The sequence below is a fragment of the Megalobrama amblycephala genome, linkage group LG8, assembly GCF_018812025.1.
Source record: "Megalobrama amblycephala isolate DHTTF-2021 linkage group LG8, ASM1881202v1, whole genome shotgun sequence".
NCBI lineage: Eukaryota > Metazoa > Chordata > Actinopteri > Cypriniformes > Xenocyprididae > Megalobrama > Megalobrama amblycephala.
The window spans coordinates 18,089,473-18,233,651 of record NC_063051.1 but is presented as its reverse complement, the minus strand read 5'-3'; the positions used below and the strand labels follow the sequence as shown (position 1 = coordinate 18,233,651).

General features: G+C 37.0%; 5 protein-coding genes and 3 long non-coding RNA genes across 26 annotated transcripts in view; 4 read left to right on the top strand and 4 right to left on the bottom strand.

Moving 5' to 3' along the window:
- LOC125273949 overlaps positions 1-805 on the top strand; it is a 6,373-nt gene extending 5,568 nt beyond the window's left edge. For both annotated transcript variants that reach the window (XR_007186159.1, XR_007186160.1), the window contains exon 3: positions 635-805. This is a non-coding gene — a long non-coding RNA (uncharacterized LOC125273949). The remainder of the gene's footprint in view (positions 1-634) is intronic.
- The window catches only part of dlg1a (discs large MAGUK scaffold protein 1a), a 144,193-nt gene extending 111,804 nt beyond the window's left edge, over positions 1-32,389 (bottom strand). For 5 of the 17 annotated variants that reach the window (XM_048199790.1, XM_048199794.1, XM_048199795.1 and 2 more), the window contains exons 1-3: positions 31,720-32,386; positions 31,439-31,570; positions 27,941-28,116 (exon numbers count right to left, since the gene is read on the bottom strand). In XM_048199790.1, coding sequence (XP_048055747.1) covers positions 27,941-28,116; positions 31,439-31,570; positions 31,720-31,738 — 327 coding nt within the window. In that variant the 5' untranslated portion in view covers positions 31,739-32,386. Of the gene's footprint in view, positions 1-23,874; positions 23,957-24,068; positions 24,228-27,940; positions 28,117-31,438; positions 31,571-31,719 lie in introns of those variants that run through there. The other 12 variants (XM_048199793.1, XM_048199788.1, XM_048199792.1 and 9 more) reach the window with 5 other exon arrangements.
- A 9,772-nt stretch (positions 32,390-42,161) lies between these two features.
- Positions 42,162-43,353, top strand: LOC125273276. The gene is made up of 2 exons (XR_007186035.1): positions 42,162-42,882; positions 43,268-43,353. It is a non-coding gene; the product is annotated as an uncharacterized LOC125273276 (long non-coding RNA).
- A 4,094-nt stretch (positions 43,354-47,447) lies between these two features.
- ptmaa (prothymosin alpha a) lies at positions 47,448-51,462 on the bottom strand. The gene is made up of 5 exons (XM_048199785.1): positions 51,299-51,462; positions 48,844-48,912; positions 48,649-48,739; positions 48,438-48,511; positions 47,448-48,344 (listed from the first exon to the last, which is right to left on the bottom strand). Exons 1-5 carry the CDS (start codon positions 51,341-51,343, stop codon positions 48,306-48,308), a joined length of 318 nt encoding a protein of 105 aa, XP_048055742.1. The 5' UTR covers positions 51,344-51,462; the 3' UTR covers positions 47,448-48,305.
- A 5,722-nt stretch (positions 51,463-57,184) lies between these two features.
- LOC125273944 lies at positions 57,185-72,671 on the top strand. 2 transcript variants are annotated; one of them, XR_007186155.1, is made up of 3 exons: positions 57,243-57,435; positions 62,715-63,045; positions 71,946-72,671. It is a non-coding gene; the product is annotated as an uncharacterized LOC125273944 (long non-coding RNA). The 2 variants fall into 2 exon arrangements; XR_007186154.1 differs by lacking the exon at positions 62,715-63,045 and having other exon boundaries at positions 57,185-57,435.
- A 24,816-nt stretch (positions 72,672-97,487) lies between these two features.
- Positions 97,488-103,115, bottom strand: phb2b (prohibitin 2b). Its single transcript, XM_048199783.1, has 10 exons — positions 103,001-103,115; positions 101,487-101,616; positions 100,889-100,973; positions 100,682-100,761; positions 100,339-100,523; positions 100,090-100,219; positions 99,906-100,009; positions 98,476-98,553; positions 98,115-98,191; positions 97,488-97,948 (listed from the first exon to the last, which is right to left on the bottom strand). Exons 1-10 carry the CDS (start codon positions 103,019-103,021, stop codon positions 97,927-97,929), a joined length of 912 nt encoding a protein of 303 aa, XP_048055740.1. The 5' UTR covers positions 103,022-103,115; the 3' UTR covers positions 97,488-97,926.
- A 374-nt stretch (positions 103,116-103,489) lies between these two features.
- pde6d (phosphodiesterase 6D, cGMP-specific, rod, delta) lies at positions 103,490-111,929 on the bottom strand. The gene is made up of 5 exons (XM_048199784.1): positions 111,676-111,929; positions 106,698-106,786; positions 106,378-106,503; positions 104,148-104,253; positions 103,490-104,033 (listed from the first exon to the last, which is right to left on the bottom strand). The coding sequence occupies exons 1-5, from the start codon at positions 111,723-111,725 to the stop codon at positions 103,952-103,954; spliced, it is 453 nt and encodes a 150-aa protein (XP_048055741.1). The 5' UTR covers positions 111,726-111,929; the 3' UTR covers positions 103,490-103,951.
- Positions 111,930-124,012: 12,083 nt separating this feature from the next.
- LOC125274500 (uncharacterized mitochondrial protein AtMg00860-like) lies at positions 124,013-124,459 on the top strand. Its single transcript, XM_048200942.1, has one exon. It carries the CDS (start codon positions 124,013-124,015, stop codon positions 124,457-124,459), a length of 447 nt encoding a protein of 148 aa, XP_048056899.1.
- The last annotated feature ends 19,720 nt before the right edge of the window (positions 124,460-144,179 follow it).

Genomic DNA, 144,179 nt, shown 5'->3' with positions numbered 1-144,179 from the left:
AATGTAACAGCAGAAATTATTAAAAAAAAAAAAAAATGGACCATGAAGAACATTTGTACCAATTCAACAGTCTCATTATTAACCTCAAGGGTAGACCATCTGTTAACTACATTCAAAAAAAGACTGCAGCTCAGCAAGCAGCTAGATGTGAAGAAACCAACTCTTCAAAACAGCACATTTAAATGAACTTACAAGGACAGAAAGACATCCTGTTCCCAAACCTTGTTGAAAAAAAAAAGTTTACAAGGCACATCTGTATTCAATACCCCCCGAATGAATCTATACAGCTGTTAAAAATAGTTACTCTGATGACACTAGCACTGTGGCATTTGACACTGGCTGCAGGGACGAGTTCTCAGCAGGAAATCATTAAGATTGACAGTTTGTCAGGCTTCTTAGAATTATTGAGCCGCACTTAAGCCTGTTAACACTACAATACCTTGCAGGAGAAATACCTCACAGGTTCATTTACGGTCATCTAACTGGAAACATCACCGGGGTACAGCACTTAAAATTGAGCATTTTTCAGAACATGGATGTAGTGGAAGTAGTGGTCTGTCTTTCATGACAAAAACTAGATTATTCAGTTCAGCAAGTATTTGGCTTCTCATTCTCTCTCTTCTTTGATTTCCAGCCCACAGCAAGGTATAGAGTATGTTGAGGCCCTGTCTGCATGACTGACTCTTCCACACGGACGGTCCCGCCCTCCCCAATCTGCCGTGGTTCTCTTTGCAATCTGTCACACTGCCTCACATAGACGAACTGTTGCTCCTTCACAGCCACGTGGGAGCTCTCTGGGATACCCCTGGTAACCTATGGCGACAGCTCTGGAGGTATCACTGATATAAAGGCATCTTTCTTTTCTACAATACACAGAGAGCTTCAGTTTCACTTCTGGAAGAAGATGAGGAACTCCCCTCTGTGGTCAAAATGCGAAGCACCGAATCATTTGATTATAGACAACTTGTTTCTTACCTAGAAATGCAATGAATCTGGTTAAATGCTAGTTAACCTGTGCCATACTTTATGAAAGCTTCGTAGATTCTACAAATGCCTCTTCACAAAAATATTAGAGAAAATAATGAATGAATGAATGAATATTGTGAAATTCAAGATTCAATAGTGTGTGAAGCCAACACGGGCAAAAAGCAACAACAACAGCCTTAAAGGGATAGTTCACCCAAAAATTAAAATTACCCCAAGATTTACTCACCCTCTAGCCATCCAAGGTGTACATGACTTTCTTCTTTCAGAAATACAATCGGACCTATATTTAAAAATATAAAGGCCTTCTGAAGCAAAGCACTGGGTTTTTGTAAGAAAAATATCCATATTTAAAACTTACTAATCTAAAATAACTAGCCTCCGGAAGACAAACATACGCATACTGCGACTTGGGCCACAAGAGTGACCCGTGACGCAATGTATGACGCAGGATGTAGGAGTATCGTAAGCTTAGACGACTCCCACGATTTAAACAAATAGGGCTGGGCAATAAACTCAAGCTCCTCTTCTCTTTTTTTGAATTCCTCTGATGTTTCTCTTTAAAATTTCTCGTTTTAGACTTCTAATTCGTGACCGGTGTTTTGTTTTGCTCTATCCTCTGCGCTTCCACATTTTAAAATTTTTTTTTTATTTTTTTATTTTTTTTTTTTTTTTACAAAAACCCATCGCTTCGCTTCAGAAGGCCTTTATTAACCCCCTGGAGTCGTGTGGAGTACTTTTACGATGTATGAATGCACTTTTTTTTTGCTTCAAAATCTGGCCCCCCATTCACTAGCCAGGATTTAATCTGAAAAAAGATAGTCAAATACACCTAGGATGGCTTAAGGGTGAGTAAATCATGGGATAACAAGCTGAAGCATGTTTGCTTTACGTGTGAGAACCAGGGAGGTTCATTCTCATATGTTACACAGCACATTTGAGCTTCCTCAAGAGGTTTGTTCTAGCACATCAAGCAGTTTCGGTTGAGCTTCTGTTCATGTTCACTAATCAATGTTTACATGTGAATAAAAGCCTAAATTAAATCGGTTCATCATAAAAAGCGATCAAGTCCCTTCAGAAAATTTGGACTAAACCACTCAATTCATATGGATTAATTTTATGATCTCTTTATGAACTTTTTGAAGCAGTAAAGTGTCAGTTGTGTAGCTGTCTATGGATGGACAGAAAGCTCTCAGATTTCATCAAAAAGATCTTCATTTGTGTTGCAAAGATGAACAATAGTCTTACAGGCTTGGAACGACATGAGGGTGAGTAATTAATGACAGAATTTTCATTTTGGGGTGAACTATCCCTTTAACCCTGTCAATATTCCCATCTAATCCACACAGGTGTAGATTTGTTTAGACACAATGTTTGGAATGGTGTGAATTACCCGGAAACTGAAAAGTAGTGTGGTGCTACTTCCATTCACAAAGAAAGTTCATGCAGCAACACATACTGTGTACTGACATTCTTGAATTCAGAGCAACAGTGTTCAGAACAATCAGAAAAATTCAGATTTTGTTCACCTTTACTATAAACTTGACCAGAACACATTCTGTGTTTTTTTTCTCCCACCAAAAACTATTTCCTGGTTCTACTATATACAGTAGAGGGCAGTGTTAAATTACTTTGAGACTCAAGGATGAGAGTATAACTCACCACAGAAAAAAAACAAAACAAAAAACATGGGATTTGTGTGTTCTCACATCATGAAAGACTTGAATAAGGTACCTTCAAGCTGAATAAGAAAAAAAAAAGAATATTTTATTTTTCCCAAAAATACTTAAGACTGCTGATAAGAATCTTCTTGTACATAACTTAGGATAACCTGCAACTTGTCATAAATCCCCAATAATTAATTGGGTTGTTTCAAATTAATTGTGGTCATTAAACATTACAACAAACACTGGCTACAAATAATATATATTTATTCCTACTACTAGGAACGTGCACAAATATATTGACAGCAATGATCGACAATGTAAACAATGATCTGTCATGATTATGCGTGATGTGACTTCTTGCAAAATTCAGTACCAACTCTTCAAAAACTAGTCAAATAGACAATCACAAATGAATGCAACAGACAACTCCGATATTGAGACAAACTCTTTAAAAATAACTTTAATCTAAAATATATGTTGCATTAAAAAAAAAAAAAAAAAAAAAAAAAAAAAAACACAAGTGCTGAACTCCTGTCAAGTCATTCAAAAACAGAGTGCACACGTATGATTATTACAGTAATCTGCAGGGCGCGCGCAAAAGACAGCCTTTGAATTGGAGGAGTTGATTTGAATTGTCGGTAAGAACCGCCATACAATCAGATAAAACCATAGCCTGTCATTTTCTTCCAAATAAAAAATACGATTTTCTTAAGAAAAGTATTTATAAGAATTAGGAACATTCTTATGAACTTCTCAAAAGTTTCCAATTATTAAATCCAAATTTAATACATTTCCAATATCAATACCTTCATCCATCCTTTACCTCTTAAACTACACTGTTTCTCTGTCTATAAACATGAAGGGATTGCATGGTTTGCAGGTGGTGACCTATGAGAGCTCAAGCTGACGCATGACTCCTTCATATCACCTCCAGTCCTTCCTGCCGCCCACACAGAGCAAAAATCACACTGACACCACTCCATCAGTTCAGCCCACAGCTATGAGCTCTCAGCAGGCAGAGACACCTCACCGTTCTGCAAGCACACTCACTTCAAACACAGAGTTTGACATTGAAAGAAATCAGAATGAAACGCGTGCTGCAAGGACGACCTCATCTGCTCCAAACGTACAGCCACTAAATTATCTAATTGACCCATGCAGCTGATTTCTTAGCTTTGCAAGTTTTATATTGTTTCACCACACAGGTTCTGTATTACAATAAGGGCTGGGCGATAAAACAACAATTATTGGAATATAATTTTCTTCAATAAAACGATAACAAGAGTTCAATAAATGTTCGATATAATGTGAACGCTCCAAAAGCAGAACTAAACAGCACTACTCATTTGAACTTCTTTGAATTTCTCCTAATAAAAATTAGGAGAAATTTCATAAGAGAGAGATAACGCCTGTTTAATATTATTCTGCATAATTAATTAAACTGAAAAGTAACATGCATTAATATTTCAGTTACTTTTTTTTAAGAAAAGTAATGTGTCAATTTATAAAGTAATGTGTTACTGTACTCGTTACATCAAAAAGTAATCTGATTACGTAACGCACGTTACTTGTAATGCATTACCCCAACACTTGTCATGTTTAAATGTATTTATTTATTTGTTTATTTATGTAGTACCAGTGTATTAAGCAGAATTATTTAGTCAGCTGGTCATTATTGCAAAATAAACCACTTTAAAGGTGCCATCGAATTGAAAATTGAATTTACCTCGGCATAGTTGAATAACAAGAGTTCAGTACATGGAAATGATATACAGTGAGTCTCAAACTCCATTGTTTCCTCCTTCTTATATAAATCTCATTTGTTTAAAAGACCTCAGAAGAACAGGCGAATCTCAACATAACACTGATTGTTACGTAACAGTCGGGATCATTAATATGTACGGCATTACACAAGGGCAGCCAGTATTAACGTCTGGATCTGTGCACAGCTGAATCATCAGACTAGGTAAGCAAGCAAGGACAACAGTAAAAAAAATGGCAGATGGAGCGATAATAACTGACATGATCCATGATAACATGATATTTTTAGTGATATTTGTAAATTGTCTTTCTAAATGTTTCGTTAGCATGTTGCTAATACACTGTTAAATGTGGTTAAAGTTACCATCGTTTCTTACTGTATTCACAGAGACAAGACTGTCGTTATTTTCATTATTAAACACTTGGAGTCTGTATAATTCATAAACACAACTTCATTCTTTATAAATCTCTCCAACAGTGTGTAATGTCAGCTTTAGCCACGGAGCACCATCAAACTCATTCAGAATCAAATGTAAACATCTAAATAAATACTAACGCGATTAGACATGCTGCATGATGAACACTTTGTAAAGATCCATTTTGAGGGTTATATTAGCTGTGTAAACTTTGTTTATGCAGTGATAGAGTCGAGAGCTCGGGAGGGGGCGGAGAGCGCGAGCAATTAAAGGGGCCGCAGCCTGAATCGGTGCATTTCTAATTATGCCTCAAAATAGGCAGTTAAAACAATTAATTAAAAAAAATCTATGAGGTATTTTGAGCTGCAACTTCACAGACACATTCAGGGGACACCTTAGACTTATATTACATCTTGTAAAAAAAACATTCGATGGCACCTTTAAGGTGACACAAGAGCTGAATGACTACATTATCCTTGACATACTGATGAGACTATATAAAACATTAAAATTCTAAAAAGCTGTTAAATGCAGCTGAACATCATTTCTGGTTTCACTGAGGCCACAATGTAATGGGCCTATAATCATAGTTTACAAATCCAGGGGAAACTGACACAGGAAACTCCTTAAAATAGAGCTGCTTCAGTTGACTAAAATAAGTACTGTATTCCCTTATAATGTGGTGTGGAGATGACCTCAAACTGTATGGAAAAAAAGAATTAGAAAGCTGGTGTCCCAAATGCATCTCCTTATGGGAAGAATAAATAAAAGTGAATAAAACTGTCAAAATGCAGCACTACATATTTCTATTCTCTCACACTTACACCGTGTCCTAACCAGACGTGACGCGACAATAAAAGGTATCTTTTCCATGTTAATCAGAGTTCTTGTCCTAACCAGCCGCGACGGCGACACACAAATATTCTGTTTTAGAAACGGTTTCTATTTCTCCGCGACGTCGTGGCAGGAACAGCAACACAACGTATGGCAATGGAGTACTGTTTATGCGCTTTATTTAATGTTAAAAGCATCTAATCTGAGTTTAACTATCATTCTGTGTTCCCAGCTTTTTAGCTGTAATGAAAACAACACTGGCTAATTCACCTCAGATCTTGAAAATAAATAAAATGGGCACAAGAACGTTCAAACTGTCAACTCAGTGCGAACAAACAAGTGTATTCTATGACAAAGATTGGTTCAGTCACTCCGTATGTACTTTAAATAATGTTTAAATGGTGTAATATTTATGAATATTACTATGTACTTGCCCATTTCATTGTGTCTGCTGTGCTCTTGCCAAGAGAGCCCGCCCACACTCTCTTCTGATTGGCTGTGGTTTTTGATTGATTTTAATCGCTTCTCATTGTCGCGTCTAGTGGACAGTCAAATTGCTCATCGCTGGAATCTTATCGCATTGCATCTGGTTTGGACACGGTGTTAGGTTTTTAGGCAGACCACAAGAATTTCTTAAAACATTATGTGTCCCTCAACACAGGACGGCCTAATGGCCGAGGGCCAGTGTGAGAGTTTCAGGGCAGTGCTGAATTATCAAAATACATCTTACACTCTGCCTTCCAAATGTAAACTTTTTTTACTTTTGTAAAATTTTATGTGATGTACTGATCATTACTGTTGTGAATTATTTATTTATTCATTTATTTATTTAATTTTGAAGTATGTATGCGTCAGGCAAAATATGTACCAAAGAAATTATTAGCAAGTACAAAATGGGTGGGGGGGGGGCACTGTAACACTGGGCAAATAGAAAAAAAAAATCCTCACCATTGAGCCCAGTTATAAAACACGGATGCTCTGAAATGTTGTTTTTACTAATAAAGATCATTCCTCTACATATTAAATCACTCATATTTTTACACTTCCCATAGCAGCAAGCTGTTTAACATGTCCTGATGAAGAGGAAATGACATTTCATCACACCTCCTGAAAAACAGTTTGTCCTGGAAACTAGATTTCTGACTGTCATTAAAGTACATGCTTGATTTGAACAGTCGTTTTATTAAATGTTCTCTGAATCTCACAGTAATATACAAAATCTGCTTACTTTGGGCCAGTAAATATATGAACCTTCCTTGTTATTAACAAATCCCTCATCTTCAATAAAACATCAAACACTTAAAGGCATATCAAAACGATGATGAATGGTTCCTTTCCACCCGCAACAACAAGTTGCAGAGCTGAAAAAACACCACGTTGGGCCAGACCCAGGGAAACACACCCAGCTATGACGTGACACTGGGAGGCCATGGAGCTGCTCACAGTACAGCCGCAATAACTCAGAATAAATCACAAGACAGACACTGACAAGACAGGCAGTTGAGGGATTTGGATTTGTCTAAGCATGGAACATTCTAAAAATGGATGTGCATATCTACACATTTTTATAATTGACTAGTAGGTTTGTTGTCTGAACCACTTGTTTTAAAGACCTTTATAATGAGCCTGATTTAACATCCACTGCACCAATGTTATTTTATTATGACTGAGATACTATTACAGCTTTGTTAATATTTTAAATGAGATTTTATATTTTCAGTTTTCATTTTAATTTTAGTTAAAGCTACAGTCCGTAAATTTTGCCTTTGTCGCCATCTCTGTTTGAAACCTGCAATTGCAGTTCATTGAGGAATTATCATTTTACGTGGGTTGTGTATCGGCACGGCTCCTCAGCGAGGATGGATCTAAATGTTTGGAGGAGTCTTGAAAGTACAACAATAATAATACGTTTCAACAGAAAATGTCATCTGAACAAGTAACATGTTTACATTAGGGTGACCACCCGTCCTGAAACAGTCCTGAAATTGGGAGCTTTGTCCCGCGTCTCGCAAGACCCAAGTAGTGTCCCGCATTTCTGTATTATCTTTTTTCACAGCTACACCAGCAAAGATTTCATCTCACATACTGGATAAGAACCTCAAGAGCTGCTCAAAGCTGCCCAAATTGATGATTTAAAGCATGCAATTATCCACCCTGATGGCAAATATTTCTCGAGCGGCACTCATGGAAATGGTCAAGAACTTACAGAAAAATACGAGATATTCTCCATTCATTTTAACCAATAAAAAAATGATATCAACTTTTAGACAACTTTCTTCTCACGTTAATAGTTAGTTTAAAAGTGGTTTCTATGGTGTTTTTGTAATGACAAATATCAAGAGTGCATTATTGTAAAGCGAGAGCGCATCAAATGCGCGGGCAGGAAGCTCTCCACTCACAAGCAGATTCCCTTCTCGCACAAAACTGGACACGCGCCCTCTCTCGCTTACAAATTACACGTGCGTGCTCGAACTTTGTCCTCCTGCATGTGCATTCATCAATCTAGAAAAGTCTTCTCTCCATTATTTAATGTTGCCAGCAGTGCAACATTATAGTGGGGGCACCCACTGGCATAAATATTACTCGGCGCATACATGTCAAATTTGCCATCGAATGTAAATCAATATTTGCATTGCATAATAGTAGTAAATTTATCTGTCTCACACGTGTCCCGCATTGTCCCACAAAATCACATCTACTGTCCTGCAACAGATCAATAGCCAGGTGGTCACCCATAGTTTGCATTGTTCTGACCAACTGAAAATTGAAAAAAACAATTTCAACAATAAATCTGGTGATTAAATCTAAGGATCGCAAAGTTAGCTCATGACGTCAAACCATGCAAATTATTATTATTATACTTTGTTCTCAAATTGTTAATGTTAGCAACATCAACAATGCATGACTGTGTATTAAAGGTGGTAAAGAGGATGTTTTGTTTTATACATTTTTGCAATATTACTTGAAACTGTCTTTACTAACTGATAAAAGACTATTTATTAGGTGCACTGAAAGGAATAATATTAATATACATCATCTGTGCACGAGGTAGGGCCTTAAAAACATCAGCCAATCGTTTACGCGATCATCGCGTAAACGACTGGCCCTCTGGCTTGTCAATCACTGCCATTACGTTCCTTGTGAAAGACGTGCGCGGATTGGCCCTCTGGCTTGTCAATCACTGCCATGACGTTCCTTGTGAGAGACATTCGCTGCTGCGCGCTCCAGTAACTTTCCACACTCTACAGGCGCCGCATGCAATGTTTTTGTCAGGAGACAGGAGTAACAACTGCAGATTATGAGTTACCTGCGGTGAGTCCGACATAATGAATCCACTAACACGACACAGCGAATGCCGGTGGTAAACACTCGTGTTCCAATACTCGTGCATCAGTTTTGGGAGGCGTTCCCTCTAAATGAGCTGTGAAGGAGGTGGGTTGTTCTTACGCATGTGCTCATTTCAAAAACTCACTAACAGTCTTTGGTTTCTCAGTCGACGAAAAGATCCTCTTTAGCACCTTTAAGTGTATATTATCTACCCAATAAACCATTAAAATATCTTACCTGTCTACCTGTGCATCCATTTTAAACTAGTCTTTTTACTACCGATGACTCACCAGTTGTCAATGATGATGGTCGCCTTTACAGTTCTTGATTACAATCCACCAACAAAATGACAAACTTAATTATTACAGCTGTTGTAAAAGAGTCGTCAAATGATCCACCACCTACAGTGTCTCGTGCAGGACTCCTTTATTTTATATAGATGTGATGTAATGACGCAAAGGCAAACTCAGGGAATTTCTCTGGGAAACCTACCAGTACCACCCAAATTGAAAAACATTACTACAAGCCTACACTGTGCCTACATCAGATGCGACCATTGTCGCATCACGCCACACCGCAACAGCTAAAAGCTATCAACACTGAATGCGACAAAATGACCATTGCAAAGCACTTGGACTACGTCAGAAATAGAACGGGAATCAGTTTACTGTCAGGAATATGATGTGTCACATTGCATCGCGCTGCATCCAGTGTAGACAGCATCACTAATTACAATGGGTTCTATTGTCTTTTGACGCTTTACACCGCTTGCATCCAGTGTAGACACTGTGTTACAGTTGTGAATCAGGCTAAGGTAAGCAGATAGTTTTGAACACTGGCTGGTTATGTACTTGCTCAACAATTGTTTTTGGATCATTTTTAACCAAAAAAAAAAAAAAAAAAAAAGTTATGGACTGCAGCTTTAAAGTTTTAGTTATTTTGTTGTGTCATTTGTATTCATTTGTTTTTTTTTTTTTTTTTTGGTCTATAGCAGAGGTCGGCAATTAAAGTTTGGCATCGGGCCAAAACAATTTTCACCACTAGATGGCGGGCAAGAACATAGTCAAAGGATAATTTGAATTAATTAATAAAAAATGCAACTAGAATTGCCTGTAACAGATAGTTACAGTGTCTTCTGTAACTGGTATTGAGCTGCTACTCTGTGTTAAATCCTGTAATAGGACAGTCATTAACAGTAAGCCACATTTGTGTCCAGAATTTACACTGGATAAATTAATAAAGTGGAGTAGTGACCTGGCAAGTATCTTCATTCACCAACTTGAATAAGCCCATTAATGGCATGTTTGAGTCATGCTCTTAACGAACTATGTTTTATTTCCTCTTTCCGTATTGTGAATAATAAATGTGTATCATTTTAATTTGCTTGTTACACAATGGAGCCTAACTTATTGAAATAATTATTTGACGTAGCCTACTTTTAAACTTAGAAATATTCATTGGCATCCCCACGCACTAAACAGATTTTTTTTTAATTGTTTGCCTGTTTGTCAGTGTAGACAGCTTTTAGCTGTTGCGGAACACGAAAAAAGTTGAGTCTGGCGTAGACACGGTGATCATATTAGACGGCACCACAAGACGAAGATCTATTTCAGAACCAGCCGCTATCAAAATAACATGGCTACGGGCGCGGGCCAGATATTATTGCTGGCGGGACAGTTTTGGCCCGTGGGCCGCCTATTGCCGACCACTGGTCTATAGTTATGTTTTAGTATAATGGCTGTAATAAAATAGCTTTCAGCTAATGTTTATTTTAAAAAAAAAAAGCAATACTCATGGTATGACAAAAAAAAAAAAAACAGCTCAAAGCGTAAAATAAAATAAAAGTTTGTTTATTCATTATTTGTTTGTGAAGTGACCTTCAACGGTAGGAAATTTGCTTAATATATATATAAAACCTGCTATTTTAAATAAAACACTATATTCAAAGAGGAGCTAATAAAGAATTTCAGTGTGTCAATCTGACTGGTCATTTCAGCTACAGTTGTAAGAGCTGAAAAATAAATTCTGAATGGCTGCACATAATGCTCCTCCTGGCAGAATCAATGCCCTGGCTGGGTACATTACTCACTGACTCAAAGGAAACCAGAGCATCTGGACTGGAGATCACCGCAGGGATCTGTTTAACCTGACCTGGTTGAGCAAAAAGGACACAGAAATGAATATAACTCTAAGTAGATCCTGGCATCTCAGTGACCAAGCTATATTACGTTATAAATGTTACATAACAGGATGGTCCATTTTTTGAGGTACACTGCCATTCAGAAGTTTGGAGTTATGTCTAGGTAATTGTTTTTGCTTGCTTTGTTTGTTTGTTTTTTCAGTTGTTTGTCTCTTACATAGGGATGGGTATCGTTAAGGTTTTAACGGTATTACTACTCTTACCGATACTGCTTATCGATCCGGTACTTTAACGGTATTCTTATCGGTACTTTTTGTTATATATATATATTATATATATATATATATATATATATATATATATATATATATATATATATATATATATATATATATATATATATATATATATATAAAGAGCTGAATTAACTTTGCTTTATATTATATAGTGTCTGGCATTTTTGGTGTTTTATATAAGATACAGTAAGAACATGAACAAAGAGACAAACTGACAAATACAATAAAACAAAGACACAAATGAAATAAAGTACTTTCATTTGTTCTTGTGTTCATGTAAGTAATAGGCCTAGCCTATAAAAGAAATCCAAGTAAAGTAACCAAATGTAAAATAACACTGAATGGTTTTCACAGTATAAATTAATATATTAAATCTTATTAAAGCTAACTATATTCAGAAGAAGTGCTGTGAGTGGTTTTCTCTTTGCATTTTGTTGTTTGATTAACACTGATGGCACAATCGTCATGACTGCTGTCACTTTAAGAAAATAGATCTATTAACACACATCAGATTTTCTCCCAGCTGTTCATGTACACTTACGATATAAACGGCATTTAAGTAGCTAAACACGCTCCAATCCGGTCATTTTAACACATTTTTGTGTGTATTTGATCGTTTGGACGTGCACCTGAAGCTCAACGTGTAATTTGTTTGTCTATTTGCGATCCGTTTTGAAGTGCGCGCCGCAATTCAGCCTGAGGAACAGCGTCTCTTGCGCGGATTATTGTTCTTCGACGTTTTAAACGTTGATAATAATGATCAAACCTTTACTGCAGTTTAGCAACAGTAAAGACTGCATTTTACAACAAGCACCGATTGTGCCGATTCTGATGTTAAGTTTGAGTTTAGGGAGGAACGAACGCGCGCAGCTGTGAATAGAATAAAGGGGTGGTAGACGAAACGCGGCTAGTTTTTAATAGTTTTACCTCTGATATGTTCTTTATGATCCTTAGAAGCCAAAATCGAAATCAAAAATAAAACTAGCTTAATATCAAAGCACAGGCCTAAAGTGTAAGCAGACGTTTAGTTGTTTAGTTCTCTCCTCCATCGTCACCATTAAACAGGCTTTCATGTGAGCGGCTGCGCGCGCTGTAGCTCCTCTGCGTGAGCGCGATCTCTCGTCTTGCGAAAGCAAAAATGCATCATAGACAAATGTCCTAATATTATTGCATATAGAAACAGCTGGCGACTCTGGATAGATTTAATCTGCAAGATAATGTCTATATAGCAATAATAAATGCACGTGTATTTTCTTCATAATTTATCCAGTACCGATAGCAGAACCGTTAACGTCAGAGCTTATCGATACACCGGTCTTTCAAAATTTAGCCCCGGGGTCAATTTAATACCGGGTTTCGGTACCCATCCCTACTCTTACACTTACCAATACTGCATTTATTTGATCAAAAATACAGTAAAAACAGCAACATTGTGAAATATTAATTTAAAATTATTGTTTTAAATTTTAATATACAGTACAGTCCAAAAGTTTGGAACCACTAAGATTTTTAATGTTTTTAAAAGAAGTTTCGTCTGCTCACCAAGGCTACATTTATTTAATTAAAAATACAGTAAAAAAAACAGTAATATTGTGAAATATTACTACAATTTAAAATAACTGTTTTCTATTTGAATATATTTCACAAAGTAATTTATTCCTGTGATGCAAAGCTGAATTTTCAGCATCATTACTCCAGTCTTCAGTGTCACATGATCCTTCAGAAATCATTCTAATATGCTGATTTGCTGCTATTTTAAATTGTAATAATATTTCACAATATTACTGTTTTTACTGTATTACTGTAATTAAATAAATGTAGCCTTGGTGAGCAGACGAAACTTTTTAAAAACATTACAAATCTTAGTGGTTCCAAACTTTTGGACTGTACTGTATATTAAAATGTAATTTATTGTGAAGGCAAAGCTGAATTTTCAGAAGCCATTACTCCAGAAGTCTTCACTGTCACATGATTCCTCAAAAATCATTCCAATATTCTGATTTGGTCCTCAAGAAACATTTCTTTATTATTATCAATATTGAAACCACTTGTGCTGCTTAATATTTTAGTGGAAACCATTATTTTTTTTTACTAAGCCCAAACTTTTGAACACCACAACAGGTTTCCCTCAACACTCAATCCACCCTTTCTACTAATCTCTCGTCTTCCATCACAAACATGTAGTGCTGCCCCAAACATACAGCATTGTGATATAAAATTCTCCATGCCGTGTAACATATACTCACATATTCAGTTATGTAAATCAGTCTTGGCACAGTACATCACCAGTGTTGCCAAGTTTCACTAAAGAAATAAGCGACCTGGTCTGGAAAAGCAAGCACAAAATAAGGGACCCCTTGATTTTGGAGGTCGCCAACTGGTGTGCCATCAATTGACGGATGCATAAACCAACAGATAAATGCTTTCACTCACGCAATCAAGTGGGCAAATAAAGCAATCAGTGAACAGAAGTGGTGCATTTCTGAAAACAAGCCCAGAGTCGCATATAAGTAGACTTGGCAACACTGTATATCACCTATGTGCAGCTGTATTTCAGGAGATTTTGTGTGAAGTCCCCTGAGAGTGACTTCAAGGACTGTGGTGATGCTTAAAATATGCAATGCACAATGGCCAGCAGCATAAAACAAGCTGACAGTCTTACTCTACATACTTACACACTGACAGGTAATTTATTCCTCTCAGGGTCACACTCAGGGGTGGGCAGCTGCCTCCAGCTCCACCGCAGGTGTCTCATTAGATTGCCTGTGCTGCCCTGTCAACTCCACTGGAGTACAGCAACAGCCAGACTACACAGTTCTGTGTCTTTTTCCTGTCACTAGTCCAGCCAAGTACGAATTTCATCTGGATATGACTTGTTCTTGCTTTAGGTGTAATATAATCTGATTGATTGCACCAAGCCCCAGCTTAACATTTAAATGGATATGGCATAAGGAATCACATTTTCATTTTTACATGTACTATAAAAAACACAGTAGGTTTTATATCTAAAACAAAACATTTCACTGCAAAAAGAGCATTTTTTTGAAACTCATTTCAAAAACTTCAACTTTATCCATTGTGGTGGACATTTCCATCAACCATACTCATATAAAAGGTGAGCAGTGAGTGATGCCGAGAGATGAAATGAAATTAGCCAATCATAATCAAGAGGATGATGACTGATTAGTCTTAAAGACAGAGCACCAAAAAAAACAACAACAAAAAAACACTTGTATTCAGCATTCACAGTGATGACAATAAATTATTGAATACATTTTATAGAAAATTGAAAAGAATAGCACTGTATAGAAAATTGAAAAGAATAGCACTGTCCACATAAAGATAACGAGAGAGAAACAACATCATTGGGATCACTTTCAGAACGATATTTCCAGCAGTTGAATGACAAAACACTGACAGCCAATCAGAATCCATTCTAATTTAAAGGATTAGATCACTTTCAAATTAAAATTTCCTGATAATTTACTCACCCCCATGTCATCCAAGATGTCCATGTCCTTCTCTCTTCAGTCGAAAAGAAATTAAGGTTTTTGATGAAAACATTTCAAGATTTTTCTCCATATAGTGGACTTCAATGGCCTCCAAATGGTTGAAGGTCAAAATTACAGTTTCAGTGCAGCTTCAAAGCTTTCTACGTGATGCCAGACGAGGAATAAGGGTCTTATCTAGAGAAACCATCACTCATTTTCTAAAAAAAAATTATATACGTTTTAACCACAAATGCTCATCTTGAACTCTTCTTTTTCTTCTCTATTATAATTCCAGCAGTGTAGACACTGCCAAGTGTATTACTGCCCTCCACAGGTCAAAGTTTGAACTAAATTGTTATATACTTGCACTAGCATATTGTATATGACAATTTAGTTCAAACTTTAACCTTAGGAGGGCAGTAATACACTTAGCAGTGTCCACACTGTCGGAACTCTAATAAAGAAGAAGCGAGCTAGTTCAAGATGAGCATTTGTGGTTAAAACGTATAAAATAATTTTTTTTTTTAGAAAATGAGCTATGGTTTCTCTAGATAAGACCCTTATTCCTCGTCTGGCATCACATAGAACGCTTTGAAGCTGCAATGAAACTGTAATTTTGACCTTCAACCGTTTGGGTTCCATTGAAGTCCACTATATGGAGAAAAATCCTGGAATGTTCATCAAAAACCTTAATTTCTTTTCGACTGAAGAGAGAAGGACATGGTCATCTTGGATGACATGGGGGTGAGTAAATTTTCAGGAAATTTTAATTTGAAAGTGAACTAATCCTTTAAGGGCTCGCACATTTAAAAATGGCAGACGACATTGCAGAGAAGTTTATCGCCGAGGTCCAGAAAAAGCCACCACTGTTTGATAAGTCAAACCCCCTTTTAAAGGATACTTTAAAGAAAATAGATACATGGAAAACAATCGGCCATGCCCTCGGAATAATTGGTGAGAAGTATTAACGATGAGATCATTTTTCCAGGCTAGCAAACAGTGTAAAAAAAAAAAAAAAAAAAAAAAAAAAAAAAAAAAATTTACCTCAGGTATCCTACGCTAGTTTCGGCAACATTTCCTTGCTTCCTTTGAAGTTACAGTGAAAAAGACTGCTAAATTCGTCAGCTAAATTCAATGTTAGATTAGATTGACTGCACTAGCTATTCACTCGAAACTTAGCACGCTGAGGACATCTGCTGGCTAAAGCCATGTAAACGCAACCAGAACAGCAAAAACATGTAATACGCACTTTGAAACCGCAGCGCGTGAGCTTAGAATAAACAGACCATTTCATTCGTTGGTGTGGACACAAATATAGTTATCGTTCTAGTTATCTTTCTTGGTGTGAACTGGCCTTTACTCTCTGTGCTTTGTATCTTATTGCAGCCAAATTCCCAAAAAAGCGGTTCTGCTATAAAATCTTGATTTATAATTGAGACATTGTCTGACAAAATCACTCTAGACATATAAGTTGGCAGTGCTTCAAACAAAAATATGTACAAAAACGGTGTAAAAAAGAAGATTTGTGTAGTGTTTAGGCTAAGCTAACAAGCTAATCAGTATGCTGAGCTAGTAAGCTTATGTAACATCTTGTAAAATAGTTAAAATGGTTAAAATAACAGTTTGAATGACAAAATGATTACTAGTCAGACACTGAAGAGTACTCATTTAAAGTGATTTCTGACATTATAATCATTTTGGGATCAACGGTTGGACTATTCATTTGGACTGTTCATAACAACAGGTATGCATTTATACTATATACCTCAATACTTAAAGAATCCACTTCACCTATGGTCATCTTCACAGAATTCAGTACATACACTAACGTTCTAAAGTTTGGAGTCTATAAGATTTCATAAATGTTCCTGAAAAACAATAAAAGCATTTATTAAAAAAAAAAAAAAAAAAATTCTAATATGCTGATTTGGTGATTAAGAATTGTACTTCTAATATTTTTGGTGGAAAATGTGATAATTTTTTCAGGATTCTTTGAATAGAAAGTTCAAAAGAACAGCATTTATTTGAAATAATAACAGTAACAATGAAAAAGTCTTTACTATCAATTCTCATACTATCAAATGATCAATTTAATGCATTCTTATTGAATAAAAGTATTCCTTTAAAAAAAAAAAAATTATATATATATATATATATATATATATATATATATATATATATATATATATATCCGACCCCAAACCTTTGAACGATAGTGTACAATACCGTAATTCAGATGCAGCTTCTGTTTGGCGGAGGTTTAATGGCGAAGTGTTTGACCATCTCTGTACGTCTACTATGTTTGTGGAAATAGTGTTCCACAAGAGCAACAAATAGTGTTTCCTCGGTCCAAATTTAAACAGACAGCCAACAGCATGATAGTCAAGACATAACAGCTGGGGGTCTCACTGCACCAGACCGGATCCCCACACGTCACCCACTCGGCAAGCTCGCCAGTGTACATGAAAGACAGAGAGAGAAAGAGAGAGAGCCAGAATGGGGACACAGAGTACCGCATGTAGAGAGATGTAGTCGGAGCGCAAAGGCCAGGTGATTACCCTTCAAACCACTGCGCAGCCAAAACACAAATATCAAGAGAAATCATAAATAAATAAATTCAAAAAGCTGAAAAATTAGATATAATTTTTTAGCTACAGCATTCAGCACTAATGTGTGTATGTGGGGGCAGCGAGTAATCCTGTGGAAGTGAATGGGAAGTGACTCATTAAGCGTGGAAGTGTGAGTGCAGAACTCGGCCAGAGCGGCCGCCGGCTCCCACCTGCAGCTCTAGACACCGACACACGCACATCACCTCGTTGACCTCTGCGACCCCTGCTGACATCACCACAGCAGTACAACCACACTGTATAAAATCTCAGCACAGCGACAGTCGTTCAACCACAACAAACCATTGCCAAATTTTCATATTCAGGACAGGACACACAAGATGCTTCATACATTTTTCAGGTGATATAGCATTAGTTATGATAATAGGATAATCTTTAACATTTAAATAATTTCAGAATGGGCTTGTTTGTTTGAGAATGCAAATGCCCAACATATAAGAATGTCAGTTTGTGCTATATATTTTCAGCTGACAGCCTTTCCTGCAGAAAGAAACAGGCTGTGAGAGGCAGGACTCGTGTAAAACCTCTGATCATACTTCTAACGAGACCTACATTCAGAAGAACGAGACACACAGCTTGAAAACTGGAACAAACAGCAACATCACCTCCTCCTCATGGTGCCACTTACCAAAATTTCCTGAGATACAATTAGATACAATTCTCGACAATAAGATTTGTGCAATAGTTGCTAATATTAGTCCATTACTATATTTGAAATGGACCCCAAAAAATATGAATGTCCAAAGAGTCTTTAAATCTCTTCATTTCACATTAACAATATACAGTACACAACATCCACATTTACATGGACAAAACAAATATACAAAACAGGATAACCAAGCAATATTTCTCTCTATAAATGCACTGAAAGACAAACAACAGCAGCATGACACATGAGCAATTATTTTAAAAGCAAGATACTTTACATTCTGTCCCTCATCTGAATCCTCCATTTAGTCAGGGATGTCCTCTCCAGTCTTCACAGAATGACACCACGCAATGACCTCAAGTAAAGCAACTGCTCATTAACACTTCCACAGCTTATTCTTGTAGCTACTCTAGTGTATTTCAGCTGACCAAGATAAAGATCAAATTCTCTTACAGTCAAAAATAGGTCTTTCCAAAGACAATTAAGGGATAAATGCTAAGCTACTTAGAGCTTAAAAGGTAAGCCAAGGCTGAAACTTTTACTCTAAAAACTTCTAGGAACTCTAATAAAATATATAACTCAAAAACTGTAACTCCGCACATGCATTTAATTTTGATCAAAAAGTCCTGTTTAATTATTCTAAACAGGTGTAATATACAAGTTAAGAAAGGTTGTGTCAACAGCACACTAAAGACCACCTAAGTAGCTCTGGAAGACCACTAAGAACATACTAAATGAACAAATCTCTGAACACACATCCTAAATTATTAAAGTTAATTCATCACAGCTTGACTGAAATCTTAAAAAAGGTTCCAGAGAAATTCCAAGCTTATGCTCTTGAGGTGGTAGGATATTGACTGAAAATTCAGAACACATCTGCTAAACACAATCCTGAAAAGAACACAAATGAACCCAGCCAGAGTCCTGAGAAAGAAATCCCAAGACAATGTGAGTTTTGATGGTTATCCATAATGATTACATTTATGCAGGTCCACAACTATTGCAGGAATTTGTTCAGTAAATACACATTAGCTAAAAAAAAAAAAAAAATAGAATAGAATAAGTAGTATGTCTACTTGTTTTTTGGATTACTATGTAAACATATTCTAACTGAAAACTCCCTCTCCAGACCACCCAAACTCATGCTTTGAACAAGTAGTTGATCAATATGGATTATTAGCTGATGCCAATGATATCTTAGAAACCAATATAAAGCCAATATATATGATATATTTAGTCTAAAAGATAGTAAATAACATGCTGCAATTACATTTATTCGTTTTACATAATGTTTACTAAATCAGAAATTAATCATTTAAAAATTAATCTATGAAATATTTTAAACAAAAAAAAAACTAAAATAAACAGAACTTCTGTAATCTTATAGTATTTTCACAAAGAAAGTTAAAACATGAATAAAAAAAAAGGAATATTCACATTTTATCAAAAAGACCAACTAAAGCTAATTTTACTTTACAGTACATTGAATATGACACTCTTAGAAAACAGGTTCAGTGGGGTATTATAAAGATCCTAAGGTTCTTAACTCAATTTTAAAGAATACTTTATGCCAAAAAGGTTCTATATAAGGATAAATGTCTTATATGACTGGATAATACTTTCGTGTTTAACTGGTTGCTTCAAGTTTTCTAGTGATAAAGTATGTTTACCAGCTGCCTAATTCATAAAATTTGGTTAAAATTAAAAATGAATTAATACTAAATTAATTAAAACTAAATCCATTAAAAGGGGACCTATTATGCAAAATTCACTTTTGCATGGTGTTTGGACACAAATGTGTGTTGGCAGTGTGTACACAACCACCCTATAATGATAAAAATCAAAACACTCCGTTTTTTAATCCCCATAAATCATAAGCAGTGTCTCAGAACAAGCCGTTTACAGATCCCTGGCAGTGTGACGTCACATTAGCCACAGGCCCCACCCACAAATGTTGACAGACACTGAAGTTTTAACATAGAACCGCCCTGAGTGAGTTCACAGTGAGTTGTACACAGTCCGCCATTGCTGCACTGACGAGAACGTCTCCCAAAAGTTTTTTTTCTTTTTTTTTCTTTTTTTTCTTTTTTTAAAAAGGTGTTCTGTAGCTGGATGGATTAATCCACATAGCTCTCTCAATTTTTTACTCCCAAAATCTGAGCCGCTGAAGACGAGGTGGATTAATTGTGTTTTCGAAGAAAATGCACCCTCAACTCTACCAAAATTCATTTATGTCTGCGTGAATCATTTCACACCGGACTGCATTGTGACTGTCAATACAAAGGGATAATACAAAACAGAGGTTGTGCTAAAAAGTTATTACTCAAGGATAGAGCAGTACAAACTGTTCATGATCCAGCTTACAGTCTCCAGAGTGATACTGGATATGGCAGTAATGAAGGTGAGAGCACTTTATTACAGTTCATCGGAGTTGATTTACAGACATAAAGTTTACCAGTTTATTAAGCCACACCCAAAAAGGCATAAGGTCTTTATATATTTGTTTACTGTTAGTTGTAACCAGTGTTTCTGTGTACTTCGCTACGTATGTTGATGATAGTGCAAGGGAGAGAGAGAGAGAGTTTATGGATAATATTTTAATGCACACTTGAACTGTGTTTTATTAAGCTCTTACAGTGATTTTCTAGAGTGAAAACGGACGCTTCATATTTGTGAAGTACAATAAACGTTATAAAACTCATCGGTAAACAGGCTTGTACTAATATAGTGGATAAAAACAAGACGACAATATAAGTTATAACCATAATTAAACTAAACTAAACTATACCTGTTCTATCTCCATGCAGCATATATTTGCAGTTTCTGTCATTATAGTGCGTCCTGACTGACTCCTGACAGGGCAGAACGAGCCCTCTTAGCCCCCTTAGGGCTGCACTCGATTGCAATGTCTGAGGTAAACCACGCCCTCCTCATTACCCTACGGACAAAGAAATGTAAAAACATAAATGCAGAAACAAAGAAATGTAGAAATAAAGAAATGTAGAAATGAACAAATAAAAATCAAAATGAATATATAAATAAATAAATAAAAAAATGGAAAAAATAAATATATACATAAATAAGGAAATAAATGTATAAATAATTATTTCTTTTTGTTTTTTTTGCTTTTCTATGTATATTTATTTATATATGCCTATTTATTTAATTATTTAGGCTTTTTTATATTTCTTTGTATATTTATTTATTTATTTTTAATTTTGGCAGACTTGGGATTCCATATTTATACACCACTGAAAATATAGATATGTGTATTACTTAAAGTCTTGAAAATAAAAGGTTCTTTATTGGCGTCAATGATTCAATGAACAACCTTTAACATCCATGGAACATCCTTGAACATCCATGGTTCTTTATAGTGGAAAAAGGTTCCTTAGATTATTCAAATGTTCTTCAAAGTAAGAAAAAATGTTCTTATAAGAAACAAGGAACCCAAAATGGTTCTTATATGGCATCACTGTGAAAACCACCTTTTGGAACCTTTTTTCAAAAGACGACATCAGGTTTTTTCTCCCACCTCCAATGGAAAAAAATCTTGGGGCAAAATACCTAATATTTTAGTTAAAGTCCAGAGTCAAGTGAAGGGAGAACAATGGTCACACAGAACACTATGTTTTGGTGCAAGACACCTTGACTGACATTATAAATAGTGGAAGGAATGATGAAAAGTATAAATTATTGCCCCTTTAAATAAGCAGCAGCACCTGAAAAGAAAAGCTAATTGACTGTATCTATTTGAGATTGAAATCAGGACCACCTGACATATTTTAAGTGTAGTCACAACCACACACATCCAGTCACATAAAACTGACAGTGTGCCACTCTCTGCAAACCATGCTTATTGTCTTCAAAAGAGAAGTTCTTGAAAAGGGCAAACCACTCAGTAAAAAGCAAACCAATAAAAGGAGACTAAAATACATACTAAAAACACTTACACTGCACACAGTATGACATTCTTGTTAAAAAAAACATGCATGTGCAAGACCATGCACTAGATTTTAAATGTCATTTATCTAGAAAAAAAACTCTCGCCTCAATTAAGAAATAAGCAAAATGATCAAATCTCAAATTCAACTCATAACTTCCATGGTAAATAAATACCGGAAATCCATCACTGGACATTTGCCTTTGGAAGTTCAAGCATGCTAGACTTTAAAGGAGAGCCCTGGGTGATCTGCCCTCAGGTAGAGAGTTGGTCATGGCTGTGCATTTGCAGCAGCACAGATGTTACGCTTTTGTCACTCCAGACAAATATAAAACACTCCAGATAGGAAAAAGCATCTCTAAAGCAGCACATTATATAACCCTAGCATATTTAAAGTGCATGTCTGTAAGTGTTCAGACATTGCAAGTGTTCGGTGCTCAGCAAACGTCCTCTTTACTTGCAAACCTGCGATAACTTTTGAATTCTAGAGGTGCAGGTGTGCGCTTAACACGCTTAGCCAGTTAAATTCTGGTAATGGACAAAACCAGTAGATTATGATCTCATTATGCTAATTTCTTTCAGTAATTCCCGATGCTTGGGTTTTTAAAACACTTCAGCATTCTGTTATGATGATGAGTGATAATGATGAAAACAGATTGACCTTTCAAACACCCTCAAGAGTACTCTGATCACATTTAAGAACACCCTGAAAAGAACCTAATCACAGTTCTAGAGCGACACATTTGTACCACTGAAATGGGAGCCCCAAGTCTCTAAATGTTGTTTATATAAATAAATAGCCATCTTTGCCTGGAAGGCCAGAAAGAAATATGGTTCTGTATATACAGCAGCACAAAGAAACACACTGAATAATGTCTGTATCAACAAGTAACTGAAGATAATCCCCATCTCGAACACATTAGCCTCAAGTAAAGCCTGCAGTGAGAAAATAATAGTAAAAATCAAGACTTCGTAATGCATCTTTAATGATTCAATTTTTACATTCTAATTTCTAATCCAAATCGTCAGGCAGCTCCAGCTGATTTCATGCTCTCAGATGTGCAGCCAAAAAATATGGTCTAGTTTTTTTTCCCAGTTCTTTCTCCTCCATGCAATCACTCAAAAAGGAGTTTTGATTTTCTCTGAAACCACACCAACATTTTTTTCTCAATCTGAGAGAGGCTGACAGCCGTAACACTAGTGATTGACAGCAAAGCATGCATCTCATGCTTGTCAAAGATATGAATGACAACAGTTAACTGCTTTGTTCATACAGCACTTATCAACCTAAACAGCTCTCAAAATTCCTTTGTGAGTCCTGAAGACTTAAGGGAGTCACTTTAGTTATAAAATGAGGTTGTGTAACTCTTATAACTGCCTATATGGAGACATCCTGAATATTATTATTAAATCTTTGAGAAATTAAGCTAAAATAAATAAATAAATAAATAAATAAATAATTCACTCCCCATCTCACTTTCTAACTAAATAACAGCCTAGTCAGTGCACACTTCACAGTTTGATCACCTTTTGCAGCATTTTTTATTAAACTGAAGATAAATAACACACAGATAGACAGACAGAACTTTGTGAATACTCATTTGAAGCAATTTCATGTCAAATAAACAGAATCTGTAGGCTAAAGCTCTAGCCATAGTACTGTAACTAATGACCTGTATATTAAAATACTCCAAACAGTACGAAGAACAATGTAAACACGCATATGGATGCCTTCTTACCTTTGTGCTAACGATACATAAACAGTCCATTCTTCAGAGCGCGACCTCTCAGCATCTCATTGCAGCTGCTCTAATCCTGTCGCTAAAATATACGAATGCATATGCATGAAAGCATTGTGCGCGCGACATGAACTTACTCTCAGTTGAGCAAACAACGAACGAATCCATATACTCAGAAGTCAAGTTTGCATCACCTCGTGTTTCCTTTCAGCGGCAGCGCGTCGGGGATGCTGAGGAGGAGGACGCCTGCACTCATATTGACGCGCGTTCAGAGTTGATAAGAGCACCGCGGGGAGACCGACCAGCATAATGTGCTCCCCTCACCTCTGGACTCGCGCGCTCCAACAGTACGTCACTGTGTGGGTAACCGCGTAAGGAAAAACGCCTCTGCCCTCACTCTACCGTTTCAACATCAACAGTGAACTTCGGGTTTTTACAATGAAATAGTGAGGGGGGTCGCTAAATGTTTGAGGATCACCGTCATCTCAAACAACAACGAAAGGATGTAAAAGTTCAATTATTCTGCACCAAGTTTGTGATTAATTGTGTTATGCTGAGATATAGGCCTACTTCATCTTTAAAAATGTATTCATGTAAATGTTAAATGGTTTTATCTTTATGTCAAGCCCAAGGGAGATACAAACTTTAAAAATTTACAATAAAAGTAATATAATTAAGAAAAAACATGCCATTGTATTATTTGCATTCTAGTGTGTTGGTAGCCTAAATACCAATACATACGTTTTAATGCGCTTTTAAAGGGTAACAACAGCAGGAAAAGGTTCATTGATTATCATGTAGACAAAAAGCGCAAACTGGTCGATAATACTGATCCCCAGCAGTCCTTCAAGCTGATTTTTCTTAACATTTCTAAAGCTACTGCTGCCCTTACAAAAGGTTTAAGCTTCCTATTTAAGGAATTGTTCCATAAATTTATCCAGAAAGCTATAGTAAAATACTAAAATATTTGAAAAGCTTAGGTTGTTTTTAACCCAGCATTTCTTTTTTACACTCTAAAAAAAATGCTGGGTTAAAAATAACCTAAGCTTTTTAAATATTTTGGGTTAAATGTTTGACCAACCTGCTGAGCAGTTTTATTTAACCCAATTATTGTTTTAAAAGGTCCCGTTCTTCGTGATCCCATGTTTCAAACTTTAGTTAGTGTGTAATGTTGTTGTTAGAGTATAAATAAAATCTGTAAAATTTTAAAGCTCAAAGTTCAATGCCAAGCGAGATATTTTATTTAACAGAAGTCGCCTACATCGAACGGCCAGTTTGGACTACATCCCTCTACTTCCTTCTTTAATGACGTCACTAAAACAGTTTTTTGACTAACCTCCGCCCACAGGAATACACAAGAGTTGCGTTTGTAGAGTGTGTTTGTCGCCATGTCGTCGAAACGCTGTTATTTTCATCCCGCAGTCCAATCACCGGGTCTGATTCCGGCTCAAATTGATAGGGTAAAATTAAAGACATGTTTACAATAACACTGAGCGCATGCATCTCCACGTTATGGTAAGAGGCGTGACCTTTCCGGGCAAGGTTCGCTCAGAGCCATAGAGAGACGCTAAGCTGCTGTCGAATCACAACACAGGAACCGCTGGCACAATCAGAACTCGTTACGTATTTCTGAAGGAGGGACTTCATAGAACAAGGAAGTCATCAGCCCGTTTTTATGACAGTGGAAACAGCGGTATACAGATAAGTAAATTATGTGAAAAATACTGTGTTTTTTTTTTTACACGCGAAACATGAACACATGTTATATTGCACACAATCAAAGCTTCAAAAAAACACGAAAAACGGGACCTTTAAAATTACTATATGGCTGGCTTAAAACGAACCCAAAATAGTTGGAATTTAAAAATCAGATACACAAGTACTAGAGGCAACAATAATAATCAAAAATGTGAAGATTTATTAATAAGGAATTTAATAAGTGTTTATTGTTTAATTATTATTCATTAATTTTATTAATAAATGTTAATTTCCAACATATTTTGGGTTCATTTCATGCAAGCAATACAGTAATTTTTAAACAGTTGAGTTAGCCGAGTTACCCAGCAGGTTGGGCAAACATTTAACCCAACCACTGAGTTAAAACAACCCAATTGCTGCGTTTGTCCATTTTCAACCCAACTTAGGTTGTTTTTAAAGGATTGGTTCACTTTGAAATTAAAATTAGCCCAAGCTTTACTCACCCTCAAGTCATCCTAGGTGTATATGACTTTCTTCTTTCTGATGAACATAATTGCAGAAATATTAATAAATATCCTGACGCATCCGAGCTTTATAATGGCAGTGATAGGGATCAATGAGTATGAGCTGAAGAAAGTGCTTCCATCCACATCCATCCATCATAAATATGTTCTCCGCACGGCTCCGGGGGGTTATAAAGGCCTTCTGAAGCGAAGCGTTTGTGTTGTTAAAAAATATTATATATATATATATATATATATATATATATATATATAGACACAAATTATGACCAGGCCAGACCGCCTTCCGTATTGAAGTTACGAAGAATGTGTAAACTGGCATCACGTCAGTTACACTTTTTCCGTAAGATGAATAGGGAAGGTGTAGGACGTAAGCTTTGTGAACTGCAAGAGCTTTACACTTTCTGCATACGTTGAGTACAGAAGGCGGTTCTTACACAAACTAATCACTTCGATTCAGAAGGCCTTTATTAACCCCCTAGAGCCGTATGGAGTATGTCTATGATGGATGGATGTGGATGGAAGCACTTTCTTCAGCTCATACTCATTGATCCCTATCACTGCCATTATAAAGCTCGGATGCGTCAGGATATTTATTAATATTTCTGCGATTATGTTCATGAGAAAGAAGAAAGTCATATACACCTAGGATGGCTTGAGGATGAGTAAAGCTTGGGCTAATTTTTTTACATTTCAAAGTGAACTACCTTTAACCTAACATTTTTTAGAGTGTATAAATAATACATTTTATTGTTTAAGTTGAAGAGCTATTACATTAAACTTAAAAATATTTTACTGATCATTAAATATTTTTCTAGGATGTAGGACTCAATTAGACTTTCTTATATGCTTTCAAATCACTGTGGAGAGACAGAGGTTTGAAGAAAAAAAAATAAAACACCACAAAGCTATAAGCACATTCTCTGTGCTAGACTGCGGGTGGAGATGTGAAATTCATCTACATTCAAACACTCATCTGATTCATTTGAGACTTCATAGAAATGAGAGTGCTTGTTAAAACTCTTTCTATCCACAGTGTGGCAGATTACTTGCAATCCCAACAGAAGGAAAGTCTACCCACTCTCGAAAATGTGAGCAACAATTTAAATGAAAAAAGCATGACCAGCCCTTATCCAATTTAAATGAGAACATTATTAAATAACAAGATAACTCTAAATATTCTGCACTTAGTGTCACAGAGCTCCTATGGACTATTTTAGAGTAACGCATTTAAACTGCAATCAGTTTAGTCAAAGATTTAAATCTTCACACGTTCTGCATCAAGCACTTTAATTAAGAGGCATTATATCCTCAGTTTTTTCAACAAATACTGGAGGTTTTATAGTAGATTCACCAGAGCTGAATCATTACCACGACGTTTAAAAATGACATTATGACATTACGACGTGTCTCTGAATGATCTTACAAATACAGATACCAATCATAATCCAATATCTATAGTGAAGCAATATAATACTCACAATCATTCCGTTTTTGCCAAATATCAACACAGTTCAAAAAATGAAGATCATTTAATTTAAATTTTTGACACAACATTACCAGTTACCTTGTCTATTTTTAATCCGCCAATGAAAATAGTCTACAAACCCAAAGGAGGATCAACATTGAGCAACACGGTAGTGCTGTTTTGTTCGGAATGAATCAATGGTTTTCAATAAATCATTGAATGAACAACAACTGCTTCCACAAGAATAAAGAATAATTGATTCTTGTTTGTTTCAGCATCAGCAATGGTGTCATAAATGGCAGCACTTACCTTGCATGCAGAAAATCAATAACAACATTCAAGATGAAGCACATACAGTATAACATAATATTCCGCTTACCTCTTCGCTTTGAACATGGATGTTGGGTACAGTTTCTGTTGGTCCAGTGGGGCTGGGAGGGCCGGAGAGATTCCATTCATTAACAGGAGGAAAATGTTCTCTGGTTTTAAGGCTTGATGGCTCTATGGGCTTATCCTCATTATCCTGGAGGCTCACTTCATAAAATTCCTGGATATCTGAAAGAATTAACAGGTTGTAGTGAAGTACATGAGATTATGAAGCCACCAAAACAGCTATAATCCCTACAAATGTTCACAGAATCAAACTTTTATGAAAATACAAAATGCACACTATTCACCTTATGAATATTAGAATGAATTTGTACCCATTTTGCAGAGACACACATGGCCATTAAGTGTAAATGGAATTAGCATAACTCCATTACAATATGTATGAATAAAATTGCTTTTAAAAACAAAATGTGCCCTATTAGTTGTAGCCTGACACTTCTCTGAAGTAAAATATGATTGAAGAAAAATTGATGATAAAATAAGTCCTAGGAGCACCCAGGAGCACATTTGCTCATAAGCTAAAAAGTTATGAGCACATTAAAACACTTTAAGGGCACAATGCAAATGTATCAAATAATGATTTTACATTCATAAATGGATACAAGGAGACATTTACAAGCAAAATTATTAATTTATTAGAATACAAAAGTACACAAGGTTTTCAAATATTTCTGCATTAAATAATTATGTGAGTACAGAGTCAGGCAAGAGCCAGCCAGGTTTAGTTATTCAAAAATAAAACCAAGTAGGATGTTTTAGATTATTTTTTTCTAAAAACCTTAAGATTAAATTTGTATTTACTTGGTTAAAAACCTTTTCAAAAGTATCAACAGAATAAAAAGGGGTAGAAGAATTACAGTCCAGCAAAATGTGTTTAATGAACAGTGGATTCTGACCAGATTAACACTTTGGCGAATTTTCTCCTGATAATAAAAAAATTATGTGCGAGTCTTGAGTGTCCTATCCGGCATCGTGTGAAAATGACTTGATCCCAGTGATTATTAAAATGGAATATATGTTTTTCCCAACATCAAGATGTATTTCATGTAATTTATTGGTAAAGCACTTATCCTATTCCAATTGCTATTTATTTTTGGTGGATGTATTTAATGTTGGTCTCAGATCTGTGAAAGGTATAGAGCATTTTACTGGTTCTGCAGATAGGCCTGATGTTTTTTTTTTTTGGCAGCCCTCTTTGACATCATGCATAAAGTGTTGGACATTTTAACCGGTTGATGGAAAAGTATTCTTAAAATGCATTCTAAAAATCGTAATAAGAAATTATTTTCAAGTGCTCACCCTCATGCTCCTAAATGCATTTTACAGTTTGCACACATCTATTTTTAGTCGCAAATGCAAGGGAAACGCTCGCACTGTTGAGCCCCGTTTATGTGTAGATTTTAGATAAGCCAAGCTTTTTGTGTCTGGATCTAATATAATCTTTATAAATTACAGTTCAGTTGCATATTTTTTCATGGGATATTATGTCGAAAATGTCTAGCCGTAGAAGTTCAGTGCTGGTAACCAGTCAATTGCTGGATTGCAGGTGCAATTGTACACTTGAGAAAGGCATGTGGCTCTGGGCTGACTGTCCTTGTCAAAGGTATTGTATAGCATTGTAAGTCGCTTTGTATAAATTCACAATGGATAAATGGCTACAGACTACTGCTATTTACGCCAAAGATATATTTTAGTGTCAAGTGCTATTACTGCTAATAAATGGTTTTTAAAAAAAATGACTGCACCAAAAAAGGATCCATCTATTGACCATTACGCCACCTTCAACACAGCAGTGCAGAATTTATTTGAAAATGTAAACGGAATTCATCTTTACATTTTTGTAAAAGTAGGCTGCACTGCACATCATGTCTTCCCACACACAGAGCAGCAGACATGCATGTAACACACTAAGGATTTCTGTGTGCACTGAAGTGAGATTCTGATTAAATGTTTAAAAAAATAACATTCTTTTGGCTTTTCAGATATACTGTGGAGTACTTATGCATGTTTTCAGACTAAAAGACTCAGATGGACAAATAATAACACCATGAAACATTTATACTCTTTATGGTTGTTAACAGCACTTCCCTGGATTCATGCAGAGATCAGGCCAAGCAAAATGATGAGAGTTCAAATCATGGAAAAATAATGGTAAGAATGAGTTGTAACCCTCTGAGCACAGCATAACTGGAAACTAAATAGAGCAATGATGCATTTCAAATACCTCTTAATTAAGTATTGAGGGATTTAAGTATGCACCGCTGTGCTTTGATTTGTCAAGTGCTTATAGTAATTGAGGACATATAAAGATGAGATGTTCAAAATTACAATAAGGCAGGCCATGCTACCGTTAACAGTTTACAACTGCCAAAATCCATCTATCAAATATCTCACCACAACCGTTTGAAGATGCACACTAACACTGTACACAGGGCATGCAGTATAAAACAAATACACAAAAACATTTCAAGTTATTTCTGGATATGTTCCATTGGACTTTGTAACAGTAAAATGCTTATCACCACTTCCATTTTATCTTAATTACCTAAACTCCCAAAAGAGCCAGCTTAAAAAGGGAAATTCAAAGGATTTTCCCAAATTGACGAAAATGAGACCAATTACTTGAAATGACTGAACACAAAAAATTGTTTAGACTACGTTCTCAGCAAATACAATCCAAGGCACTTTTTGACAAACACATGACCTGTTATATTTCCATTACTTGTCCATGCTTTGTGATTACTGGATAAGGTCTTTTTTTTTTAAATAATTTAACATAGTGACTATGCCTGCAAAAAAACACTAAGCAAAAGTGCAGGAATGCCCATAACTTTAAAATGCTTTCCATGAGCATGGAAACCCCTCTTTCTTAAAAATATCTCTTAATTGTCATTCGTGACCCTGGACCACAAAACCAGTCATAAGTCGCACGGGTATATTTGTAGCAATAGCCAACAAAACATTGTATGGGTCAAAATTATCGATTTTTTCCTTTATGCCAAAAATCATTAGGGTATTAAGTAAAGATCATGTTCCATGAAGATTTTTTGTACATTTCCTACCATAAATATATCAAAATTTTATTCTTGTAAGTAATATGCATTGCTAAGGACTTCATTTGGACAACTTTAAAGGCGATTTTCTCAATATTTAGATTATTCTGCACCCTCAGATTCCAGATTTTCAAATAGTTGTATCTCGGCCAAATATTGTCCTATCCTAACAAACCATACATCAATGCAAAGCTTATTTATTGATGTATAAATTGACCCTTTGTGGTCCAGGGTCACATTTGTCTGAAAAACATTCCCACAAGTTTAAAATGCTGTGTGCAAACACCTTAATTTGCAATGCTGATTTAATACATCACTGAACTTGTCAAACACAAATAGCGTTGAAGTCAAACCTGTTCCACCATATCAGCACACAAGACAATGTTAAGAAACTTCCCCAAGGAAAACATAAGGTTGTTCTAGCAGCAACTCACCTATAAGAGCCTGGAAGAGTGTACTCTGAAATATGTTGATGACTCTCTCAATTGAAAGTCTGAGATGAGGGTCTCCAGTCTGACTGAGTTTAGTTCTGTATTCCTCCAGAAGCTGCAGTGCCCTCTGAGCATCTGAAAATTTCATTATAAAACACTACTGAAAAACACTGGCCAAACACATGACGCGTCTTAAGAAAAAAAATAAAGATTTTTTTCCATAACTTATAACTCATTCATATATTGGCTATAAGTTATTTCTATACATTTTAAAGAAACCTCACCTTTCTTTCTCACTGGCATGATCAAGACTCAAAAGATTCAAAGCCTCACACTGTTTAAAAGGCGCCTGCTGCTGTAAAGCATTGGAATGAATGACCGATCGCTTTCACTTTCAGTCGCGTCACTTTGATTTAGCAGTGATCAACAATCACCGGTGATCGCTGACCGGGTCAGAGTGACATGTGAGAGTGAAAGCTCAATATCAACAGTCCACCAATACAATAAAAAAACTACAAACGACCACTTCACTCATAATCTGCTGTCAAAGGCGGCAGGACCCCGTAGACACTTTCATACAACTCTGGACTTATACCAACTTTCTGCAGACGAATGAATGGACTAAATCAGAAAATCGCGGTGTGAATTGCAAAGATTTAGAAAAACTGCCTCCGATATGTTGCAAGTGAAGTGGTAGAATAGGCAGAAATACTAATAATCCTTGTTGAAGTGCAAGTAAAGTTCACTCGCAGACGGGTTGCCGTCCATACATCTCTCCCTTTCCTTACTGACTGGAGTCCTGGATCCCCACACGTCCGTAATCGAAACTTCTTCAACGCAACACTTCCTCTTTCTTCTAGTGTGCCCGAATTCCCAAACTTTCCTGCAAAATGGCGACCTTGATATGCAAACAGATCACATGATCGACTGATCTACTGCCTTCCCTCTGCGCTCAAAGGAATCAGCGCTCAGGTTTCTTCACTCAGCTGCTGCGAGAAAGCAGCCGGTAAAAGAGGTCTTTATTAAGTTTATCCTTACTTTAAGTAATGAAATCTGGAGAAACTATATAGCTGAGAACCATAGACCATCAGTCTGGTTCAAATATAAGCTTGCTGTGGTGTAGCCAACTATATTTTATTTTAAAACCTAACCAACAATGACATTTTTTGGTTATGTATAACATAGGGCCTACTTTTTATATTTTATTTAGGCTATGTTGTTATATGCAATCCTTCGTTTGTTTAACATTTAGGTGAAGAGTAGCTAAAAATTGTGTGACATCAGATCAATCCTTATAATCCATTGGCCTTTTTCTGATGATGAAATGGCTGTGGTTTATAGTCTCTTGAATGGCCAGCTGGAATTATCAAAATCCTGCTTTACTTACTGATTGCAAGTACTGTCACCCAGGACTATAAAAAATGAAAGGCTTCTTTGTGATTTCATGTACTTACACACATCAGTTATGTTTCTATTATTTGAGTGGCGTTCTAAGAGCCCTTTTATATTTAATAGCCTATATTTCACAGTTTGTTTACATTTTTTGGTGACAAGTAAAGCTTAATGCTTTGTCTTTTTTGGAATTATTTTCATTGACGAAAAAATATAAAAAATAACTGGTCAATGACATGCAAACAGATCACATAAATGGTCAAGTTTTCAATGTATTAATAACTTTATGTATGTTAACTAAATATTACATATTACAGTAACACATTTTTTACAATGAGCAATAGATTTGTTGCAGTATTTATTATTTTTTGTTAATATTATTGAATAAAAAATACAACTGTTCATGTTAGCTCGGTTTCATTAACAGACACAACTTTAGATTTTAATAATGTATTACTAAATGTTGATATGAACATTAACTAAGAATAATTTTTAATTGTTAGTTTAGTTTGTTCATGCTAACTAATATACTACTAATGTTAAAGGGATAGTTAAAGGTGCTAAAGAGGATGTTTTGTTTTATACATTTTTGCAATATTACTTGAAACTGTCTTTACTAACTGATAAAACACTATTTATTAGGTGCACTGAAAGGAATAATATTAATATACATCATCTGTGCACGAGGTAGGGCCTTAAAAACATCAGCCAATCGTTTACGCAATCATCGCGTAAACGATTGGCCCTCTGGCTTGTCAATCACTGCCGTGACGTTCCTTGTGAGAGACGTGCGCGGCTGCGCGCTCCAGTAACTTTCCACACTCCACAGGCGCCGCATGCAATGTTTTTGTCAGGAGACAGGAGTAACAACTGCAGATTACGAGTTACTGCGGTGAGTCCGACATAATGAATCCACTAACACGACACAGCGAATGCCGGTGGTAAACACTCGTGTTCCAATACTCGTGCACGAGTTTTGGGAGGCGTTCCCTTGAAAACTCAGTAACTTTGGTTTCTCAGTCGACGAAAAGATCCTCTTTAGCACCTTTAACCCAAAAATGACAATTCTGTCATCATTTACTCACAATCAAGTTGTTCCAAACCTGCATGAATTTCTTTCTTCCGCTGAACACAAAAGAAGATATTTTGAAGAATGTCGGAAACCAAACAGTTGTTGGACCCCATTGACTTCCATAGTATTTTTTTTTTTTTTCCATACCATAGTATGGAGGCAATGGGGTCCATGTCCATCAACTGTTTTGTTAACCATATTATTCAAAATATCTTCCTTTGTGTTCAGCAGAAAAAAAGAAATTCATACAGGTTTGGAACAACTTGAGGATGAGTAAATGATGACAGAATTTTCATTGTTGTGTGAACTATCCCTTTAACAAGGAACATTATTGTAAAGTGTTACCCATTACTCAGTGACTCCAGAATAATATTTGAATAATACATTCACAGAGATGCCTATACTTCTATAAAAAAAAAAAAAATCTGCCCTGGTCACACATTATATATGCTCATTTATTCACTATCTGGATCATTTTAATTAGCATGCGTTTTAATCGTTCAGTATAACAGTTTGTTTCAGATGAGGCATTTTGTCGTAGTATTTTGCATTGTGGCATCAATCAAAGGCACACTGTTACCACCAAAGACAAAGTCTGGCTAAGTTTGGCTTTTGTTAGTTGTTTTGTCCTTTGAAATGGCTTTTGTCATCTGAATCTTGTGAAGGGTGGATGTCGAGTCACAGGGTGCTGTCACATTGCCACAGTTTGGGTGGGGTGAAGTTTGCCACACAAAAAACAGTGGTGTCTTTCTTAAACGCCCATAGAGTCAGAGGTTATTTTCCAGAGCATTTCATACACAAAGAAACTATGGTATGAATGGCTGTACGAGCAGACAATTTTCACAGATTTACAATGATTCATTGATGAAAAATGTGCACAAGCCAACTGAATACTATGAGTAGTATTTCCACAATTTTGACAAATACTTCTGCTGCCCACACAGTTTGACAAGCCTAGTCTTGACTTGTTGTAGTGTCTGGTTATCCCTAGTAATGTATTCTTACTATACAAATTCTATTGCACTATTCTGTGGAATCTGATTCCCACAGCATTGCTTATATAGTAAATAACCCATGCACATGAAATTGAAGTAAATAATGATATAGTTAATAATACTTGAAACCCCAGTTCACCTCTAATATGCATGTATCCTTTTGATATTTTAATGATTTATGGAAAGTTACTTCTAGATTTTGTGTTGCTTTAAATAAATAGAGCTTTCATCCTTCGGCGGTTATGTATAATTACAGTTGCACACACCCTCTGCTTTCTTTGGAGGCATGTAAGTGAAGAGCCTTGACATGGAATGCATGGCTGTAACCGGACCTGAGCACTTCTAACCCTTCATATTGAAACCAGGGGGCATTACGCAATATACACATCAAGTGGATTGTCTAATAATGTACAGCATTTTAAAGTATGGATATGTGTATTAGATTCACATAGATCCAGAGCATACATTTCAGACAACAGACCACCCACAGTCCATTCACTGACTTTCAGATGCATATTGCACTCAAAAAAACAGGTGTGGCCAAGTTATTTTTTTCTAAGTAGGCTAAGTAGTCTTTGCATTCAAGTTCTAAGTCAAGTCCCAAGTCATGACAGGCAAGCCCAGTTAAGTTTCAATAGCAGTCAAGTTTCAAGTGTTAAAGGGATAGTTCACCCAAAAATTTAAATTCTGTCATTAATTACTCACCCCCATGTCGTTCTACACCCGTAAGACCTTCGTTCATCTTTGGAACACAAATTAAGATATTTTTGATGAAATCAGAGTTACAATATGACTCGTCCATAGACAGCAATATAATCACCACTTTCAAGGTCCAGAAAGGTACTAAAGACATTGTTAAAACAGTCGACGTGACTGCAGTGGTTCAACCTTAAAGGGTTAGTTCTCCCAAAAATGAAAATTCTGTTATTTATTACTCACCCTCATGCAGTTCCACACCTTCGTTAATCTTCAGAACACAAATTAAGATATTTTAGTTGAAATCCGATGGCTCCGTGAGGCCTCCATAGGAAGCAATGGACACTTCCTCTCTCAAGATCCATAAAGGTACTAAAAACATATTTAAATCGGTTCGTGTGAATACAGTGGTTCAATATTAATATTATAAAGCGACGAGAATATTTTTGGCGCGCCAAAAAAACAAAATAACGACTTATTTAGTGATGGCCGATTTCAAAACACTGCTTCATGAAGCATCGGAGCACAAATGAATCAGTGTGTCGAATCATGATTCAGATCGCGTGTCAAACTGCCAACGGCTGAAATCACGTGACTTTGGCGCTCCGAACAGCAGATTCGACACACTGATTCATTTATGCTCCGATGCTTCCTGAAGCAATGTTTTGAAATCGGCCATCACTAAATAAGTCGTTATTTAGGTTTTTTTTGGCGCTCCAAAAATATTCTTGTCGCTTTATAATATTAATATTGAACCACTGTACTCACATGAACCGATTTAAATATGTTTTTAGTACCTTTATGGATCTTGAGAGAGGAAGTGTCCATTGCTCCCTATGGAGGCCTCACGGAGCTATTGGATTTACGAAGATTAACGAAGGTCTTACGGGTGTGGAACGGCATGAGGGTAAGTAATAAATGACAGAATTTTCATTTTTGGGTGAACTAACCCTTTAATTTTACGAAGCAACAAGAATACATTTTGTGCGCAAAAACAAAACAAAAATAACGACTTTATTCAACAATATCTTCTCTTCTGTGTCATTCTCATACTTTGTTTACATCCAGCGCTTCCAGGCTCTACGTCAGAACTCCGACTCATTACAAAGTCCCTTTAAGACAAGTCGGTGTCCATCTTTGAAACGCCTCTCGGGCATGCAAGTGAAGCACCTATCTTTTTGAATAGGGAAACATCAAATTCTCCAATAATGTGCATGCGCAGTCCTAAGTTAGTGTCTCTATAGGAAGTGCGCGTCTGACTGTTTCTATAGTAACTTGAGCTTCTAACGGCCGCTGCAGTGACACAATGACTTTACCAATCAGTGATTGGCTCTTATTTAGAAGGTGGGACTTAGTCTGCCATATTGCGCATTGCACTTTCTCCCATTCAAAACAATACGAGTGGCGCATCTTGTGTTTTTCTATAGTGTTTGTTCATTATTGGCCGGCTCCTGCGTCAGCATCACACGCATGCGTCGAGCTGCTCACGTGATCAGCTTTGGCCAATACTGAGCCAGCATTCGGACGTAAACATGGAAGCCTTCACTGTGCTTACTGCGGCAACTGCATAAGGATAATGACAGGGAAGAGACTGTTGAATAAAGTCATTATTTTTGTTTTGTTTTTGCGCACACAATGTATTCTCGTCGCTTTATAAAATTAAGGTTGAACCACTGCAGTCACGTCGACTGTTTTAACAATGTCTTTAGTACCTTTCTGGACCTTGAAAGTGTTGATTATATTGCTGTCTATGGATGAATCATACCTCTCTGGTTTCATCAAAAATATCTTAATTTGTGTTTCAAAGATGAACGAAGGTCTAATGGATGTGAAACAACATGAGGGTGAGTAATTAATGACAGAAATGTCATTTTTGGGTGAACTAAGCCTTTAAACAAATCATTAGTGCTTTTTGCCCAAATTAGTGTCACATTATTAATTAGGCTTTTAGAATTGTGGAAATGAATTATGATTTGCAATATATTTTTTCACATATAACTTTAAAATATTCTAAGTTAAGAATTTTTGTTCTTTAAAGAGTCAGAGAAAACTTAACATTTATATATGGAGACACAAATTTGGACATGAAAGTCGAGTCCAAGTCAACAACCCTACAAAAATATGGCAAGAGTTGGCTTTTGTTGTCTGATGATACGCAACTTCAGGGATCAGTCCGCCTGGAAACAGGGTTACGAGGAAGAACTAATCCTGGATTTGGTAATCTGAGTTTCATTTTAAACAATTTATATAGCAGATTTTATATTCTGTTTTGCAGTTGACTATGTCTGCAAAATAATCTGGATTATTACTTTTAGACAGACAGAAATGCTGAATCCAAATGACAAATTTTCTTTTATTTTTAAAATGGGGTGCAGGTTTTTCAGCAGGACCAACACTGCTGTGAATGAGTTTTCTCTATTAGTCTGTTATTTTTTGTATCATGACATCAGATAAATCCATTCCTATGACTGGTCATTTTTCATGTTAGTCAGACAGACCTTTCCTGTAGGTGGTTCATGGCCAGATTAAGATGCAAACTGAACCAGACTTTATGCTGATAGTCAAAAGCTATGTGTAGTCTCAGCCTCAGACGTCACACCCACTGGCTGAATGTTCTTTAACAGTCCGCCTGGAAACAAATGCCGTGGCCCATGAAGCAAAACACCCTTGTGGAAGATGAATGCCGTCATGTTTACAAATGTGACAATGAATGCCTAATTATATTTTTAAAGCATTTTATTAACAGAAACAGGGAGTTTCAATGTATTCACATTAATTAACCTCAATTATTGTTATTATTATTATTTAATTTCAGATTTTCAATAACTGTGTGTTCTTTAATAAAACATTTGAAAAAAAATTTAAATCATCCTGTGGCCCTGAGGCCCCCTAGTGGACTCCGCCCCCCTTGATTGAGAACCACTGTAGACATTGCAATTATCATGTGACTGTCTCGTTGAATTGTATGCAGGTTCAAATGATTCTTGGCATCTCTGAAGTAATTAATCACACAACACTAATGATCCCAGTCAAAGAATGCCAAGAGATTATTGTCATCTCATTTCTCATCTCAGCTTGCATTGACTAATTGTTAACAGCTACAATAGTGTCAAATCCGCACCCAGACAAAGCCATAATGTCCTGTAATTAATTTCCATTAGAAGCACTTTCAGATTTCTGCTCTCTGGATATATCTGATGTGATTTCTATAAAACATCACCTTGTTATTCTCAGATAGGCCTATCATGTGTAAATGGGGTTAATATAATGAAATATTTAAATGATTTGATTAAATTATTAGACAGTTCAATGGACTTTCACCATCATGGCGTCTGTTTAATGGCAATTCATATGAAAACACATTAATCTTTCAGTATCATTCACGATGATATACAATATGACATTTTCCTATTATTTGGTTTCTGTCTTCTGTTGCTGACTTTTTAAGGACAGAATGTCCATTCACAATGCCCATTTGAGTTGTTCAAGATATTGAGGTTTTTGTTACTCATTGTGGTGTGTATGATGCTTGGCCAGGTTTCAATGCTTCATTGCTGACTCAGGAATAATAATAATCCAGTAATATGTATAAAATTGTGTTTCATTTTCTTAAGCAGCAGTACTGCATCACTCGGAGCAGATCTCATTAGTGAGAAAGCTGAGATCCAGCAGTTAAGCTGCAGATCAGCAGCACTAAACTGTCTCATGAAATCATGTATCATGCCTGCACCTGTTAGGAGGTTTTATTATTAGAAAATGAACAAATAATACTGAGGTCTTTTGGCTTCAGTAACGTAGGTTCGTGTGAGGTTGAACAATAAGTCCAAACTGTGCACAAAGTGTAGCATAACATGAAAACAGAAGATCAGGAGGAAATTTTCAAAAGCTGCTAAGATGTAAATTAAGTCATAATATACGAATTTACGCGTTCTGTTTGTGGATATGTTCTATTCTATTTCTATAAATATTCCATATTGTAACGTTTATCTCATTCGAGATACAAGGTCCCTTATGTTTGTTCATTTATTTGAAATTATTAAATAGGCCTATTAAACTTTGAATACCACGTTAAGAATTCCCAGTGGATGGAACATCATGATAACAAAATATATGGAGACAATATTCATTCATCCATTCGTTTTCCAAACCGCTTGTCCTGTGTAGTATATGGTCACGGGGATGCGGGAGCCTAGAGGACAATGTTGAGTTGTTAATTATTGTGTGTATACTGACACCTAGTGGATATTTTGGCGCAGTGTCAAAACCAGACTGCCGGTTGCATAAACTGCTTAAACTAGAGTACTAGATTTACAAGTTAGTCATCATCTATTTTATTTTCTTTAAGACTGGTCATAACTTTAAATTAGTTAGTTACATAAAAAGTATAAATTGTAAAGTTCCGAAAAGTAACACTTATTTACCCTTTGACTTGTCCTGTCTTACATAGTGGCTATATGGCTATACAACTGGACAGTTCTTTGCCTGTTCTTTAAAATGTAAGTGTGTTGACTAAAATGAAGGTGTGTGTGTGTGTATATATATATGTATGTATACAGTGAAACCAACAATTATTCAGATTGATAAAAATTTGGAACCAAAAATTATTCAGACACTTTGACCTGACCATGTTTTGCTTAAGTGTTATCTGACATAATTAAGATTTTATTTTTTCTGACACAGTTTAACTTTGAGATCTTGTCATATTTTATTACCTTTTTTTTTAAACTATAGTGTATATATATATATATATACACACACAGGTGCTGGTCATATAATTAGAATATCGTGAAAAAGTTCATTTTTTTTATTGTAAATTATTTTAAAAATGAAACTTTCATATATTCTAGATTCCCTACATGTAAAGTAAAACATTTCAAAAGTTTTTTTTTTTTTTTTTAATTTTGATGATTAGAGCGTACAGCTCATGAAAGTCCAAAATCCAGTATATCAAAATATTAGAATATTTCCTAAGATCAATCAAAAAATGGATTTTCAAAACAGAAAAGTTCAAGTTCTTTAAAGTATGTTCATTTGTACACTCAATACTTGGTCGGCAGCACATATTACAGCAAATGACTTGCTCTAGCACAAATTACAGCATCAGTGAAGTATGGCATGGAAGTGATCAGCCTGTGGCACTGCTGAGGCACTATTGAGCCTTCAGATCATCTGTATATTGTTGGATCGACTGTTTCTCATCTTTCTCTTGAAAATATCCCATAGATTCAGGGGTCAGGCATGTTGGCTGGCCAATAAAGCACAGTAATATCATGGTCAGCAAACCACTTGGAAGTGGTTTTTGCACTGTGGGCAGGTGCTAAAGTCCTGCTGGAAAAGGAAATCAGCATCTCCATAAAGCTTGTCAGCAGATGGAAGCATAAAGTGCTCAAATCTCCTGGAAGATGGCTGCATTGACTTTGCACTTGATAAAACACAATGGACCAACACCAGCAGACGTCACGGCCCCCCAAATCATTACTAACTTCAGAAACTTCCCACTAGACTTCAAGCAGCTTGGATTCTGTGCCTCTCCAGTCTTCCTTCAGACTCTGGGACCATGATTTCAACATGAAATGCAAAATTTACTTTTATCTGAAAAGAGGACTTTTGACCACTGTTCACTGTCCAGTTTTTTTTTCTCCTTAGCCCAGGTAAGATGCTTCTGATGTTGTTTCTGTTTCAGAAGTGGCTTGGTAGTCCTTTTCCTGAAGATGTCTGAGCGTGGTGACTCTTGATGCGCTGACTCCGGCTTCATTTGACTCATTGTGAAGCTCTCCCAAGTGTTTGAATCGGCTTTACTTGACAGTATTCTCAAGCTTGTGGTCATCCCTGTTGCTTGTGCACCTTTGCCTACCCAATTTCTTACTTCTAGTCAACTTTGCATTTAATATGCTTTGATACATCACTCTGTAAACAGCCACCACATTCAGTAATGACCATCTGTGACTTACTCTCTTTGTGGAGGGTGTCAATGATTGTCTCCTGGACCATTGTCAAGTCAGCAGTCTTCCCCATTAGTGTGGTTTCAAAGAACAAGAGATACCCGAAATTTATACTGTAGGGATGGTCATTTAATAAAACTCAAATGTAAATATTCTAATATTTTGAGATACTGGATTTTGGACTTTCATGAGCTGTACGCTCTAATCATCAAAATTTAAAAAAAAAAAAAACTTTTGAAATGTTTTACTTTACATGTAGGGAATCTAGAATATATGAAAGTTTCATTTTTAAAAATAATTTACAATAAAAAAATGAACTTTTTCATGATATTCTAATTATATGACCAGCACCTGTGTGTGTGTATATATACACAAAATGTTTCTGAGGTCACAAAATTAATGTCCTATGGAAAAACTGACACTATTTATTTATTTAAAAAAAAAAAAAACTTTTGAGTTTACACTGATTTTCTAGATGATGTTCAGCACAGTGTACTAGCCACACTGATTTTAGTTGTGTAGTAACAAAAAACGTCCACTAGATGGAGATAATAGGCTTCATTTGCTAGAAGCACAACAAATAAGCATCAAAGTGTTTCTCTGAATGATATTTTGTAATTGTTTATCGTATAAATTATGCTGAATAATTCAAAGTATGATTTACTAACTATACCACCTCTACACTACAAGTGAAACAAAATAACATCCTCCCTTGTACATTTGTATATACATGCTAAATGACAATAATTTGTTAAAGCGCAGTCTGAATCTTTGAATGTGTATATTTAATTAATGCTAGACTGTGATTTCTGAATTAAGTTCTCACACATAATAAATTGATATATGAAATCATTTATATTGGTTCTCATATATGCAGTTGTAAATTTAGTGGCTAAAATACTATATAAAACAGGTTATTTAAACACCACAAGGTGGCATGAGAGGGTTCAGAGGAGTTCCCACCCACACCCCCAGATATACTGTGATTCATGCTGTTTATCCAGGAGCAGCCAGATCACTAACTGGACTGAAAAATTCACACAGAGAGAAAGAAACAGAGCTGACAGACTCACTCTCACTGTTTTTCTTTTATGGATTCCAGAAACAGAGAGGTGTAAATGACTGACCAATACAAATTTGCACCATGCCAATATTATGAATTCCCAGGATGCCTATACGCTTGGCCTTGGGATGATGCACTGCATGAATGGAACATAAGGATGCAACACTGATTTAGAGCAAGCACTCAAATAGAGGCAGTTCTAACATGGATTCTACTGGACTAGAGACTTCTGGATTGTTACATCACCAAGCAACAGAAGGACTTTCAATGTCTTATCGAGAAGATATGTGAGTGATGTCAGAATATTACATGATCAAATATCCTGATGCAAAAAAAGTTGTAATATTTAATGAACATGCTATATTAAGAGTGTAGTATATAATATATTTTACAGTAAAATTATATATTTTATTTTAATACTGAATTTTTTTGTTATTACTAATGCCCTGTGTATTAACTCCAAATATGTATTTGTAAATCTATCAAAATATGTGTAAAATATTATTGCATTACTTTTTTAATATTTTGAGGTAAAATGTGAAATAGGAAAAAGAAAAAAGAAATATCAGGGGAGTTAAAACACACCAAGACTTACAGACACAATGACCTTTGGACTAGCTAACTTGTTTTCTCTCAAACACATAATTTTCTCTCTCTTATTCTGGTTCACAGAACAAGTGTGAAGTGCATTTGTGAGGATGTGTACACCTGGAAAATTTAATCATATGTTGAATGAATGAATAAATTAAATAATGAAACATTAGTGCTTTTCTTATGTATTACACCCAAAGTGCTTTACAATCATATCAGGGTGATCTCCCCTCAACCACCACCAGTGTGCAGCATCCACTTGAACCACAGTCACAGAACAACGGTGCCAGTGCCCTCACCACACACCAGCGATAGATGAAGAGGAGAGAGAGTGATAGAGCCAGCTCAAAGGATGGGGATTATTAGGAGTGAATGATAAGGGCTAACGGAGGGAATTTGGCCAGGACACCGGAAATACACCCCTATTCTTTACGAGAATTGCCATAGGATTTTTAATAACCACAGAGAGTCAGGACCTCGGATTAATGTCTCATTTGAAGGACGGTGCTTGTGTCCCCATTACTATACGGCATTAGGACCCACACAGATCAAAGGGTGAGCGCCCCCTGCTGGCCTCACTAACACCTCTTCCAGCAGCAACCTGGTTTTCCCAGGAGGTCTCCCATCCAGGTACTGACCCTGTTTAGCTTTAGTATAGGCAACCAGTCTTGGGCTACTGGGTGATATGGCTGCAGCTTGTTTGGCTTGGACAGTGAGCACAAGCTCCGTTCCGGCGAGCGCCCGGATCACAAGGTATGTGGGTTTGTGGTAATATGTTAGTATACTGAAGTAGTTTTACTGAGGTTAGAAGTGTCACTATAGACCACTGACAGCCATGCTAATGGGACGTGAGGAATAGTGATAAAATCGTTCTAACAAGGCCAGAGACAATTCCCATGGTAAGTCAGTTTAAAGGATTAGTTCACCCAAAAATGAAATTTGTGTCATTAATTACTCACTCTCATGTCGCTCCAAACCCTTAAGACCTTCGTTCATCTTCAGAACACAAATTAAGATATTTTTTAATGAAATCTGAGAGCTTTCTGACCTCCCTATAGACAGCAACGTCATAACCAATTTCAAGGTCCAGAAAGGTACTAAAGACATAGTCCATGTGACTGCAGTGGTTCAACCTTAATTTTATGAAGTGACAAGAATATTTTGTGTGCAAAAACAAAACAATAACAACTTTATTCAACAATTTCTTCTCTTCTCTGTCATTCTTCTATGCTGTTCACGTTGTAAACACAGTGCAGTGCTTCCGGGTTCTACATCAGAACGCCAGCTCAGTATTGGCCGACGTTGATCACGTGAGCAGGAGCTGGCCAATAATGAGCCGGCATTCTGATGTAGAACCCAGAAATGCTGCTCTGTGTTTACAATGTGAACAGTTGTTGTCTATTTTAACAATGCCTTTCTGGGCCTTGAAATTGGTTATGACATTGCTGCCTATAGGGAGATCAGAAAGCTCTCAGATTTCATCAAAAATATCTTAATTTGTGTTCTGAAGATGAACAAAGATCTTAAGGGTGTGGAACGACATGAGGGTGAGTAATTAATGACAGAAAGTAACATTTTTGATAGAACTAACCATTTAAAGCCTGCTTGTTAGCACAAAGATTTACTCTTTTTTTTTTAGCTGCAGTGCTGTTAATCCTACCAGTGCTCTGACTAATTATACTTTTATTATGTAATCATACTAAACCATCTGTAATTGTTAATGATTAATAATAATGATTATTTTATCTAATTACCATTCAAATGCATCCATGTTCTTTGTCATAAGCCCTTGAAATCTGCTTGTGGACACATATTGCATAGAGTGTGCAGAATTAATTTAGACTTTTTGAACACTATTGATCTCTATACCCCACTGAACACACTCAACAATGTCCTGCATGCAAATCAATGTGCTCCAAATGTGTGCTCGCATACAAACCTTGATTAACACATCCACTATTCATGGTTTAGATGTTGTAGTTACACCTTTACCCAGTAAGAAATAAAATAACATTGACATCTAATGCACAGGACTGACACTTTATTAAGACATTACATAAGGCAAATGTGCATTCGGAATCATTAGCCAGCAGAATCAGACATGATGAACCTTTGATGGCTCTCATGAGAACCTATGTATGTAAGTCCTGCCTTTTTTTTTTTTTTTAATTATTATTCAAATCCAATTAGTTTTATCATACTTAGAGTGACACCCTTGCCCTAACCTCATTAAAGTTCATGAAAAAGCCAATGACTAAGCCTCTTGAACCAACATAAACTTGTATTTTGCAAATTATCACTTGCAACGCCCCTGAAACACTCTATACTGAAGAAGACTTGCACTGTAGACCAGAAATACCCAAACCAGGGCCTGTGAGCCAAAGTTTGCCCGTGATAACTTTTTTTTTTTACTTTTTTTTTTTTGCATTGAAATGTAGAGATTACAAGTTAATTTGATTAAAAATTGTACATTTTAATATAAATAGTTGGATATAGTGCAGCATGTACTTTTAGCCTATACATCCCTCAATCAAGTTTAATTTTTGGCCCTTTATAGTAAACAGTATGGACACCTCTAGAAGTAGACAATTTAAGCATAAATGATAAAAAAAAAATCTGCTAATCAGCTGAGCTTAGCGAAAGTGCTTTCATTTGTTCTCTTTTCTTTTCAAAGATGCAGCTTTTAACAAGTACTGTCAACAAGTATTTTTACTAGTTCATTAGACAAGAGTCATCTTGTATCCTGCTAAAATGTGGTCACAGTGTCTTTCTCACCACATTATATATATATATATATATAAAGAGTCCACGTTTATGCAGGTTAATGCTTGTTTGAAATGAATCATGCATAGACCACAGCAGAAAAAAACTCTGGAATTGATTCAGATCCAACTTCCTTATATCTTTATAATCTCCTAGATGGATTCATTTTCAGTCAGTTCTAATTGCACTCTAAAAGTTTCCAAACTACTCACCTCAGCATTGATCATCTGCTTTCTTCATATGTGCTTGTCTCCATAGTTGTTGAAAGCATGATGATCTTTGTCTCTTGTTTCCCCTGGCACCTCATCAAGTTAGCCTGTCCTCCTACTTGTTACTTTCTCTCCCTACTTCCTGCTTATTAAAACTGGCTTGTTTTGAACTAGTTAACTTTGGGAAGCACCCATGTCTCAGTTAGACAGGCAGAATGGTGTGTTTTATCTTTAAAAAAAAAAAAAAAAAAAAAAACATGCATAAAATAGAACTGACCAAATGAACACACAATATGCAGTATGAGACCAGATCAGGGCTTGAATGGCCAGAGTGAGTGTCTATAAAGCAGGTCACATTTCAACTCTCATTTAGAATTTGTCACTGGGGCTCATGATTGACAGTTCTACCGCTAGTTGTGAAATATCAACTCTTCTTTCTGAGAGTTCATAGAGAAAACCAAAACTCAAACACTTTCACTGTTCTAGCACTGTTAGCTTTTGGTTTTGCATATTAAGTGTGATTTTTTTTTCATGCTTCAAACAGCGACCTAAATGCAATTCATGAAATACTAATTACTTTTGTAGTTTTTAAAATGCCTATTTTGACAGAAAATTTCTGAACTCAAATGTTTTAAAGTTTGTTATATTTAATGATGCAGTCAGATCATCCCATGAAACGGTGCTGTTAAAAATCACTATATCGAGTCAGTAGCTAAAAATAGCTTCCAATATTTAAATTTCAAAGTTCAGAATCACTCCTGAGCTTGTCATTTCTTTTCTAAGAGGACCTTGTGATTTTGATGATCTGTACTACAAACTTGCCTTCTTTATGGAATAACTAAAAAAAAAGTTTAGTGGCATTTGACCACTAGTACTTTCATTTATGTTGAATAATTTCCAAATAAACCTTTTATACACACATTGGGTTTCCATATTTTGTGATTTTTATACTGTAACTGTATATTCTGTCCCCTAACCCTAAACCTATCCATTACAAAAAAAAAAAAAAAAAAAAAAAACATTCTGCATTTTTACTCTTTCAAAAAAAATATTACTTTGTATGATTAATAAACTGTTTTCCTCAGGGGGACCAAAAAAATTTCCTCACAAAGACAAGGATTTTGGAAATGGCCATCTTATGGGGATAAGATAAAATGTCCTTATGGAGACATTTTTTGGCATCATTTGAAGAGAACATTTTGTCCCCATAACATTGGGTTTACCAGGGCATTATATATATATAAACGTGAGCAAAGTGGCCTAAAGAAATGTGAATATAAAAGAAAGAATTCACACAGTCAATTTTATTTAACATAATATAATTTATACCAGATCTTGGAGTCTTAAAGGCCTGAATAATTTACATTGATGTACATTTACTTTTGACAGGCTGATGAAAAACATGAACTGCATCTGAAGATAATGCTGGTTCAATTATTCTTGCCCATACAGCTCCAACATTAAAAACTCATGAAAAGTCATGAAAGAAAAAAAAAAAAAAAAAAAGAAAAAAAAAGGAAAAAAAAAAAAACCTCACAAAATAAATTTCGGTTTATTGTCGCACAACAAATTTCACACATACATCAAACAGGCCACAAATAGATAGCAATTTAATAGACAAGAAAGAAAAGAAGAAAATTCTTTTCTTTTGGCCTTGCCCTCTCATACAGTCCAACTACGTATGATACAACTGATGTACATACACAAAGTTACTGGAATGCTTTGAATTAAAGTTTTTTTTTTTGTTGTATTTTTCTGTAATTTTTCGTTTCTTTTTTTGCTTTGTTTTTTTACAAGTTTCATTTGAGATAACATGACATGGTCAAACCACAAGTAAAATCTATTTCATAGAGAAGCATCAACTTCAAAGCACCGTTTGGTAATCAGAGATCACTGTCAAAAATGGCTGACCTCCTAACAATATGTACAAAAATATAAAATGTAAATAAAAATACAAACAAATTTTTCCTTTTAAAGTATTTTGTAAGAAGGTAGAGCTTTGAAGTCTTGGTTGTTTCTACAAAATCTGCAGTTAGGTGTGTGTACACGGATGCTGGACTCTACTTGATGATGACCATGTTTTTTGCCTCCCCCAATGGACGAGTTAAGGAAAGGAGGGATGAGGAGATTTCCAGCAGAGTAGCTTCTTACACATCAGTCTTTTGCTTCTTAGTTTCAACATCATCCTGAAAAACGTGGCCAGACAGAGTTAAGACACCATAGTTATGAGGTAAACTTTTCTTATTAGAAGATTTCAATGACATGAAGTGCAAACTGACCTCATCGTCATCATCCTCAGCTGCTCTTTTTCCTGTGCCTCCCTCAGCCTCATCATCTTCATCATCATCTTCACCTATAAATGTAGTTAATTCTTAGTAAAGCAACTTTGTTTACATCCTTTGGTTGTCAACAGATGGGGTGGAGCTAAAGCAGCATGTCTCCATTATTCTCACCACACTTATCCAATTAGTTGCATACTAAAGCCCTTACCTTCTCCATCATCTTCCTCATCCTCTTCTTCAGCCACATCATCATCTTCCTCATCTACTTCATTTTCTGGGTCACCGTTCTCCTCATTTTCCTAAAAAGACATTACGAGTTATCATGGGTAATACCTAAGGTGATACATATTACAAGCACTACAGATGTTGTGGGCTCTAAATAAATAAAGTTGAGGAAACTTACAGCATTTCCATTAGCGGGGACATCCTTTCCATTTTCTGCCTCCTCAACCTGTTTCTTTTCTTTAAGGTCCTAAATGAAAAAAAAAAAAAAAAAAAAAAAAAATATTCTCTGTAACTGCTTCAGTTACTTATCTAGGAAATTCAAATAGGCCAGTGCTGAATTCACATCCTCTCTTATTTGTCTAACGTGCTTTCATTTCACATTTGAAACGCGACACTTCCACACTCTTTATTCATTGGATGCCTGCCTGTTCCATCCCCGCCTGGTTTAAAGACCATATTGAGGTGTTGTAATTTGATACGTCGATGGCGTTACCGCCAATGCGCGTTGTAGTTCAGTTTATAATCCATCTCATTGCGCTTGATAAAGACACGCCCGCTAAAAAACTACAACCCCCAGATTACAATTAGTGAATATTTTAACTCAGCCAATAAGAGCGCGAACTTGACCAAAGAGAGGCAGGACCGATAAGCCTCTGAGAAAGAGAGTGAGTGAGAGAAAGAGATAGAGAAAGACGGGGGGGAACAATAGCGTTGTGCATTTGAGCCTTTAACAATTCGGTTTTTCGAGCACTACATTGTTGTTCTCTCGAGAATTACTATTATTCTTAAGAGAAGCCGTTTTATCCATCAAATTATTGAACACACTGCATCTTTTCGTTTAAAAACGCAGACTTTTCATCTCTCTGAATACCACAGGATGTGCTTCCACGCAGCAGCTCGCTCGTAATAATAAATTTAGGTCATAATCCTCAGCTTTTAAGCCGGTTAGCGTCTACATCACGCCTGCAACGCCTTCTCACACCGTCACCATTACATGCCGCTTTGTACCACCACTGAGCGCCAGTGAACCATACATGAATAATGAACATATGCCACTATCTACAGGATAATACTGACCCATATATCAATCAAACAAACAGCGTGGGCAGTAACCTTACAGCCTGAAGCGGAAATCATATTCATTCTTCATATGCAAACTTAAGAAACGCAGGCTTATCAAGACCAGGACGCAAGAAAAAAACCTAACAAAGGACAAACGGGTCAGAAATGTTGTGCCCACCGCGCTGGTAGGCGAGTCCAGCGATCCTTATATGACATCAGCAGAGATTGAGCACAACACGCTTGATAAGTCCGGCGGAAAACGATCGTTTAGGTTGATACACTGTACGGGGCCGTTCAAACAGCACGCGTTCTCGCGCTCACAAGCAGCTAGACGGTGCGCAACGGAATGGAACAGAGCGAGATACGTTTTTAAAAGTTGAACGGAGCCACTGCGCCTTGAAAACGCGGCGCTCATGCATGCAACGGTAGAATAACTGCGAGAAACAACCTTCAGAGACGTCGGTCTAGTATATGTTTACATTTATAAGCAATGAAAAACAGAGCAGCTGCCTGTACGGATGTGTCTTAACTTCGGTTTTCGCGCTCACCTCCTGAGATGACCGCGGCGCGCGCTACAATAGGAACTCATTCAGTCAGCCAGACTGCAGCATCCGCAGCGGGGTATCGCGGGATAAGTTTACACACAACTGACATCGACCATAGAAGTAATTCCATATTTCGATAGTCGCTGATACAATCTAAACCTTTCCTCCGTGCACTGAAAGGGAGACCTCTTTTCTTTCATGTGAGAAATGATCACCCATGCCGACACTTCCTCTGTAGCCTATAAAGTGCCGGGCAGCTCTTAAGTAGTTTGATCAATAATGTATGATAAACTCTCAATTTCACTACATAAAAAGTGAATTACAACCCGAACTTGACAGAACTTAAACAACGCGCCCTAACGCTCGGGAAAGTCCAATTACATAAACCGTAAATCTGAGGCAGGTTGGCTCTAATGTTAACAAGGTTTTCTACGATTAATTTCTGTTTTCATTACAGTGCTCAAACATAAAGTAGACACATTAAAAGCTCACGGAAAACGTGCTTTATTCACAGTGGCATCATGAATCGTGAGGGCTGCATTAACTTGTGTGACAGATCGGGCTGCGGGCTGACGAATCACCGCGTCTCGCGGACTGTACGAGGCACCTTCAATTATTGAGTCTATACGAGGTAATAAAGAAACTTGTTCAACAAACAATATAAGCAGAGTATAGATAGTGCTTACGAGTATCCGCGTCAATCCTTCTCACTATATTTTTCAAAGAGGAACCGAAAAACCGCCTGCATAAACAAAGAACCCGCGCAGAATCCGAACAAAAAGCCTTTTTTAGTTGCAAATATCTCCGTAAAGAAGCCCAACTTCAGAGCACCTAACGTTTTACAATCCACGAAGTGTTCAAAGTGTCAGTGAGAGGTCAGAACACTGGCAAAATTTGCAAACAGCGTTCCAATAGTGCTGTATACCGATTCCCATGCCAAAATTCATATTTCATAAAAGCCCATTTATTCAAATGAAGAAAAACGCAGCATCTCTGCAAATCAGGGTATAACTTAAGTTGCATTACCTTGGCGGAGACTTCCGAGCTGGTATCGACTTTTGTGTCAGCCATTTTTCCTAAATGTTAAGAATGGGGTCTCGGAACAAAATAATATAAAGAGTGAACAAATACAAGATGTGTATAATAAAAAAAGACTATTAAGCGTCTGTAGCGAGCTCACACGGCGGCACAGCTGTTAATATAGAAGACTAGGCGGAGCTTGGGGGCGGGCGGTTTTCACTGATTGGCCAGTGTGGCAAAAATTCCGCTCTTCTGATTGGTCAAGATGGAACAATAGACAGTATTTCTACAAAGTCAGACTCCGCCTCCAAACCAACCTCTGACTCATTTATGTGTGGAATAACTGTCGATCCATACTATCCTGGTCAATCTCCCCTTGATGGATTGGCTAGATAGGCTCATCACTATAGAAATAAATAAATAAATAAATAAATAAATAAATAAATAAAACTGCCCTGAAATCCATCCATTGTCTCAAACATTTAATTTTATTCACAGAGAGCAGACCAAGTCTGGAGTTTGCATTTTTCTAATGTATGTTTTTCTTTCTCCATATGGTGACGTTTACATGTCATTACATAACCACTGACCACGTCGTTACTCGTGTCATTCCCTCAACATAAACAATCTTTAGTCAGTTTCTCTGAAAGGTGTCTTGTAAACTATCCAGCAGTGATGCGCGCATTTAATTTACATGCACGCGTTGAAGTTGAGAGTACTGCTTACTCAGAAGTCACCTTATTTATTTTAGGTGCCGCATAAACTTTTGCTCTGTCAGAAAGAAAGGTCACGCTCAATGAATATAATATTGCGGCAGTTAGTGGACGCCCCGCTGGTGAAACCTGCTCAACATTTGAGTGACAGTTCTCAAGCCCCGCCCCTTTACCGATATTTGCACTGGGCATGTAAAAATATCATCCTGGTGATCTATGAGATCAGTTATTTAGACATAATATAGGAAGGAAGAACGCTAAATAATATGCTGCCAGTTCTAGTTATTAGAGTAAGACCTCAATCACAGTCGCGATTTTTTAAGATGCTTGACCGAGATCTTGTTCTTATTGGCAAACACGGATTATTTGGCGGGCTAGTGAACGATAACGGATATGCTCATCAAACTAAGCGCTTTATAAACATTACCAGTGATGTTTTGACATTTCAAGCATATTAAAATCTGCACGCTGCGGGGGAAATGTAATGGTGTACCTCTGTACCTCACCAACATGGCCGATTGAAATACCGTATGTCGTCTTAAAGTCTCCTTATTGGCTGATTGGGCCGAACGAACACAGGCTTGACGCTTTGCGACCGCCGATTGGTTGGTGCCAATGTCAATCAATGGAAGTACCTAGTTTAAGGTGCTAAAGAAAACATGGAACTGGAATATAGTGTATTTTCGCTTTTATTTCTCCCGTTCCATGTCAAGGACAGATAAAAGGTGTTAGCAAATACACGTTCAGGATTGGATTTTCACAAGGGTTTATATGGGGTAATTACAAACAGGTTATTCATTGTCACATTTGTAATCATTTAGCATTCGCGTTTATTTAAAGAGATTTCCAAATGAGAAACATCACAAGCTATTTATCCCGCAAGAGCTACTCTCAGTACCACAATGGCAATTAAAGTGAGAGCAAGTTAGAGAAGTAAAACTGTAGAAAAGAGAAAATAGTTGTCGTTGTTGTTTTTTACTATACAGTTTGTTTGTTTATATTTATTCATTTTATAATTTATATATCATTTTGGAAATGTAATTTTAGTCCACAGGTATAACTTTAATTCAGAGGTGTAAAGAGTACCTGAAAACCATACTTAAGTAAAATACCTTAAAACGAAAATGACTCTATTAAAAGTTACAAGTCCCCAATTCCAACATGACTCAAGTCTTACCCCTGGTTTCACAGACAAGGCTTAAATCTAGTACCAGACTAAAATAAATGTTTGAGCTGTTTTTACTGAAAGCAACTTCTTAATTTCTTGTCAGTGCTATCATTTTGTCTCAAGATGCACACGTAATGTTTTTTTTTTTTTTTTTTTTTTTTTTTTTTTTCTAAGGCACGATTAAAAAAAAGACTTAAATGCCCTAATTGAACTAAGGCCTAATTCTGGCTTAATATAAGCCCTGTCTGTGAAACCAGGCCTTAGAATATCTGATTTTAACAGTACTTAAGTACTTTACTGGTACTGAATATAGGCTCAAAGATGCACTAGTCCTCATGCAGTGAACATAAGCAGTTGATTTGTAAAGAGGGAAATCACAGTTATTCACAGTTAAAACACCTCAAAATTGAAATAAATCAAGGTCAACACAACAGCCTCTTAAACGTCTACAAACACCCAAGTCTCAGTTAAGCTGAAGTGCTCAAAAAGGCCAATATCCTTCAAAAAGCTCTCTTCAGTATAACAGATAAATAAAATAATGTTAGGTAAAATTAACTAGTCAAAGTCTACTTGCGCTGGACACGCTTGTTTTGGCCTCATCATGTCCTCGTCTCATAAATCAAACCTGCGATTCAGCAACTACCCGCTATGTACTCGCATTCATGTTAAGTAACCTTGTTGACAAGTTTGGGTGAATAAAGGCAAAACGCACAAGATGTAGTACCTTCGATGCCCTGTAGATGGCGATATCCTTTCTTTATAGCAGAAATAAACTACTGCAGAAAAAGTTAGGTGCCATGCAAAATGTAATGAGTGATTGCATTACTCATCACAAATGTATTGGAGTAAAGCGTATACTTATATGAAAATGTAGTCAAGTAGTCATGAAAAACTACAAAGTAGCCAAAAAGATACTTAACAGTAACTATAGTTACATTTACTTTAATTTCACTATTCTTATTAGAATCCTGTATGTCTGTCATTTAGCAGGCACTCTCATCCAAAGCCATTTACATTAGCTACAGTAATTGCATATATGGATCAAACTGAAGTTAAGTGCCTCGCTCGAATGCAAAATGATGATAGAGCAGAATTGTGATCTCACTAACACACCAGTTCCTGGGTCACTGCTGCTTGGAATTAAACCTGCAACCATCAGAACAGCACTACCACTGTCTCATGCATTTATAATCTGTCATTACAGAAAAACAAATGTTAGATATTGTCTTCTCCTTCTGAGGTTGAATGAATGAATGTTTGTCAAATTACACCCATCAGTCTAGTAATCTGGGATGCACAAGTTTAACTGTGGCCCACCACAGGAATATGTCTCTTACACTTTCAAAACAGCACTGAGACCATTTATTTTGTACAAATACTATTTTGCAAGCATAGTATGAGGATATTTATACTATACTTGCTTAATGTGAATAAGCCATTAATTATTTGAAAATTACTATAGATTACAGACAAATTTTATTTTAGGTTCTGACTAAATGATTATCCTACTTCTGATTAGTCTAAAAGTAACAGCAATATAAGATTTAGTAATTTGCTACAGCACATACTTGTGTTGATCAGTGTAACAGTTATTATTATTATTATTATTTTACTTTTTTTTTTGGAAAACATTTTAAGACAATCAATTACTCCCAGCGAAGTTGCAGAATGTTGTGGGTATTCTGAAAAATAATTTCTCACTAACGATGGATTATAGGATATTTTTTTAGTTCAGTTACACACTATTAAAGACATACACAATTTTACTGTTCACTAATCCAGTGTATTATATTTGCATCTGTCAAGAGTCTCATCAATGATGCAGATCTGTGAAATGTTTGTCACCACCCCCTGGTGCAGTGAAGGAATCCCACTCCATCTCTCCCTCTCACATCCTCTCCTCATTCTCTCTCTCTCTAGCAGATCTTTCTCCATTACCTTTGCTATAAAGCCTCTCATACGACAAACCGTGAGAGGGCTTTCTCAGTGATCTCTGGCATCTAAATGGAGTCTTTTCCTGTCTACAACAATAATAACCAATCTGGAAATCCCCCTGCTTTGCTGCCGTCTGGTATGGCTGGTCACGTGATCTTGCAGTCCCAGGGGCCGAGAGCCCTACTTGCCCTGGTCTCTTGGATGGTCCTGTTTACTTACACAATCTTATTGAATTCACAAATGGCCTTGGGACTAAAACATGGTCACCCATTGTTTATTAGCAGCACAAACTATGTAGAAGAGTAATTTAATTATTATTTAATTATTCCAATATCTTTATTTTACCATCATGGAAATTGTATTATATATATATTTATATATATTTTTTTTTTTTGAGTGAACTGTCCCTTTAAATTGTACATTGCTTCATTTGATGACAAATATTGTGACCATAAACTAGTAATATGTACAAATTATTACTATATTTACCAGCTGCTAATTTATCCAGCTGGCTTAAACTAAAAGTAATCAGTCCAATAATCGTCAAAGTCAACTGTTCATTTGGTGTCTAACTACACATTTCAGTGTTACTGTTTAGGGCAAGACATTTCCATAAAAAAAATAAAAGAAAAAACAAACAAAACACCACCACCAGCAACAAAAAACAAAAAAAAACATGTTCGTCAGGTGTAATGTTACACTGTAGTCATTAACATAAAGTGTACACAACGTGAGGTTTTGTTCACAAGGGTAACGCTAGCGCAACAAACATTTCCATATATTTAGTAAAATGTGATCTTTGTATAAGTATGCAATGCTTTCTCAAACCCTTGTGGGTTTCGAAGGGAAGAGTTCATTTGTACTGGGATTCTTCCTTGTTTCTCGTCTTCCGCTTTCCTAATGTAGTAGGGGCAGGACTGCAGACGCTTAGCCTGCAGCGTTTTCCCCTCTCTCATTTTTCATTTTTATTTAAATATAGCCTTCACTCGTCCTGCAGCAGCTGGCCCCACAGTTTTCCCACAGCTGGGATAAAGTATGAGGTCAATGCTTTAATTCAGAGCAGCCACACGTTAGGTGTTCTTGCTCTCAACTCTCATTTTCTTCTCTCTGTTCATTACAAAAAATACCCTGACATATCTGCCCATCTCCTTAGAACATTTGGAAACCAAACCTTGCAGATCTATTATCAGCATTTTTTTTTTTTTTTTCAACATTTAGAAAGATGAAAATGGAGGTAAAAACGACATGACATTAAGATATTCTTTGTCTCTGGGTGGCTCAGAAGGCACAAATTAGGAATTCTGTCCATGAGTCGATGAGGCAGAAATCAATGAAGCTGATGCATGCAGCATGTGACCCCATGACCCTGAGTTCTGTGATGTGTCTCTGTGCGTTTTATGTGTAATTGAGCATGTCAAAGGCTTATTCCGCCAGTTTATTCATGATATTATCTGCTTAATGTATGTTGTGACTGAATCTGGATTATTCTTAAACTAATCATTACCGTGAATGTAAAAGAATAGGATTTATTTTAATGAACACCTCTTAGCTAACTTGTTTTCAAGCCCAAAGTATTATCACCGCTAAGATTATTGGGAACATCAGTAGTGGTTTTTGTTTACAATCTGAGGGCAGTTATGAAATGAATCTTTATTGGTAGATGTGAGCCTCACTTCCTTCCTTTCTGATGCTTTGCATGACTGCAAAACAGCAACAGTAGGCCTTGTCATTTGCTGGCAGACTTTTCTTATCTGAGCGCTGGAGTCAGGCAATCTGATTGGCGAAAAGCTTGCACCTTCTGTGCTAGATTTAATTGAAGCATTTGGTTTGTTATATTAGAGCCTGTCATCTGACTCTTATACTTAAACATGAAAATTGGGCCGGTGGTTCTTTGAAACAGCGATTTCTTCAGCTTTTGTGCTTGTGTTTCAGTTCCACGACTGACACCTACATAAATGCTACTAGTTATGTACTCTTTATCAAAGTTTAGCACACAGCATATTGTGTAAATTTTAATTTGACATTAATGTAAATGATTTAATATGAAGACAAACTATAAAATGATTCATATTCAATATTAAATTACCACTATTTAATATAAATATAAAATGTGTGACTTTCACATGGTGCGGGAGCCCCTCCTACACTGCAAGAACCAACCAGATCTACTTGTGTTAAAGCCTAGGTGGCACTGATGTGCAGTCAAGACCTATAAAGCTGCAGAGCTCACAGATGAATTCTCACATTCTGGCATTACAGGAAGAGTGTTCATCGTACAAGTTATGAACAGGAATCCCACTACATCATTTTCAGCTTTTTGTGCCATGGTAAGTGAACTTTCACAGCAGTCACTCTATCTAAAACATCAGTGCACTATACTGATATTGTATCTGTTTTTTGCTGACTAAAAAATAATCACAAGACGTATTATATGCATATGTCATAGAGTCATAGCTGACTGCAACAGATGAAACCTTTTGTATCCAGTATAACATATGGCATCTCTGGTTTTATACAAATTTCAGTATAAGGCATCTTTTGAACACCCTTTGAACATGTGTAACAGTAGATGAAATACTGTTAGACAGAGATTGTTCAAAGGGTGGGGTTAAAATGTATCCATATGGCACTTTACACTTTTTATTTTTTTTTATTATTTAAAAAATATATATATATATCGATTTAAATATGAAGTACAAATACCAAATTACTAGTCTAAATGTGTGTGAAATTAATGGAGGAGACTGAACAATGACATCTGATTGAAATTTGAAGATTTTCATAACATTTGATAATAAAAAAAACTAAAATAAACAGCTATATGAATAAATGTCTCTACCTCATCATATAAAAAACTAATAATCTAGCAAAAATTAGCATAGTTGTGTTACTGATATTTCCCCTTGCAATGCGAGGCATTATGTAAACAGTTACTTTATTATAATTAAATGTGATGTACTAAAATTATTGTCACTAAACTAATAAACTAATTGTGGTATCCAGATTATTAATATTAATGAATTACGCCTAATTTAAGAAACTGTGTACTGTAAGAATGGCACATTTTTGAACTTATAAATGCATAAATGAATGAATTTTATTAAAAAATAATAACCTGTCTCAATCTCTGTAATTTTTTTTTAATTTGCAGCCAAAATTGCACTTTGTGCCTCTTTTTCTTTCTCTCTTCCATTTTTCATCAAATTCACAAAAGCACTTAAGCACTAATACAAAGTGACACACATAGCTGACCCTGCTGTCTTAGGATACACAGATCCTACAAACATAACTCATAACTCAGATAAAGATCAATGGATAACAGGAAAAACATGCTGCAAATCCTCATCACTTGGTGATTCCCAGTTACATTCTTATTTATTTACACGCCTTTCACTCCCCTTATAATAGACATGCTCTCAGCTGAGAAAGCTGGCAATAGGCCAAAGTAATCTTCACACACACACACACACACACAGGTTTGTTTTTGTGAATTGTGGGGATATTCCATAGGCGTAATGGTTTTTATACTGTACAAACCCTTCTATCCCCCTACACGACCCCTACCCATCACAGAAAACTCTGCACATTTTTACTTTCTCAAAAAAACTCATTCTGTATGATTTATAAGCCTTTTGAAAAATGGGGACATAATGTCCTCATAAGTCACCCTCTCCTTGTATGTCATACCCATGTCATTAAACAAATTTGTGTCCTGATATGTCACAAAAACGCTCGCACACACACACACACACACACACACATAGGCCTACATAAGTCTCAATGAATAGTTAATAGTTTCATATGATGTGTGGGTGATGATATGGCAGCATGATCTGAATGTCTGCAAACACTTGCTGCTCGTCTCCTTGGTAACTCAGGGTACAAGGTGTAAGAAAATCAGTCCTGTGCACACAATCACTCATACGCACTTGCTCGTTGAGCAGGCATTCTCTCTAGAGCGGATAAACCTCATGTTTGCACTAGGCTACATGTGTGATGGTGTGTCTGAGCAGTTATGTGAAGTGATACTAACAGGGCTGTGCTCTTCTGACCCCGAGACGAGTGTGAGCAAACAGCAGATTGCACTTAACCTAACGGCATGTAGTCAGCCAGAAAAAAAAAAAGAATAACTATGCCGCTTGAGTGGCGGAAGCAGTGGAGCTTACAGAACATGAAGGCATGTTCTCACATACTGTTAACATTATCTCGCCCTCACAAAGGGAATCATATCCCAGCTAACAGGAAATGTTCTCAGAACTTTGGTTAACACTCTGGCATGGTTCTCTATATGAGCAAACATTGTAATGTTAATAGAATGTTAATTCAGAGTTATCTGGTCTAGTTATCTTAAAATAATGTTCTCAAAATGTTAGCAAAAAATACATTGTTCATGGAATGTTTTTTTTTTCCTAAAACATTTTAGGAGGACATTCATCTGTAACTCTTTTCAACTTTTAACTCTCAAAATTCAACTCCCCTTTTTTTTTTTGCACGGTGGCTCAGTGGGTGCCTCACAGCAAAGATATATATATATATATATATATATATATATATATACACTACCGTTCAAAAGTTTGGGATCGGTAACATTTTTAATGTTTTATAAAGAAGTTTCGTCTGCTCACCAAGGCTGCATTTATTTAATTAAAAATACAGTAAAATCAATAATATTGTGAAATATTATTACAATTTACAGTTTTCTATTTGAAAATGTAACTTATTCTTGTGTTGGCAAAGCCGAATTTTCAGCATCATTACTCCAGTCTTCAGTGTCACATGATCCTTCAGAAATCATTCTAATATGCTGATTTGCTGCTCAAGAAACATTTATTGTGTGCAGATGTACAAAATATTTGTGTACAATATTTTTTTTTCAGGATTCTTTGATGAATAGAAAGTTCAAACGAACAGCGTTTATTTGAAATATAATCTGTTGTTACATTTTAAATGTATTTACTGTCACTTTTGATTGATTTAATGCATCCTTGCTGAAAAAAAAAAAATTAATTTCTTTAAATTCTTTTTTTAAAAAAAAATAAAAATAAAAATTCTTACTGACCCCAAACTTTTGAACGGTAGTGTATAATGTTACAAAAGCGTTGTATTTCAGATAAATGCTGTTCTTTTGAACTTTCTATTCATCAAGGAATCCTGAAAAAAAAGTACACAACTGTTTTTAACATTGATAATAATAATAAATGTTTCTTGAGCAGCAGATCATCATATTAAAATGATTTCTGAAGGATCATGTGACACTGAAGACTGGAGTAATGATGCTGAAAATTCAGCTTTTCCAACACAGAAATAAATGACATTTTATATTATATTCCAATAGAAAACAGTTATTTTAAATTGTAATAATATTTCACAATATTATTGTCTTAATTAAATTTAATTAAATAAATACAATCTTGGTGAGCAGACAAAACTTCTTGCAAAAATATAAAAAATCGTACTAATCCCAAACTTTTGAACGGTAGTATATATATATATATATATATATATATATATATATATATATATATATATATATATATAATTTTTTATTTTTTGCCCTGCTTCCTCAGAATTATACACACATTACATATAATATATATCATGTTTTAAATGTTACTACTTGTTCAGAGACCATTCAAAAGGAACATTCCCACAATGTTTGCAAAATTATCAAACGGAATGTTCCCTTAACGTTCACATAACTTCATTTTTTTAAAAACATGAACATAAAAAACAAATTCAGAGAACGTTCAAGAAATAATGTTTCCATAACTAAAAAGGAATGTTAGTTAAATGTTCTTAGAACATATTTTTGTTAGCTGGGATGATACAAGCACTATGGTGTAAATTTTAATTTAAGATGTCACATAGATTGATACTAATGTGATACTAATATGAATTAGAATCTGGTTCATCCATCATCTGTCTGTGTACTCCAACCATTTGTATTTTCACTAGCACAACAAGATGGGTTGTGTGAGTATTAGGCTGTATTACATCATACTTTTCAATTTTCAGCACTAATGATGGTATAATAAGGCCCAGGAGGAGGATAGTACTTGGGCATGGCTGTTGTTCAGTAGGGAAGTGATGCTGACTGCTGCCACAGTAACCAGCGCCAACAGCTTCCTCACAATAGAGCAGTATACTCTCAGAGTAGAAGACGTGATCAGCTGATGTATTTGACAAACATTTCCGTAATTATAAAAGTTAGATTACAAGTTAGTCAGAGCACAAAACGGATGCTCATGAACAGAAGTTGTGTTTGGTGAAGGAGGAAGCCATAGAAACCAAGGCTGAGCAAAATTCTGAATTTAAGAATTGGCTCACTTTCAGTTTACGAGTTGAGTTGGTATATAAAACCTTCAAACTTCAAACTTAAAAAAAAAAAGATATAACAAATTCAAAACAATAGTTCACCCCAAAATTAAAATGATGTCATCATGTCCCACACGTTGTTACAAACCTGTGTGAATTTATTTCTTTTGTGGAACACAAAAGAAGATATTTTGAAGAAATTAAACTGTTTTGGTTGTATAGACAAACAAACAAACAACAAAAAAACCCAGACATTTCTCACAATATCTTGTTTTATTCAATTCCTGAATTTGAACCGAATGTAATCTGACATAGTAAAATTCAGATTTGAATTTAAAGGATTAGTTCACTTTAAAATGAAAATTACCCCAAGTTTTACTACCCTCAAGTGTATATGACTTTCTTCATTCTGATGAACACAATTGGAGTTATATTAATAAATATCCTGATTCATCCAAGTTTTATAATGACAGTGAGGGATACCAATGAGTATGAAGCTCAAGAAAGTGCATCCATCCATTATAAACATACTCCACACAGCTCCGGGGGGTTAATAAAGGCCTTCTGAAGCGATGTATAAGAAAAATATCCATATTTAACAAGTTATAAAGTAAAATATCTAGCTTCCGCCAGACCGCCTTCCGTATTCAACTTACGAAGAAAGCGTAACGCCTCTCGCAGTTCAAAACACTTACACTACTTACCAAAAAAGTGAAACTGACGCAACGCCAATTATGATTTTTTCTTAAGTTGAATTCAATGGATGCACTTTCTTGAGCTTCATACTCGTTGATCACATTCACTGCATAAAGCTTGGACGCATCAGGATATTTATTAATATAACTCCAATTGTGTTCATCAGAAAGAAGAAAGTCATATACACTTGATCTCTTGAGGGTGAATAAATCTTGGAGAAATTTTCATTTTAAAGTGAACTAATCCTTTAAATTCAAATCTGAATTTTACTATGTCAGTTTACATTCAGTTCAAATTCAGGAATTGAATTGAATTGAATAGATCCATGTCGGATGGAACACTGACAAAACATAAGCACTATTTATAATTTTACACATTTGCATACCACAAAAACATTACCTTGATGAACCTCAACAGATTTCTCACTGAAAATTACTGATAGAAATTGTCTGGTACAAACAATGCAGTGTAAAGTATAGGTTATCCCTCTTTGACATGACAAAAGACACGTCGTCCTCTCTAAATGTTTCTAAATATCTCCCTCTCTCTTTTTTTTTCTCTCATCTCTTCTGTTCTCACCCACCAAATCATTCAGCTCTAAATTTATCTTCGATTACCTCATCAATGCTATTATAATAGGACAGTTCTAGGAGTCTTGGGGGGGGGGGTCCCGCCTGACCCTGTATGAGTGCTGCTAAGACCTGAGAATTGGATTACAGCTTATCCATATCAGCAGCTGTAGCTTCCTAACAAAGCTTGTGGGCCCCTGGGCATATTTCAAGCAAGCCAGAATTCACCAAGGACACTCCTAACTGGAAAAGTGGAATGGCAGAGGAAAATCTGGTGCCATAATCCTCTTTCCCCACACCACATTACCTGATGCTCCAGCATACTGACTGACTAACACTACACATAAAGAATAAGAGGTAAGAAATGCTGTAGATTTCTACGTAGAAGCGGTAGCCACACAACAAGAGAGTCAGAGCTTATTTCCAGCCTGACAACGGAGCCTCTCTAAATCAGTGTGATCACAGCCTCACTGACAGGTTGACTAACTCATGCAGTGCCCCTAAATCACACACACTTGCTGGGCTCAGACCCTACTGCATGCTTTTATTTTTAGTGCAGTGAATGGGGGCATTTCAGGCCAAAGCTGCAATCCCAAAACAGATTGCACATTATTTAATTCCCTATATAAATGTGTCACCGCAACATTTACCTAATTGCAAATAGGCTTATGAATCGAAATGATTTAAATGTAAAATTGAAATGTGTGTAAAGTTTCTGTAGTCTTTACAAATTATTGTGATGAAAAGTAGATGTGATCTAAAACGTGTAGTGGATCAGGTCATTCATTTTTGAGCCTGAGGTCATGCATCTAATATGACATCACACACATAGATGATGTAAGGCAACGCAGTGAGCTCAGAGCCAGTTTCAGTGGGAGAGCTGCTCATTTGGAACAGATAAAGGTGCTTTGTTTTCTTCACTTCCTCCTCTCTGGTACATGACTAGAACATTGTTCCTGTGTTATAGTATTTGTTCATTTGAAGGGAAACTGAGTTGCCCTTTGTGGATCTGACCTAACAGCCACAATCGAGAGAGGAGAAAGTATATTTACTAAGGATGAACTTCCATTAAAACTAATAAATCTTAGAAATAAAAATGAATACAAATAATACTCTGAAATGGCTAACTGAGAAACACTTATGCAAAAAATGACCGTGATTTTAACAGTAAAAGACTGTAAAAATGCTGCGGTGAAAAACTGTCAATTGGTTTACAGAAAGTTTCCGTACTATATACGGTGAATAACTGTAATAGATCTAACGGTACATTTAATGTAATTTTACAGTAAAATACAGTTAAATTCACAGTTTTTGGAAGTGAAAAATAACAATTCATTGTAAAATTTACAGTGAAAAAACGTAAGTTGACATTCCCACAATTCCCTGCGTGACACTTCACATTTGATATATTTTCGTTGAAATAACTCTGTTTCTTCTTAGTTTTTCTCATTTTTTTCTAATCAGTTATGTACATTAGGGTTTTATGTTACATCTAATGTTGTTAAATTAATGTTTATTGCATTTTTAAAATTTCATGCATGTTACCATGATGGTGTTTAGTGTGTGTGTGAATGACACTGTGTGCACCTTCTATATGTTAGTGTTGTCCTTCTCAGCTTGTGGAAAATCTGCTTGTGATGAACTTTGATTCATCATGTGACTCTTATCACCACTGTGTTTGGTGACTGTCAGTGTATTATAAAGGTACAAAACAGATATTAGTACTTCATTAGGTTGGTAAATTAACATTATATTAGTTAATGAAATACGTTATTTTACCGTAAATTTAACAAATTTTTTTTTTTACGTTGCTACTGTATTTTTTACGGTAAAGTTCTGGCAACCACAGCTGCCGTTTTTTTACCGTAAATTTTACTGGGATTAAGGCAAATATCATGTAGAATAGTTCTTCGTGGGTCAAAAAATATATCAAATGATATACACTACTGTTCAGAAAGTTTGGGGACGGTAAGATTTTCTTTTTGAAACAAAGAAATTAATACTTTAATTCAGTGAGGATGCATTAAATCATTGTTGCAAGTTTTTTCAAAGAAATGTAAATAATTTTAAATATTTTTTGTGTATTCATTGAAGAATTCAGAAAAAAATATATAAATATTAAGTAGCACAATTGTTTTCAGCATTGATAATAATAAGAAATATTTGCTGAGCAGCAAATCAGATTAGAATTATTTCTGAAGGATCATGTGACACTGAAGACAAGTAATGGCTGCTGAAAATTCAGCTACATTTAAATTATAATGTATTTTTAAAATATTGGAATGTCACATTACTGCTTTTTTTAATGATATTTGTGTTCAAATTAATGCAGCCTTTGCTGAGCAAAAGTTTCAAAAACAATAAAATCTTACCCACCCCAAACTTTTGAACATTAGTGTATTTTAAGAAGTAACATCTGACAAATAGCTTCCCCCAAAAGCAGTTCTGTTTCTTTTAACAACTTAAATGAATTATAAATGAGAGTTAATTTTAAGCTGTATTAATAAAGCTGTTCTTTTTACATTAAACTGCATATACAAACTTTAAAATAAGTGTGACAACTAGCCCCATCATACAGCTATACCTGATGTGTGATGTAGCTAGAAGTTGCTTGAATAAAGCATCACCTGATGGCAGATAACTCAACACTGTAAATGATACAGATTTTAAAAAACTGAAAAAAGGAGAAAAAATTGATGAACAAAAACCCATTTTATTGTCCCTAAGGGACATGGTGATGGGGGAAAAAATGAGATGGGAAGAAAAATCAATCAATCAATCAATCAATCAATCAATCAATCAATCAATCAATCAATCAATCAATCAATCAATCAATCAATCAATCAATCAATCAATCAATCAATCAAAAGATTTTCCCTCCCATTCCACATGGTTCACATCACCAAGGCTCTTTTATGACTTTTAGGAAATGTTTTTGGAAGTACAATAAATAAGTATTTGCTTAAGGGGATAGAACAATATAAAAGAAATAGTTTTATCACAATTTAGCCTTTTGCATTACTCCTATACTGCTTTGAAAATAAGATCCTTTCACAAGGCTACATTCAGTGCAGAATCCTGGTCCATATAGTGTTTCAAGGCAGACCAGTTTCCCCACAGACTCATAACATCATATCACCAAATGCATAGATATACTTAGAAGACTAACAGCGATCACCAGATGAGGCTTTCTGAGATTATTTTGATAATATAGTCACAGTAAATGTTGTATTGGGACTCACATGGGTCCATTAGTCCTATGCTTTATGGGAAAACACATGAACATCGGAGATAACATAGAGCTGATAAATCTTCTAAAAAACAACATCCAGCCAGCTTCCAGCTAATGAATCATAATGGAGCATTTAACAGCTCTAAACTGTTATGTGGTTTCCTCACTGATAGGTAATTTATGAGATAAAACAAGCGCTTTAGTCATGCAACATCCCAGTTAACAGGGAATGTTCACTAACGTTCTTTAAAAGTTATGTAAACATTCTAAAAATAATGTTTATGGAACGTTCTTACAATGTTATTAATAGTTATTATATGTTCTTGTAATGTTGAGAGAAAACGTTCTTAGAACAACGTTCATAGAACGTCCTTACAATGTAATTTACTTGATGGGTGTTCTCGTAATGTTGAGAAAAAACGTTCTTTGAATAACATTCTCAAAATGCCCTTATAATGTTATTATTATTTGCTGAATGTTTTCATAATGTTATCATAAAACATTCTGAGTACAACGTTCATGGAACGTCCTTATGATGTAGGCCTAATTTGTACTTGATGAATGTTCTCATAATGTAGAGAGAAAATGTTATTAGAATAACATTCTCTGAACGTCTTTATGATGTTATTAATAATTGCTAAAAATCTTGGGAATGGTTGCAAAAAATGTGAGAACCATTTTAATAAAACGTCTTTCGAGTAGGCCTATTAAAGGATTAGTCCACTTTTAAATACACTTTTCCTGATAAATTTACTCACCCCCATGTCATCCAAGATGTTCATGTCTTTCTTTCGTCAGTCGAAAAGAAATGAAAGTTTTTGAGGAAAACATTCCAGGATTATTCTCCTTACAGTGGATTTCAATGGCTACCAACAGATTGAAGGTCAAAATTACATTTTCAGTGCAGCTTCAAGGGCTTTAAACGATACCAGATGAGTAAAAAGGGTCTTATCTAGCGAATCGATCGGTCATTTTCGAAAAAAATACAACCATTTATGCTTCATAAACAAAATATCACCTTGAACGTACTTTCCGCTTCCGCATTCTTCATAACGGAATGTAGATGTCCTCGCTTGAGAGGCTTCCGATTGGTTAACGCAACTTGTCATTTACTTTGACCCTCCCGTCGGCGGCGGTTTGAACGAACAGTACAGCGTTGTTGGCAGGGCGGCCAAGGCGAATGTTGACGCTCTCGCCGGCGGCGGTGTGAACGCACAGTTATGAAGAATGCGGAAGCGGAAAGTACGTTCAATGCGATATTTTGTTTATAAAGCATAAACGGTTGTATTTTTTTCGAAAATGACCGATCGATTCGCTAGATAAGACCCTTATTACTCATCTGGTATCGTTTAAAGCCCTTGAAGCTGCACTGAAACTGTAATTTTGACCTTCAATCTGTTGGTAGCCATTGAAATCCATTGTAAGGAGAAAAATCCTGGAATGTTTTCCTCAAAAACCTTCATTTCTTTTCGACTGACGAAAGAAAGACATGAACATCTTGGATGACATGGGGGTGAGTAAATTTATCAGGAAAAGTGTATTTAAAAGTGGACTAATCCTTTAAGTCAAATCTTTTGTATAGATCTTTTCACAATACACATTGTTTCAAAGCAGCTTTCCAGATGTTATAATGTTTATAATATCTTTATGCCTTATAGTCATATTTAACAGATTACCCAGCTAACAGGGAACGTCCTCAGAACTTTGGCTAGTGTTCTTGCATGATTCTCTCAAAGTTATGAACAAACCCTTTATCCAGTAACGTTAGTAAATGTTCATTCAGAGTTATCTCGGCTTTAAAAACGTTCTCAAAACGTTAGCACAAAAATGTTATTTATACATTGTTCATGGAATGTATTTTTTGGAATGTTTTAGTTCATCTTACATTTTTTAAACATTACTACTTGTTTGACCATTAAAGAGAATTGAAGAGATGAGAAAATGAAGTCACAAGACACATGCAAAAGGAACAAAAATTTAATACAAGTTGTATATAAAATATACAAGCAAGCAGCTATAATACACTGACTTCATTGAACCTAATGCATTACACTAAGCAATGAGGACTTTGAACTTCCCCTTCGGTAAATGCATTTAATCTGATTCTGAATTAAATTCTCTCATTATCTTTCTATCACTCACAACTCCACGCCATTCCACGCCATTTTTAAACCATATACAGAGTCTGCAGACAACCATTACACTCAAGGTCTCTTCAGCCTGAAGCATCACAAAGCATTTTGTAAAATGACAGTGTTTGAAACTCCATATGAAACAGTTGTTTTCCACATGTTGTTTTCCACATGTCCTGTTAGATTTGGTTTGTGTTCTGTCTAGTTGTATGTTTGAGTTTGTTCAACTTAGTGGGGTTGTGCTTTTGATTTAGAAAATGCAAGCTTTGCTCTTAACCACAGTTTAGTGCAGTGTTTCCCAACCACAGTAGTGCCGTGACAGGCTGTCAGGTGTGCCGTGGAAAATGATCCAATGAATTCCAAAAAATAAGTAAAAATAAATGCTACAAATAAGAATATATCATTGCGTCGTCAGGCCAAAACCTCGTATCTCTATATTTCGCCATTTTTGTTTTATAAGATTAAAGTGTTAGTTCACCCAAAACTGAAATTTCTATCATTAACTACTCACCCTCATGTCGTTCCACACCCGTAAAACCTTCGTTCATCTTCGAAACACAAATTAAGATATTTTTGATGAAATCCGAGGGTATCTGATCCACACATAGGCAGCAATGTCATTGCACCTTTTGAAGTCCAGAAAGGTAGTTGAAAACATGGTTAAAATAGTTAACGTGACTACAGTAGTTCAATTTTAATGTTATGATGTTTTTGTGCACAAAAACAAAACAAAAATAACGACTTTATTCAACGAAAAACGTTAGGATGTAAACAAGGAAAACTGCACTGAGTTCACTACGTATGACAACGGTTCAAATTGTTGAATAAACTCATTATTTTAGTTTTGTTTTTGCGCACAAAATGTATTCTTGTCACTTCATAACATTAAAATTGAACCACTGCAGTCACGTTGACTATTTTAACCATGTTTTCAACTACCTTTCTGGACATCAAAAGTTGCAATGTCGTTGCTGCCTATGTGTGGATCAGATACCCTCGGATTTCATCAAAAATATCTTAATTTGTGTTCCGAAGATGAACGAAGGTCTTATGGGTGTGGAACGACATGAGGATGAGCAATTAATGACAGAAATTTCATTTTTGGCTGAACTAACCCTTTCATGCTATCGGTCATCCTTTACGTCTGTTTGTGGGTTTTACAAATATTTGACCAATAAAAAGTGTTTAAAAGAGATTGTGACTAAACCTCGTAACTCCATTGGCTCATCAAACTGTCAGTCAAACCGCATAACTCCGCTCCAAGATGCATTAATGCAGTTTTCATAAAATGTTAACATTATAATGACACGTGCAAGTGTCTGACCATATAAAGCCGCAATACCAACTTCGACGACTGTGTTTCATTAACTATGAGGTTTCTGCCTGTGAGCAACGATATGTAAATTTGTTTTATCCGATTCTTCACCACCAACTAAGAAACATCATTCCATGACCTTATTGTGTTCCTATCTGACTTAAGCTCAAATTTCAAATCAAAGGCATAGTTTACCCAAAAATGAAAATTCTGTCATAAATTACTCACCCTTATGTGGTTCTAATCATGTAAGACCTTCGTTCATCTTCGGAACACAAATTAGGATATTTTTGATAAAATCCGATGGCTCAGTGAGGCTTCCATTGACAGCAAGAGAATTAACACTTTCAAATCCCCAGAAAGCTACTAAAGACATATTTAAAACAGTTCATGTGATTACAGTGGTTCAACCTTAATGTTATGAAGTGATGAGAATACTTTTTGTGCGCCAAAAAAAAACAAGATAACCACTTTATTCAACAATATCTAGTGATGGGCGATTTCAAAACACACTGCTTCATGAAGCTTTGAAGCTTTATGAATCTTTTGTTTCAAATCAGTGGTTCGGAGTGTGTATCAAACTGTCAAAGTCGCATGAACCATTGAATTTCAAAATGTTTCAAAACATTAATAACGTAACGAATCCTCGTTTACTGAAATCACGTGACTTTGGCTGTTTGATACACGCTCCGAACCACTGATTCGAAACAAAAGATTTGTAAAGCTTCATGAAGCAGTGTTTTGAAATTGCCTATCACTAGATATTGTTGAATAAAGTTGTCATTCTGTTTTTTTGGAGCACAAAAAGTATTCTCGTCCCTTCATAACATTAAGGTTGAACCACTGTAGTCACATGAACTGTTTTAAATATATCTTTAGTGGCTTTCTGGGGATTTGAAAGTGTTAATTATCTTGCTGTCAATGCAGGCCATCGGATTTTATCAAAAATATGAACAAAGGTCTTACGGGTGTGGAACGACAAGAAGGTGAGTACTTAATGACAGAATTTTAATTTTTGGGTGAACTAACCCTTTAAATGTGAGTACTATTTTTAATATAATATCTAGTTTTAATATGCCATTTGAAGCAATGCATGTTAGTGGTATATTTTTACTTGTCAGAAACTGTGCCTGTGCAAAAAAACAAAAAAAGGTTGGGAAACACTGCTTTAATGTACAAATATTTACTGCACTTAGAAACTTTTATATTCTGGGAAAATGTAAACACTCTAGAAAATGTGTCTTTACATAGTTTTTGGTACTTTTGTTAATTTTGTAAGAAATAAATTGTTTACATTTTATCAAATTTTTTGGGTAGCACTGCCACCAAGAAGGTCCCCGATTCGAGTCCCGGCTGCGCCAGTAGGCCCTCTCTGTTCTCCCTGTGTCACTGGGTTTATGCATATATTAGCATCCTTTAGAAATGTAGTAATTCAGCAGTAGACAAAATGTGCTGATTTCTCTGCATGCCTGTTACTTTCATGGTTTACACAATCCTCTGCTGAACACAACCTCTAAAGGTAACCCAGTCCCGGAGGGGACTTACAAAAACAACTCACTTCCCCAAAGACAAACAAACAGTGAAGAAGAGGCCTGTTGACCTCTTGAGCATAACATGTTTTAACCAGTAAATCTGTTAAAGTGGGTGGATTATACACACCAGGTGAGACTGACAAAACTGCAAAAATTCCATTCTCACAAAAACAAAAAAGACTTTTTTTTCTCTAAGGATATTCCTGGTGAAATTCTGTTGTTTTTTTTGGGGTCATCTATGACTGGATTATTGTTTTCTCTTTTACATAGTTTCTCTTTCACATACTTTTATTTAGCAAGGACTCATTAAATTGATCAAAAGTGACAATAAATACATTTAAAATGTTACAAAAGATTTCTATTTCAAATAAATGGCATCTTTTAAAATTTCAATTCATCAAAGAATCCTGAAAAAAATTGTCATAGTTTCCACCAAAATAATAAGCAGCACAAACATTTGAATAATGAGAATGATTCTTGAGCACCAAATCAGCACATCAGAAGGATCATGTGACACTGAAGTCTGTAGTAATGATGCATCACAGGATTAAAATACATTTTAAAACATAGTAGAACAACAAATAGTTATTTTAAATTGTAATATATTTTACAATATTACTGTATTTATGATCAAATAATAGTAGCCTTAGTGAGCAAAAGAGACTTTGAAAAACATTAAAAACTCTTACCGACCCCAAACTTTTAAATGACTTAAATACATCTCTTCGATGAACAGCATGTATTAATTTGTGTATTAAAATTAATTGAGCATCATAAAGTCAAATCATGTCAGGGTGATACAACTGTCCTAATGTCATATTGAAGGGAAAAATGTCTTGAAAATTCTTGAAAAGAAAAACTTATTATATATAATGTAATAATACATCTTTTTACCTTGTAAAATATATATTTTTAAATTAAGTAACTGACCAGAAAAGCATATGCATCTAATAATACTTGCCCCGATTAAAGACTTGTCAAGAGCAGCAGAAACATGTCCTTTTTTATTTTAAACTGATGTAATATATGTCTTACTTATGCCTCAGGAATGCTGCAAACCAGTGTGGGCCTTGTCTTAACATGTATCTCTGCATTTGAAAGGAGTTAAGGCATGTCAACACGCAAGAGGTCCCGAGGGACTGAGACGATGGTGCCTTTGTGTGGATGGAACTGTCAAGATGAAAGATTCTCTCCCTCAAACTTTAAACATCACAGAATCCTATGAAGGTAGACTCAAATGTAAGAAAACGATTGCTATTTTTCCTCAGTGATCGGGTCAGATGCCACCCTGCCCACCTTCTCAGAATGACTGGTCGTATTTGTTCATCTACAGGGCTGACTGACCTCATAAAAACAAGAAATTACATCTACTGAAGTATCAAAGGTCTGCATTGCTTAATGACCTTTACTTGAACCATAGACAAATAAAGCCAGACTCTCTGTTTCAGGTGCTGCCAAGGCTGTATGGCTCTCCTGTATTTGATGTCTGCTTAAGTTATGTATGGGAATAGGGCAGGGTGAACCGTCTGTGGTAAGACTGGCTGTCTGCTTTCCGAAACACATGACGGCAAAGGTAGCAGGATACCCTGGGACAGAAGCGTGTAGTAACCATGGCAGCTTTCTATTTCAAGTGCTCTGACATCACCTAGTGGTGAGATCTGTAATATTCCTCAATCTGCCATATGTTCTGTGATGACATTGAATTATGAAAACTATGAAATGTGATACAACAGTGAGATGTGGAAAAGGCTATTTGGATCCATTAACCTCAACACAACCCCCCTAAAAAAACACACACACACCACTCAACCATAGTATTGTGATGGAGTGAGAGGAGGAAGTCGCCCCTCCCAGCACATCCACAGCGTTTTTCTGCTCTGGTTAACAAAAGGGAGTTCAGCTGACTGAATTAACACTGCTGACCAGAGCACCTTCCTCTCACTAATTGTCTATCTTGGTTGAGTTAATTACTTTGAGACCACTAAGCAAAATCTCAAACTTGCCCAGGAAGTGCAATAATCACAGAAAGAAAGAAAGAAAGAAAGAAAGAAAGAAAGAGAGGTTAAAATATATCTTTAATCAATTAAAATTGCACATTCTACACCATAATACAAAAGTTACTCACAAATATTTACCAATTAAATATCAAAGAATCATCATCACCAACCACAAACAAACCACTATTTGCACACCATTTATATGTAAATTCAACCATATTGTCTGCAGTTTTGAAAAACATATATTCTACCCTTATTCGTGATTCAACCAACGCTTTGAACGTTTTCAAAACATTAACTATTCGTCCTTCAATAGAAAGCCTACAAGTTTTCCAAATAGCCAATTTTGCTTGACCAATTATGAAATTGGCAAAAGTACAACGCTCTTTGTTTGCTTTAGAATACTTGTATCCATAAATAAAAATCATTTTGTTAAAAACAAAGAAAGAAAGAAAGAAAGAAAGAAAGAAAGAAAGAAAGAAAGAAAGAAAGAAAAATTATATAGTGAGAGTGGGTATTTACACAAAAAAACCTATTTCAAGTACAGAAATGTTTTTCCCAATTAAATTATTTTGACCTTTATATATATATATATATATATATATATATATATATATATATATATATATATATATATATATATATACACCGATCAGGCATAACATTATGACCACTGATAGGTTAAGTGAATAACACTGATTATCTCTTCATCACGGCACCTGTCAGTGGGTGGGATATATTAGGCAGCAAGTGAACATTTTGTTCTCAAAGTTGATGTGTTAGAAGCAGGAAAAATGAGCAAGTGTAAGGATTTGAGTGAGTTTGACAAGGGCCAAATTGTGATGGCTAGACGACTGGGTCAGAGCATCTCCAAAACTGCAGCTCTTGTGGGGTGTTCCTGGTCTGCAGAGGTCAGTATCTATCAAAAGTGGTCCAAGGAAGGAAAAGTGGTGAACCGGCAATAGGGTCATGGGTGGCCAAAGCTCATTGATGCACGTGGGGAGCGAAGGCTGGCCCGTGTGGTCAGGTTCCAACAGAGGAGCTACTGTAGCTCAAATTGCTCAAGAAGTTAATGCTGATTCTGATAGAAAGGTGTCAGAATATACAGTGCATCACAGTTTGTTGCGTATGGGGCTGCATAGCCACAGACCAGTCAGGGTGCCCATGCTGACCCCTGTCCACCACCGAAAGCTCCAACAGTGGGCACATGAACTGGACCACAGAGCAATGGAAGAAGGTGGCCTGGTCTGATGAATCATGTTTTCTTTTACATCACGTGGATGGCCAGGTGCGTGTGCATTGCTTACCTGGGGAACACATGGAACAAGGATGCACTATGGGAAGAAGGCAAGCTGGTGGAGGCAGTGTGATGCTTTGGGTAATGTTCTGCTGGGAAACCTTGGGTCCTGCCATCCATGAGGATGTTACACGTACCACCAACCTAAGCACTGTTGCAGACCCCCATGTACACCCTTTCATGGAAACAGTATTCCCTGGTGGCTGTGGCCTCTTTCAGCAGGATAATGTGCCCTGCCACAAAGCAAAAATGGTTCAGGAATGGTTTGAGGAGCACAACAACGAGTTTGAGGTGTTGACTTGGCTTCCAAATTCCCCAGATCTCAATCCAATCAAGCATCTGTGGGATGTGCTGAACAAACAAGTCCATTCCATGGAGGACCCTCCTCGCAACTTGCAGGACTTGAAGGATCTGCTGCTAATATCTTGGTGCCAGATACCACAGCACACCTTCAGGGGTCTAGTGGAGTTCATGCCTCGATGGGTCAGGGCTGTTTTGGCAGTGAAAGAGGGACCAACACAATATTAGGTAGGTGGTCATAATGTTATGCCTGATCGGTGTGTGATATATATATATATATATATATATATATATATATATATAAATAATACACACACAATTCAAATTACCTCTGAAACTTAAGGATCATGTCATTCTCAGATTCAATGTCATCTTTGTTCCCATAGAACATTTAATGTGTGTGGGAAGTCTCTAAAAATGCATGAAACATCAGAACTGTATTAATAATTCATACACCACATGGTGTCCACAGCTGTGCCATTCTTATAATCTGTCATAAAGACTGAAAGGTTTGCTTTAACTATTCATTCAGTTCTATAAAATGTCATGCAACATTTACATTTTTGTGTAACTGATCCGTGTTAACATAATACATAACAGAATACCTTCATACACACAGCTGGTTCACAGAAACTAAAGTCCATGACACTTTAAACAAATCAACAAAATGTGTTGGATTGTGTCGTTGTGCAAAAGGCCAAAAACACAAATAGGATGGACGAATGGAACCATCTCAATTGTCCTTTTATGTTCCTTAAGAAACAGACTAAAGGGCACTAGTGTGTAGTTCAACATATAAATCTATAAGTTATAAATATGTGTAATAACATAACATAAATAGTGTACTTTTAGTCTTAATTTTACGTGTCATAGGCCTAATAGAATTTAGCATGATACCTTTCCATTTCCTTCAAGCGAAGGAAGAGTTGGAGGAAATCAATCACTTGCTGCCATCTAGTGGACACTTTTAGAAACTGCATTGAGTAGGCTTTTTCCTGACGACTTGAAATTAAAAATATTTCTTAAATACATTTGAAGTGCTATCATTCATTATCATTCATTATTCATTATCATTCACTATATCATTCATTATGTGACGGCAATAAATAGAAGAATCAAAAAAGACCTGCCTAACTGGCCAAAACTCTCTTTAATGTTACAAATAGTCACAAAACATTGAGACAATTCAAATGCAACTTATGAAAAGATCACAGGTATATTCCCTGAAATCCTTATAATTTGTGAAGACACGTTTAGCGTTATATGCAGTAGTCTAGATTTTATTTATCCAGTCATAGTTGATGTTTAAAATACTTCAACTGTAAATGTTACTTATTAACACATTAGCTATGTTTTGTAACACTGCTTTGAAGAAGCACTGAAAATTGTCCAGAGAGGCTATTATTCTTAGTTAAACTGGATGCTACATGCCAAATATGTTCAATAAAGTTGAGTATTCTTTAATCATTTTCATGGAGTTTGCAAAAGAGTACTATATGTGCAGGTGCCATCATGACCTCTAGAGGGACTAAAAGCAACCTCAGCTGTTATATGCTGTCCACAAAATAAGTCGCTAGTTTTACCATTTTGTAAATAAAGGAATAACAGATCAAACTAGCCCATAAAATTACATTACAAACAAAGGTATAGTTTGCCTAAATTGACTTGATAGCGACACAAAGCTTACCAATTAGGCTAATGAGACATCAATGTTTCAGTCAGCTTACTTGAACACATTTGGGAAATATATCTGGGATATGAATTCAGACACTTTTGGCGATAAAAATTGATAAATGTGTGTAAAAGGTGGACTGATTAGAATATATATATTTATATTAAAAATATAGGCTCATAAGTTATAGTGTTTCCACCAATATGTTACCGTTAAATACATAATGGAACAGTGCAAAAAACTTTAATAATCTTTTTTTTTTGCCATTTGTTTGATGATAGTGGTGGTTAATAACAGGTTATTGTGAGAATAATTAGAATGGTGGTAATTTAGCAGATATTGTTGGTAAATTAAAAAAAAAAAAAATGCAATGAAAATGAACGTCTGCGCGGGGATGACTATTGATAAAAACAAATAAATAAAACATGTTAGGCCTATATTATTTTATGATTAAGGATAATAATGTATTAATACGATTAAAGAGCTAGTATAACATCATATAAAGAGATAATACAACATATTTCTATTATTAAAGAGAAAACAAAAACATAAACAAAAACCCCGCAAAGCAATATAGCGCCAGGCGCAACGTCGACATGGTAATACACTGGTATTACTATCCTATACACACAGCCTACTCTCATTATTGCAGGACTCTGTTCCACCATGACACGGTAAGCGAAAATCTCGACTATGTGAAATGGCGGCAAGAGGAGGAGACGAAGACGGAAACATGATACAGTACAGCGCCACTGCACTGAACCCACGAGTGAAACAGAAAACCCGAAGCGGATTGTTTTCATTAATCGGAATCATCTACGCTGCAAGAGCAACAACTACCAGAACGCTCCATTATAATCAACGCAGCTGTCTACTTTGCAAGTCAAACAGTCGCGTAAGCCCGTGTGCCAGTCTTTACATCATTTATTTATTTGGTAACATTGATGCACACAGGTACAATAAGGTTCATTCGTTGAACATTAGTTAATGTAACTAACATGAACGATGAGCAGTAGGCTACATTTGTTAGGCCTACTGTATTTACTAATCATCATTAATGTTAATGAAAATACAGCTGTTCATTGTTTGTTCATGTTAGTTCACAGTGCATTAACTAATGTTAACAAGATTTTAATAGTGTAGCCTATTAGTAAATATTGAAATTCACATGAACAAAGATTAATAGATGCTGTATAAGTGCAGTTCATTATTAGTTCATGTTAACTAATATAGTTAACTAATGTTAACTAATGAACCATATTGTAAAGTGTTACCATTTTATTTTTATTTTATTTTTAGGTAATTAAAAGCCAAGGCAATATAACAATGTACAGTATAATGTTATAAATATACAATCAGATGTTAATAACTGAGGAAATGCGTCATCAGGCTGTGAAAAGGCAATATGCAGAAGCTCATGAGAAGAACCTACTTAAAATGTACAGTTTAAACTTAGTTATGGTTAAAAGAATGTGTCATGTTCTTGCAAGTAGCCTAATTTGAGAAGAAATGTACTGTGTTTATTTCCTCTGAGGAAAAAGGTGACTTGAGTGCATGAGTAGCCGTGTCCGAATTCATACAGCCGACTTTACATGTCTAGGCCTACTGAACTTAGCTATGTTAAACGCAAATATGCAGTATAAATATGTTCCCAGACATAGCCTACTACATGTATGTAGCAATTTTCCTTTGACTTGTGTTCTTTAGTTTGGTTGCAACTTTTGTACTATAGTTTTTATGTGTTTTTTTTTTTTTAATATCTCAGTGGATGTACATCTGGGGCCGGTTGCATAAACCACTTAGACTAGTCTTAAAAGTTAAGACACTAATGTATTTCTTGAAGAGTGGTTCTGATTTTAAGTATGTTATATAAAAAGGTAGACTGGTGTAATTTGAATTAGAAAAATAACATTGAATACCCCTTGGTTAACTGCAAGTTGGTCAAACTAGTTCTTAAGACACAGTCTTAATATAGTGACTAAGTTTATGCAACTGGCCCCTGATCTGAATACTGTCTACATAATGAATGCTGAGTTTTTGGACATCTTCATAAAGTTGCTATTACAGAAATACAATCTGGCTGACTCATTTGTTCATAGTGGAAGTCTATAAGTCTTAAATATTACTCTGCCCTCACTGCCTTTCATTCTTTTTCAGCTCTGATTATGCTGGTCCTCAAAATAAATACTTGTTCTCAAGTTAATTTTACCACTGGGGCCTTGACTGTTCCCAGCTGTCCCTCCTCCCATCCACTCTCGAATTGGTCCCTGACCATACATGGTCTTAGTTGAAGAAAGCGGCAGGCTAAGAGAGCTGTAGGAAGAAACTGATCTGCCATTCAAACAAGCCTGTGTGTGAAAGGGAGGACCCTGTAATACGGACTCGGTAGCACTGGCCATGTACCTCCTCCACCACAAAAATTTACACTGTAATAGTGTAGAGCTAAAACTGGCCCCTGAGGAACTAACTGAGAAACAGAAACTTCAGCTGGACTGTGTGTTTCACTCAGCTTGTAAAGACTTGAACTTACTTTCACTGTAAAGCAGAAAATAGGCGTTTCTGGGTGTGGATGTTGAAATATACTCTTTCTGTTACAGGTGCCAGTGAGTCATGTTGTATTCATAAAACTCTCGGCATGTGAATAAGGTGGGAGCCTAAGCTGTAACACTTGCATTGCAATTTGTTCCTTCCACAAAATTACACTTGCACAATGCAAATTCTCCAAAAACCGACTGGTGTCAAGGCATTTAAAAACAGAAAAAGTTTAATTCTGAGTGCAAGAACTGTGTCTGATTCATAGGTGTTTTTGATGACATCTGAGCTAGGGGTATGATGACATAATTCCTGCTATGTTATTCTAATGAAGTGCGAGACAGCCTTCCTTCCTACACAGACAAATAGTAAGAAACACTGCATGGAATTTATCACTCCTGGCTCTTATAAACCCCATGGAATCACTTTACGAGCACAGCAGTGACCTGTGTTCATGTATTTCTGATACACTTTAGATATGACACATGAACCATGATTTTCATCCTAATGTGTTTTATAGGTCCCTATCTGTTTTTATCTGTCTCTCTTTTTATCTCTCACTATCAAAGACCAGTAGCCATATGGTTATTTTAGTGTGTCACAGAACTAGAACATATTTCTGCTTTCACATTCATACAGACCTCAAAGTGCAAAATAGGAATTTACAGGTTTGCATGATCCTAAGTTTCCATTTTGCCTTTTCATAGTAAAAATTAAATTCCACCAAAAACACACAACAGATTACTAGGTATATATGAAAAATGGTCAGAAGTTAATGACCATTATTACATATTAATATTATATTACATTACAGTATTACACACACACACACACACATATATATATATATACTTCTATAATAATTAAATATAAATTATTTTAACATTTCTGAATAACACTTAATTAAAAAAATTAAAAACTCAAAAACAAACAAACATTTTGTCTTGAGGAAATGAACACAGATCAAGATGTTGGCCCTGACTGTGTAAATGTGTGTTATGCCTCATTGCCTTATAAATAATGTAAACTATATGAATGGATAAATATAAGATCCGCCCATGAACAACCACAAATATCATGAACAATAACACTATACTGACAAAATGATTCTCATCAACCCACTTCCTGCTTTTCTGTCTCTCGCAGCACTTTCTCTGTCTGTCTGGCTATTCCTTGTGGATTCTCTCAGTCCCATGTCTGATATAATAGGGCTCATATCACAAATCTCCATCATCCCACCCAGCATACCCCTCATTATCTGTCTGTTTCAGTAATATTAAAGCAATAATTCACCCAAAAATTAAAACTGTGTGATCATTTACTTACTCCCTTACTCATTTTAAAAGCAAAATTTTATTTCTGTTCAACACAAAAGGAGAAATTTAGTATAATGTTGATACTGCTCTTTTCCACACCATGAGTAAATGGTGTTCAGAGGCTTGCCACTATAGTCTTTGGCTTGCTGGGGTTTAAAAGACACTTAACATTAAGAAATATTATTGATTTGACTGCACTGACACTATTGGATATTGGATGAGAACAAAACTTTCTGCAAGAGCTGCAGAGCTGAATTGACTTTGTTTCATAACTGACATATTTTGCAACATCAACCCTGTTATTGGACTGAATTGAATGAAGAATGAACTGAGCTGAATAACAACACTATTGTCTGAGATGCTTCTATAGCTGAATTGATTTGAACTCATTTCATAATTGATGAACTTACACAGTTATTGAACTGAACTGAATCAACACTGAACTGACTTCAGATGAATAATCACACTATTGTCTTCTGTAGAGCAGCAGAATCTGAATTTTTCTCATATTTGATGACGTTTGCATTATTAATAATCGTTATTTTACTTTATTACTGTGAAGTTTCTTTGAAACGATCTATTGTATAAAGCACTATATCTATATGTATCTATTGTATAAAGCGCTATATAAATAAAGGTGACTTGACTTGACTTATCAAACTCCAAAAAGGACAATAAAAGTTTGTCAGCTTGATATAACTCGACAGCCCCTGGTCAACATTTACTTTCACAAAGTAAACCAACGACCTGAAGGTTTCTGTTCCTTTAATGATGAGCAAAATACTGACAATTAACTGACAAGATTTCAGTAGCCATACAGTAGCATCCTACAAGTACAACACCCCTGTGTCAGAAAGCCTACACAGTAAAATCTCCAGAGTTAAATCAACTCTGCTCAGAGTACATTTGGTCCCTCTCTAAATAGTGTTAAAGTAACACTGAAACAGAGTTAAAGTTAATGAGATAATTAAGCAATTAATAAGTCTGCGACTGAAGTCAGTTGTAGTTCTTGTGTTTCTCTTTTCTTCAGTGATTCTGCTTGTTAACAGCAGGTGTTCATCACTAATGAACAACCATTATTTAATTAATTGCTTAATTATCTCATTAACTTTAACTCTGCTTCAGTGTTATTTTAACACTATTTAGAGAGGGACCATATGTACTCTGAGCAGAGTTGATTTAACTCTGGAGATTTTGCTGTGTACTCATTCTTGACATTACTCATGCTCTGAAAAACATTAATGCATTTTCCAGGAGAGCAGAAAGATGAGCACCAGTTCAAGAGCAGACAAAAACACTGATTGACAATGACAATACTGCAGATTAAACATTTCTTCCTCTTGCCATCAATTAGACATTCTTATGCAAATCATCACTTTATCTTTTTTTCTGTATGAGACAAACCTCACCATCATCGCTTTCTTGACGTTTGTGCACAAAGAGAAAAAAAGTCATTCAGTGTTTTAAATACCTGAAAAGACTGATTACCTGTCATAATAAACTCAATTCACTTGTGTTGGTTATTTAATGGCCAAAGAAAACAAAGCAAGGAGGCGTTTATGGGCTGGCACACACTGCATTTGCAATTATATTGGGATCATTCCAGAAGGAGGTAATAATTCAACAGAGCAGCTTAGTCATCTAATTTTTTTTAAGGTGCAACCACCCTAACTTGTCGTCTAACCAGAATGCATTTCATTTTTAAGGTTTAGCTTAGTTTTATGGTTTTATGTTTCTTTACACATATAATCAGAAAAAATATAATCACTCTTATTTCTTATATGCTTTTGTACAGAAAGTATGTGAAAAATTGCATGGTCATAATGTGAATAGCAGATACTGTTCCAGTACGAACATGACATAATAATACAGCGTGTGTTTTTAGGATAGAGTTAAGTTTGGGTAGTAAGGTGTGGTATAGGCAAAGTACTCATTTTCTTAACTTTGTCAACAGTTTATTCAAGGAAAGATTTTTTTAAAAAATGTCTTAAGTTAGATATGGAGTTTTTATTGCCTTATTTTGACTTATTTTTTTTTACCTTTTTTGAATGAGCAAATGCCTTTCTTGTAAAATAATGGCAAAGCAATTGGTTTTAAAAAAAAAATTCAGTGAATTTCTCAATAAGCTACTGATTTTAGAAGACTTCAGAGGGATATTGCAACAAAAAAGAGAGTCCCATATGATTAGGATTTGACATTTTTAGAGCTTGATGACCCATGGTTATCATCACTTTCACTGGATGGAAGAAATGCCAAGGAAAATAGTTTTTTTTTTTTTTTTTTTTTTTGAATGAGAAGATTACTTTTCAGGGCACTATGGCCCACCAACAGCATTGTTAATTTGATTTTGGGAGCTATGAGAAGCCAATCTGAGCCAAAATTGGTCCACACCATTATGGATGCACTCAAAGGGTAATGACAGCAATAGCCAATGTAATTAGTAGGAATAATCTAGTCAACAGATCATTTAAAACCTGAATGATTGGGGTCCTTCAATGCAGCTAGATGATGCTACATACAGCTGGTGAAAAAAAGCATAGAGATAATGCCGTAGGGCAGAAAGAGAGCTACTCATCATGCCTTTACAGAGGCATTTTAGAGCATAAATATGATTAACATTCATTTATAACCAAAAATCCAATTTCCACTATAATCTATAGGATCTAGACTTTAAATAACATTAATCATGACATAAATATATCATTTAAGGTGTCAAGATAATCCAGCAATTCATCAGAAGCCAAATTAGCTGGAAAATCTTTATTTTACGCATTTGGTTTGCCTGGAAGCATAAGTCCTGTACAGATAGACTAGTGTGCCAAAAAATTATCAGGTTTCCTTTTCACACAGTGGCTAGTGATAAGGTCCTTATAAAAATAGGGCTTGTACTTTTCTCTGACTGAAGAACCTATTCCAATATACAAAACAGACCCATCCGACCTCACATTACCCCATTAAAATTCTTTTGTTCTGACTAAGACTTTGTTATGACTACAGATGTCTGTCTGCGCTGCCACACTTTCTCAGGCAACAGAGGTGAAGCATGGAGCGTGTGGAAATTCCCCTGCAGAAATCCTCTGACAGGTATGTAAAACCTAAAACTGAGAGAACGCCCCCTTTAAAGAAAAAACTGTGCCAGTACCTAATAATGTTCAGCTTAACATGGACTTTAGAACTTGCATGTGACAAACAAGCCTAAACCTTGACCACAAACATTCATCAGTCTTTCTCATCCAGACATAAATGATGAGCTCAAGATTTCCATATTGACAGAGGGCCTGATAAGATACCTGCCTGTTCTGTACAGTATGTATTGGTAGGTACAGATATAAACCCTAACAAATGAGAAGGTGAGATAACAATGGAGAGGAAGATGAAAGAGAAATGACAGAAAATGGGAAGTTTGACAGACAGAACGGGAGAGAGGGAGGAGGCAGAGAGGGCAAATGCAAACAATGAATAAATATTCATGTTCACCGACAGAAAGGTTGCAGTGTGCAAAATTTCCAGCCCTTTGCAATGTGAGTGGGAGATACCAATGCAGAACAGAGAGGGGGAGGAATGAGAACATTTACAAGCCTGAAGAATGATTCCTCTGATCGGGAGGTCCACAGAAAAAATGTACTTGCAAAATGAAACAGCCCATTATTGTTTGTTCAAATGTGTCACGAACGAGCGACTCTTAAATAATGAGTTTCTTTCCAGTCTGTTAGATACAAAGACTCTTTAAAGCACTCACGTGTTTCTAGGGCTCTTTGAAGATACGTAAGGCTGCAGATTGTAGGGTGCAAAGTCAGTAGGACCAAAGGGTGAAAATCTGAACCACATCTGCTGCTGTTGTGCATGAGCTGCTTGGCAGAAGACATGGAGTTTTCTGTCCTCACTGAATAAGAGATATTAGAAGATCTAAACCATGCCTGAAGTGCATTGAGCTTTTAGAAATTACTTAATGTCCTTGTGGCATTTTCTGTATAGATTCAGCTCTATGTTGAATGATTTTGTAACAATGTAAGATTGATCATACTCACCTTGTCCTGTTTTGTGGCAGTCTGGCTCATTCTTCTGTCAACAACAATGTGAGATTTACAAACATGCACAGAACGTTCCCGCAGGTCCACATTCTTTCACACTGATTACAAATGACTAAAAACAAAAAGAAAATCTTCTAAGAATGGAATTCACATGTTCTTTTGCCATCAATTGCCTTTGAAACCTTGCATGAATTAATTAACTGCAAAGGGGACAACATCTGTTCTAAAAAGTATGCAAAAAATGTGAAATGAGTGTAATAAAAGAATAGGCCAAAAATACCTGGATGACCTTTTACTTCCACTGAGATTCTGAAGTATGCATTCAGTGGACACTAGCAGAACCTGATTTTACCAAGTGCAGCAAGTTCCTGGGGAAACATTCCAATCAACCAATCAGATCTGAGGAACAAGTTTACAGTTTATGTCAAGTTTAGGCTTAAAACCAGGGTTAGGTGCTTTTACATCAGTATTATTCAGCTATAATTTCTCTCTGATTTTAGGGATAACTTATTGGGTAGTGTTAGGTTTAGGGGTAGGGATATGGTTGTGATTACATTTTCTGACAGGAATGTTGTTCCAGGATCAACAAAATAAAAACAAAACCCGAAATCAGGACGTGCTGTGCACTATAGACCTTATTCACAGCAGTGCCATCTTTGCAAGGGTATGACGGATAGACATACATCTCTTCTGTGCGCTGTATGTGTTATTTAAGGTGTTTTGAAATGTTCTGCTGATGAAAAGTAATATCTTTCCAAGAAATTTTAGTAGACAAATATATATATATATATATATATAGTTTTAAAAAATAATATTTTTATTTCAGTTTTAGTAATTTTGGTTTTATTTCATGTTCATGTTTCATGTCTTATTTTTGAAGTTTAGTCATGTTTCATGTTCCTGTTTGCCATGATGCTTCCCTTGTTTGTGTCATGTTCTAGTCATGTGATCCTGCCATGTGCTATGTTGTCATTAGTTCATTGGTTTGATTGTGCACAGGTGTCCCTTGTTTTGTCATTAGTCCTTGTGCCTTTAAGCCCTCATGTTTGCCTTGTTTTTGTCAAGTATTGTCCCTGTAACCATTGTTTGGTGAATTTCTGTTTCGAGTCGAGTCGAGTCGAGTCGAGTCGAGTCAAGTCAAGTCAAGTCTTTGTTTGTGTATTTTGTTCATATGTGGATTAATGTTGGGATTTAAATAAACTTCACTTGGGTTCTTCAAGCTCGCCTCCAGTGGATCTCAGTTACACATATTCACTAGTCAAGTCACCTATATTTATATAGCACTTTATACAATACAGATTGTTTCAAAGCAGCTTTACAGTGATAACAGGGAAATTATTCAATGACGCAAATAGAATTAATTTTATACAGCTGTACAGTTTTATACAATTACTGCTAATTGATAGTAAGTAAGGTAGTTGTTGTTGTAGTGGTTATGTGTAGGTATGGGTCATGCAGAATACGGCATTTATAAGTATTAATAAACAGCCAATATGCCATTAATACGCATGCTAATAAACAACTAGTTAATAGATTATGTGTACCTAATCTAAAGTGTTACCGTAATTTTAGTACTTCAACTGAAACTTATTTATTTCATTAGAGTTTATCATCTAATATTTATATTTTTCCAGCTTTATTTCACTTACATAAACTATGTTTACAATAACACTGAATACAGCTGAAAGCAGTTAACATTACAAAGCCAACATGGAGGATGTATTATGTCTTTCTTTCTTATTACATACTAGTTGAGAAGTTCTTAATCGAATGCAGTACATAGGTAAATTTAATTGCGAATAACATAAAGAAAGCCCTGTTCACACTGACAGCAACTAAAGCAACTTTTTACAGGTATTATTCAGTGCCTGATTAGAAATGCTAAAACTGCTTTTACCGTGTATTTAACCATGTATTTTAAATGTGTTACATAGAAAAGACACACTTCATCTAAGGATAAAAAAGTGTAATTGAGAAATGCCAGTGATGAGGAGAGTGGAAAGGCTGAACGAGTGAGTACTGCTGATAACAGTGGGCACGTTAGGGCCGAAGCTAAAGGAGAACGGCACCTCCTACAGACAGCATGATTAATGACCACACTGACGTGAACCTCTGAATATGACAAAGCTGCCTAAACTTAACCAATCCTCATGGGAGAAATGCACACAGACCAGCACAACAGACATGACCTGAACACAACTCTTGAGTAGTTTCCATCCAATGGAGAATATTTATATGGACTGGATAACCATGAACGATGAGAGACGCGCTCCACTCAACTCACATGTAATAAGTGAAAACTATAATTTATAAAAAACGTCTGCTTGCTAGGAGTGAACAATATAATAACTATAATACAATAACGTATTATTAAAAGTTTTGGATTCAAGTATTTATTGCTTTCATGCTAAATGTACAAATGTAGAAATGTAAAAAGTGTAATTACTTTAGATGAATCATTAGCCAAGTTTAACTTCTTGGTCATTAGCTATCTTCTTAATGTGATGTTGCAAACTAACAACATACTTACAATGAAGGGGCCATCAAGTTTAAAGACAGAAATGGGTTAGAAACAAGGTGACAGGGTAAACATATTGGCTTTGCAGTCGGTCACCTGAGATCCTTCCTGCCTAACCCTCACCACAGGAAGACAGACCACATAAAAACAGGAAACTCCACTGATCTAATACATGAAAGAGCTACTGTGCATAGGTGAAGTGTCCTCAAAATAGCAGTGCCAAACTCAAGGCAGATGGAAGACTTTTGTGTACACAGGGTTATGAGCGATAATGTTAAGTCATATTTATGATATTATATAAGGAATTTAAAGTTTTGTGGTTAAAGGTGCCCTAGAATCAAAAATTGAATTTACCTTGGTATAGTTGAATAACAAGAGTTCAGTACATGGAAATGACATACAGTGAGTCTCAAACACCATTGTTTCCTCCTCCTTATGTAAGTCTCATTTGTTTAAAAGACCTCCGAAGAACAGGCGAATCTCAACATAACACCGTCTGTTACGTAACAGTCAGGGTGTACGCCCCCAATATTTGCATATGCCAGCCCATGATCGAGGCATTACACAAGGGCAGCCAGTATTAACGTCTGGATCTGTGCACAGCTGAATCATCAGACTAGGTAAGCAAGCAAGAACAATAGCGAAAAATGGCAGATGGAGCAATAATAACTGACATGATCCATGATTACATGATATTTTTAGTGATATTTGTAAATTGTCTTTCTAAATGTTTCGTTAGCATGTTGTTAATGTACTGTTAAATGTGGTTAAAGTTACCATCGCTTCTCACTGTATACACGGAGACAAGAGAGCCATCGCTATTTTCATTTTTAAACACTTGCAATCTGTATAATGCAGGAAGCGCGCGATTTAAAGGGGCCGCAGCCTGAATCGGTGCATAGTTAATGATGCCCCAAAATAGGCAGTTAAAAAAATCATTTAAAAAAATCTATGCGGTATTTTGAACTTCACAGACACATTCAGGGGACACCTTAGACTTATATTACATCTTGTAAAAACTGGTTCTATGGCACCTTAAAAACGCGAGGATGCAAAAAAAAAAAAAAAAATGTCTAGGGATGCATTTTTAAAATTTTGAATTTCTTTAAACTAAAAAATAAAGAAGAACTTGAGTGCAGTGTATTAGAAATGCAATGCTATGCATGAGACGCTGCAAAAGACGCAAGATGCTAGCACAATTGTTAAACACATCTGTCTACTGCTGACATCTGTCTCTGCTTCATGGACTTTTAGTTAGATATCTTGTTGTTGTGCTGTGCCTGTGTTCAGTTCCTGTGGTTTAGTTCCTGTTTCCCTTGTTTCCTTTGCTGTCTTGTTAGTTTCCAAAGCATCCCTTGTTTGTTATCATGACAACATATTACCTACACCTGTCCTTCATTTAGCATCTTGTTATCTTATGTATATACCCTCAGTTATCTTCTGTTCTTTGTCTTGTGTTAACGTTTTGTGCTCGTGTTTCTCTGTTCCTAGTGGTTATTAGATGTGAGTTTATCGTCCTCCTACATCATGCATCTTAGCTGTAGATTATCAAGTCAAGACAGTATGTGACAACTACATTTTTTATGTAGAAAATTGACGGAAAAACACTGGAATGCAAAAACATTATGCGAACAGCCCCTTGTGTTGGGTGGAAATTCTCAATAAGATTATATGTGCGATCTGGAATTTTGCATAAACTTTTAACATGCAAATTCATTGCACTGACCAATATAAAGCTGCTTGTTTTAGAAATTACCTATTAGTAAGCTATGCTTGCATTGCTATTGATAATGGACAATGAACCTTCTTTGCCTGCAAAATTTCTATTTGCTAGTGTTTCTGTGCCTTAAAGGGTTTGTTCACCCAAAAATGAAAATTCTGTCATTATTTACTCACCCTCATGTCGTTCCACAACCGTAAGACCTTCATTCATCTTCAGAACACAAATGAAGATATTTTTATGAGATCCAAGAGGTATATAAATCTTCCATAGACAACAATATAATTATCACTTTCAAGGTCCAGAAAGGTACTAAAGATATCATTAAAACAGTCGACATGACTGCACTAGAATACTTTTTGTGTGCAAAAACAAAATAATCTCTTCTCTTTCCTGTCATTATCCTTACACAGGTGACGCAGTAAGCACAGTGAAGGCTTCCGTGTTTACGTCCAAATGCCGGCTCAGTATTGGCCAAAGCTGTACACGTGACGCATGCATCGTGCTGCTGACGCAGGAGCTGGCCAATAATGAGTCGGCGTTCTGACGTAAAACCCGGAAGCGCTGGACGTAAACAATGTATGAGAATGACACCGAAGAGAAGATAATGTTGAATAAAGTTGTTATTTATGTTTTGTTTTTGTGCACAAAAAGTATTCTTGTCGCTTCATAAAATTAAAGACCACTGCAGTTACATCGATTGTTTTAACAATGTCTTTAGTACCTTTCTGGACCTTGAAAGTGATATATTATATTAGTGTAGTATTATATTGCTGTCTATGGACGAGTCATATACCTCTTGGATCTCATCAAAAATATCCTAATTTGTGTTCCGAAGATGAACAAAGGTCTTACAGGTGTGGACCGACATGAGGATGAGACAGAATTTTAATTTTTGGGTGAACTAATCCTTTAAGTTTTGCTAATGTGACCATGCCCTAAGTGTGACCATGCCTTTAGTATAAAAAAGCAAAGCACTCCACTTATATGAAAGTGGCATTGATGAGCTGTGCTAAACTTCACACTTCGCCTTAAAATGGCTTGCATGTGTGAGATGCTGCAAAAGATACGTGATGCAAGTGCAAACTTAGTTTGTAGCCTTATGAATACACAAAACATTCTGCAATAATTTGCTAGTGTGAGAAAGGAACATTTTACTGCAAAACAGAAAATGAGTATTTACAGCTTAGTCGTCTTTCCAACAAAAGTGTCAAAGAGAGCACTGTCTAGCAATCATGCACACGGTTGGAAACATGACATACATGGAAACAAATACTAACACTCAAGCAACCAGGGAGCGTTCTCAGAACTTTGGCTAGCATTCTGGCAAGTTATGAACAAATGTTCTTCCAGTAATGTTAATAGGATGTTCTTTCAATGTTATCAAAATGTTACCACAAAAACACTATTCATACATTTTTCTGAAACATTTTAGTTGGGCGTTCGCCTAATGTTTTACACCTTACAGATGGTTTAGAGAACATTCAAAAATAACATTCCCAGAAATTACGTTTTCACAACTTATTGGGAACGTTAGCAAAATGTTCTTAAAACATATTTTGTTCGCTTGGACATAAGAGCAGAATCAGCATAAATAAGGCTTGTTGTTTTTCTTTCTACTCTTTAAGTTGTGATTTCCTTCTTGACTGTTCGGCCCAGCGGTGTTCATTATCAGCTTCATTATCAAACTGAAGGGCATCAGATGATGTGCAGACTGTCTTACACATGATGCATGTCAAACTAGGACACAATTCCCCAATGTCACTTCGCACTTTAAAGACTACAAAGAAGGAGAGGGGGAAGGTTAGTTAATTTGCTCTGTAAAATATTGCCGTGAAGCACTCCTGACAGACTGCTTCACATACTCCAGTCCATGGCTCACTTAACAGATGTGGATTCTGTTGAATCCCTGAACTCTGAACAAGGGGGTGAACAAGTCAGGATGAAAAATGACTGAGCTGTGACAGACACTGGATCTAGACTCACTGGATCTCTAAATACTAATAAATCTAAACTGTATCAGAGAACCAGGCTTATTGGTGAGTACACACAATAAGGAAGGCGGGAGGAACAAAGTGAGAGTGGAGAGGGGGAAGGGTGGAAAGAGAAAAAAGAGAAAGAGAAGGGAGGGGAGAAGGAAGCTGGGCGGAGCGGTTATGGGGGCCCTTGCTCACATTTATCACCCATAATGAAGATGGGTGAGGGGCCTTTGCAGTACCCAACCCCTCTGCAATGAGGGACCCACACACCTTAAATGAGCCACAAGACACAGAACAAGCATGGGCAGCACATGTGATCTGTCGTAGGGAAACAGGAAACACACATACACACTTCAAACCTAGTAGGGTGTGCCATTAAATTCCAGTTTGATTTATAATACCCTCATAATTAAATTTGTGGTATGATGCAAGTGGAATTGTTTGTAAGAAGTATGCAAATTGTGTTGATCCCTTCATTCAGATGCTCCGCAGGAGATCATGGGGATTAGTTGACCCAGAGCGCCATCTTTAGATTAAATATGTGGCTCATAATTTTTCATTTGTCCTTGAAAGCCAGGATTTACTCAAACACATCAATCTCGTTAAATAAACTTCCTCATCAGACGGATTTTGTAAAGGTGAATAATAGTTTGAGTTAACCTTACTCTGTGCAAATAGGGATGGTGAAGAAAATCATTCAAAAGCTACTGTGGTTTACGATGAAATGATAATAGATTACAGAGCCAAAGGCGGAATCGTATGAAATTGCATAAACAGTGCATAAAATAACAGCAGAACAAAGGAATAAGTATCACGAATGAAAATGGGACATTGTAACTCCGTTGCCTGTTGGCTCCAGACATCACACAGAAATAGCTGCTGAGCCAGTAGGTGTGGTGCCATGGCAACTAGGGCTCAGGTTTGATGTCACAACGACTCACCATAGCAACCAGCCCAGATTGCCTGTCACAGCATGAGGTCAGTGTTGCCATGGAGACACACCAACTGAGCAATGGGCTTGCCGTCTTTTTGCTGTGTGTGTGTGTGTGTGTGTGTGTGTGTGTGTGTGTGTGTGTGTGTGTGTGTGTGTGTGTGTGTGTGTGTGTAAGGAAGGGAGTGTGCAAACAAGCCATGTTAAAAAAATGCACCGCCGCAGCCAGAACATTCCCATAATTAACATTAAGCTTTTTCAGGCAGGTGTTTCACTGTTCTTGTCCAATAGAGTGCATCAGTCTTAAGCCCCACTTACACTAGTGTGTTTTCATTTTCGTCATAAGCTTTGCTATGGTTACGCCTGTCATTTACACTACGAAACCTTGAAAATGCTGCAAACCCAGTTTTAGATTGAAAACGAAGGCACTGTATTTTAGTATAAACGGACCAAAATGGAGACTTTTGAAAATGTTGGCGTGGCTGCCCACGTTCGCTCCGTGTAGGACCATGTAAACAATAACATGGAGACTGAACTGCAATCTTTGCTGGCTTTATTGTACTTTTTAGCAGCCATTGTGCAGTTAAACTCAGCATTTTTTAATACTGCAGCTGCCTACATGTGCAAGAGGCAACGGTTTACACTTGTATGCGCATGCCCAATGTGCATGAACGGTCATGTGACATGCGCTTTCGGTTCTGAAACGCTGTGTAGACAAGGATCGTTTTCATTTTAAAACGCTTTTTTAAAACGAAAACCCACTAGTGTAAACAGTGTCTTAAATGCACATTGGAGATTAATTTAATTTGTATGTTTTTTTGCGCAAACAAAGCACTCATGCCACTTCATAAATTGAGTCACTGGATTCACGTGGATTACTTTAGTGATGTCTTTACTACCTTTCTGGGACTTGAAAGTGGTAGGCTGTCAATGGAAGCACATAAAAAGCTCTCAGATTTCATTAAAAAGAACTTTATTTGTGTTCTGAAGATGAACAAAAGTCTTACTGGTGTGGAACGGCATGAGGGTGAATAATTAATCATTTGACTTCATTTTTGGGTGAAATATCCCTTTAAATCTTTATAAACACACAAAATGTTGGTATGTTTGTGTTAATGCATCATTCCAAACTTGAACCACACAATGACTTTCTGTCATTAATTACTCACCCTCATGTTGTTCCAAACCCGTACAACCTTTGTTCATCTTTGAAACACAAATTAGGTACGCCTGACGTGGTCATACTCAATTCTAGTTCGAATATGAGTCTGATACTGCTCCATTGGGCTTTGATTATGGGGGCGTATTTCAACCGATCCAGGAAAGACCTCAATTGGACAGACCTACAACCAATCAGAGCTACAGAGTAAGTGACGTATGTTGAGCGACGCATAGTTGTCAACAGAACTCTTCTTAGCGACCATCGGGGCCAGCTGATAAATCAAACTTTTGCCGAATCCCGTAGGAAGGACGGCAAAGACATCTTTCCCATCGACAAATGCCTTGATCGCGGTCCTGTTCCTTTTTTAAAATGAATGCGCTGTCGATATCTTCTATAACGGACACGATGGCGGAATCTACACATCTCAGTTCTTCAACAGCCATCATTGTTGTAAACTAATTGACCTTTCACAAAGACTCGCCCCCTTAGTTACTGTTGCTTTGTCCGACAAGCCGTGGCGCTGTCATGCCACACAGAGTGGAAAATACATCGCGGAGCAAAGAGGAAACTGACAACACATCGACAGACGAGACAGAGCAGGTTACTTATGATATTAAACAAAGTCCCAGCTTTCAAACTGTGTAGTTATTAAAAAAATTCAAACAATAAAAACAGTTTTGTGGCTCTTTAATGTGTCGTGACCATGATCGTGACAGATTGCTGTAGCGCCTCAGCTCAAGAGGCTCGTGAACCGATCATCTCTTCCTACTAGTTCATTTATAGCATCAAATAAACATGAATGAACATGAGAATGAATGTTGTTTCAAACGCGGAAAGACGTCAATATGCAAAATTTTTCAAGTTTAACTCCACCGAGGTTAATCTTCTAACTCCTGACTGCTTTGTCGGACAAAATGGCGGATGCGGCGTTCTGATTGGTTAGATCGCTTGTCAATCAAACTCCCGAAGCGCTCTTTGATGACGTGGCTGATTACGTTTCTGGTGATAATCTGTCAATCATCGCCCTGACAATGTGATTGGTCCGAACAGTTTCTGTTCGGGCATAATTACTCCTCTACGGATCAGTCCAGACCGAACTCCCCGACCTCAAAATGTTGTGGGCGGGGCTAAGTTCGGCTGGCATCCAGGCTACAAATTAGGATATTTTTGATGAAATCCGAGAGGTTTTTATCTCACATAGAAAGCAACAAAATTACGACATTCAAAGTCCAGAGAAGTAGCAGACATCGTTAAAATAGTCAACATGACTACAGTGGTTCAACCTAAATGTTATGAAGCGACGAGAATACTTTTTGACTATTCTAATGTCTTTGCTACTTCTCTGGACCTTGAATGTGGTAATTTCATTGGTTTCTATGGAAGGTAAAAAAACCTCTGAGATTTCATCAAAAATATCTTAATTTGTGTTCTTAAGATGAGCTAAGGTCTTGCTGGTTTGGAACGACATGAGGGTGAGTAATTCATGACAGAAATTTCATTTTTGGGTGAACTGCATTCCAAAATGTATAAATAAATAATTTCCTCTCACAAGTATTTCACTAAAATATGGCTGTTGTTGGTCCTCCACAACTGGAGCTTTGGCTGTGTTTATGTTTTTTTCAGCAGTGTTCGCTCACAGACGCCTGACCTACAGCCCACCTTCATGAATAAGCATGTGGCACAAACCCCCTCTCCTTCAACAGAGCTTTTCACTTTAAAGAGGGACATTGTATAGGGGCCCATTAAGGAAGAATTCAAGCTTTAAAGCCTGAGGCCACACACATGCGGCGTCACTTTTAACCCAGCTGTATGTTATGAGAACTACAGGAACAGACTTGACTTGAGCCCAAGCTCAAACCGTTTGTAGTTTTATTTAGCAGACAATCTCAGCAGCTGAATGTAATGTGATGCCATGTAGGGCAGTATTAGGTGTTGAGTGCCACCTAGTGGAGCCCTTTAGCAAGTTTGACACCAATAAGCTAGGGTTCCATATTCACACGTACACAAAGGGCTTAATATGATCTAATTATACTGAGACAACACAGAGTCATAAGAGCTTTAACACAACCCCTGATTATCCACTGAAACATGCAGGCAGTCAGCGACTTCTCAGTTCTGCTTATCTGCTTATCATGTTTATTTGCAAAAATCTTACTCTGAGCTCAGGTTAAATTTTGTATAAGAAATTAAACGGATATAATGAATAACTTATTTCTTAAACAAATCGTCTTTTAGATAAAAGAGCAGAGTCTTGGCTCTCAATTGCTGATGTTGATACTAGAGAACTGGCAGATTGCTGATATAATACCAATATATGTAATATATCATTGATTCGTATTTGATAAATCAATACATTACAGTCAGAGGATTTTTTTTTTTTAAACAAAAGAACAGGCAGCGTTGGTTCATAAAGCTTCTGGTTTGGATGGACTGCCATCTGAGTTTTTCTTTGAATTGTTAATTAAATATTTACGTTATCAATAAATATATAATAATTACTAAAAAGGATACAATAAAGATCACTGTTTAAAAAAAAAAAAAAAAAAAAAAAAAAAATACAGAAAATTCCCTCATATTTATACAGTACATTCTGACCTATTTTTACAGACTTACCCCTGTAAATCGTAAATCTCTCAGAGCTCAAACGCACAAAGTTCAGGCTGCATCTACTGATTCAAATACTCAAATCTGTCTTATTGTCCCCAACATTATGTCTTAGATGTGTACAGATTATGTGGACAGGCACATAGGCCCCCTGAAAAAACAGTCTTAAATGTTCACAAAAAATTGCATTCAACAAAACTAGAAAAATAAATGCATGTACATCCACCCATCAGTTCTAGATTACATTTTTTCTGGAGAAATCATACAGACACTCTGAACACCTGGAACCCAATTTTAGGCACTTCATCATCACTTCACTATAAAAACCATCATACACACTATCATATTCCATATCATAGTGACAAGCCCCATCTGGCCACTGTATGACTGTCTGAATGTTGTTTTTTTTCCTTATTCCTTACAGATATTACCTATTGAAAACTGTGTGTTCTGAACAAGTTCTGAAAAGACAAATTGAATGTACTAATTATAGCTTTATAATTGAGCTTAGACCTGTTTAAAAATGTGTAGAACGTCTGTCATTTTAGCTGAATATAATTAGGTTTGCATTTAAAGTTATGAATTCAGTGTGATTTAGATGAGCTACTTTGCAACACAATGCCACCTAAATATTTCAGCTAGTTTATAACAGATCCAGCAACTGTGAAGACAAAAATATTTTTGAAAAGAATCTTTTGTGTAGACAACAAAAATGACATCCTAAAAACTGTTTTTTTAAACCGTTCTTAACAATGACAAAAAAATCTTTCTTTGTGCATGACCTTCACACAGACATGCCTGAAATTGTCCAATTGTGAAATTCATTCCATTTCCCCCTTATCTCTTCTTAACTTTGTACACAGTCAATGCAGAGCATGCACAAGACGAGAATAATATCGCATTAAACTGCTGCACATACTGCATTAAAAATTATGCTGAAATTGAAGTATGCAAATATTTCAAATAAAAATGTGCCTTTTCAGTTGACAAGGGTATTTGTACATTTTAGGACTGACACATGGGAAGCTAACACCTCAAGTAAACAGCCAAAAAGCCAGGGTTGCCAATGCTGATATTTTCAGTACAGCCCAATATTAATCGGCTACCTGGCCAATATACTTAGAAAAAGACAACCATATTCATCTATTTGCAGAAAAAACTTGCTAGATCTCAACATAACACCGACTGTTACGTAACATTCGGGATTATTAATATGTACGCCCCCAATATTTGCATATATGCCAGCCCATGTTCGAGCATTAGACAAGGAAAGGCTGTATTAACGTCTGGATCTGTGCACAGACAAGGTAAGCAAGCAAGAACAACAGCGAAAAATGGCAGATGGAGCAATAATAACTGACATAATCCATGATAGCATGATATTTTTAGTGATATTTGTAAATTGTCTATCTAAATGTTTCGTTAGCATGTTGCTAATGTACTGTTAAATGAGGTTAAAGTTACCATCGTTCCTTACTGTATTCACGGAGAAAAGAGCCGTCGCTATTTTCATTTTTAAACACTTGCAGTCTGTATAATGCATAAACACAACTTCATTCTTTATAAATCTCTCCAACAGTGTAGCATTAGCCGTTAGCCACAGAGCATAGCCTCAAACTCATAGAGAATCAAATGTAAACATCAAAATAAATACTTTACTCACATGATTCGATGTATGCACACAGTATGCATGACGAACATCTTGTAAAGATCCATTTGAGGGTTATATTAGCTGTGTGAACTTTGTAAATGCGCTGTAATATAGTCGAGAGCTCGTGTGGCAGGGAGCACGCGATTTAAAGGGGCGGCGCGCTGAAAAAAATCAGTGTATAGTTAAAGGCGCTCTAAGCGATTCTGAGCGGAGTAACTTCCTGTTGACGTTCGAAGTGTTGAATTCAAAACAGAGGCTAGCTAGACCCTTCCTCCTACTCCTCCTGGCCCTCCCCTCCGTGCTTCCTGAAACAGTCATGAACGCGCATTTAAAATGTAAGTAGCTTGCGTATTGACGCTGCTTTTCGGTTATTGGCTGGAGCATGTTTATTATGTTAAGTGGTCCAGGCTGCACCAGTTTGTTTTTATTGCAGTTTTCGGAGCTTGTGGCGACTACAGACACCGCGTTTTTTTTACAGTGTGTTCAGGGGACAGGCAGCTAGCGCATAGTGAGGACTGAGGAGATGTTTGCGGTATGTGACAAAAAAAAAAATTGGGCCTAAAAACGCGTCAAATCGCTTAGAGCGCCTTTAATGATGCCCCAAAATAGGCAGTTAAAAAAATTAATTAAAAAAAATCTATGGGGTATTTTGAGCTGAAACTTCACAGACACATTCAGGAGACACCTTAGACTTATATTACATCTTGTGAAAAAGCATTCTTGGGCACCTTTAATACCAAAAATTTCATAGTAAAAAATTAAAACAGAAAGAATTTTTTTTTTTTTTTTTTAGGATTAAAATATTCCAGGGTTAATCCAAAAACTAAGACAATTGTCAAAAAAGCTTAATGTTTTATCTTAAAAAAAAGAAACTTGTATAACATATGAAAGTTTTTATTAGCTGTCATTTTGTGTCACATATACAACTGTATTATTTTTCAGCAAAGACATAAATCATTCCTAAAAGAATGTATGGATTTTTTTCAACCAACCTTGATTTCATCTAATGTATCATTTAAAGAGGCATGTTTCCTGTTGCATCAATCAGTGTTGTAAAGAATTGAACGATCTGGTACAGTTGTACATTCCTGCCTTCATTCATTATCACAAATCTGCAGTGTTTTGATCATCAGCAAATTGTGGAGTCAAATTTAACTGACGGACCAGGACAACACCATTAGATATTTAATGAGTCTTGCCCGGAATGACATATCCATTTGTGACCCAATCAGAAAAAGCCATCTCAAAGGACACACATACGGCTTCTTGTAATAGAACCTCTGACAATTAGAACAATTAGAGTGCTATTTGAATGGGTTACTTCTTTCCGAGTGACAATCTGCAATAAAAAAAATTGATTTTGTCAACATCAATTACACTTTTACAAAATGTAATTAATTGTGCAAAGTGCAAACACAATGTATTTTGAGGGCTCATGCAGACTGACGTTAGCATACATACAGGAAGACTAGATGTATAAAGCCATACAGCTATATAGTTCTTACTTGTCAAAAGACTCATCCTGTAGATTCAGAACCAGACTATTTGAGTTCAGGTACACCTTGTTCTGTGAAGCTGCCACCTGGAAAACAACTTTCATCTGGTCAGGGCTTTAAAAAAGGTCATCAAAACATTCAGCTTTTTCCAAAAGGACTTAAACAAAAAAGCCATCTAAGACCAGCTGAACCTTGGCAGAACTGCTAGTGAACATCAAATATTTATTTACATGGGTGAAAAACACACCTTTTTCCAAAGAGTACTGTTTACATCAGGAAAACTCATTACAAATTATGAATAAGCAAAATGCCACAATGGAATGCCTGTGGGAAAAATGCTTGTGGAAAGAAGGGAATAATAACACTGTACCGTTTTGGCTATGTTCTGCGCTGCCCTGATTCTTCTGAGTTTAAGGTATCCGGGATTCTTTGAGACTGCTTCCCCCAACTGCGAATTAGATCAGACCACAAACCAAAATAGATTTAGCATATAACATTTTTCACAAAGGACACATTAATGATATTTATATTATATCAATACTAGGTAATACTTTATGTAGTATTACATCAGTGTCCTTGTTACTAATAGTAATAGTATAAATTATTTATAGCAATAACTATAAATTATGCATAACTACATGAAACTAACCCTAAAACAAAACCTAATCCTAACCCTATAGTAAGTACATGTACTTAACTGATATTCCCTCAGTTTCACAGACAAGGCTTAAGTCTAGTCCCAGACTAAAATGCATGTTTGAGCCGTTTTGAACTGAAAGCAACTTGCAGTGGCATATCTTAAAATATGTCAGTGCCATTGTTTTGTCTCAAAATGCACACCAGTGATGTTTTTTTTTCCTAAGGCATGTTTATAAAAGCTACTTAAACATCCTAATTGAACTAAGGTTTAATCCTGTCTTAATCTAAGCTCTGTCTGTGAAACCGGGCATTACTCAGTACTTCAATCTATAATTACACTGTAACAAGGACACCTTAAAATAAAGTGTAACCTTAATACGATTCTAAATAATAAAAACAATAAGCCCAATAACAAAAATGTTATATATTATATGTAAGCAATAAGGTACTCGAGGCTGTGCTGTATCGTGAATAAGTCATGGCTGAAGGGCATTGTTAGGCACAACGTGAAGCAGAATACCTGCAACCCCTTCAGCTGTGACTTATTCACGATACAGCACTAGCCTCGAGTACCTTATTGCTTTTATAAAATGGTTACCACACAATACAAATATTAAAATACCAAAATATGTATCAATGCAACTTTCATGAAGTAAAGTTTCACTAAAAGTGTTCCTTCCGCCAGAAAAATAGTCCCTGACCGTGAACAGCAGCAGAAGTTACATTATTATGGCATTAGATGGCGGCGAAGACTGTCTTTATGAGTGTGTCAGTCAGTAGCGAAGACTTTTACATGGAAAAGACTGAATTGTTGTGAACACGGAACAAGACGCAACTGACAAATGCTTTGACTAGCGCTGTCAGTCATGGGAAAACCCCTTAAATGTTAAAAGGACAAGATGATACATTGGACATTTAAACAGATTTTTTATAATAAACATAGGACTGACCTGAAGGAAAATGCTAAATCTGAATGCAGGTAATAAACTCGCTCACTCGATCTCTTTCTCACAGTACTCTTCTACATAATACAGTAAACTTCAATGAATAATATTAATTGAGAACATACAGTTTACGTTGCTAAGAGTGGTTGCTACGGGTGTTGTGTAGTGATACAGAACCGTTGGGTGAAGCGGTATTTTTTAGAAAAGAAGCTCATACCATTTTGGCTGCCTGGGCCTCTCCTTCAGCTTGGATGATCTTCTGCCTCTGATCTTGTTTTGCTTTCTCCACAAAGAACTGAGCTCTTTGAGCCTCCTGCTGGGCTGAAAGACCATATTTTTTATTATAGTAACTATTTACACATATTTTGTGCTACAGCACTCAAGAACTGAATTTTACCAACCAACTTGTTTGGCCTCCACAGCTGCTGTGTACTCCTTGCTGAAGCTCAACTCTGTGACGGCCACATCGTCGAGAATAATGTTGAAGTCTTTAGCACGTTCAAAGAGTTCCCGTCGAATGAGCAGAGAGACCTGCATGCAATCAGTGGAGAAGAAAGATATGTATAGAGATCTGGATATTCCCTTCCTTTAAATATATATCCTGTAACTAGAACTAATTTGTGGAAGCAAGATTATGAGAGAATACCAACCTGGGCTCTTTGTGTAATTAGTTGGGAGGCATTAAATTTGGCTACCACACTCTTCAGAACTTCATTTACAATGGACGGCAGCACGCGCTCATCATAGTCCTTCCCTAGCTGCTGGTACAAGACGGGAAGGTTGGAAGCCACCGGTCGGGATAGAACACGCAACGCGATGTTCACCATCTGCAGGTCTGTCCACATTACAAACAACATTACTCCTCCACGTAAAATAAAGAACAACTCAAGATCTTCAGACTGGCAGCCATAACTATAATCAATAAGGTGAACAAATTATGACTATGTTCAAAATGGAAGTAAACGATGAAATAAATATAATTTAAAAAATTACCTTTGCTTCCGGTTAAAGATGATATTTTTCTTGGTTTGGCTCTAATATCATATATGATTGGATACTGAAACCATGGTATCCTATAAAAAGAATGCAGTTCAAAAAAAGATTTTTTGTTACAACTTTCATTTATTTCGTTATGGAAAGATTAAACATGAGGTTTGCTTTCATGCAGAAGATTATTCAATTAGTCATTAAAAAGATGACCTGAAATGGAGACCCTCAGAAAGGACTGTGTCCATCTGCATCCCTCCAATTCTATTAAAGACAATTGCTCGCTGACCACCCTCCACTAAAGACAAAACCATTAGTGTGAGAGATGACATTAGCAATCCTCTAATTTTAATATTAACTTGAAAGTACATATTTGCACAAATACACAACCAGTCAAACGTTTAGGGTCAGTGAGATTTTGTAAAAATTTGATCAATTTGAACAGTGATATAGTGAGATATTATTACAATTTAAAATAACTGTTATTTTTTAATATAGTTTAAAATGCCATTTATTCCAGTCTTCAGTCTCACATTATCTTTCAGAAATTATTCATTTCAATTTATTATTATCAATGTGGAAAACAGTTGTGCAGCTTAATATTTTTGTATAAACCGTGACATTTTCTTTTAGGATTCTTTGATGAATAGAAAGTTCAAAAGAACGGCATTTATTTGAAATATAAATTTGCTGAATGAAAGTATACATTTTTTATTGATCCCAAACTTTTGAATGGTAGTGCATAAATGCATTGCACTACAAAATAGCCAAGATGTTTCCAAGATGTTTTCTAATGTAATACTGGATGTACCTGTATATGTTGCTTCTTTGACTCCATAAGCAAGCGCACCTGCTCCAATTAATAACTTCAGTCCGAGTCCAGCACCCCTTGAGCCAGAGGACATGCGTCCGGCGAGATCTCTCAGGTGCTGGATTAACCTCTGTCAGAGTACATAACAGCAGCAACAACAACACAATAACAACGACAAAACATTCATTTTTAATCGAAATTACATATGGCAATATGACTGTTACATTAATAGTAAAATCTTTAAAAGGTTAGTTCTGTCATTTACTCACCCTTATGTCATTCCAGACCTGTAAAGACTTTCATTCATCGTCAAAAAACACAAATTAATATATTTTAATGAAATCTGTGAGAATTCTGTATTTCCATTGACAGTCAGCGCAACTACCACTTTTCATCAATGCACACATCAGATATGGTAAACAGAAGCTCAAGCATGCTTGCTTGACGTGCGAGAACCAATGGGGTTCATTATCGTGTGATGAGCCAGCGGCGTTGAAAAACCAATGAGGTTTGTTTACAGGCGTCAAGCACACATGCTTCTGATTATGTTTGCTGATCAATGTGTGTATGTGAATAAAAGAATAAATTCAATATATAAAGCGATCAGTCTCTTTGGACTAAACTGCTCGATTCATATGGATTAGTTTTACGATCTGTTTATGAACTTTTTGAAACGACAAAGTGGCGGTTGCATGCACTGTCAATGGAGGGAAAGAAATCTTTCAGATTTCATTTGAAATATATTTTGTGTTTAAAAGAATAACAAAAGCCTTATGGGTTTGGAAAGACACGAGGATGAGTAATTGATCATTTTTTCATAGTTTTTTTGGGTGAACTAAGCTTTTAAGTTATTTCCAACGAGTTCAATGAGACGACAGCGCCATCCTTTGACACTTAATGGGTATAATTCATCATGTCCAGAATTTTCCAGTTGTATATTTAACGTTGCAATATTCAACCGATGTCTAGGAAATGACTTCATGAGCTGACATCCTACAGATCATGGAAGCGCAGGTACTGTAATAAACAAATCAGGCAACCTTACATGTAGAATCACAATCAGTTCAAATTTTTTCACAAACTACCGTTTGTATCATGTCAGCTTCAGACCAAAAGAAAGTTGTTACAGGTAATATTAAACGTCAAATGCCAACATTCTAGTAGACCAGCCGGCATCAGGAGTCAGGATTTCAGCATCACAGCATGCTACTGAGAATCAGTAAACATTAATATTTAAATTCCCACTTCAAGAACCAGTTATACGGTCTAATTTTAGTTTAGACCTTTGTTAAGAGGTCAGACAACAGTTTTAATCTTAAAATGTGCTTTAGTGTATGAGAGCAGAACAGGCTTGCTGGTCATTTACTGTACATGTAACACTCTCTTTCTGTTCAAATGTCTGTTACCCCTGTTATGTGTAAAAAAAAAGTTGGAATTTGCATTACCTAGTATTTATACAGTTATAATTTTATACATATGTATATATTTTTAAAAAAATAAGGCGGTATACTCACGTTAGGCTCTTTGTTCGCCATGCTTGCAAGAGCTACCCAAGGTCGTCACGAACAACTTCCGCTCCGACCGGAAGGAATTCTGGGTAATGTAGTACTCTTGGTTATTTCTGGTTTTGGACATTTCTACATAGTGGACAGGCACTCTTTAGAAAATAATTACAGGCTAATTCCAATGTTATATGTGTTAAATTAAAACAAACTCGATGTATCTTTATGACTACCGTTAAGATGGATAAAAATATGTTCTCTTTTGTAAAAACTAATTTATTCTGTGGGATTCATTAAAAGGATCCGTGTAAAGAGCAAAATATACTAGATGTTTTATAACTTTTGAAGTAATTCTGGTTCTCTCTTATTTTCCCACTTATTTTATGTTAAATCTGTCATACTCCTGTACATGCACATAAAATATATGTATGGCATAAAAATTGCCACAAAGAACAATTATGAGAAATATTTTGTTGAGGGAGAAATGTGGGAGAGAAAGCATCAATATCAATATTTTAATTCATAATTACATCATTTATTTTAAAACACAGACTATCTTAAAGTTCAACTAAAAAAAACCAAACAAAACAATGAGACCATGAATGACCACACAGACTGGGAGAAGACCTTTTAAAAACAGCTGATAAGGAAGCAGTGTACATTGCAGGATTGAATTACAGAAGAAGAAGAAAAATATACAAAGAGGTAATTTACACACCCAGGTTGTCACGAGCATGATAGCTCTTATGTACAAGTCCTTATCTGCCATAAAACTGGTGTAATCATTTGTCTTGAAGCTGGGTTTTTTCTAAAATGTTCCCTTTTAATGCTGTTGTCACAGCGCCTCAGCAGAAGTACTCGGTATGTAGAGTGTCTCCTCTGTATAATGAAACTTGTAGTGATGGGTCCATCCTCTGGACTGACAGTAGAAAAAAAATTATAATAAAATAAAGGTTCCATGTTTCAAACGTAGAAGAGTCGTACCCGGGATGTGCTGACATGAAGGTCGTCATCATAAAACTTGGTCTCTATAACAACATTACCACTACAAGAGAAGAAATTTGACCCATGATTAATCCATGAGTAACTTTTATGAATATCTAGTATGTTGTCTATCATAAAATGTGTGTGTGTTTTTTTTTTTTAAGGAAACTCTTACGTTAAGACATTTGCAGGCATCATCTGTGACTCTGGTGCAGCTTCTATCAAAGACTGCCATGTGTTTGTAGAATTAGGAATCACAAAGCCAAACTCGAAAAACCACTCTGAAAGAGACACAAAAGGTACATGTGTAAGCATTTTGTGGTGTAAATAATCTTTACGCACTTCAAATATAGTAGGCCGAGAAGAGTAAAAACAAAATGGAAATTTACAGTAGTTGTGTTACTATTAATATCAGTATAATTCCACAAAACCATGAAGACAAGCATAGATGAAACTTATAATGGCTGACAGTTGCTTCATGAATTAGTGGTGAATGAAATATTCTTTGAAAATAATTTTGAGTACAAATTGGACAATTTATCGAAAGAAACCTCTATATTAGAACAACGCATTTAAAATATACCGTACAGGTTACTGAAGAATCTTATGCCTAGTAAATACGTAAATGCTCAAATGTTTCTGTCTGATTTGGATTACACTAACTCTAAATCCAACCAGACTAAGATGACCTAAGATGGCTACGATTGACACTTGTATGAAGATCACATGCTAACAATAGCCCCTTTCACACATACAATTTTTACTGGTAAATTACTGGTAAACTACCATTAAGAGATCATGAACAGGACCTTTTCAAAAATACCAGTAAATCAGTTCTGGCAATTTACCAGTAAGAGAAGTTATATTACCAGTAAATTAGTGGTATGATGCTGTGTGTGAACGAAGAATGAAGATTACCGGTATGAGCACATGCAAAGTCAGAATGCAAGAACGCAAGAAGTTTGCTTTGGGCCAATCATAAGGCTCTATTCGAGCTGTTTATGGTAAGTTCTGCTGCTTATTAATTAATAATTGCTTTTTTCTATGTAAAAATTCACTAGACAAACATCTGACCATTGCACTGTGGCTCACGCTCCCGACCCTGCCTTCTTTTCCATTCATCAGCATTGTGGCTCTGCAGTTACTATTGCATACTATTAACTGCAGTACTATAGTAACCATTATGTCTTGTGTTTTTAAGAGCAAAACCACATTCTGTGTGTGATCATGTCCTTATACCTGTCACTCAGAAGTAAAAAAAAAAACTAAATTTTTGAAGCCCCCAAAAATGCATCCATCCATCAAAAAAAATAAAATAAAAATAAAATTCCATACGGCACCTGGGTTAATAATGGCTTCTGAAGTGAAGCAATGTGTTTTTGTTTTGTTTTTAACAAAAAAAAAAAAAACATTTAAAACTTTACAAACTACAATATCTAGCCTTCGTGGATGACCTTACGCATACTGTGCAAGTCGACTTGCGCCACAAGAGTAACCCCTGACGCGATGTATGACACAGGATGTAGGAGGAAGCTTAAGACTCCTCTCACAGTTGAAACAAATAGGGCTGTGGAACAAACTCAAGCTCCTCTTCTCTTATATCGAAATCCTCTGACATTTCTACTTAAAATTTCTCATTTTAGACTTCCAATTTGTGACCGGTGTTTTGTTTTGCTCTATCCTCTGCGCTTCCACATCATTGCATCATGCGTCAGGTCAGAGGTTACTCTTCCGACACAAATCGACGTGTACGGCTGTCCGCCGTTAGCTTTTACATACGCATATTTTTCTTACAAAAATCCATCACTTCGCTTCAGAAGGCCTTTATTAACCCCTTGGAGTCGTATTAAGTATTTTTTATGATGGATGTATGCATTTTTAGGGCTTCAAAATCACGCCCCCCATTCACTACTATTCGAACGATAATTTCTGATGACTGACCGGTATTTTGGTACTGATGTTTTAATGGTATGTCTTTGCTGGTAAAAAGATGGAACGCTGTTGCTTGTATGAACAGTACATTTGTGTATTTACCGATAATGGTACATTTACACTAATTTACCAGGATTGCTGTGTGAAAGGGGCTAATGAGTGGAATATAATCAAATAGTATTTTTAGCAACACTTGTATTTTACACATTTTAACATTGTTTACAGTAAAAATGTTTTTTTTTAAAGCCTCTGTAGGTAAGCTGAGAATGTTGACACTGTTTAATTGGATAATGTCCTTTTTTACCAATGGATAATGAATAATGACATTTATATGGAGTTCATTACTTGAGAAGACTCAGTGTAGATATCTGTAGATATTTCAGAACCAGAGACATCTTGCACTAATTTTGTATTTACAATCATTGCACTTTTGTAATAAGAAATAGTAATGTGCAAGAAAGAATCAGAACAACCTTCTAAGCACTGGCCTTTAAAGAAAACTTTTTGCTCCAGTCGGAATTTTTCCAGTTTTTCTACTGAAGAGAAATTCAGCTCTCTGGATACTGCTTTACATTTCAAGATCTTCTTAGGAACCCGAGCTGGAAAACAAAATCAAATCTGTTAGTTACCAGACATGGCACATTCTGTACCAAATTCAGAACTGAAAACTGATCTCGTCCTCACATTGACATCACTAAAAAGTGCAGTAGTGGACATAAGAGAAGAATTGGCGTAGCCCAATCTAGTCAATAGTTTAAATCTTTAATGCAAGGTAATGCTGAGAACCACAAACCTTCATGTTCTACCCCAGGAAGGGAGAGGTCTTCAGTTCCCTGCCAAAGAACCTTCCCTGTCTCTGCATCTCTAAGATTCATCCAGTTTCTGAAGACAAGTTAAGGCATGCTGCTGAACCAAAGCCCCCTTAAGACAAGTCATTTCACTTGGAGGCCATCTTTGAAACGCCCCTCAGGCAGCTATTTCCGTCATGGAGAAACATCAAATTCTCCAAAGCTGTTTATCAGGTTTATGATTAAATTTCACATTTGAAATCACTAATGAAATCTGACAACAACTGCCTCATAAAAGCTTTTTTTCAGGCTAAACCAGCCAATGAGCATGTGCAGAGCTTCTAACAGCAGCTGCAGTGATGTGATGAATATACCAATCAGTGATTGGCTCTTTTTTAATTTAGAAGGCGGGATTTATTCAGCCATATTGCACATTGCACTTTTTCCCATAGTAATTCGAGTGCACCGTCTTAGCATATATAAAGTCTTTGTGCTGAACAGACTGATAATGAAAAATGTCTTCTGATTTCAGGGCCAACATTTTTAAAAATGACATTTGACAGGAAGAAATTCACATGATGACAATGTCTTGTCTAAATCAATAACCAGACAAAATGAAGATTGTGTCATCATTTACCTCGTCATTTCAAACCTGTATTTTTTTCAACAAAATAGTTGTTTAGTAGAATCTTCAGTTACTGTCAAGCTTCAAAAAGAACAAAACAGCACCATAAAAGCAGTCCATAAGACGCTTGCACTATATATGCACTATGTAACTAAGTTTAATTCACAGAATATCTTGTTCAACAGCCATGGCCATCAAATCAATGGATGGAAGAGAGCATCTTCACATATAAGCATTCTGCTAAAATTATTTTTGTTTTCCATGGAGGAAAGTGGGTATTACGGGTTTGCGAAAGTTGTGATGAGTGAACTAAATTAAACAATATCTGATCATTACATTGAGCAGCATTTAGTTTTAAATCACAAACAAGTCCAGCAAATAAGATAAGAGCTAAATAAAGCAGACCACATTTGAGGTGTAAAAACAGCCTGATCTGTCTGCTAAACAATGGTTTGTGACAAAGTCCAGTACTCTGTGTCAATGACATCTGACCTCTTCATCTTCAGACCACCTGTATGAGTCTTTCAGCTGGTGGAGCACACTCACATGACGCTGCATGTGTCATTACAGGTGCACGGCACAGGTCCTAGTTACCAACCCCGGATGAGATAGATCTCTGTCAGGGCTGTACAAGTGTGCTACATGTATCACTAATCCTAATCTATCTTTCAAGCATTAATAGCGGCACATAAATCCAAAATCCAAATCTGTTCCTGTTGGAATGAAAAGGGCTTATCATAAAAAATGTGTTACAGTGTAATTATACATTTAAGTACTGAGTAATATTAATTAACAGCATGTATTTACTATATGGTTAGGAATAGGGTTTGGGTTAGAGTTGCAAGCAATTATGCCTAATTCACTGTTATTACTATAGTATATAACATATATAACAATAACACTGTAAAATAAAGTGTTGCTTTAATAAAAAAACAATGTACAATATTAGGGACACTGCAGCCATAAGATTTTTAACTATATAAATATATAGTTTTTATATTGTTTTAAATTTATAATAATTAATTATATTTTGTATAATTACAATTTTATATTCTTATATTTATTATGTTTCATAAGGAGACTCAATTTTATATGGAACTATTTTAAGGAACTAGAACACTTTAAATGAATCCTGACTCCTGAGACAAAAATAACAAAAAGCATGACCCAGGATTCATTTTCAGTCCAGCCCTGAGATAATTTATTTTCCATTTACAAAAGAACCAAGAACCAAATTAAATGAATCAGTGGTAATTTGACAGAATACATCCCACATCTTCATGCACAATGTTTGGACTACAAAAATAACAAAGTTTAAGACATTTACTATGTGCTTAAACATCATTTAGACCAGTGGTTCTCAACCAGAGGGCCTCAAGATGACTTAAAATTATTTAAAATAAGACAAAACAGGCATTAAAATAAGCTAAAACAAGATATTTCTTAGTATTTGGTTATTCTTATAATGAATATACATCTTTCTAGTTATGCCATGCTCTTTTGGCAGTGGGGGGTGTTCAAATATTGTTGTGGACAATGGGGGGCCTTGAAGTCAAAAAGGTCCACCGATTTAGACCTATTGTGCTTAAATATCATATTGGCAAACTCCAGACTTATGAAAGGTAAGAGACTCTCGTCTTCCAAACTAATTTTATGTGCTGTATCCTGTGAATTTTGATGCCAACAGCTGAAGTCACTAAAAATGAGTAACTGTTCACTTAAGTATTAGGCTCTGTATCTGATGAACCAGGCAACTGCATTTGAGATTATTGGTGACAGATGTCTGTGGGATCTCACCTGCTGAGCACACCGAGAGAGTCGCAGGGGAGAGACCCTTTTACTCACAAACACTGTCACTGTCGAGGTAATTAGTCCCCTCGGCGCCAATGTTTTCATGGAAGCCACGTTCATTTTTAAAAAGTCATCCATTGTTGCCATTTCTAATCTGTTGTTATTGGTGCAAAAGAGCCATGATAACTGTGTATACATAAAAAAACAGCACATCAAATGCATCACATTTTTGCCTTATTAAAAATTATGGCAGTGGAGGCTGTGTTAGTACTAACGCTTTACCAAATAAACTAAGACACAGGAACAGCCTTGAAAGACACGGTGAGCACACAAAATACACACTCCTTCAAAATTCTAGATACACTTGCTCAATACTTGTGCTACTGCTTGCTCTAACACTTCTAACAAACATAATTTGGCACACGATACAATATATCTTTTTCATTATTTAAGTCAGTGTTTTTTTGTAGCTACTCAAGGGATGGTGCTTTGCACAAGGTAGTCACCTCTGGGGCACAATGGGTAAAAAAAAACCACACAAGGCAGATATGATGAAGCCTGGAGGTAAAATTGCATGAACCTTTGAAACAGCCTTTGAAAATTGGTCTGTGCTGCGTAACTACATTGTACCAGATTCACACTGCTAAAAAGAGCTGTGCTATACAAAGATGACACATATTCTGTGAAAACAGCTGAGCTCAAAACTTAATTTCAGGACCAATACAAGAAATTATCCTAAATGAAAGGTCAATAGGTAGTGATATCTATGGCACACCAGCCCATGTTCCAGCTAACTATGAACAACTACAGTGTAAAGTTTCAATATTTTACATAAAACAGTATCTGAATGCCTTATTCATACATACACTACCATTCAAAAGTTTGGGGTCAATGTTTTAGAAAGAAGTCTCTTGTGCTCACCAAGGCTGCAATTATTTGACCAAAAATATAGTAAAAGCGGGTATTATGAAATGTTATGACAATCTAAAATTTTAACATGGTTTAAAATGTAATTTATTCATGTGATGGCAAAGCTGAATTTCCAGCAGCCATTATTCCAGTCTTCAGTTTCACCTAATGCTTCAGCAATCTGCTGACTTGATGCTCAAACTGTTTTCTGCTCAATATTTTTTTTATGGAAACAGAGATACATTTTGTCAGGATTCTTTGATGAATAGAAAGTCCAAAAGAACAGCATTTATATGAAATAAATGTAACACTGTAAATGTCTTTACTCTCACTGTTTCAATTTAATGTCTTTATTGAATACAAGTATTTCTTTATGAATCTTCTTGACCCCAAACTTTTGAACAGTAGGGTTAGTTCAAAATATTTCCTTACAGACTTTCCACTTTTGCTAATTTCACAAACCTTTCATTAAAAGATGCACATTCACAAAAGTTTTGCTATCATTTTCCACAGCTTTGCCTCATGCAGCACACAGTTGGATGTGAGGAGCATAAGGCAGCAAATCCCTGTCCTTTCAAATCAAGGATTTAAGAATTACCAGCCTGTAAGACACACCCTCGCATTCCCAAAGAAGGTCACACAGGGCAGACCCATGTCTACTAGAAGTTACATTAGAAAAAAAAAGTGTCTGATGGGGCAGTCCAAATATTCCAGACGTGGCCATTTCTAAGACAACTTTCATGCCATCAGAACATTCTAGTGCTAGCGTGATTATTCTTGTCAGATTTACAGAGCCTATTATAGAAACACTAGCCAATGTTATGTAATCGTGATGGCAGGCACAAACTGTGTGAGGAGATTTCACCTGGCTAATGCACCTGATCCCAAGAATCAGGTGCCTGTCAGTCTCATAGTATCCTGAAGCCCATGTGAACATTAACCAAACTTCCAGCTAAAGCAAAGAACAGCATCCCAGTTAGTTACTGATTCTAATATGCTCAAATAAATGTAAAACTGATTTGAAATGATGATATGATTAATTGCATTATAACCGCACTAGAAAGTTACAATTCATATCTCAGTAACTCATTAATCCAGGTATGCACATGAACAAAAACAAGCATAATCATACAATTGATAGAATAACGCAGACATAATCTGGATTAGAGGAATTACACCGATTTATCTATTCACAGATTACATAGCAAATAAACTGCTGTCATTCTGTATATAATGCCTAAAGACTTAATAGAATCAATGTCAACATTTCATAAACAGTTTAAACACTTACATCCAAAATAAACTGTCAACTGACAGTCTGACACCACAGAAGCAAATATAGCCTGTAGTTTGTTTGATATAATAAAAAGCTTATGGGTTTATAGATGGAGATAGTTTAAATTGAAATTATGCAATTATTGTACATTATAACTAAAAAGCACAACATAATACCTAACTGGTTCACCTTCCAGTTTGCTAACTGTAATCAACATCTCATACAACATCATTAATATTATATTTATGGTTTCAAAACCGTTAGATTAATTGCCTAATGCAGATTTACGCCCGAAACAAGATAGCTAGCTGTGATGTAAAGTTGTGTGAGTTTTAGGTTTGCAGCTAGCAGGCTAATCTGTCCCATCATCACTTAAGGATACAGTTTAAACCCCTTCAGAATCTCCTTCGCTCTGTCTTCGTCCGAAGACATCTTTTTCCTGGATCCTCCGCTTCAGCAGATGAAAAAAGACGAATTAAAACGTTCCACCGAGGAATAACTAATAAATATAGTACAAAATATCTGTTAATTACACAAAATCCAGCTCGAAAACGCTTTTAGTTACAGGGAGATCCAGCTTTAATCTGAACGGATACACTTGATCCGCTCACAACCTACTGTAAATAGATTTTTGTGGGAGATTGACAGCTGATTCCACTAATCATCTTGCGAGTTTTCGAAGGCCTGGATTAAATGCTCCAATCACAGAGGAGATGCAAGAACTAGGGCGGGGTCTGGTTGCGTAGGGACGCGTCACCGATGGCAACCCCTCAAACGTCCTTCGAACGCAGCTGAACGGAAGCGCGTGTGAGACAAAAAGTTGTCTGTACATTATTTCCTATGGAAAAACTAGATGCTTCATGGAACTTACAGGGGATAACATATAAATACTGGTCAGACGAATGAATGATCCTTTATTTATGGATAGCGGACTACAAACGAGGCCAGTGTGTGAACGCAAAAATTGTTCTCATTAGGTAACACTTTACAATAAGGTTCATTTGTTAACATTAGTTAATGTATTGAACTAGCCATGAGCAATACATTTGTTACTGTATTTGTTAATAAAAATGCAGCAGTTCATAGTTTGTTCATGTTACTTCATAGTGCATTAACTAATGTTAACAAAATACAACTCTTGATTTTAGTAATGTATTAGTAAATGTTGAAATTAACATTAACAAATATTAATAAATGCAGTAGAAGTGCAATTCATTATTAGTTCATGTTAAATAATGTAGTTAACTATTTTTAACTAATAAACAAATCTTTTGATATCACCAATTGTAGCTTGCAAACAATGTGTCTCAGTGGTTCAGACAGAAAGATGTTGGAACATTGGTTTAACTATCTTATGTACTCCATTTTACAAATTCTATCTATTTCAAAATATAAATTAAATCTTTTTCTAAAAGTTATATTTTTCCAAATAATTAGGCTATACTAACAAGAGAAACACTCATCATAATATAAATTGTGTGCTTGTAAAGTAGTCTAGAGCAGAGACAAGTAGAGTATTACTTTACATATAAAATAGCATAAAATGCAAATAAGTTTATGTTCTCACCGCACAGTCAGTCTGAAACATAAGACGAAAGCTCTGTGCCTGAAAATTATATGTCTAAAAGAAGCCCTGTGGCTAAGCAAAAACCAGCACAAGGAATAATGATGGCTATATTTGTGCAATTTATGAACACGTCTCAAAATGTTCTCCTTTAAAGTGTCCCGAAAAGAGCAGTCATGTAAAAACCACAGAGCTCGGTGTTACATAAAGCAGATATCTTCTCTACTCTACACTTTTCTATAAACACACAGTTTATAATAAGATTTTTTTTTTTTTTCCACTCAGAGAAGACCTGCAATGGCAGAGTATGACCAGGGGGTGGTGCGATACTACAAGCAAAGAAAATAACTTCTTGTAGATGTAGAGCCTTAAACTCTACCTTTTCAAGTAATAGTTTGCACTTAACATTTTATTGTGTAAAAAAAAAAAAAAATTTAAAAATAAGTAACGATGTTGCAGAAAAGTTCTAGGCACCTCATCATTCAACAGCATTACCTCAAAAACCTCAAGCACCAGCAGTGTGGCATGATTCTACACCATATATTACAACGAAAATATGTGATACTTTATCAAACACAGCTCTGCTAGTTCAGAGATATCACAGCCGAGAGTAAAAGGATGAGAAACTGGGAGGAAAAAGCCCTTATATTAACAGTAAATCTTATGTCTCTGCAGTAGTCTGCAAAATCCCATGCAATATATTTCATAAATTGCTGCTCCTCCTAGCAACTTGACATATACTTGTGCATGGGTTTCATTTTTTCCTTTACAGATATTAAAATTGACATTAGAACCTTCAAATAGCAATGTACATTGCATTTAAAAGAGAAAATCTATGGGTGTTCTTTGAATTGTACCTGGCATAAATATTACACCAGCACTAAAAATGTTATGTAAAAATGTCCCGAAATGACTGTTAAGTTAAAAAAAAAAAAAAAAGCATTTTAATGGTAAAAAGCAACAACAACAAAAAAAAACATGCCAAATGAAACAGGAAAACTCCTTCAATTACAAACCCGATTCCAAAAAAGTTGGGACACTGTACAAATTGTGAATAAAAACAGAATGCAATGATGTGGAAGTTTCAGATTTCAATATTTTATTCAGAATACAACATAGATGACATATCAAATGTTTAAACTGAGAAAATGTATCATTTTAAGGGAAACATAAGTTGATTTTAAATTTCATTGGATCAACACATCTCAAAAAATTTGGGACAAGGCCATGGGGACAAGGCCATGCATCCCCTCTTCTTTTTATAACAGTCTGCAAACGTCTGGGGACTGAGGAGACAAGTTGCTCAAGTTTAGGAATAGGAATGTTGTCCCATTCTTGTCTAATACAGGCTTCTAGTTGCTCAGCTGTCTTAGGTCTTCTTTGTCGCATCTTCCTTTTTATGATGCGCCAAATGTTTTCTATGGGTGAAAGATCTGGACTGCAGGCTGACCATTTCAGTACCCGGATCCTTCTATGCAGCCATGATGTTGTAGTTGATGCAGTATGTGGTCTGGCATTGTCATGTTGGAAAATGCAAGGTCTTCCCTGAAAGAGACGACATCTGGATGGGAACATATGTTGTTCTAGAACTTGGATATACCTTTCAGCATTGATGGTGCCTTTCCAGATGTGTAAGCTGCCCATGCCACACGCACTCATGCAACCCCATACCATCAGAGATGCAGGCTTCTGAACTGAGCATTGATAACAACTTGGGTTGTCCTTGTCCTCTTTAGTCCGGATGACATGGCGTCCCAGTTTTCCAAAAAGAACTTCAAATTTTGATTCGTCTGACCACAGAACAGTTTTCCACTTTGCCAGAGTCCATTTTAAATGAGCCTTGGCCCAGAGAAAACACCTGCGCTTCTGGATCATGTTTAGATATGGCTTCTTTTTTGACCTATAGAGTTTTAGCCGGCAACGGCGAATGGCACGGTGGATTGTGTTCACTGACAATGTTTTCTGGAATTATTCCTGAGCCCATGTTGTGATTTCCATTACAGTAGCATTCCTGTATGTGATGCAGTGGCGTCTAAGGGCCCGAAGATCATGGGCATCCAGTATGGTTTTCTGGCCTTGACCCTTACGCACAGAGATTGTTCCAGATTCTCTGAATCTTTGGATGATATTAAGCACTGTAGATGATGATAACTTCAAACTCTTCGCAATTTTTCTCTGAGAAATTCCTTTCTGATATTGCTCCACTATTTTTCGCCACAGCATTGGGGGAATTGGTGATCCTCTGCCCATCTTGACTTTTGAGAGAGACTGCCACTCTGAGAGGCTCTTTTTATACCCAATCATGTTGCCAATTGACCTAATAAGTTGCAAATTGGTCCTCCAGCTGTTCCTTATATGTACATTTAACTTTTCTGCCCTCTTATTGCTACCTGTCCCAACTTTTTTGGAATGTGTAGCTCTCATGAAATCCAAAATGAGCCAATATTTGGCATGACATTTCAAAATGTCTCACTTTCAACATTTGATATGTTATCTATATTCTATTGTGGATAAAATATAAGTTTATGAGATTTGTAAATTATTGCATTCCTTTTTTATTCACAATTTCTACAGTGTCCCAACTTTTTTGGTTTCGGGTTTGTAGATATTATGCTGGAAAATACTTTTTCTTTTTTTTAGTTATTTTTTCAATAGGCTGAGCTTTACATTGAAATACAAGTAGGCCTACTGTTACTTATGTTCTGTCAAGAGTCACATGCAGTTTTGGTTAGTGTCAGTTGAAGCAGTGATGGAGAATGATGTCATATGAAAGACAGGAGCAGAGGTCCTCTACACCACAAACTCATCACGTCGAATTACTCTTCCAGAGAGGAGACAAACTTGGACTTGAGCTGTTCAATTAATAATTACACCTTTCACCTCATCTTTAATGCATGATTAGGTCTCATATAAAAAGTTGGTATGATGAGAAAGCACGTCCCACTGAAATGTACCCCACAGAACCTCTCTGTTTTCCCTATTTCCTATTTTGTTTGTTTTCTTTACCAGTGAAAAGGTGTTGAAGGCACATAAGCCACATTTCACCACTTCATACATTTATATAAAACATGCATGGCATGTTTTACTACATATTTGCACTGACTGATCTATTTTTAAACAATACCCTTTTAAGAATTATATTCAGAAAATTTCATCATCTGCTGTTTTACGTGAGTTTCACATTAAAGTTGATGTTATTCCAGTTCTTTGAACTGAGAGTTGCTTGTGTGGTTGTTATTGTGACAGCTCAGAGCAGTGAGGTCATTACATAAAAGACAGTGCTGAATCCAGCCTCACACATGTAATGCTATTTTATGATGTCTGAGCTGCAGCTGTTCAAATAATTTCTAAGAAAAACTACATAAAACTAGACAAAGACAAAAATCGCATTACCAATTCCTGGGAAACTGCAATATTTTGCACCCTGGTTCAATGTGGTAATCTCTTTAACATATTATATCACATCAAAATCAATCTATCATTATCTATTTCTGCAAATACCTAGCAACACCCAAGCAATCCACCCAGGACACCCATGCAACTGCATTACATTACCCTAGCAACTGCCTAGAAACCACAGATAACATGCTAGTAACTGCATATCAACAGCCTAGCAACCACCAAGCTACTACTCAGAAAACCCTAACAACCCCATAGCAAAACCCAGCACTCTCCCAGATCGTCCTAGTAAAACCCTAGCAACCATCTAGCAACCACTCAGAACACCCTAGCAACTACTTAGCTACCACCTAGAACACCCTAACAACTGTTTAGCGACACCATAGCAACCATCCAGAACATCTTGTAACATCTTATGTCAAGTTCAGACTGCACGATTTTCAAAGTAGTCGGGTCACTGTTCTTTTCACACTGCATGACTATCTTGACCAGTATTCAGTTGCTGCAGTGTTCACACTGCACGATGGATCGGCAACAGAAGGTTTCACACTGCATGACTTTACAATAGGAAGAATCGCTGACAACTCTGTCTGGCACGCAAACTACGTTTCACAACCAAACACACGCAAGACATGACAAGGAAACAACGCGATATCACGCAATCAAGACCAAGTCTCACGTGAGACTGGCCCTGCGTCTCAATCAGCTCCCTAGCTCCCTAGGTCAATGCAAATTGCCTGTGTGCTAATTTGCAGCGAAAACAACAAAAAGAAAAGAAGAATATGGAGGAGGATATGTTTGGGGAGACGCGAAAAACAACGATTGTGTGTTCTGCAACAACAGTTGGAGGTAAATACATAACTTTTCAATGTGCTGCTGTTGCGGATGGTCAAGCAAATGTTTGTGCTTTGGTTCTGTTTGATAGAATTGTAATGTTTATGTGTACGAAGCCATGCTCGCTGATATTTTGGTCTATAACTCCTCCCCGAACTCCCCACTGCTCTGTATCTTGCTCTCTCATTGGCTGTCGGTCATCGCCGATGTAGTTTTCAGTCAGAACACTTTTCACACAGCAGGATTTTGAATCGCTGAGAGGTCCAGATATTTAGCATGCCAAATATCTCACAAGCGTTGGCGACTCGTCGGCGATTCTCTCAGATCACGTCTTTGCTCATTCACACTGCGTGATTGTCACTCGCGTGAACGAGCGCCGATTTGCCTGTGATTTCGAGCATTTGTCGGCGATTTCTCAAAACCTGTCGGCGAGCCAAAATTGGGGCTAAAATCATGCAGTCTTAACTCGGCTTTAGTGACTGCATAAAACCCCAGCAACTGCCAAGCAACCACACAGAACAAACCAGAAACAACCTGCTTGGGTGTTATTTGTTGTTGTGAAGGAATTGCTAGGCAGTTGCAAGGTTGTATTGAGTGGTTGCTACTCAGGACAACCTCATAATTGCCTAGCAATTCCTTCACAACAACAAAAATAACACCCTAGCAACCACCCAGAACACCCTAACAACTGTTAGCAGTGCTAGGGTGGTTGCTAGGGTGTTCTTTGTGGTTGTGAGGGCATTGCTAGCCCTTTGTTTGGGTGTTCTGGGTGGTTGCTATATGTTTTTTTTTTTTTTTTTGTGGTTGTGAGGGCATTGCTAAACAAAAGCCAAGACACTGAGAGATCTGCACTAGGTAGTCCCGAACCAGAGAAAATGCAGAATTACATATGGCTATTATGCCCTTTGGGCTATAAATGTCACAGCGCAGGCTTTGGGTCGGGGGATGTCCACACTACTGGTCCAGGAGCGCCACTACTCATGGCTCATGTGAGTTGCAGAAAAAGTGCTCTTCTCTCCCATCTCCCTTTTTGGTGACACAGTTGAGGACTTTGCACAGCAGTTCTCGACAGTAAAGAAGCAGACGGAGGCGATCAAACATATCTTGCCTCGGTGCAAGTCAGCTTCTACCTCTGGACCCCAGAGGCAGCAAGCCCTGCTTGTTTGCCGTTGAGGGCCGCACCCTGCGAAGGCTGCTCTGACCCCACCACTGCCTGGACTGGCAGCCAGACCTAAACAATGGTCATCTCGCAGGAGGGTGGCACTGTCAGCTCATCAACAGGCTATTAAGAACCCTTGTAAGGCTTCAAAGCGGACCTGAGATGTGCAACCCAGGGAAGGAGGAGAGGCTGCTGACCTGTTCGCCCCAGGACTAGGGATGAGCCACTCTCCCACTAGAGGGACGAAATGGGAGCAATATTTTCTATCGGCCAGACAGCATCATATGGACGGCTCCTTGACTGTCATCAGCCTCTTCCACAGCAGACCCCCATGACAAGGTAAGTGCTTCAGCACTCAACACACCATAAATGTAAATGCAAGGTATCCCTGTGTGGTGAGCCTTGTTCCACAACACCATGGAAACACCTGCCTCTGGTATGTGGTTCCTTTGGTGCCACTGGTATGGAGTTTGGATGCATGGTTAGCACTTGCACACTCAGTAACTAATCTAACTAATCTAAGGCTAATCAGGACAATCCGGTTTGGACATGATAGAGCCTGTCCCTCCAGCCTAGATGAGGAAAGGGTTTTACAGCTCTTATTTTATTGTACCCAAGAGGGGTGGGGGGCTCAGACCGATTCTGTATCTTCGAGTTCTGAATCGAGCGCTTTACAGGCTACCATTCAAGATGTTCACTCTGAAATAGAGGTCTTCGCAGGTCTTAAAAATGTACCCGACCCGAATCGACCCTAATCACTTTTTACCCAAACGTGATGTGCATTTTTTTTTTTTAAAGAAAAACCCGACCCAAGACAGACCCGATAAAATAAAACCAAAAATCCGACCTGACCTGAAAGCATTTATTTTCAAATCTGTCTGGACCCGAACGTAAATGGCACTGACGTGTACACAGCCAGCAGCCCCTCAGTCAGTCAGGAAAAATCTTGGTGTCCTTTGGCCACTGCACCATTACTTTCATTTATTTATTTACTTATTTATTACTTTATATTATTGCCTGCCCAATGGATACAAGTTATTTCTGAGTTTGGCTTTCAATAGTGACCAGTGGATTGGAAAAATAAATGTGACAGCATGATAAAAATTAAATTGATAGCCTAATAAATCATGGATTCGCTAGTGTTGTCTGCAACGCTATTTACCTCATCTCTGGCGAAGGCCTTCTGCACACAAAAAAGAAAAGCCCTGCATGAATACGCAGTGTAATGAAGCAAGTGGCTTTTTTCTGATGGATCTCATAGCTATAATTTATAACTATCAAAGCTATAAATATTTCTGTGTGCGAGGTTACAAACATTTGTTCCTTTTCTACGTGCGTTCCTCCAAAAAGTACTTACACGTAAGTACACGTTGAAGTCCTGAAATGTCACTCACTCATCACTGTAATTTGCGTCTTATAACTTTTGTCATAATGTTATTTACCTGACTATAAGATGATTGAAGTTTATTTTTCTAAATATTCAAGGTAATTATCTAAATAATTAAATATTAAGGGATAAAGATGACAAATGGAAGGAACTGGGATGAATTTAGAAGTTAGACGTTAGAAGTTATAGCAAAAAGAACTATGATATCATAGCAAAAAGAACTATGAAATCACTTTCCCAACCTTTGTTTTATTATTCTTAAAAGTAATCTAAAATCCATGCCGACAGCGCTCATTGAAATGGTAAGCAAAAATGTGAAGCAACTGTATCTAAATGTGGAAGCAACCTGTGTGTAGAGACCATTGCACGTAGAAGTGCAGATTCAGATAGAACTTAGAAAAAGGGAGATAATGAGATTGACATTGAATTGTCAGTTCAGACCTCTGGTTTTTGGATTCAAGTGAACCTATGAAGACTTCTACTCTAAATCACATGCTAACATGTGTGAGATCCCAGGATTGGTTCACGGCGATAAACCTGAAGGGCACATACTTTCATGTCTCAGTCCTTCCTCGGCACAGGGCGTTTCTATGGTTGCCTTCAAAGGGCGGGCGTACCAGTACAAGATCCTTCCCTTCGGGCTGTCCCTGTCTCCTTGGTCCTTTACCAAAGTCACAGTGGCCACCCTTGCCCAATTGAGGGAAGTGAACATTCACACCCTCTCGATGACTGGCTAATTCTAGCTCACTCTCGAGAGTAAGAGGAAGAGGAAATTATCCTTGAGCACCTAGCCAAATTGTGACTTCAGGTCAACTAGGAGTAGAGCAAGCTCTCCTCTGTGCAGAGCATCTCTTTTCTCAGAGTGGAGTTAGACTCGGGTTGCAAAGACAGCACATCTTTCAGAAGATCATGCCCGTGCAGTACTGAACTGCTTGAATTTGTTCAAGTACAAAACAGCAGTCCCTCTCAAACACTTCTAATGTCTACTGGGCATTATGGTATCCTCAGCCACAGTAATGCCACTCGGGTTAATGCATATGGGGCTGCTTCAGCACTGGCTTCATGCCCAAGTCCCGAGATGGGAATGGTGCCGCGGCACACGTCGTGTGACTATCACACTGGGGTGTCGCCACACATTTAGCCCTTGGAAGGACCTTTGGTTTCTATGGGCAGGAGTTCCCTTAGAATAAGTTTCCAGATGCATTGCACAACAGATGCGTCCAAGACAGGCTGGGGTGCCGTATGCAATGGGCATGCAGCTGCAGGGTTCTGGATAGGCCCCAACTGCACTGGCCTCAAGTTGTTGGACATGCTTCTATCCCTGAGGAGGTTTTGACCCTTGATTCAGGACAAGCATGTGTTGATCAAGACAGACCACACAGTCACAGTGGCATATAGCAAACACCAAACACCAGCATGTCATAACTCGCCCACCATCTCCTCTTCTGGAGTCAGCAGAAACTGAAGTTTCACTCACATTCTGGGCATCCTCAATCACGCAGCAGACTCGCTCTCATAACAGGGTACAATCCGGGGAGAGTGAAGACTCCATCCCCACCTAGTCCAGGTGATTTGGATTGATTCAGCCAGGTACACGTAGACCTGTTTGCTTCCAAAAAATCCCCCCCCCCCCCCTTGGCATAGACGCACTGGCACACAGCTGGCCTTTCTTTCTCAGGGGCAGGGCACCATCTGGTCAGGGCACCCACGCCCAGACCTCTGAAACCTCCATGTGTGATCCCTGGATGGGATGAGGAATTCAGAGGGCTATCACCAATGGTGACAGACACAATCACTCAGGCTAAAAGCCCCCTCAACGAGGGAGCTATATGCTTTGAAGTGGTGCTTATTTGTTGCTTGGTGTTCTTCCCAAGGAAAAGACTCACTGAGATGTGGAACTGTGTCAGTGCTTTCCTACCTCCAAGAGGGCCTGGAGAGGCACTTACATGGCTGTATGCAAATTTCACACGCTAATTCCTATTGGTTTTTTCTGAATACATCAGAGGTGATTGGGCCTCCCAGGAGCGACCCCTAGTGTCAGTATTTCAACACAACGTCTCCATTCTCGCCATCAGAGAACGAGGGTTACAATATTTAAATTGTTATGAACATTATTGTTTTGATGTACTACCACGTGATGAGGCCAAGCTCTATATTATATTATATTACTGGATTTTATTTATTTATTGATTTAGGTTGATGCTACCTCCTTGAAATGAGTTTTTGCATGGTGGGATGTCGGCAAATGCCTAGCCCTCACAAATATTCTGTAAGACAGCATGGACTTAAAACCTTCAAACTTAAAGCTTTTTATATAAACTTCCAACTTTCTGGCCAGGCTTTCTCGAACCAGTATTTTTATAGTTAAACACAACTGCTGTAATCTGTTATGCCTGGTTTTTCGATAAACACCAAAAAATTTGGACATTTTAATAAGAAATTACCCAGTCAATTACACTCAGTGCTTTTTTTTGGCCACACGTGTGCCTTTTTACTACTCACCCCATGGAATCATTTTCTTTTTGAGCGAATGGAGAATAAAGACTATTCATGCTGTATGTGGGAATGCTACAGATGAATAACAGCTCTCACTTCAGCTGACGGCCATCATGAGTCCATTGTGACTGTTAGAATCCTGAGCAGAAGGTCCAGGTGTCACATCCAAGGCAACTCAACAATTCAAAGTTTTTCCTGTATCTTTAGCACACAACTTATTATATCAATTTGGGTTAGTTATTGCCAGCAAAATGACCACATTATCCATTATCATTTAAACTTCTCTCTTCCAGGGAGAAATGATGCTAGAATTAGCTCTAATGTTGTCTGGAAATGGAGCTGAACAGGAAATAGAGTGTGTGAAAGGGCTTGCAGTGGCTAAATGGGAGAGCACATAAAAAAGCAGGAAATTAGGTAAAGCTCATTAAAAGAGAATGTTGCAGCTGGAAGATAAGCAGACTGTGACTTCTCTATTAGACAGCTCGTTACCTGGAGTTATCGAGCAGCAAAGACCAACCATATTGCATGCAGCTATAGTCTAAAGTAGAAGATAGATTAGTGTCCACAGAGACTTTGAAACAGAGAAACTGTTAAAGCTTCTGGACATCTTCCTGTGGAGGGTGCAAATGACATTCAGCATATCATATTATTTTACCACTACTTCATCAAGATTTTTTTTTGTCACCATGAAGCATTACTTCTGACCTGTGAAACTTTAAAATGCTATTTGCTGATTTATATTTGAAGCTATAACCACTGTGATAACAGTAATATTGACAAATCCCCCATTTGTCAGGCAGCTAACCGTTACTAATCAGAATAGAAAGCTTTTTCATCAAAACAGGCACATTGATTTTTCATCAGAACTATTTTTGTCCTCCTTTCCCCATGCAAGTCCCATCCAGCATTACAGTTATAATTAGTGTCTTGTTTCCAATCATCCATCAAACTACATTAGCTAGTATATTAGTCCTGATTCTGCCAGTGGAAAGAAATTCTTAATTCAGTGTTCACTGAACATTATGCAACATTGAGTTCTCAAGCAAACTGGTCTTAAATCCTGCCAAACGGTTTCTCCTACTTCTTAAATACTGAAAAAAAAAAAAAAACACATTTTAGTTCCTATCCATTAGAAACCATATATTAACAATAGGAAGGCACAATGTATTGGTACTATTTTTAAATTCGGTTCTATATTTATACAAGCAAACCTTAAATATAATAATCATTTTTCAAACTGTACATTACACTATTGTCCTGCCTGACTTCACAATAACTAAATGAACATCAAAATTGAATGAACATCAGAAATTGAAATTGTCATTCAGTTGTCTCTTCACAACTAACATACATGTATATTCCATAAATATCTTTGACAAAGAATGTTTTCTGTTTATGTGCAACACATTGCTACAATTATTATTATATTTTGTGTATATACAAATGTGCATATTCTTTTTCTGTGTACTACAGTATTGACTTTTCCCAGAAATGTTTTACCTACTGTTGAATAGCATTCAGCTAGACAAAACTGACAGTCAGAGTCAAAGTATATAACAAACATTTCCAGCATTGACTGACATCATGAAAATCATCTAAACAAAACTTTGACCATGGTGGCTCAATGTCACACCACAGAAGAGGAGACTCAGAATTCACAGTGCAAAAGGTTAGCTTGTATTGAAAGTTGTGTAGAAAGTCTGCAGGTTGAGTGAGCCACAGGAGAAGAAGATGGTGGTGGTGGTGATGATGATGATGATGATGATGATGATGATGACTGATGATGATGATGATGATGATACAAACACAGTCCAGGAAGAGAAGTCAGGTGTCAGAGCAACTTGGCATAGATGAGACCAAACAGTGAGTATGGTTGGACCATGGCCGACCACCACCAGCACGTTACGCAGGTCATACAAAAACTGAAAGAGTATCTATACCTCAAATTGGAAAAATGCGACTTCCATAAGTCCACCATCTCATTCCTAGGATATGTCATCAGTGAGCAAGGGATTGAAATGGACCAGGGGAAGGTGAAAGCCATCCAGAACTGGCCAATTCCAACCACCGTTAAAGAACTTCAGAAATTCCTTGCCCTTGCCAACTTCTATCGTCGATTTATTGCCAACTACAGCAAGATTTCCTCTCCTCTCACATCACTGCTAAAGGACCGGCCCAAGTCTCTATCCTGGGATCCATATACTACAGAAGCCTTCCAAAGTCTCAAGAATGCCTTTTGCACTGCCCCAATCTTAGTCCATCCTGACCCCAAACTACCCTTCATTGTCGAAATGGATGCTTCAACCACAGGAGTGGGGCAGTGCTAACACAATGGCAGGGGAGTGTGCCTAAACTCCATCCATGTGCCTTTTTCTCCAAGAAACTGTCCCCAGCGGAGCAGAACTATGATATTGGCAATTGTGAACTGTTGGCCATTAAATTAGCTCTCAAAGAATGGAAACACTGGCTGGAGAGAGCTAAACATCCATTCGAGGTGATAATAGACAACCGAAATCTGGAATATCTTTGTGAAGCTCAACGACTCAACCCGAGACAAGCACGATGGGCTCTATTCTTCACACGGTTCAACTTCAAGGTACCTTACTGACCCGGTTCAAGAAACTTCAAGGCAGATGCCCTGTCAAGAGTCTACTCACCTGAAGTTGTCACGGGAAATCACAGAAACAGGCAAGGAGATCCAAGTGCAGCTTTTATTTGAGGGTAATCCATAAACAGCGTCGTCCAAGCAAAGATCAAGTCCGTCAAACAGTCCAGAACAAAAACAGGGAACACAAACAAACTCTGTGACTGTAAATTAAACCACCATAACCAGAATAGAACAAACAGACTAAATAGACACTGATTACAAAACTCATAACAGCTGAGTGTAATGACAGGGATAACAAGTCCAGGAGTGAGTTATGGGAAATGTAGTCTGTAACAGTGAAACAAGGTCCGGGGTGGAGTGCCCTCTGGTGGCTAGACAGGGCACTCCAACTGGTGGTCGTGACAGTACCCCCTCTCTACGGAGCGGATCCCAGACGCTCCAACAAGACCCAATAAAAAACAAAAACTCAGGAGGGAGGTGGACCGGAGGAGGACCAGGGGGCGGGATGGTGGGCCAAGACCAGAGTCCCTGGCTGAGGGCCAGGGGGGAGCTGGAGGAACAGACCATGGGGGTTCCATGAAATTCGGGGTCCAGGCTAAATGCCAGGGCGGCGCTGGGGGAATTGACCAGGCAGGTTCCCGCAGGTCTAGAGTCCTGGCTGATCGCCAGGGCGGCACTGGGGGAACTGACCAGGCAGGTTTCAAAGGTTCAACCGGCCTGGGCAGTGGCGGCAGGGCAGAAGGCTTGAATGGCGACGACAAGACAGAAGGCTTGGATGGCGTCGGCGGCGGGGCTGACGGCCTGGGTGGTGGCGGCAGGGCTGGCAGCCTGGGCGGCGGCAGGACGGACCAAGGCTGCTCCATGACCGTATCAGGGAAAGAGGACAGCTCGTTGAGGACCTCCGTGGCCGTATCAGGGAGCTCGGGCTGCTCTGGGACGCCAGCGGGCTCGGGCTGCTCTGGGACGCCAGCGGGCTCGGGCTGCTCTGGGACGCCAGCGGGCTCGGGCTGCTCTGGGACGCCAGTGGGCTCGGGCTGCTCTGGGACGCCAGCGGGCTCGGGCTGCTCTGGGACGCCAGCGGGCTCGGGCTGCTCTGGGACGCCAGCGGGCTCGGGCTGCTCTGGACCGTGGTCACCAGACCTTACGTGCGTTCCCCAAGCACGCAAAACTGCCAAGACATAAAAGACAAAGACCGCTTTCTTGGCAATATCAGGACTCACCGGGGAGGCGTTTAACACTAAAACCTCTGGGGTGGCCTCCGGGCCAACAGCGGGCTCTGGAACGGACTCGCTGGCTGGAGCGGGGACTGGAGTGGACTCGCTGGCTGGAGCGGACTCGCTGGCTGGAGCGGGCCTGGACTGCTCTGGACCGTGGTCACCAGACCCTACGTGCATTCTCCAAGCATGCAAAACTGCCAAGACATAAGAGACAAAGACAGTTTTCTTGGCCATGTCAGGACTCACCGGAAGGGCGTTTGACACCAAAACCTCTGGGGTGACCTCCGGGCCAACAGCGGGCTCTGGAACGGACTCACTGGCTGGAACGGACTCACTGACGGGAGTGGGCTCTAGAGTGGACTCACTGACTGGAGTGGATTCACTGACTGGAGCAGGCTCTGGAGTGGACTCACTGACTGGATCGGACTCCCTGGCTGGAATGGACTCACTGGCTGGAGTGAACTCACTGGCTGGAGCGGGCTCTGGAGTGGACTCACTAGCTGGAGTGGGCTCTGGAGTAGACTCACTGACTGGAGCGGGCTCTGGGAAGGCCTCCGGGCCTTGAGGGATGATCGAAGCCTTCCTCCTCCTCTTCCTCCTTTTACGAAAGTGAGGCGGTAATTCTATACCCTCCTCCTCTGTGGATTCGGGAGCGACCTCGCAGGCTGGAGCGGGCTCTGAAGCAGGTGCTGGAGGTCTCTGTACCACACTGTCCTTGCGAAGGTACAAATAATGGGCGAAATTCCAGAAGGAAAGAGTCTTTACTAGGTCCATTTCCCAGCTCAGCAGAGGGTCATCTAAACACTCATTAAAAGTGTCTCTGAGGACCACATCAGGGTGACGATGTATCTCTGCCCGCGACCAGAACCTCTGAGTGAAGGCTCGTATCTCCATACCTCGCTGCCGAAGTCTAGCCAGATCCTGGAGACTGCCCCGACCTCCCCAGCCACTAGAGACTGGCCGATCCCTCCTGCTGCTGGATCTGTTCATGATGGTGGTTTATGTCACGGGAAATCACAGAAACAGGCAAGGAGATCCAAGTGCAGCTTTTATTTGAGGGTAATCCATAAACAGCGTCGTCCAAGCAAAGATCAAGTCCGTCAAACAGTCCAGAACAAAAACAGGGAACACAAACAAACTCTGTGACTGTAAATTAAACCACCATAACCAGAACAGAACAAACAGACTAAATAGACACTGATTACAGAACTCAAAACAGCTGAGTGTAATGACAGGGATAACAAGTCCAGGAGTGAGTTATGGGAAATGTAGTCTGTAACAGTGAAACAAGGTCCGGGGTGGAGTGCCCTCTGGTGGCTAGACAGGGCACTCCAACTGGTGGTCGTGACAGAAGTATGTTCCACACCTTCAGAACCAATTCTCTCTCCAGCCATCATCACCAATCCCATTCAATGGTCTTTGGATGACCAAATCAACGAAGCCCTTCAAACCAGACCTTCTCCGCAGGGAGATCCTGAGGGGAGATCTTATATACCAACTGCCCTGCGCATTCCCCTCAAATTTGTCAAGCTTTGCCTTTAAGTTTTACAAGCCTTTAAAAATGATGATAGATAAATTTGAAGGACTGTACCAAAATTGATGAATGTGAAAGTGAGTTTAGTCTCAGAATAATGAGCTATAATATAATATCATTGTTGCTGTTTTAATGCAATTATAATTAGGCTGTATGTTAAATGTTACACAAAGGGGATGACTATAAACCCAAAGAACCCAGTGATCCACATTTAGTGCCCGCTTCTAATGTTAGCTTGCAGTAGAGTAAGAAGTCTCAATAGGCCTCCAGGAAGTTATCAAAATGGAAACACATTTCTGTATGAGAGAATATGACTAGAATATAAATAAATAATGTGAATACATTTCATTGTTATTCAGTGCAAATGTGGCAACATTCATTGTTTTATCATTACTCAATATTTTTCCATTAAGAAACCACTATTGGAAATACAGTAATGTAATTCCAATTCTTAATGACTGTGTTCTTACCACAGTTTCTGTGTAATGGTTGGATAAGAAAAACTATCTGAAAATCTGCTTTATCAGCAAAATCCACCTAATGTTTGCTTTATGTTCAAATTCCAGCCAGCTGCTGATTGTCTATGCGCTCTTGGTGGGAAATAACAGAGACAGATGCATGGTGCCAGTGTGAATTACAGATATTGCTCTGGATCACATCATCTGCATTCAGACGTTTTTGTTTGTGTGTGTTTCACATCCTCTAAGCTTTGCAATTTAATCACCCAGATTGCTTTTGATGCCTTTATACTTCAAACGCAGCCATGGTAATTTATCAGCTGTGAATGAGAGGTATGGCTCTGAACATTACTTTGACAGCCTAGGAACACAGAGCACTATCTGTCAGACAACCTCACATCTGGGTTAATTTGAGGTTATTTTAAGGACCTAATCATACATACGAACAAGGACAGTATTTCCTAGTCAAAGCTATTGTCAAATATGGGTGAGCAGGCCATTTAGAAATGAGTGCTAGAGGGTTTTCAAACACATTCTTATTAAAAGGTCAGCAGAGTCAGGACTGAGCTGTGAAAACTGCTGTATTTAACATATGTCTTCAGACTCTCAGCAGTAGCTTTGATAAAGGTCACTGAAAAGCCTCTGTGAAAATGAGTATGTGTTCCTCATCTATAATGGGCAAAGGATGAAGAGGAAGTCAGTGGGTTTTAATGATGTTTCACACATTACAGTCACTTACACACAAAAAATATTTTTGATTCTTGCTCAGTTTATTAAAATGAGCTAATGCAACATACATTTGATCACAGCATTTCATTGTGTGCAAAACACTGTTAAGTAGAAGTTTTATAATCTATTTATATTGGGACAACATGAATAATTGTCATTAACATTAACTGCCCTTGTGAAAAAGAAATAGACTTTTGCAAACTTAAAAAAACTACTTATTATTAAAACAATATACTTTAAAAGAATAAGTGTGAACTGAATGCAATGATTTACGACACTTATGTATTTTAGTTACAATGAAATGAAAATTAATTATTGTATACATTTATATTAAATGCAGAAGTTGAATTTAAGATTACTTTTTGACCCACATAAATTATCTTTATATGTAATTCATAATTATTTCTATTGTCTTTGCAATGTGGTTAAAGTCTACTGTTGAATGTAATGCACTGAATATACTTTAATATACTTTAATATAGTTGCAATATAATAATCAAGTACTTGTCCTTTAGTACGTTAATCAACACATAAAAATAAGTGTACTTTTTTTTAGTAAAGATTACTAAAACATGATTTTAAATGTACTTTAATGTAGAACTTTCTCATTTTAATTTTGATAAATTGCAAAGTGCACTTTTTAAAAGTATACTTAGGTGTTATGAAAGTATACCTCTTTAAGTATACTTAAGAAGCCATTTTATTTCATTTAATATTATATTATCTGCAAGTTTTTTTAAAAATTTACTTTTAATATATTAACTACACTACAAATGCAATACAATTATGCACATGTGCACCCCCATACTATCACAAATGCTGGCGTTTGAACTGAATGCTGATAACATGCTGGAAGGTCTCCCACCTCTTTACCCCAGAGGACACGGTGTCCGTTATTTCCAACAAGAATGTCAAATTTAGACTCGTCTGACCATAGAACTTTTCCACTTTGAAACAGTCCATTTTAAATGAGCCTTGGCCCACAGGACATGACGGGGCTTCTGGACCATGTTCACATATGGCTTCCTTTTTGCATGATAGAGCTTTAGTTGGCATCTGCAGATGGCACGGCAGATTGTGTTTACCGACAGTGGTTTCTGGAAGTATTCCTTGGTCCATTTAGTAATGTCATTGACACAATCATGCCGATGAGTGATGCAGTGTCATCTGAGGGCCCAAAGACCATGGGCATCCAATAAAGGTCTTCGGCCTTGTCCCTTACCCACAGAGGTTTCTCCAGTTTCTCTGAATCTTTTGATGATGTTATGCCCTGTAGATGATGAGATTTGCAAAGCCTTTGCAATTTGACGTTGAGGAACATTGTTTTTAAAGTATTCCACAATGTAGCTCATGTTTTTGAAAGTCTTTTAGTTTTCATTTTATTCAACTTTAAAAAAACGTCCCAACATTTACAGAATTCAGGTAGTATTTTATATGTTTTTAAATAAGATGAAAAAGGCGATATGTGTTACTGTTTAATATTCTTTTAATTTGGAGTTTAAAATAGCTTCTGTTGCAAATAACATGTTACATATATTATATGAACAAATGCAGCATATTTAGCATGCAAATGATAACTGCAAGAAATTCATTTGATTTACTCTGATGTATTTTATTGTGGTTATCTGAATTCATTTAGGTTTCTACTACACAAGATAATTGAGATTAGGAGTTTTAATATAATATTATGAAAATTCAACATTCCAACTGAATTAAGTTCAACCAAAGAATTATTATTATTTTATTTTTTTCAGTATTTAAAACAAGCATACTTGATATGTTTGGCCCTTGTAATCAATAAATCTTTTGGAAGTGCTATACTGGTGTGATTTATAAGACAGCAACCTTTGTAAATCTTGCCATGGCAATAGCATGAAATCATGCATGCACGTAAAACAACAGTAGGCCACAGATGAAGAGTTTCTTCTCAGCACATGTCTGAATGGGATAATGCAGTCCATTTCTGAATGTTTTACATGCCTTATGTACCATATATATGGAGATCAATTCTCACGGCTACATTTAAAATGCAGACGTAAATAGAAATCATTTGATTGTGACAGTGCACAGTCTTTCAGTGAAACATTCTCTCAAGAGGAAACACATCAATATGCGGAGCAAAAAGTGCCATGTCTTTCTGCAGGGTTTCATCACTTTCTTCAAATTATTGTGTGAATTTATTGAAGAGTTGTGCCACTTTTTCCACAGGATATTTCAGTGCAAAAACCAGTGTCTTATTCACGAACCACCCACAATCCAGCATAAGCAGGTGCTAAAGGCCCTGAAATAGCGATTTGCATAATTATTTAGTGAATCAGGTGCTAAACAACCAGCATGTGCAAATATACAGTGGGTGAAATTCATTTGTGATTTATCCTCTATATATTAAACAAGATTTTTTTTACTCCCATCAGATAATCTATCTTCAGGGGGCATGTTATATATGAATTTACATCATATTAAATTAACTGTCATTGCCTCACAGGTGTCTCTCATTAACAATCACATCACCAGCATCCCTTCGCTACCACAGTTCTCAGCCTCGCCCAACTTATCATAATGTTAATTACATACAGTTCATTTATACAAACATCACATTCAGATCTCAGTTAAATGTTAGATTGCAAATAACAAATGCTATTATAACTATCAAAGAGACTGTCATTATATATTTGCATGTATTTAATCAAACAACATACAGTATATGAGGTCTTTTGCAGCCCATCCTCAACCACAGGCTCTGGTAACCCTACAAAACTAACCCCCTGTAAATCCCAACATAACACAACATTAAACACTAACTTATGCCTCCCTATGTTGATCTTGTGCAAAAACACACACACAAAACACTTAATTTCAGTATTTATTTATACAGTCTGACGTAAAGCATGCTGGGAATCATATTAAGTTCAGCTTACTACAATGAAGTTCACTTTTGAGTTCACACAACTTTTTTCTATTAAGTACAATGAACTTTTATCATTATTTAAGTGAAATAAACTCATTTCATTTAATTAATTTCACTGTTTGGTTTTACAGTGTGTTTTTGTATTGAAACTAAAAAGTTTTGGCCTTAACATGGCGGTAGTCTTAACCATGAGAGCATTTATGCAGTACATCTTTCATTGTCAGTGCAATAGCTCACTTTAAGAGTCATTTACTAAATTATGTTACATTCTCATTCATCTTTGCCCCAGCCAGCCATGCTTAGTTTGATAAAGGTGCAATCCACTTGAAGTATGTATAATTTCCTGTAATGGAAAAATAATGGAAGAAGAGCTCATTCACTTCAAAGACTTGGTTATCATTACCTCTTATGATGTTACTGAGATCATGAACACATTATGGGAGGGTTGTTATTCAGGTTGACTCTCCTTTGCATGTTATTTGTATGTGCAGAGAGCTTCTCTTATGGAATTTTACTACAACATTCATTCATCTACTTAGAAACAGCAACAATAAACACATTTCTAAACACATAATTTGTATTTTCTCTATTCTATTACTATAATTGGTGCTTTTCAATTTAACATAAAATAAATTAAATGGATTGGAAAGACTTTAAACTGATCAGAGATTTCATAAAATATTAAAATACACAAAGGAATTATTATTATTATTATTACATGCAAAAACAGGCAAATCATTTTCCAGTTAATACTGAACATACTAAAATAAATTAGAGTGTGCTTTAAAAAACTTTAAAACTTTGTCACTGAAGTGCAGTTTATTTTGTTGTGTAATTTGTTAGAGTGGTGATCCATTCCTGTCATGACAGAAAGAAGAATAATTACAGTTACAATGAGTCACTTTGGAGAATTGCTTGAGCCTCAGGCACATCCACCTTACTTTGAATGGCAAGAGCACATGCTGTGATCCAGATAAAGTAAATGAGAACCGAAGATAACAAATCAGCTCAACATTCCTGATCCATTATTGTGTAATAATCACCATCAAAAATGTGACTGCAGCAAAAATGCTAATTTAATTTGAGAGAAAACAATCATGTTGATTCTCCTCCGGTTATGTACTGAAACAGGTATCAGTTTTATTTTGTAATAACCTCCCAAAAGTTTTGTAGAATTGTTGATGCTGTGAAATCAGTCTTGAGAGAGATAGGAACAGGAGCATGGAACAATGACTCACTCCTGCTGAGGTAAAAACTGAGGGAATTGCATGCTAATAAAGGGCCCAATCAGACAGAAGTCTAATGGTGTATTGAGGTCTCAATAAATGAATCAGCTAGGATTAAATCTAAATTAGGTTATATGAACCATGAACTGTACATATTTTCTGGTAGTAATGGGAAAGATCACATGAGCTCATTGGTGGCCACTTTTAGGTTATTGTTTTTATTATTAGTTTTTCTTGATTGCTAACACACTATAACTGATTAATTTGGCACAATTCCCAAACCATTCACTCAGTTTTCAAAACAAAGACATTTCTCAAAACGTTTAACACATTTCACCTGTTTCCACACATATTCCAATTTTCTTAATGATTTCTGCAAAACTCTACACAAAAATTAATTAAATTATGTGTTTGCGTCTAATGAATGAGAATTGAATTGAATGAGGATTCATACTTAGGCCTGTTGCTATCTGCATTTTCATTTCGGTCTAAAGTACCATGAAGATTAGCAAATTAGTTCCGGTGATGTAGGACTGCATGCGCCTTTTCTAGTTCACGCTGGATTCCATCCTCCGCATATAAGTTTAAAAAAGCCTGAACCTCATTGTTGGTCCATCGGTCATATTTTTTGTTGATTAGAATAATCCAGCGTCAGCGTCAGTTCTGGCAGGTCACGTCAGTCAAGCTCGCATCAGCTGACTCCCAGGTGACTCACATCTACCTATAGACCTTATGTAGCCCCGTCCCTTTTCAGCGCTGCGCTCGTTGTCTTTTGACTTCCGGCTTGTATTTCCACAGCGATCGTATGTATTTATGAATGAACTGCTCATTTTAAAATCTTCCCGTTCTACTGACATTTGTTAAGACACCCGCTTTAAACATTACAATGCTCATGATAACTTTTGTTAACTCTACAACACGTAAATCCACTTCACCAGCTAATTATTTTTCAACAGCGATGCCATAGAAATATACATGGCTACCGCGAAAACAGAAGTTCAAAGACAATATTCTAAAGATGGTGGCACGCATGTTTCTCTGGAAAATAAGGTCTATAGGAATATGACGCCTATCACAGCATCCATATATAAGCTCCTCAGTATTATCAGCAGCTATTGCATTTCTCAGGAGCTAATTACCCTCCTCCATCCCCAGCTCCTCCTCTCTTCACTCAGGATTGGATTATGATTCCCCTGAATCAAACTAATTCTTGAAATATGTGTACATGTTAAATTATTGACATTAATTATATCTGCATATGTTGGTTCTGTTCTGTTTATCCTAGGGGTACCCTATTGCTGCTCTCCCTGCTCTTATCCATGCTAGGCTGCATGGATGTGCAGGGAGTTCTTGCCCAGAACAGAACCATACCGCCAATACAAACTTTATGCAATTATCAATTATATTTGACGATAGTGGTCCTGACAGAAACAAACAACTCTTACTGCATGTACTGCAACAGACTTTTAAAAATGGTGGTTGAAATAAAATGCTGTGTAGAGTCAACCAATCAAAATGCTATGTGAACTCAATCAATCAGCATGTTCAGGGCCCAAGTACCACTCCCTTCCTGAACTTTGAAAAAGTACTACGTTGTGAGCAGGGACTTTTTGAGAGGAAAGTTTTTACCTGGAACTTCATTTAGACTCTGGTCCCTGTGGTTGAAACACATAGAGTACCACCCAATGTTCCTAGTTCCTAGGGAAAGTTCATGCAATGGAAATGTGGCTATTAAAGGGTTAGTTCACTTTCAAATGAAAATTACCCCAAGCTTTACTCACCCCCAAGCCACCCTAGGTGTATATGACTTTCTTCTTTCTGATGAACACAATCAGAGATATTTTAATAAATATCCTGACATATCCAACGAGTATGAGCTGAAGAAAGTGTCTCCATCCACATCCATCCATCATAAACGTGTACTCCACATGACTCTGGGGGGTTAATAAAGGCCTTCTGAAGCAAAGCAATGTGTTTATGTAAGAAAAAATATCCATATTTAACAAGTTATGAAGTAAAATATCTAGCTTCCACCAGACCGCCTTCCGTATTCAACGTACAAAGAAAGTGTAAAGTTGTTCCAGTTCAAAAATACGCTACATCCTACACCTTTCCTATTCAACTTGCGGAAAAAGCTTAACTGACCCAACACCAGTTTACACTTTCTTTGTAACTTGAATATGGAAGGCAGTCTGGTGGAAGCTAGATATTTTACTTCATATTTTACTAAAATGATGAAATATGAGGGGAGCTTCCCCCTCTATATAAGGCAGTGCTTGGACGTCATTTATTCAGAATCTTTTCTTTCAGCCAACCTTCTGCAAGACACCTATCATCAAGCAAGACTTACCGTGATCTACAGGCTGCAGCAGACAATGTCTTCTCATCCCCTGCTGTGTTCTGGTGAGCCTTCAGATAAAGATGATCTTTCGCGATTGGCTCTGCGCAGGAGAGGGAATCACAAGAGGTCATCCTTACCCAAACCTTCTGATGGCCACGAGATGTGTGTCTTCTGCCTGGGTCGCACCCACACAGAGGTGGCACTTGGGGGGGTCAGACTGCCCCCACTGTGTAAATATAATCCTCCAGACTCTCAAGCTCCATGTGACCATCGTCTAAGGCAGTGGTTCTCAAACTTTTTTTTCCAGTGGGCCGCACAATGGTCCAAGTGCAAGTCTCACGGTCCGCAAATAATTTACATATGACGTCACCAATGCAAACCAATCAGATTGAATGTTATGGTATTAGCAGATAATACTATTATTATACCAAGATGTTGCACACAATAAATAACAAATAAAAACTAACTTACTGACATTAGCTTTACAATAATAATCAGTAATGCTCAATGAACACACAAACTGTATATACAATCACTTTAAGTTGCTATTTAATTCTGTATGACTTTATGACTCTCTTCAACATCATCGCAATAGTCACCAAACAATAACATAAATGCCTTAATAAGCAAATGTTACTCAGCTCTTTTTACAAACAACACTGAGCGCACTGTAGGCTAATTACAATGACGATATCAAGCATTCTGTCATGTCGCAATCCCTCGCGCAGCATCGGATCCGCGAGCGCGCGCAGAGTTGGGCTCATCCAGCCGCGGGTGCGCTAATGCGGTTATTTTACTGATTTAAAATACATCAAACAAACACATCGAATTCACAGTTCAGTCTTTTGAAATTGTAGGTTTTGCTTGTCAAGTACTTTACTACAGAGCAAACAGGAAGGCTGCCCATCTCGCTCATTAGGCCTAACAGCAAACTGATTCTTCTATTCTTCTTACCTTTACTGCTGATGCTGCGACTCTTCTTGTTTGCATGTGTTCCTTCATTTTATCTTCCACATTTAGTTTTTCTCCTTTAATAACAAATTTGACCATTCTGAGGCTTAAATTTACAAAATTAATGGCTACTGTTTGAATTCTTCCTAAGCGCGCACTTGTGTTTCGTTAACTGAGTGATTGCGTCATTAGCCTACATTGCCTGATGTCTGAAAATAATAAATGCTCACCAAAATTATTTTATATGACAAATAAAGCATTATAGCTCATTTATTTATTTATTTTTTTAATTCACTTTAATTTAAATTTTAAAACAAAAATAAATTGTATGCTAATTTTTATTATTATTATATATTTTATTATCGTGGTCGGCATATCGCGGGCCGCATTTACATTTGTGCCGGTCCGCAGGTTGAGAACCACTGCTCCACACCCATTCAAACGCTTACTGCGCGTGAAGTGTCGCGTCGCGCGACTCGCACCCAATTACATCAAAAGTATATGCTCACTGGATGTCATGGCAACTGAATCACGGAGGAAAACTTTAAATATCTCGCCTTCGCTTTAATTTCGGACCATCTCCAAAAAGACATAAAACACTAAACAAATGATTTTGACATGCGTTTATCAAAGTAGGAAATCCAGACTTTTAATCCCTTACACACAATTACTGCTGTTGAAATACGAAATGGAGGCGGGTCCGGATTGAATTCCCTCCGGGTCCGGATCCGGACCGGAGTCCGGACTTTGAGAAGTGCTGGTCTAAGGTGATGAACTCGCCCAACAAGCCCTGCTGCACTCTTCCTCTGCCGCCTCTTTCAAGCTGAGGAGGAAGGTGCCGCGAGGGTCAGGTGATGAGCTCACGCCGGCTCAGTGCCCACGTGCCTCTTACCTACCCGGTTGCAGGTTCCCTTCCAGTGTGCTTCATGACCGCTGATCTCAGCTTCTCTCCCACCGCGCAAGACATGGTGTCCTTCAGAGCTATAGAGGGCGCTGAGGATGAGGATGATGCCATGTCTGTGTCAGCGTCTATGAAGGAGGAGTGTTCCAACAACCCGGTTGATGAGCTCAGCTTGGAGTGGGCGCCTCCAGCTGAGCCAGCCAGAAGCCATGTGGACTGGTGGTTCCTACAGTCGGACCGTGGCCGAAAGAACATCCCGCGGAGACCTGCCCCCTTTTATCCAAGGTGCACAACAAGATATCAGAGTCATGGAACATGCCACTCACGAGTCGAGTGCACAATCCGAGATACTCCCTCCTGTCTTCTATGGACGGTGCTGACCGAGTGGAAGAAGCCGTTGCTGCCCATCTCTGCCCTGCAGCCACGGCGAACTGGAGAGTGAGAAACAGAGCAACTTCACTGGCAAGGCATTCTCCGCGATGGGCCAAGCGGCTTCAGCACAAAGCGCTTTGTTGAAACACAAAAATAATCTAAGGCCATTAGCCACTCCTGCCAAAGCATGCTAGCGCGCCCCCTCATGCCTGTTCCCACTCCTCCTCAGAACAGCTTGTGGCGAGACCAACGTCCCTTTCTGCTACTGCTCAGTGCAAGCATAAACCGGCGGTGTAAACCTGCCGTGGCCAAAGCGTTGTCATGGCTCGAAGAGTAAGAGGCCCCACCCATACAAATGCACATTTCACAAACATTGCAGTCCTACTATACATTTACTATATAACACCAAATTTAAAACATTATTTACAAGATGAACGCGCTAATCCACAAGAAACTGTGTATAACATAAACTGTAACTGACTGTCATAAAACTCTAAAAGTTGGCCACTAATGTCACTGTCATTATACATAAAGTAAGTAAGACTAGTGCACAATCAGACAGTTATAGGTTTCAGGAAAAGGTCTTATCAAGACTATGTAAGATATCGGTAGATAGACTATCATCTGTGTATGAGAGCATAATTATCAGAAAATATATAAAAATCAAACCCAATTATTGTTTCATGTATCAGCCTCCCTGACAAACTCCTCATGCATCACTGAGTAGTAGCCTATGCAGCTGTATTGTACAGTATATATTTGTCTAAATACACAAATTGAGACAGTAAAATCCCCTGCTCAAACAGAGTCATGAAAATAATTATTAAAAGAAAGATCTTCAAAAGGTGCTTTTAAAAGAAGTTCAACTTTTAATAAATGCGTCTCTAGATTCCACTGCCCTATGTCTCATATTTTTGAATGCAAAAAAAAGTATTGCTTTGGTTTGGGGCCATTCACACAGCGGTACGTTCTTTAAAAGTTGAACTTCTTTTAACTTGAGCGAGATGCTGAAAAAGAAGCGAGACACCAACACAATGGTCAAGCACATAAAGAGTGTGAAAAATAGCACAGCGGAATGGAAAAACGTACCCCTTACACGATCCGTGTGGATCACATTTATATGCTAGATTAATCCGGAAAAATAACTTCCCAGCACAATGCACTTCACATGGCATTGTAGTGGTAGGGTAGTCCTATTGCAATTTTTTCTGTCTACCTGGAGCCAGATATGTTTTAACTTTTATTCTAATCCTATCTGCCAGATAAAAGCTAAAACATGCATGGGACTTGGATCTTGTTCAGAATAATGTGACTCGCTCACTGTGATCTGATAGGTTAAGCTATACTCAGTTATCACTGCTAAGTTTTATGGTTATGCTTTCTTGCAATTCAGTTGCATTTCCTCAGTGCTGTGTTTCCATGGTATACTGCAGAGGCAAATGATTAGGTGCAGATGTGAATAATTTTTAGCTTTAGTGTTTCTCAGTCGGCACACAATCAGTGCCTGTTTAGGGTCCATTAAATGTATCCATGGAGACAAATGCCTTGTTTGTTTCGAGATGAGAGATCTTCCTGAATACCTTCTTCTGGTTTGTTTTTGTTGGAATTGTCTTGAAATGGTCGATTTAATAGCAAGCCTTCTAAAGGCTTCTAATACTAAGTAGGCTGAAACAGTGATCAATGAAAGAAAAACTCCACCGGTGGAGTGAGAGTGGTTTTAAGCCATTTTAATGTAAATTTGAGAAGGGCAGAGCTCAAAGCACAAAGATTCAAGTGAAATTTAATAATTGCTACACTTTGCTCTGATCGTTGTATTTTCTTGTTTGGCAGCACCCCCAGATGCTTAAATTTTTAAGTATAATCAAATTGGCTGTATAAGTAATTTCAACTCAGTTTTTTAAAAACCTTGCCTTAGTTGAATCTTGCATAACTTAAAAAATTAAGTTGATATCGATTAAATTATTTTGATGTGTTAAAGTAATGGGAAAACATATGTTTGTCACAAGTTATTGATCATATTTAAGCAGCCATGACTCTTTCGTAAAATGTCTACATTTCATACATCTTAATGAACATTAATCTTAATAGACATCAATTAATTTCAGCACAATATTATCCTAATTCCATTTAATTCAATGCCAACATTCCACTTGCAAGTATTCATCTTGCTACAAAATGGCATAGAACAGTGCGAATGGGATATTGCAATTGTAATTTTGTGAAAGGGTTGTGAAATTCTCCACCAGAGCAACAATGAATTGTGTCACCAAGTTGTAAAATGATGCATTGATAGTGTTTTACAGCAAATTGTTTAGCAAATGACAACCAATCATTAACTAAACAGTTATTTTTTAAAATATTAATTAAATATTCACACACTTTGTAGAGTCACAGAAACGTTTGTGTGGTGTGTTAGTTATAGTGTGTCTATAACTAACAGATGACTTACAGGAGAGTGGACTTACACAGTGTCATTTTCAGATAGATAAGCAGTTGCCTGTTACAATGCGTATTCAACTTATAAGTGTTATTGAGCTCATACATATGGAAATGAAAATGCAAATTCCATTCTGAAAAGCACATATTACTCAGTATTTTTGCTAAAGTCTGGGTAATGGACATTTAAGAGAGATGAACATGAGATGTGCTTTAGCAGAAACACAAAGACAGTTATAAACCTGAAGAAGAAGAAGAGCTCTTTGCCCCTAAAAAGGGATCACAAGAAGACATGCAGGGTTCAACCTCTTGAGGCATTACACAACAGTTTATGCAATGCAGCTTGCAATGTCTAGTCACTCTTCAGCAGGTACAGAACTCATGCAAGATTAAAACGAGGCTGTAGTTTGGCTAAAGTCTCATCCCAAATTAATTTTGTACTTAGGGGTCAACATCTGGTCAAAGCTAATGCTGCTCAGGGCTTGCTGAGACTGCATTCTGCTCATAAGGCTGCACAGAAAAAGACAGGATGGGCTGTAGAATATTTTAAGCTCATTTACAGGTATATGCATTCTTTACATTCTTTAAGTTCGGGGTCCCAGAGATGATTTGTGAGATATAACCACACATTGTGAGATACAAAATCAAAGTTGCAGGTGCTGAAGGAAGCTCAAATGGAAGCTCGTTTTTCAAAATCTACTTATCCCACCTTTAACTAAAGGCTGCTTGTTTTGCAAGTGGAGTCCCAGTATCCCCAGACTGATGAAGAAGATGAAGGAAGGCTTCTGGAATGATGAAGAAGGCACACAAAGTGGGTAGTCAGGTAAGTACACTCTCTAATCTAGATTGATGAGACTGAACAAGGTTTTGTGGGAATGGTGGGTATTTAATCAGTTTGTGATAATGCTTGACAGGTGAGGCTGATTAGTATTTAGGTGACTGTGATCGGATGGGTGGAGTTGTAGGACCTAGTGTGGATGGTGTTTTGAGAGAGTCCATGGCTGCATTCCACTCTAGTTTTAGACACGCACTCGCGAACTTCCCTAAACACTTCCCCTCGGGGGAATCCCTGCACCATTTTGAAGTGCGTTTCACTTCGTGAAGTGGACAAGGGAAGTTTATATGGACAGACCCTCGCTCCCTCGATTTTGACCGAGGGACCGGGTCTACTTCATATGTACACTTCAGGCAGCTCCATAACCCACAATGCGACACGATTATGACATCACCGCATATCACGTTTAATTTACTCCACCACAAACAACTCTATGATATATTAATTATTTTTTTAAACATTCAAAACACACATATATATATATATACAGTACAGTCCAAAAGTTTGGAACCACTAAGATTTTTAATGTTTTTAAAAGAAGTTTCGTCTGCTCACCAAGGCTACATTTATTTAATTAAAAATACAGTAAAAAACAGTAATATTGTGAAATATTATTACAATTTAAAATAACTGTGTACTATTTAAATATATTTGACAAAGTAATTTATTCCTGTGATGCAAAGCTGAATTTTCAGCATCGTTACTCCAGTCTTCAGTGTCACATGATCTGTAGAATGCTGTATTAAACAATTTTTTAAGGGGACAAAATAAATAATAAATCAGCTCCATTGTGAATTCCAAGTGATCAAGGGCTTAGGACGTTCCAGTTCAGCCCATTGCAAGGGTTCCGCCAGTAGTGGGCACTCGTGCAACGTAAGCAATGACGTACATCCGAGTCAACGAGACCAAGTGAAGTTAGTGAGGGAAGGGCATTTAAAAACCGAACTGGAACGCAGCCCATGACAAACACATAGTAAAAAAAAAAAACATTAAAACAATCAAACTTAAACTGGTGAGAGTGTACTGCTGTAGTTCTCCCATCTTGTCATTTTCAAATATAATTTATTATATAAATATAGTACAATATTTTTCATAGATGACACATATTACCAAATTCACGTTTTGTTTACATTTAGTTCCCATAAGATTAGGAAAATTCAACCGTGGGCCAAGAAGTTTCTCCAAAAGTCCAGATGTACTGATGAAGGATTTGTTGTGTGTATGATATTGTTCTTAGAGAACATTATGATATTAAAAGAATTAGTTTCAAATGAAAATTACCCCAAGATTCACTCACACTCAAGCCATCCTATAGGTGTATATGACTTTCTTCTTGACGAACACAATCGGAGTTATATTAATAAATATCCTGACACATCCAAGCTTTATAATGGCAGTGAACGGGACCAACGAGTATGAAGCTCAAGAAAGTGCATCCATCCATCATAAACGTACTCCACGTCAGTTACGCTTTTTCCGTAAGTTGAATACTGAAGGCGTAGGACGTAGTGTAAGTGTTTTGAACTGCGAGAAGCTTGATATTTTACTGTATGACTTGTTAAATATGGATATGTATCTTATACAAACGCACCGCTTCACTTCAGAAGGCCTTTATTAACCCCCCGGAGCCATGTGGAGTACGTTAATGATGGATGGATGAGTCATTATAAAGCTTGAGAGCATCAGGATATATATTAATATAGCTCTGATTGTGTTCATCAGAAAGAAGAGAGTCATATAAACCTAGGATGGCTTGAGGTTGAGTGAATCTTGGGGTAATTTTTATTTTAAAGTGAACTAATCCTTTAAAATCACAGCTACACTGTAGGTCTATAATTATATGGCCTGAGATATCAGACAAATGTTTCTTGGCTTGTATATGAAGAAGAAATTATATTATGTTATATTAGTTTTTAAAGTTAGTTATATTAGTTATATTATGTTATATTAGTTATTAAATTATATTAGTTTCCTGCCAATATTGAGAATCAAACCCGTAAACTTTGGGTTATTGCAGTTTGACTCTCTAACCATTAGGCCTCGACTGTCCCCAAATGAATGTGATGCTATTGAAATATTCTCTCACCTAATGGGAATATAGAGATGATTAATTCACCTTTGCAAACTCTTCTGTTCTTCTCCACATGTCAGCATTAGTGAAAGTCAACCATAAAAAAATGATTCAGCATCCCTTCCCAGTATTAGTATTATTAATTTGTGAACTTAAATATCGAACGGTCATGGTTTTAATCAGGCTGCAAGTGGTTCTGTAATATTGTTAAGCCTTAGTTATTTATCATGTTCATACTTTGTATTTCCTACTTTTCATTTATGTCAAATGGCACTTAAGACAAAGAGGTGACATTACAGATAGGCAATCTTTGCGCACATATCCACCTTGGCAAAAGGAAATGGGGGTGTGTGACCCTGTCTGTCCCTTAGGCAATTCTTTAAAATCCCCATTAGTCTCTGAATATGCTGTTCTGCATGACCACACCAGCCAATACTTGGCTAAGCTGAACTATTCATTGCTTTACCTCTGCCACAATAAAACAAACCAGAGCTTTGCCAGCAAAGTAATGGAAGGTGTTATCCTAAATGCATTATGAGAGGCCAAAAGCTTTTCACTACCAGGGAACTAACCACACATTTCGTACATTCATTGATATCTTTTAAAATCAAAGGTGAAACATTATGACTATCTGTTATGTTAAGTTTAGAACTGAAATGAAGACAAGATAGCATGTGATCCCTTTGTATAATTCATAAAAAAGTCTTAATGAGAAACTTGAAGTAACAGTGATTTATTTGAAGTGGGAAAAAAAACCCTAGAGTGCTTTTTTGGCCCATCTTCCAAATCTCTGTTCTACGGATGCCACTTTTTACATGCTAACACCATGTTAAAAGAAAAAAATATGCAGTGCCAAATATAGCAAAACTATGTAAGCCTTTTTCATTTCATTTTGATACTGTGACGACTTTCTTTTTTTTTTTTTTTTTTCTCTGTATGGAACAGATGTAGGGCTCTCCCCTTTGCTTCAGTTTTCAACTTTTTAGATTTTTTTGTTATATTTTCCTCCAGTGTTTATATCCGTGTAGAATACTCTGAGAAATATATATAAAAAATATTGTTTACAAAGAAATAACGGCTGTACTAAAATATATTTTTCAATCAAACTATAAAACGATTTCCCATGAAGGCCACATTTGTTTGTTTGTGTTCTCTGTGCTATTTTAAGCTCAGTGTTGTCAGATATAATATTCCATGTACATCTTTGCTGCACTTTGAGATGAAACATTCTGGTCTGAGTGAAGGAGGTCATTCTTTTTACACAACTAAAGCGACAGTTCTCTGACAGCCCAACCGTGCAAATGTATTTATTTTTCTCCTGCTTTCATTTCTTGCTGACATGCCAGGTTTTGAAAGCACACGTTTTACAACATTTGTGCTTTTTTTTTTTTTTTTTTTTTTGCAGCTGATAGTGAGTTGTTAGGCAGTGTGATGAAAAAGGAAAGGGGCCACATTCAAAT

Bases quoted from the DNA above. Each gene is read 5' to 3' on its own strand.
- phb2b (XM_048199783.1), bottom strand. From the start codon at position 103,021: ATGGCGAACAAAGAGCCTAAC. The intron at 100,974-101,486 runs GTACATCCAGTA...TTTTGTCTTTAG, and splicing joins CAAAGAAGCAACATATACAG to TGGAGGGTGGTCAGCGAGCA. The intron at 97,949-98,114 runs GTAAGAACTATA...TTTTTATTGCAG, and splicing joins CAGGATGAGTCTTTTGACAA to ATTGTCACTCGGAAAGAAGT.
- ptmaa (XM_048199785.1), bottom strand. From the start codon at position 51,343: ATGGCTGACACAAAAGTCGATACCAGCTCGGAAGTCTCCGCCAAG. The intron at 48,913-51,298 runs GTAATGCAACTT...TTTTTCATTTAG, and splicing joins GCTCGGAAGTCTCCGCCAAG to GACCTTAAAGAAAAGAAACA. The intron at 48,512-48,648 runs GTAAGGGCTTTA...CTACATTTATAG, and splicing joins TGAGGAAGATGATGGAGAAG to GTGAAGATGATGATGAAGAT.
- LOC125274500 (XM_048200942.1), top strand. From the start codon at position 124,013: ATGGCCGACCACCACCAGCACGTTACGCAGGTCATACAAAAACTGAAA.
- pde6d (XM_048199784.1), bottom strand. From the start codon at position 111,725: ATGTCTTCGGACGAAGACAGAGCGAAGGAGATTCTGAAGGGGTTTAAA. The intron at 106,787-111,675 runs GTATCCTTAAGT...ACTTGTCTTCAG, and splicing joins ATTCTGAAGGGGTTTAAACT to AAACTGGATGAATCTTAGAG. The intron at 104,034-104,147 runs GTAAGAGTTTCC...CTTCTCTTGTAG, and splicing joins ATGCCTGCAAATGTCTTAAC to TGGTAATGTTGTTATAGAGA.